The sequence below is a fragment of the Lutra lutra genome, chromosome 15 (assembly GCF_902655055.1).
Source record: "Lutra lutra chromosome 15, mLutLut1.2, whole genome shotgun sequence".
Lineage (NCBI taxonomy): Eukaryota > Metazoa > Chordata > Mammalia > Carnivora > Mustelidae > Lutra > Lutra lutra.
This window is the reverse complement of record NC_062292.1, coordinates 38565613-38709791: the sequence shown is the minus strand read 5'-3', so window position 1 is coordinate 38709791 and position 144179 is coordinate 38565613. Positions and strand designations below refer to the sequence as shown.

The 144179-nt window shown below is 35.7% G+C and overlaps 1 long non-coding RNA gene across 2 annotated transcripts; it reads left to right on the top strand.

Moving 5' to 3' along the window:
- The first annotated feature begins 46011 nt into the window (after window positions 1-46011).
- Window positions 46012-111995, top strand: LOC125086193 (uncharacterized). Of its 2 annotated transcripts, XR_007123117.1 has the most exons (6): window positions 46012-46184; window positions 81802-81947; window positions 92047-92134; window positions 100240-100328; window positions 108466-108589; window positions 109496-111995. It is a non-coding gene; the product is annotated as an uncharacterized LOC125086193 (long non-coding RNA). The 2 variants fall into 2 exon arrangements; XR_007123116.1 differs by lacking the exon at window positions 100240-100328 and having other exon boundaries at window positions 108542-108589.
- The last annotated feature ends 32184 nt before the right edge of the window (window positions 111996-144179 follow it).

Genomic DNA, 144179 nt, shown 5'->3' with positions numbered 1-144179 from the left:
CACCAAAGAAGATAACCATACTAATGGGTCTTTCCCTTCAGGGAAATGAAGTAGGAAAGATGATTGGCATGGCTATTTCCTTATCTTCCAAATGCAAGGACAACAATAATCACTCAACTCCTCCATTCTTTCCCTAGTTTGAAAAATAGTATGTGGGTAAAGATCTGGCACATCATGTGGAATATGAATTATATTTACTCATCTTTCTTCCCACCCACCTGCCCTTCAAAATGAGACATTTCTTTATTGGTTATTTGAGTATAGAGACAATTCAAATGCAAATAGAGACTATCTTTTGCACTTGAACTCACAGTGACTCACCTCAGAGCTCTTAATAAATAGATCATAATGTAAATTCTTTAGAACCAAACAAAGAAAAGCATAGACAATCGAGATTTTTGTACACAGCTCAAGTCTTTACAAGTATATAACAGTTCAGCCTCCTGCTAGTTAGGTGGGAAACATGACTAGAGAAAGACTATTTCATTTTTCAATCTTTTTGCCTTTGGTTCAGTAGAGGCTACATTGAAAGAAACACTAAGAAAGTAGTTCTTACATTTGTTTTCCTATTGGTGTGTTTTCCTTAACTGACACCCTACCTCTACTGTGGATTATAACATGACATATACTAAGAGTTTCAAAGACTGACTGGTTTCTCTTGAGAGGAAGGAAATGATTTCTCATAAGAGATATATATAATAATAATGTATATGTTAATATTAATTATATATGCATCATATCAATTTATAAGAAAATATTCTCTGTAGTTTGATCATTTTACTGTTTGGGGTTATAAAATGAGAAAAATAAATAAATAAATCATAAAATAAAATCATAAAGGATAGGGGCTTCTGGATGGCTCAGTCAGTTAAACAGCCTTCAGCTCAGGTCATAATCTCAGGGCCCTGGGCTCCAGCCAGGATTTGGGCTTCCTGCTCAGTGGGGAGTCTGCCTCTCTCTCTCCCTCTGCCCTCCTCCCACCACCCCAACTCCTACTTTCTCTGTCTCAAATAAAAAAAAAAAAAAAAAACCTTTAAAAAATAAAGGATATGGAAGTACTTGAGAAAGTTTTAAATCTGATCAAAGAAACATTTTTTTTTTTTTTAAGAGAGAGAACATGAAAGAGCAAGCATGGGGGTAGGAAAAGGAAGAGGAAGAGGGATTGAGAATCTTCAGCAGGCTCCATGCCCAGCACAGAGCCAGATGTGGGGCTCAATCTCATGACCCTGAGATCATGATTTAAGCTGAAATCAAGAAACTGGCACTTAGGGGTGCTTGGGTGGCTCAGTGGGTTAAACCTCTGCCTTTGGCTCGGGTCATGGTTTCAGGGTCCTGGGATCGAGCCCTGCGTTGGGCTCTCTGCTCAGCAGGGAACCTGCTCCCCCCCCACCTCTCTTCTCTGCCTGCCTCTCTACCTACTTGTGATCTCTCTCTCTCTGTCAAATAAATAAATTAAAATCTTAAAAAAAAAAAGAGTCTGGCACTTAATGGATTAAGCCACCCAGGCACCCCTGATCAAGGAAACTTAAAAAAGGATTTTTCATGATAAATTTTGGAATAGAATTGAGGATAGATATATCCTTGTGAGGAAGTTTATACATATAAAAAATAAGATGAATATAAAAATAATTATCATGCTAGACCTCAATAAGACAGTTTTCAAGTGAGGATCTTCATCTAGTTGCTTTCCAGACAAATGAGAAATTGAAGACCTATTAGATAGTGGATAAAACAGAAAATAAAATGGTTAATGTGAACTTCTTCTATTGATTTTTCAGATGATCTCTTGTGTACTAAACTTGACTCTTTTCTTTATAATGAAAAAGAATAAAGGTAGGGATTTTCAAGGGCCATGATTTATATCAGTACAACAAATAACATAGCTTTAATAACTACATACAAAGTTTGTGTCTGTGAGATGTTACCTCTGAGTAAAAAGAGAAAATGGAGTATTAATGATGGCCTTTTAAAAATCATCCTATTATAGCATACATTCACTATTACAAAAATACCAGTCTTGATAATTTTACCAAGAAAAAAAAATGTTAAGCTTAGGATAAAAATATTTTTCTTAGCTGGTAAACTTTTTTTTTTTCCTCTCTATTTCCCTATGCTAGGGAAAGCCTTGGATTACTAACATTAATGTATAACATAAGGTAATATTATTACAAACTTCCAAATAGCTGATCTTTGAAACAAAAGGCTTATGGTATTTCCAATATATATTCCCAAGAATGAATATAACACACACACACATTTTAAGGAGACATGCTAGCAGGCTCTAAGTTTTTTGTTTTGTTTTGTTTTGTTTTTAGATTATTTATTTATTTGAGAGAGTGAGAGTGAGTGAGCGAGAGAGAGAGAGAGAGAGAGAGAGAGAGGAGCACAAGTTGGGGGGGGGTGGAGAGGGAGAGGGAGAAGCAAACTCCCTGCTGAGCAGGGAGCCTGATTTGGGGCTCGATCCCTGGGACTCCAGGATCACCGACTGAGCCACCAGGTGCCCCAGCTCTCTAAGTTTTATCCCTACTTCTAGTTGACTACCAATAGAAAAACAAGTGTAGGAGAGGAGGACTACAAAAAATCTTGAAAGCAAAACCCCACTGTTTTCTGATGTCACCTCATGTATTTTATTCCTTGGATACTCATGTTTCATAACTTGACCAGCTGTCTCAATAAAAGAACGGGAAAGGAAACCAAATTTCAAAAAAACTGAATGAATAAATTGAAGATTCTTAACCAACTTAAGTAAAACAAAAGAAATTAACAACTTAAGTTTATCAATATTCTATTCTATTCTCCTGAAGTCAAGCGATGTGCCATTTTTCGTGTCATTGGGTCCTATCTAATAGAAGAACACAATGTCAGGACATCTTATGGTATATTCAACCTGTCCTTGTCTCTAACCCTCTGTATCTGTCTAATCTTGTGTTAGGTCATGCAGTTCCTTGGTCATGGGACCGTATCTTCTATTGATGTCACATGTGACTGGTTGTTGACCCTCTAATAACTAACATCTCGTTGGAGTCCACTGAGGTCACTGATGGACCTTAAGCTGTAGATTTTGTGAATTTGCTCCTTAGAAAGTATTTATTTTCATTTATTTGTGATCCCATCATCTTTCTCTTGCTTAGCTTATGTGTCCCCTGAGTACCAATATCACCACCCCCTGCATTTGTTTTCTTAATATGTCACTTTGAGTAAAATATATTTGTGTTAGATTTTGAACACCCTCAGAATGTGAATTGTTTGCAGATTATTGTTTCTTGAATTCTCTGTGAAAGTATAACTCCATTCGTACTTTATTAATTATTCACTACACTCCCTAATGAGTCTATCATTCCAAATTTTATCATATTTTTATGTTGTGATAAAACTCTTCATAGACAACTAAGGTGCAGTAGTACAAAGTAATTATCAACTTAGCTGTTGATCTCCCTTTTTCCCAATTTCATATATATCAAGAATATGGGTAGTAATAATTCCTCCTTGCTTTTAAGTAGTTAATTTAAAAAAAAATTTGCATCATGGTTCCTGGATAAATTTTATTTCTTCTTTCATTTGTTACTGTGTCCTGTGCCTCATACGATTATTCCATAGGCGAAATTTCTTAAGTTTACATTTAAATAGGTACTGATATTTTAAACATTTAGATGCAGGAAAAATCCCAATGTCCTTGAAAGTGTGTTGTGAGAATTGGCAGACATAATGTACACATCTAATTGATTTTTAACAAGTGCATTTTGAAAATAAGTACAAGTAAATCAACTTCTCTCTAGTACGTGCTTCCCATGTACTAGACATTTCTACTATGATGAGAGCTTTTGATTTGAACTCCCAGCATTAAGCTACATTTTCTTCTTCTTTTTTTCTTTTTTTTTTTTTTAAGATTTTATTTATTTATTTGACAGAGAGAGATCACAAGTAGGCAGAAAGGCAGGCAGAGAGAGAGGAAGGGAAGCAGGCTCCCTGCTGAGCAGAGAGCCTGATGCGGGACTCGATCCCAGGACCCTGAGATCATGACCTGAGCCGAAGGCAGCGGCTTAACCCACTGAGCCACCCAGGCGCCCTACATTTTCTTCTTTTATCATTGTCATGCTGTTCATTGGATGTTATGCTGGCAGAAAGAAACTTCCCTTCAGATTCTGGTATAATGTTTGTGTCAACCTGTAGATTTAATAAATTAAGAAATGTCTTTAATTTTACATAACATTTCAGGGATGTATCTGCAGTTCTAAACTGGAAAGTTGGTTTTAAAATCATGTTGAACATTAGCCAAACCGCTCTGTCTCTTCCTCATTGCCAGCTTTGCCACATGTGGTGGCAAAGTTGCTTCATGTGGTCCTTTCTAATTGTACTTGAGGAACATGCACAAACAACGTCCTGTCTGGTCATATATCAGCTTCCATGGAAAACATGCATAATGCTATATGTGTATGGACAAATTTGACATGAATATTTGCATGTCCACATAAAGACACACATTTATAGTTTAACCTTCATGACCACAACTGTAAAACATGAACAATCATAGTCCTGTAAGATTGAATTTGAAGCAGAAACAGCTTCATATTTTAATATTTGTTTTTCTCTCAGAAGCACCCATGTGCAGAGAGTTAAACTGCAGAAAGGATTCACATTAATACTGAATTTAGTCTTTTAAAAGTAACGATGGGAGTGAAGGATGGTCATGGGGAAGAGGGAATAATATAACAGAGCAGGAAGCATGTAAGAACTTTACGACCCTTCCAGAAAACCCTTGGCTTTATTTCTTTTATTTTTATTTTTTTAAAAGAAAGTTTTTATTTATTTATCTGAGAGAGAGAGAGAGAGCATGAGAGAAGAGAGGCAGAGGGAGAGGGAAAAGCAAACTCCCCACTGAGCAGGGAACCCAGAAGGGGCTTGATCCCAGGACCCCGAGATCATGACCTGAGTTGAAGGCAGATGTTTTAACCAACTGAGCCACCCAGGCACCCCAGCTTTATTTATTTTAAAGAAGTAAAGGCAATAGTTAAGTTTTTTAATGCCCATGCAATACTTATAAGTACAGTTTTTTGAGCACCTGTCATATAATCTTTATCACCACTGTACAGGGGAAATGTTGTTACCCCTATTTCACAGACAAAAAATGCAAGCTTAAAGACTTGTCATGATTTGCAAATGTAGTACATTAAATAAGGGACATCTCCAGGAACCAAAGGCAGTTTAACTGGTTTCAAAGCACATGCTTGGCCCTCTTCATCATGATGATGCTTAATATTTATCATGTTTAAGTCTTTCCCGCTAGCCTCGTTCATGATGATTTCTTTTTTTTTTTTTTTAAGATTTTATTTATTTATTCGATGGAGAGAGCACAAGCAGGGGGAACAGCAGACGGAGAAGCAGGCCCTCAGCTGAACAGAGAGCCCGACTTGGGACTCCATCCCAGGACCCTGGGATCATGACCTGAGCAGGAGGCACACACTTAACTGACTGAGCCACCCAGACATCCACCATGATGATTTTCTAAACCACATAGTTTTTCTCCTTTAGACTCTCTTCAGGCATTCCTCATTCAACAAACAATGATGTGTCATCTGATGTATGATGTGCTACACCTGTTCTTCTGGCCTGGAAAATACATTCCCTATTTAATTCTCACAGAGGAAAATACTCAACATTTTAGGCCACAAATTCCTGTTCTTTCAATATTTTCTGAAATACAGCAGTACGAGATAATGAACATAATGTGAGAACACTCTAAGTATTTATGACAAAGTCTAAAGAGTACATTTTACATCCCTAGCTTGCCCAATTGAGAGGCCATAAATCACAATTACATCAAATATTTTAGCCATAAAAAGGGATATATTTTTGTCTATAAGAAGGTAGCTTGTTTCTTCTAATAGGATGATCCTGACAATTTTATTATAAGCTTAGTTACATAAATGACTTTTCCCTCCCTTTTTCTGCTAATAAAGTGCTTTTAGAAATAAATTACTTCAATTTCTGTGTAATGGATGAAGACATTAAGCACAATCTTGTGAACTGTTAATCATACCCACAAGTCACTTATTTTTACCTAGAAATTATCTCATAAGTTTTGAAATTGGGCACTGGCTACTAAGTTTAGCTGTATTTCTCACTGTAAACCATAATAAATGGATGTGTTATACTAAATTAGATGATGAACAATTGATGCTTCTCAGGATCTCCTCTATCAACAGTTTTATAATGTTTAATTCCAGTGGATACCCTGCTTACCCCAGAATTGAATTAGATCCTGCATCTTGTTTCAGTGGAGACAGGAGTGGACATAGGTATTTTTGTGGAGACAGAGGTTTAGAAAGAAGTCTCTTTCAAGTTTACAGCAAGTACTAGAGTAATGGGTTTTATGGTGGCCTTCTCAGAATGATTGGGAGAACACTGTAGCACTGATTTATCAGATGAACGACCTCCAGCACAGTCAGGAAGGTGGGGAATCAGGAGGCTGTGGACTGAAGCTATTGAATGTGAGAACATGTGGACTTGGCTGTGATGTGGGAATTAGATACCCAGAATCAGGCCCAACCCCCCACAACTGTATAGATATTGGAAACAGAGTCTGGCCATCACTGCTAAGCTACCATTAATATCCAAGATACTAGGCACTAGATTGCTATGCCAGAAATCCTGATTACAACCATAGTTTCTCAACTTCTACAAAACTGACATCGGCAACTCCATGATTTGGCAACAGGAAAGAACCAAAACCTCAGTAAGTTGATTTCACCTTCTTTGTGCATCTGATTGGAGAGTCTTATTTTCACTGCTACTCCTGTATTCAAGGGAAATGGTGACTGTAATTTTTTTTTAATTTATTTATTTGTCAGAGAGAGAGGGAGAGAGAGCAAGAACAGGCAGACAGAATGGCAGGCAGAGGCAGAGGGAGAAGCAGGCTCCCTGCCGAGCAAGGAACCCGATGTGGGACTCGATCCCAGGACGCTGGGATCATGACCTGAGCCGAAGGCAGCTGCTTAACCAACTGAGCCACCCAGGTGTCCCTGGTGACTGTAATTTTTAAAGTTAACATATTTTATAGAAGAGGCGGATACACAGAGGGAATGTTGAATGCTAATTTAACCCCATCTAGTAGAGATCCTGGGAACTAGTGCATCCTTGTAAGTAGTAAATGGAGTAATTTTTAAAGTAGTAATTATAATAGTGTCCTTATTGAGAAAGAGTGTTATAAAATAATAGGCTATATCAGTGACCCAGACTCTGAAAAGTAGCCAAAAGTTTCCAAAATGTTATATATGATTTGAAGAATGCATGCTTAAATAAGCTGGAGCATATTTAAAGACCTTAGAGTTCATTTGAAGATTTCTCTATGATACATTAATGCTAGAATAGAAATAAGATATTTTGTTTTGTTTTACCTACAAAATATGCTACTATATTGCCACCAGGTTTTCTTCTGTCTCTCCGTTCATTCCCCTTGCTTTAAATAATATTTATATATTTTGATTCCAAAATTAATATCTCCAGCCCAGATCTCTCCTTTGCACATCAAACTGACAGGCCCAAATTCATATTCAGCATCGCCCCTTAAATGTCTCCTAGGCATGCTTTGAAAATGGAGATCTGGTGATGTCACCAGTTTAGGGTAAGAACCAAGCCTATTTCTTTCTTGTTCTCTATCTCAGTACATGGTACCACCTTCCATCCAATTACAAAAGAAGAAACCTGAATTTCTCTCTTGTACACTACATTAAGCTCATCACCAATGCAAAGGATAATCTTGATTTATTATCCTAAATATGCTTTTTCCCAAGTATACCTCATCCCAATGAATGTAGATGCCATCTACGTCTATCTGATTGCTCAGGTCAAAAGCTTAGGAGTCATCCTTGACCTCTCTCTTTCTCTTATATCACACATCTAATCCATCAACAAAACCAAAGTGTTCTGTCCACAGAATGTACTTCAGATCCATCCCCTTCTTCATCACCAATTTTATGTCTTAATCCAAGCATTCATCATCTCTCCTGTGATCTAAAGAAATGACTTCCAAACTTGTTTTTGATCTTCTAATTTTGACCCCTCCAAACCATTCTTCAGGCAGCTGGTGTACCTGAACATTAAATTTAAAATCCATTAAATGGCCTTCAAAGCCTGGTATAATTCATCCTTGCCTATCTCTCTCACCCTTCTCAGTCCACTCTTCTCTTTCTCTACACCACAGTTACACTGGATTTGGGAAATTCTTAAAATGCATCCTTTTCTTTTCCAACACCCTCTGTTCCCTTGATTCATGGCATCTAATCTCGCAGGGCTCAGCCTTAACACTAGCTCCTCTTTGAGCACTTTCTTGATCATTTTGTCTAAATTAATTTCCATCCCATTATTATATCGTTTTGTTTCTTTCTGCTTAACTGTTCACCATTTACTTTCCTCATCTGATTTTATAAGTTCATATGGACAACTGCATAATATTACTCTTCTATCACTTATCCCTGGTGTTCAGCACTGTGTCTGGCACATAGTCACAGCTCAATAATTATTTATCACAGTATTTTCTAATGTGAAATGTAATAAGATTCATTTTTTTCCATTTTAAGTAGCCAATATTTACTAAAATAGATAACTTTATTAAATGCTTATTGTAAGCCAACATTGCGCTAAATGCTCCACAAACATGTTTCCATTTACTACTTATAATTAACCCATGAAGTAGCTGTACTTCAGTATTCTTATTTCACAAGTGAAGAAATTGAGGCTTGGGGTATTGACAGAACTTGCTGAGACACAGGGCAGGGAAAACAATATCAGTCTTTTTCCATAAATGCAACTTTTCAGTATTTTGACTAGACTTATCTAGAGCAAATGTGAGTCACAATTGCAGTTTCTTAAGTGACAGGCATTTTAATTATCTAGAGTCTCAGACTCTAGGTCTAACTTATTTAGAAACAAAAGCAAGTTTTGTGTTTTTTTTTTTAGGTTTTATTTTAATTCCTGTTAGTTAACATACAGTGTTACATACAGTTTCAGGTGTATGATGTAGTAGGTGTAGTAATTCAACACTTGCATACAGACCCTGTGCTCATCAGGACAAATGCACTCCTTAATCCCATCACCTGTTTCGCCCATCCTCCACCATTCTCCCTCCAGCAACCATCAGATTGTTCTCTATAGTTAAGAGTTGGAGAAACTAAAGCAAATTTCAGCCTTTCTGTGTCTCAATTACTTCATCTGTAAACCAGCATAGTATTTTTTTACACATTATCATAAGATGAAATGAGATAATGTATAGGAAAGCATCCAGAAATTGATTCAAGAGCCACAAAATATAGGGGTTTTGTGTCAAGGGAGGGCAAAGAAAAAAATAACATTCATTGTGAGCCTGTGATACAAAAAATTGTCTGGAGAAGCATATGCTAATTTTTTAATCCTCAAAACAAATCAATTGGGTACCTTTGATTTGCTGCATTTTTATAGATGTGTACTCCAAGTTCATGGAATGCTTGATCTCTTTTGTTTAAACCTGAAAACTGCTTATGCCTATTAAAAAGAAAACTGTTGAAGCCCTGTCTCTTTATGAAAATGGTATGATGACAAATCTAAAATTAATAATAATAATACATTTTTAAAATCGCCACCAAATAACTTACATTAACATACATGCCTACCAGCTCTGCTTAGCCCCGTTCATGTATGTAAGTTATATTTTTGTTTACTTATTTTTAAAGTCAAGCTAGCATATAAATCCTACATTATAAAATGTTTAAATTTTTATTGTAAAAAAGTTACTTAAACATTTGTAAGTTTAGACTTACTCCACTTCAAGGGAAAATAAAAGCAAAAATACCCAACTTTGTACAGCAGTTTCCCAGAGTTGTGAATGTCACACAAGTGCCGTGATGTGCCACATATACATGTATTTTGAAACCTTCCAGGAAGGGAACATGACTTCATTGCGAATATTTTAAAACCCTGTTTATACTTAAACAAACACAAGTATTGTGGGCTGGAATGTAAAATGACTATATATTTGAGAACATGAGACTTTAAAGACCTTCTGGGCTTCAAACTCTCTGGTTTAAGTTAGGACTTGGGGACGGAGGGGTACACACTCACTTGCGTTTGTGGTCAAGGAAGTACATTAGTCAGCTCTCACAAGCTCACGCTGCATTACAAACAACTCCAAGGCTCAGTGCTTTACTGCCTTAACTGCTTATCCTTCACATTAGACAGTGGTTGCTGTGGACAGGCTGCTTTGTGTTTGCTTCTGGCCAAGGATGAGGTTCAGGTTTGCTTCTCCTCACTTTTGATTTTGGTAATGAGACTGCAGGAATAGCCTTGCTTGGCATGTGGAAGAAGGCACAGGAGCAAGAGCACTGGCAGAAACCCGCTCTGCTTTGACAAATTCCTGCAGCCACATGCCTAGGTATGCGGAGACCATCCCACCGACGCCCACTCATCGGCCAACCCAAGTCACCACCGCTAGTGGGAAAGGGATGCCTAATTGCCTTGTAAGGAGATGGGGGCAGTGAAAGTTCGGGAAAAACAGTTCAAACTACTTCAGGTACTTAGGAGGAAAATTCTTGGAAGTCCTAACATACATTGTTTTATATTCATGGAAGCCAGTGAGACTGCACATATCGATCCCCACTCAAAAAATCAAGGAACTGAGTCTCAAGGATGTTAAGTGGCTTGCTAAATGCCAGCATCGCCAACTAACTATCCAGAATAGTTTTTCAAGGGCACCATAGAGTAAATGGATTGCTCACCTTTGTATACCTTTTAGTACTTTGCACAGTTGCTTGTGTATGGTGTTGACTAGATTTTAGGAAATAAAGCTCATTCTTTCATTTAGCCATCAAATATTTATTGACAGTTCATCCTGAGTAAGCTACTGTGCTAGGTACTGAGGATAAATCTGTGAATAAGACAAAAACACTCTTTGCCTTTGCTGAGCTTTATGTGAAGTGGGAAATAGTTCCTTTTTCAAATACAGGATATTGTCACCATTCTTTTACTCATACTTGGAAATTTCCTGATGAATTTATGTTAGCGTAAGTCTATTTATCAATGAAAAGGACTAGGAATGTTGTATACCGTTTTATCATAGGGAATGATGAACTAAAGTAAGAGCATATTCTAGGATCCTTGGGGGTTCAATCTACAGAGTCATTTCCCTAATTTACAGTATTCCACATATTATTCTAGCCCCTTCTATGTGAACCTTTGAAGTTTTTAGTCTTTCTAGGAAAGGTGATCAGTATTTACTTCCAGATCCATACACTTAAAACGGAAAATTAATGATCAATAAAATAGTGAGATGTTGGCTGTGGTTTGCCTAGAAATATCTTGTGTGTCCTCAGGGAGGCAGCTGGAATCAATGGCTACAATTACAAAGTGGAAACTCAGGTACTAATCATCACCTTGTTACTAAGATGCCTCAGGGTCACTTGTTCCATTGTGGAATCCTTAAATTGGGGGGTAAGAAGAGGATGGAGCACTTGTTAAACCTTCTCAGGTATTATTGCTAAGGATTATAGGTAATCCTTTTCTACCTCTGTTGTACTTTCTTTGTATCACATGTTAGCTCTTTTTACATATTTTTTTTACTACACACTTGACTCCATACTTCGTGTGTGTCTATATAGATATACACATTCCAGAAATAAATTATTCACAACTATACTTAGTTCTGATGGTCATTATTTAAACCAGTCGTGTTCGAAATTTTGACTAGAAATATTTCTAATCAATATACAACTGAAGATAAAAATGACTAAAAAACAGTCACCAGAGTGGCTCCATCACTTAAACATCTAACTCTTGATTTCTGCTCAGGTCAGATCAAGATCTCAAGGTCCTGAGATCGAGCACCATGTCTGGCTCTGTGTTCAAAGGTATAGGAGGGCTGCTTGAGCTTCTCCCCCTCTCTGTCCCTCTGCATCTACTCCCATCTTTCCCTGTCATATTAGAGGAAACATTTCCTCTCCCGAAGGACCTCTCAAAGTCAGGTCCTGTAGTGTTCATGACATGACACCACCCCACAGAGACACTGTACTATTTCCTCCTCCTTGCACAGGCCATTCTCCTCCTTGATAAGAAAACAAATGTGACCAAATCACTAGCATCTTTTTAAAAGATGTCACATAAGGAGAGGGAAATTTTAATCCTGCCTATGCCTCTATTCTCATCACATTCCTCTCACAGACAGTCTTCTTCAATCACCTGCCGTCTGGTCTCTTGCCTTGCCAGTCCTTCATAACAGATCTCACTAATGTCAACTATGATTTCTTGGTCCTGGGGCCTTCACTTCTTCCCACAGAAGTGGACTGTGGCAGGAATAAGTGTCCAAATACCCCTAGTACGAGACAGGGACCTGAAGCTGTCTTCCTGTAAGGCAGAAAGGTTTTGCTTTATACTTTACCTGAGAAATAAAAGGAACTCAATCATTATACTTACACAGCTATCTATATTTACTTAAATAACAAGATGATTCATACTCATTATAGAATGGAAAAATGTTATTAACATTTATTCATCGTATCTAAAAATATATTTTGAGAACCTACTTTGAACAATCCACTGGAGATTAGATAAAGAGCAAAATCCAGCATAGGTCTTTGCCTTCATGAAGCTTATAGTCACTAGTGGGGGCAGAAATTAACTAGTTACACAAATATAAAGTTACAGTTTTTGTAGGTCCATAAAGTGCTGTGCACAGTGCTATAGAACATTGTGGATCAAATTTTAAGTGTCCTTGATGGAAGGTTCTGTGCACTGAAGAGTATTAATGCGATGCTTTTTTAAGACTATAATTTGTTATTAGTTACTACTTAAGCTTTTTAAGTTGATCATATTTTATTCTATTTCTAAATCTAGCTAATTTGAAGGGTTTTAAATAGGGTGTAAATTAATGTTTGGTTTAATTTGGAAACTTAATTAAACTCATCTAAACATTTTAAGCTCCATTTATGTTTATTATATTCTACTTCCTTTTAAAGTATTTCAATTGTATAACCAGCAAAACCACAAACAAAATCCGCAAGCACTGAATAATGTCTTTAAATATAATAAAAAGAACCTATAAATGAAAAAGAACCTTACTTTTTCTTAAACGTTTCGATATTAAGTATGCACTTGATACAATTTAACTTTAAAATCCTGTCTAAACCAATAATCACCGATACCCTTTAAATGGATACCACAAGTCTGACTTGTTATAAGAACAGGCTGAAAATTCTAAAATATTATAAGTATATAAAAACATGTTTAGATTTTTTCTTTTATTACCTTATTGCCCCAAATTAATGCACTCAGTTATGACTATATTTAGCTCTTTGTAAGGCAGTTGTAGAGGGAAAAAAAATCATCTCTGCAGATAACTGAATGCTTTCACGTAGCAGAACTTATAGCTTTGGTGGGTCACCAATCTTTCAGTCCTTTGTCTTTTCACCTACCATGTAGCAAACAGACCAGAAACCTAATAACCTATCTATACTTCCTTCTTTGTCTACATTTGTATATTTTAATTAATTTATTGTTTCCTATCTTTTATAATGTTTCCTTACAAATTCATTGTTTTCCTTATATTCTTTGTAATTTTTCTTAGCAAAATTATATTATTGTCCTGATGGTGATTGCCTTTATAATTCTGTATTTATTTTGTGGAATACTGAAACAACGTCTCAATAGAATAAGAAAAGGCAAGCTATCAAGATGGATTGAGAATGCAGGGCAGGATACAAAATAGAAGAAAACTGTTCAAAGAAAGTGATCTAGAAATCTGTTTAGGAGTTTCTGATGTTTCGGTCCAGATGTTAACTGTGCATGAGCAGGTGGAAATAATGTGAGGTCTGAAAAAGGGTGACGGGGCTGTGAACTGAACAGAGACCTTAGAGACTTCGCCATGTTGGGAGATGTAAGATTTCCAATGATCCTGAGTAGAGAGAACACACGGAACCACCCAAGCATTTAACTGAGTTCCCAGAATTGCTATATACTACAAACAAGACTACTCTAGTCCTAGAAGGAAGTCTACTGTAAAAAAAACAACTGACATCCCTCAAGAAGATCAAGCTCATCTGCCAGTGTAGCAACTGCCTTCCAGAACTAAATTCAACACTCTGGTTGTCTTGAAAGGAAGACAGTTCTTAGTCGGACTCGCAACAATGTATCCATCCGTAATACCAGCACACAGTTTTAAATTACTGGACATGAGAAGACTTAATAAAATGTTAGTCTCTAGCAGACAATGGCATTAAAATGTCTATTAAAATGAGTTTAAAATATAAAAAAGAAGATACACATAACAAGTGAAAAGATGAGGAATCGAAGCAGAGCCACGGAGACTATAAAAATGAACCAAATGCAAATCCTAGAACTGAAAAACACAATAACTGAAATGAAAAATTCACTAGGTGTGCTTAACAGCAGATTGATGCTACAGAAGAAAAGATCACAATAGTAATTATGCAGCGCAGTAGTAATTATTCAAATTGAAACTCAGTGAGAAAAAAAAAAGCTAAAAAAAGAAAATGAGCAGAGTCTTAATAACCTGTGGGACAATAACAAGCAGTTTAACATATATGGAATTGAATTCACAAAAGGAAAGAAAGGAGAGATTGGGACAGAAAATGTTCAATATATATAAAATATTCCACTCTTGGAATAGAAGTTGCAATAAAAGTCACTTACCACCTCCTCTCTTGTTCTGTCCATTTTCTTGGAATATTACCACCCCTTCCTTCCAATAGAAAGCTCCCCCCTCTAGTCATTGTGGGTAAAGAATTGCCACACAATGCACTAGATTTTTTTCCCCCCTCTCTCCCTTTCTCTGTTGTTTCTTATTATGTAGGTCCTCTCTGGCTCACTTGATAATCCTTACTGAACTCCTGTTTTAATACATGTAAGGCCAACATCTGATATAGTAACTGCAATTGTAGTTGCCATCTGATTAAATTATAAATAGTCCATAACCCATTGCCATTTTTCCAAAACTCATTTGTCTTTTGTGCTGCTTAAATTGGAGAATTCAAAGTCGATGTGACAGGAATCCCCAACCGTGCATTTTTCAAGTCTCTGATAGTGTCACTAATCTCTGTTATTTCCCTAGCTACACAGAATTGCTTGGGGTTTAATAGTTTGGTGAAGAGTGGAAGTTCCAGAAGCTTCCCTCAGCCTTGCATAACACCGTATCTCTCAATCTATTGGTTAGAGAGACAACGTGAGGATTCTGCAGTTTTGCTGAAAGTACTTACTTCAACGAAACACTGGAAGCACTGAGGATGGGGTTATGAAGTGAGTTTGAGGATCCAATGAGCTTACTATAACGTGAGTTCAGATCAAAAGTCCATCATCAAAGGATCCTCAGAAGCACCGACTCCTGACTGAGAGCCCATGGAGGCATTCTGGATCCTCAGGAATCAAAACTCCCTCAAATTCAGGGTCCAGTAATACCTGAAAAATGTAATATTCTTGTTTTCCCAGTGCAGAATTGTCTGGTATCTAAAGCCAGTTTGGGGGATAGTTAGTGGCAAATTTAGAATATGCACTCTATTATTGGTGGGTCTTCCTTCAGGGTATTTGATTCAAGGAGCTATGGCCTGTGAATTGGTCTGGAAATGGAGGGAGGGGTCCAAAATTCTCTCTTTTGGTATCTCATCTCAGGCTTTTACCATGAATTTTCCCCTAGTAACTAAAACAAAGAATATTTTTGTGAATGGCTTCATTCGGCCCTAGAGACTATCTAATCCGTTATTCCATCCCAATGAGACCCATCTGGTGAGGAGGCACAGCCTGAAGCCTATCCTGGTGACCACTTTCACCTGGAATTACTGTCTCATTGCCACTACCTGGCATGACTAACTTCTTGTCTTCTTGTTGAAATCAACTCTGGAATATGGAGTCTACCATCAACATCTTTGGTATATAAAAAATTTCCACTAAATTATTTTTCAAACATAACAATTCACCCCCCCCCCACACACACACACAGTTTGTTTGTTTCTTTCTTTCTTTCTTTCTTTCTCTCTTTCTTTTAAGGGTCTGGATGAAGGGAAGGGCATCTAGGTCTTTTAAGAGGGAATATCTTCTAAAATCTTTACTCAATAAATCTCTGGCATCTCATCTGTCTTGTGTGTGGTACACTTTGGGATCAAACCAAACTAGGAAACAATTCAAACTACTCAAAATGGCTTGTGCTGTCATGACTAGATTCCCTGATAAGTACACCAAAGCTTATAAATTCAGCCTTGTTTAAGATCATTTCTCCCTTCCTCGCTCTATCAACTCAGAATTCATTCTCACATGTATTTCTTTGAGATTTGCCTACATAAATCAGCAAATTCTAGCATTTTTTTTTCCAAGAAGAGCTAAAGATATGGCACTGCCTATCAGCTTCAATATCAGCCCAGTTTCTTTTCTCTATCTTCACGTCATGGTGTGTCAGAACCCCCAGATGCACACAAATATGTAGCTACACATGGCAACCCTGTTTATTCACACTGTTTTATGTGCTTTGTCTTGATAGCTAAAGACTGATGCTATAGCCACTGCAAAATACATGGTCTGATGCAACGTGTATAGCTCCCTCTTTATAGTTATCAATTAAATATTCGAACTGGCCTTTGTAAAGCATTTCAAGAGCCATTATTTATCACTATATAAATAATATAGTCATGGTTTTTAGTTTTTTGCATGTTTTTATTACCTCTACAGTAAAAAAAAAAAAAGACAAAAACAAAAACAGTTTAATGTAGAATTATTTGTTCCAACATTTTTCTGCTCAGAAGGTAGAATCTATCTGACCCGCAGAGCAAGCTTTCAAAGTAGCTAGTTCTCCTTTAGCTTTCACTCTTTTCTCCATCTTATTTGAAGATATAAACTCCAACATCACATATTTAAGATACATACGTTTGCAACATTTGGAGAAGCTGCCCTTCTCCAGATCTGTATTACATCACCTTCTTACCCTATATTCCAGTATATAGAACTGCTTGCTGATTCAGGAAAGTACCAGGCAGCTTCCTACTTCCTTACCTTTGAACATGCTGCCTCAGCCCTCTGGGGATGGTGGTTGCCTGTTCACCTTTAATAATCTTACATAACGACATCCCCTGACCATCTCATAATGGGCAGGCAGCATTGAACACACTCCTTTTATGTAAGGCCATACTGTATTTCAATTATTTTGTTTGCATCTTTGATCTGTCCCGGGTAAGCGCCTCTAAGGTGCTTGTAAATGTATATGTATGTATACATATATATTTGTATGTATATATGTATATGTATACATGTATATGTATGTATACATATATATATATGTATACATGTATATTTCTATGTAAATACATAAAGAAGTGGCTTAAATGAAGTGAGAAAATTAGGATTAAGCAAAATTAAATAGGAAACTGAGGATTATACCTTCTTGAGATTATAACATTATTACAATAAAACACATTAAAAAATTCAAGTAGAGTTTCCTAAACTTCTACGTGCTTTGAAATCCTTAGATGTGCTTTAGTCTTGCTTCTGAAGCCTAAGTCAGTGGGACGCAAATATGTTGGGGAGGTCTTAGGATTTTGATGGTTATTCTGTTTGCCAAAGCTGCAAAACCAGACTCCTTTCTCCATGCAGGGCCTCAGGAAGGTGACCTCTGTGTAATGCACAGAGGCTGCTGTTGCTCTATGTTGGATACAACATACATCTTTTCCCTTTTTGGCTGCTCCTTGTGGTATTTAACTAATGCGATCCACTGGACAGAGATTGGAATCTGGAGGAGAGATCAGGGTGTTTCTTGCCCTCTCTCACTGATTCAGGCCACATTTCCAGCACGGCTGGAGCCTCTAGGACTGCAGCTCTCCTCCTGTAACTTGTATCCGTCCTCATCAGAATTCACTGCAGTGTTAACAAAATGTCTTCTCCTGCATCCTTTAGGCCAAGGGTGATTGGAGGCTTCTCACTTTTTCTAATCTCTGGCTGCTTCAACAAACCTTGTTGGTTGTTCTAATTCTGTTCACACACTTTATTAGAGTCTCTAACAATTTTAGTTATGTTCTATCTCTAGCCTATACCCTGATTGGTACAGAGTGTTTCCAGTCTGCTTACTGCTTTATGGTTCAGCTTAGGCTAATGTAAAGGCTAATATAAGCCTTTACTTGTACTTCTTTAACACTAAAATGCATTATTAATTTATCTCTTGGCTCCTAAAATGGAAGCAATTAATTTATTTATGACCTGGGGAGATATGACTATAATTTATAACTTTTCCCCAAAAAAAAACCATGACATCTTTCTTGGTATAGATGAAAATGTAGATGAAGCTTTTTCAAAAATAATAAATCATAACTTTAGAATATATCTTTCAGGGATTAAATTATGCTTCCTAAATTACTTTTTGTTCAGTGTTCAATTATGACATATTTTCCAATTAAACATGATCGGTGAAGATACCATATGCTCTATTACCCCTGTTGACGTTGACCAGTAGCAGCTCAGTTAATATTCATGTTTAAAAGGCTATATCAGTAATTATCTTTAATTTTAGGCTGTTAAATAAGTTCCAACGATTATCAGAACTGTGCTTTTTTTTTTTAATTATGTAACTACGATTAGTGATCATTCGGAAACCATTCAGTACCTGTTACCTGATAAAATGTACTGAACTTGATTCTTAATCACTCAGATCAGGAAAGGAATTAGCACAGGCAGTCCTTGCTAATTCCTTTCCTGATCTGTAGTGTGGGACTATAAACACACACAAACTGAAATTGTACAAAGCAATCTTAATAACCAATGGGAAAATTATGAGTTTTCCATGGAGTTTTAAGTTTTCTGTCTAAAATATTAGAAACTCTTCCTATCAGCTATAAATGTATGGAGGAATGAAAATAAATAGTAAACTTAATGTTTATTTAGGACACTGTAATGTAAAACATGAGAAACATTAAGAATTAAATATTTTATTTCCATCATAAACATCTTATTAATAGTAGTTTGGAAAGTGCTTGCCTTCTCATAATGTAATGTCTTTTCTGTGCCTTAGTGAACGGTCATACTCCTTTCTAAGTTTGGATCAACTTCCAATGTTTTATCTTTTGCATTTTCAGAGTCATGAAATACCTTCAAGAATCCCTTTAATGTGAAGTTTTCCGCTTCCTCTGGGACATGTTTCCCATCCCTGACCCCCTTCTGGAACATCTTTTTTTTTTTTTTTTTTTCTCGTCCTTTCTCGTCCTTTACGTTTATGTTGATACATTCATCCTATTAAGCTCCTCTGACTACATGTGTAGAATCTCTTCCCATAATCAGGTATTTCTCATATACTTCCGTCTACTCAGATTTCACAGCAAGCATTAATATTTCTCATTGTTTTAACTGAAATTTTGTCTTTATTGTCTAATTCCCTCTTTTGATTATTTGCCTTGCAGAATGCCATGTAGGTTTATCATGACGGGGCAAGGAGGCGACACTACTGCACACTTTCCTGTCTGTGTGTGAACAGAATAACAAATGAGTGACAGACCCTGGAAGAGGGAACATGTTTGGCCACTGACCGTGATTTGCATCCATGATTTATGTAGTGATTTATGAACTAAAGAGCCAGCAGCAAAGGGTGTACTTTATGCAAGCGTTCACAGTTAATATGCTGTGGTAACTGAAATTTGAACCATGTCATTTGGAGGTGCGTGTTACATAACTAAACCATGGTAACTGAGACCAGTGCATATTGGAACCTTGATGAATGACTGCCTACCTCAGTTTGGATTTTAGTAGAAGACTCTTTGTCATTATTTAAGATTGTTTAAGTCCCTAATACCTACTGGACACAGCTTAGTACAAAAGTCACAATGATTTGTGATTTCAAAGAGAATTTGTTTTGGAATGAAAACTAATTAATATATTTTTCCTTCTTCAAACCACATATCTTGGCAGGCTACACAATAGCTATTCCAACAGATATTATCAATACCAGAGCAAAACCCTGGCCTCATTTCCTCCATCACTTGTTTTGGACATTAATATAAATTTAATGTGAAAACTAGATTTAAAAATTGCAAGTAGTTTGGGATCTACTCTCCAAGCCTACTTTATGCTGCTGCATAACAATAAACTCAGACTAAAGTTGGAATTCTCAAGTCACTTGTGAGTATACAGAGAACAATGGCTTTCTGAATTCTGAATGGAGTAGAGAAATTTAGTAAGTTGTGAAATGAGAACCACATTCAGTCTAGAGTAAACAAATTAGTTATTCTTTATTGGCTGGACATAAATTGTGAAAAATAAAAGCAGATTACTAAAGCAATTAAAGTATAAATGTATTAATTATACTCCCAAACATAATTTAAAACCTAGAACAACACAAAAAAATAACTAAATCAAGTATCAAAAGCATTAAAATCCAAGAACAGATGTTGTAATGACATTATACTTATTGGAGTAGGACATTCACATTTTGTAGTTTCACACACTGCAGAGAGAAGCTGATTGCCTGAACCCTACTTTGTTGCTGGTGGCTTGTGTTCATGACCTAAAAAGCCAGATGTTAATGAGAACATTTCTTCCTTCATTTATTAATTCACTCACTTGCTCACTCATTCATTCATTTTATCCATGTATTTATTCATTCCTTTATTAAATATTGCTAATGTTAATGTTCCATATGCTTAAATACTGGGGATACAGTAATTTATTAAAAATCCATAATTCTTGCCCTTAATGCAGTGACTAGTCTACAGAACAGGCAGACATCTAGCAAGCAAATACACAGTAGTAAATATATAATTTCTAGTTCATGTGGGGAAAGAAAAGAATGAAATGAGCTGAGAAAATAAAAGAGGGGAATTATTTTAAATAGGATATTCAGTAAGACCCCTCTGAGAGACATGCTGAAACCTGAGGGGGGGAATGGGACCTGCCTTAACAGTAGGGTGAGGTGCATTCTGTGCAAGGAGAACTAAGTAAAATTACTGAGGTGGGACTTTTGCGCATCAAAGAGTAGGAAAGGCCAGTTGGCCAGAAGGTAATCAGTGAGGGTAGACTACTGTAATAGGAGGAGGGAAATTGGGACAGGAATCTGAACATTAAGAACTCTTGAAGTCACGGATTTAATTATATGATCAGAAGGAAGCCCTTGGAAGGGTCTCACGAGGAAAATTATATGAACTGATTTACATTTCAGTTACTAACTCGAGTGCTTTGTAGGGGTGATCGAGAAGTATAACGAGCATGTCCACGGTGAGGAAAGAGGGGACAATGGGGCACAGGGGGACATGATGTTCACTTTGGCAAACGTTGAGCTTCCTGCCAGTGTGATTTTAGTAGGGAGAGCAGTAGTATTTACGATCATTGAATTCAAAACTGGTGACAGTGACCCTGTGCTGAGTTTCTGGGTATAGCTTACATTCTCGCTAGTAGGGAGGCTCCCTCAAGGTTTGGTTCCTCCTCTTCATCTCTAGATGTGCATGAACCATCAAATGTAACATTTTCTCACTGTGCTGTACTACTGACAAGCTATTACTGACTTCTGTCTGTGACATCCCTGACCCTGATTTGTTGGCCTGTTCTTGTTTGTGTGCATGGATGTATGTGGCTCTTGGACTACAGTTCCTGCTTCCTGCAGCTGAGCCATAACTCCCAGTGCACTGGGAGTCCACTCTCTGGACTATATTGCATTCCAGCCTCGTCTTTTTAAGTCTTCAAGCTGTCAGTCTTGCCAAGCTATGTCCTTAATATTAGAATTCACTTATTTTCCCGGATCCATTCAGAAGTGTTTGGGTAGGGAGTTCAGCTCTTGCCATTGAAAGCCTGGGCACATTTGATTAAATGCCTTTAGGAAAAACGTATATTAATCTTGTCTATCTGCTTCTTTATAGGTCAGCCTCCATTTCTCTCTCTTTCTCTCTAAATCTCCTTGATAATCCTATACTTCTCTGTAGCTTTAAATAACATAAAAATACAGACTTTTCAATTTGTTACCTCCAGCTGAGATAATTCTTCTAAGTGCCAGACTCATGTATCTCACTTGACATACCATCATAAATGCCTCATAAGCATCTAAAACTTCACATGTTTATATTTGATCTTGCTCTCCCTCCAGTCTCCCACTCAAAAACCCAACTTGTTCCCTCCTGAATTTTCTGTTTCAGAAAATGACATCAACATAAGCTTAGATGTTCAGAAGTCAATTCTGATTCTTCCTTGCCTTCAGATCCATCAAAAAAAAAAAAAAAAAAAAGATCTGAAAAGTCTTTTGATAGTATCATCAGAAATTATCTAGAATTGATCTATTTTTTTTCCTTCTCACACTAGTGTCCTCATAATCTTCCATGGCATCTTACTTTGTCACTACAATAATTTACTGATTGACTTACCCAGTTGCTTCCCTCCACTATATGCCAAAGAAGAGAGGGTACCTATGGTGCCTGTTCTCCAGAGGTTCCAGCTATCAAACACAGCAGGATTTCTATTTACATGTAATGCTTTCTGGTAGTCGATTTAAAATGTATTCGATGCTACAATTAATTCAGAGAGGAAGGAGCCACAAGGAGCCAAATCTGAAATTTCAACCATGTGGCCAGACATCCTGTGAGCCTATGAACATATAAACATTTTTACTTTTTTTTTTTTTTTTTTTTACTCTTGAGTCTATCCAATACTGGCTGAAAGAGTTTCAAGCCCAAGCATAAAAATATTCTTATAATTATTGCATTTCAATTCTCACATCTCTTACATTTTTGTGCGCTTTCAGAGAAGAAAGTGATAAAGTTGAGTATTTTTATTTCTTCTGTTCATAGCTTGAGTGAAGCAACATGAATCTCTACATAAATAGCCAATGACCAAAAAAAAAAAGAAAAAAGAAAAAAGAAAGAAAAAAGAGATATCTCTTTTTTGGAGGCATTATTTGTGAAGATATAAAAATCCAATTATTTATTCTTTACCTACTAAGTCACAATCGAAACGGAATAAACTTAAAACCTTGCCATCAAAGCCACATTACTATAAATAAGATTTTAAGGAACAAATTATAATTGGTTAAAAAGCAGGATAGAAGTATTTTAAGAAGGTAGAAGAAACTGACTGAGTTCAAATAAGAATGACTAGACGTTATCTCCCTCATCTGACACAATACAGGAAGTTGTTTTTTGTTTGTTGTTTTTTCTGGGGGAGGAGGTTGTTTTATTATTTTAAAAGATAAGCAGTAATTCTCCAACTTCTGCTTAACTGCAAGTGACTAGGTAATCATTACTCTCATAGCCCATTACATTTACATATAGCTCCAATTACTGGAAAATCTCTCATTCTTTTTCCCTCGCCAAAAGTTTGGCCAGTGATCCGCCCTCTGGAGCCAGGTTGCATTCTGAGTCCTCTTCCACAAGATCTCTTTCGGGGAAAGCTCTTACTCTGTCTTATTGGACAGCTTATCTATTTCAACTTAAATTTTTGAACTTCTTTTCGATCATTCCTTGTATGACTCTTCATCGCTCTGTTCAACTTTTGTTAGGTATTTACTCTTGGCTACTATCAGGAGTTCACATCAAATTTGCAAGTCTATAGTTTCCAGAATCATTTCATTATTAACCCTTCAAAAAATCTGTACAATAACATTTCTTCATTTGTATGGAAACATTTCCACTTTCTCTAAATTCTTCTAAAGTCCATGTTTGAAAGTTATTTCAAAGCTTTTGTGTATAATTCTTTTTTTATTTATAATTCTTTTGATCATAACAATTTGAACTCATTTAAAGCAAGAAATTCCTCATTTTGTCTTGATGCAACGTGAGTTCCAATTCTCTTTTAATGATACTCATCAGCCCTTTCCAAATTAAAAATGAATTTAGATGGATGAAAATCTGCAAGCACACTAAAACAAAACACATACACACATACCCCAAACCTTTCAACAAGATCACTGTCCTTGTTCCTCTTGCCCAGCTGAAATTTAAAATATCTGGGCAATCATTTTTTTTTCCTATTTGTTTATAAGACGTTTTGCTCATTGGTCCCACGTAAAAATTATACAAGAATGCTGGAGTATTCCAGATAAAGCTGATCCCATTATAATACATTGTTTTCTCTCCAGAAACAAGTGTATGATTTCATAAAATGCATAACCAGATTTTCAAGTAGTTTAAATTAATCCATATTTGCATGGCCTCAACTGTATCCCATTAACAGAGGAAAAGGGGAAAGGCTATGAAATACATATTAATCTGTAATTTATGACCCTTTCCCATCCTCCATATAATGAAAACCTGAGATTTATTTTCTTACATAGTTGCACGAGGTAAGGAAAGTGGCACCCCCCCAAGTGCAGGCTCCTAGTGAATGTTTCATATCACTGGTTAGTAATGCTACATATTAAATTTAACCACCTCATCTTCTTGGTACAGTTACTACGTGATAGTTTCAACAGTTTCTTTTTTCTTCCCTGGGCTCATTATGGAACAGATATTACAAGGGCTAAAAGGGGTCATACATTAACTGGATGAGATCCAATTATGGGAAAAACCAGAGCAGTACTCTTGGGCAAACTGAAAGCTGTACTAAAGTGATCACATGACCACACATTAAAAAGCATGAAAATGTTCACTTTTTTTCAAGATAATTTAATATATGTATGTCAGTAAAATTATGATTAAAGAATCCACTCATTCAGCCATAGATACCAGGTGACTAGAATTCCTAGAAAAAGGAATTCTTGCAATTAAAAATAAACTCTCTTCATATTCAGTATTTGCTATAGAAATATACATTTGGGAAATATGTAATTATTTGAAAATAATTGAAGGATAGTTTTTGGTTTTCCACCTATATTTAAAATATTTTAAAATTGAAGTTATTATTGCTTGCTTTATAGGAGAACCACATTCTCATACAAACTGTTAGACAGTCTGAATTCATAGAATTTGAGTTTAAAAAAATCATATATTATTCTGGACAATTACCAATAGCTGAAGAGTGTAGGAGACACCCAAAAGTGTATTGATGTAAAGATCTATCCACTTTGGATAGCAGAAGGCAAACATTGATTATATTTTAGCTTGGAAGATAATATATTATTTCAAGTATATCATTTCTGAAGTAAAATATTATTTGAAAAAAAATCCCAACAAAAGATGAGTCACGCTTTATAAACACTGTTGGAATCCTTTATCTTTGGCATTTCAGAATTTTTTTCCAGAGTTTTATATTGAAATAGATAAAACAAGTAGATGTTTTCTGGCAGTTAAAATATAACACCTTTATTTTCAGTGCTGATTTTGTTATGTATCAGAGTACTATAAATAATACCAAAAAGTGTCATAAAATTTACCTCCAAATTATTTCATTATGCAAGGAAATGAGAAAGTATTAAGTTGCAACTCCCAAACTGTTGGAAATCCTGCCTGATGTGACAAGTGAACACCCATAGCGAGATGCACCAAAGCACTTGAAGAAAACGTCTTCTCGGAAGATGGACCTGGAAAATAGCCAAATAACAAGTCGAATTCTCAGGCAACAAAAAGGAAATGGACACTGAACTAAACATGGGAAACTAAACAAGTCTGGATAGACTTGGTAACCACAAGTTCATCCAACGCCAGCCCGAGAAATACAGATATTTGATTGCAAATGAAAATCAAGGTGGATAGATCAGTGTACTCAGCTCAGCTAGGGGTTCCGGCAGAGCCACACAAACTCGACGGTAGCATCTCTATTCTTGGAGAATGCAAAACCTGGTTCTGAGTCTGCTGGTTAACCTGAATCACTTTGCATGAAGAAGAGTTATTCTGGGTCTGAAGGGTTTGTCATATTCTTCAGTGGGATGGGCATGGGGTGGGGGAGGACACCTGCTTAGCCATTCAGTTTTAGTGAAATCACCTGTGACAACATATAGTGCCATTTCCCCCACATCTGTCGTTTTAGCTAAAATGAAACACGAGTACCTGGAGAACATTGTAATATGCTTCAAATTAGAGCAATATCATGATTTCTAGATAAGAGCGGTCCCAGTTGGGCAGTATCCTCACCTGGGTCATTGCCTTCCTCCCCAGGGGCCATTGTCATCACCTTTTAAAGTTTGGATTTAAGATCCGAAGATGGGGATGGGGTGATGAGGGCAATAGATCCTGATTTTTCCCCTCTTCATTTTCTCTTGGTTTTTCCTAATGGGGATGTTTGTGGGTTTAAGGTTAATTTCAGCTTTTTGAATTCACGTTTTAAAGGCCAGATAATTCTAAACCCTTCCTCTTGTGCTTTGTTATATTCTCACTATTCTTTTCTGGTGATGAATGAGCTTGAGTCCCTGGGGTCTCCCCTGTGTTCCTCCTTCAGGTATCTTTGTTTTGTTACAGTGATAAATTAAATCTACCAAATCTTTTTAGATGATATTCAGAGTTTTCAAGAACACCTTTACATGGGGGTTCTGTAATACAGGAACCCCAGCAGTTTCTCATTTACACTAGTGCCTGTCACAACAAAGTGGAGCAAAGGGACTGTCGGGCCATCATATTTACCTCCTCTATAAATTCTGTGCCAGTGAGCCCCTCGCCACTGCTGTGTAGGGCCTTCTGGTTTCTGGTCCAGCATGTGAGGAGCTTGGGAGCCCCCACTCTGTCCAAGCAAAGAGTAAAAAGCTCAAGAGACCAAAAAATCAACAATTCTTCTTAGCCCCATAAGAGCAGGGTGACCCACTGCCTCAGAGTTTGAAAAACAGGTGAACACAGGGAGTTGTGCTCCTGGAAGCAGCTGCTCACCTCCCCAGAAACCACCCAGGAACTAGAGCTGGGGTAGGAAACCCTGAACTGTAATTGATGAATTGCTGGAGGCTTAGTGCATACAACTCTAAGAATCAAAAACTCCAGGGGGATCTAGTCATGGGCAGGGTCCTCATAATATTATGTGATTTAACTCCTGGAGTTCCGCCAGGTTCCCACAGTGAATCTGGGACTGAGATCCCCTTGGACTTCTGGCAGAGGAATGGAAGAGGGAACCATTTGAAATACACATCAGCATGCCCTGTTCTTAACAAGGGCTGCCTTAGGGGAGACTGCTTAACTAGAGTTTAACCTGCTGGGGATTATAAGTGCCTAACGTACCTGAGAAGTGAAATAAACAACTCCAGTCCACTTGAGCCATCCTGTTTTGCCTAAGGTGTGGGCAGCGGGGAGCAGGAGGAACATGAGAAACTCTTGTGAAGCTCCATCCAGAAGTACAGGTTCACTAAAAGGCAGAGACCTAATCATAGAGCTATAGAACGCTTTCTATCCTCTCATACCTCACCACCACATTACTGTGGGCCTATTTACAGCGGTTCTTTTTGCCCTGTATATTATGGCTGGCTATTAAGGAAAAAGAAATTACAAGGCATACCAAAGGCAAAAAGCACAATTTGAAGAGACAGAGCAAGCATCAGAAAAAGGCATGGTGGGGATGTTAAAATCAGAGAAAACAACTATGATTAATATGCCAAGGGTTCTAATGGATAAGGTAGACTGCGTGCAAAAACCTATGGCTGATGTAGGCAGAGAGGTGGGAATCCTAAGAAAGCCAAAAAGAAATGCAAGAGACACAAACGCTGTCACACAAATGAAGAATGCTTCTGAGGGGCTTAGTAGTAGATTGGATGCAGGTGAGGAAAGAATCGCTGAGCTTGAAGATGTATCAATAAAAAACACCAAAATTAAGAAACAAAGAGAACAATTGAGGAAAACAGAACAGAATACTCAAGGACTGTGAGACAACCACAAAAGGTCTAACATATGCATAAGGGGGACACCAGGAGGTGGAGAAAGACAGAAAAGAACAGAAAAAATACTTGAAACAATAACAACAGAGAATTTTCCCAAATTAATGTCAGACACCAAACCACAGATGTAGAAAGCTCACGGAACATGAAACCCGATTATTGCAAAAACCAAACCAAACCAAAACCAAGCTCTACCTCACCATATTATTTAAGAGTTACAGAATATCAAAGATGCAGAAAAAATAAAACCTGAAAGAAAGCAGAGGGGGAAAAAACCCACCTCACTTCTGGAGGAATAAAGCTGAGAATTACATCTAATGTCTACTCAGAAATCTTGCAGTCAAGAAAAGAGTACAGTGAAATAGTTAAAGCTTTGAGGGAAAAACTCATCCAATTAGAATTCTGTATGCTGCAAAATTATCTTTCAAAAGTGAAGGAAAAATAAAGACTCACTCAGACTAACAAAAATTGGAGAGAATTTGTTGCCAGTGGATCTGCTGTATGAGAAATGGTAAAAGAAGTTCTTTGGACAAAGGAAAATAAAATGAGCCCAGAGACTTAGATCTACAAAAAGAAAAGAAGAAGGGACAAGTGAAAGTAAAATAAACCTTCATTTTTCTTATTTTTAAGTAATCTAACATATAACAGTGTTTTCAGAATATTGCAACAATGTATTCGATTATGTATGCTTATGTATATATCTTCTATATCTATATATGTCCATGCTTATGTATACTTAACATATGAGTGAAATGGATGAAGGCAATGGTACAAGGGGAAAGGAATAAGGCACTAGGATTGCTTTGTTTTTACAAGGTACTCACACTATCCGGTAAAGTAATACAGTGTTATTTGGAAGTGGATTTGGATTAGTTGTAAATGCATATCGAAAGCACTAAGGTAACTACTAAAAAAAAAAAAAAAAAAAAAAAAAAGGTTTAAAAAAAGTATTACAGATATGCTAAGAAAGGAGAAAAAAAAAAAAAAAGAAACATCCAAAATGCCCAATTAAAGCCACAAAAGAGAAAGAGTTGAGAGAAGCGATAATGTTGGCAGTGTTTGGTTATTCCTCAGACATCAGAAATACACAGATTTTGTGGGCTCAGGTGACTATCAAATGTATCTGGAAGTAATGAGTGTAAGGGGGAACCCAACTCATGAAACTCTCGTGAGTGTACCTCTTCTGCCTTTCCTGTCTATATCCTCCGTAGCCCAATGGTGAGGGGTACTTCTGCTTGTTGGAAGTATTGTACCTAAAACTGGGCCAACCCCTTTCCTTAGTGAATCTGCAACTTCTGTCTCTACTGCAGGATGACCGGACTGTCTATGTGGGTGGACGTCTGCTTCACTGTGGGATGGACCCCCCCGACCTCCTCCCTTACATGAGGAGGGTTGGGCCCCCTACCTGGATGGAAGAGGAACATGTGACTCCTTCCCCTTAGGTACATGTGACAAGGACTTTACCTTAGAAAGAGGGAGCAACTTCACAAGTAGCCTCATCCCTTTCTTGTTTGTATAGTTTTCTTTCCCAATTTTTCCCTAGAATGACTCACATTATCTCTACTCAGGGACTTGGGCCTTCCTCCCATCATCTTTAGGACACTTGAGAGCGTCTCCAGTGCCTTTCTCACTCTGGTTCTATACCATCACCCTCTTCCTCAGGCAAAGAATTTCCTCTGCTACCTTCTCGATTGGAGTAAACAAAAGTCAGACTTCTATCATTCCCTCCCGTTCTCTACCCTCTTAATTCGCCTTTGATTCTCTTGATAATCCTGCTTTATTTTGTGTATTCCCAAGTCTCCTACATCCCTATAAACCCCAGAGCAGAAAATAACAGTTCCTATCTTTGCTTTTTCCTTACCCAGCCACTTTAACCTGGACTTTTTGCCCTACCAGTTCAAAGGACAGTCTGTAATATCACACCCTCACACTCACACTCTGTATTGACTTATCACAGAAAAGGACGAATTCAACCAGTTGTGGCAATGTTTTCATCACACAAAAGCAAAGTTCCATGTGGGTTTATGCAAGCATTGGCGGGGGGCGGTGTCTACCAGCTCGGAAGATCTCCAGATTTCTTTAAAATTTTTATTTAAAACCAATTCCAGGGGCCATTTAGTCAACATTTAATATATGAAATGTATACCATGTCACAATACATAAAAACTCTCCAATTTAAGGCTTCTCATCAGAAATAGAGTTTTCCAAGGAGAAGAGACTAGTGCTTTTCAAACTAAGCCTAACAATGTCTATAATGCTTTCGCAAGAACTCAGCCTAATACAAAGCTTCTCCCTACCCCAGTTTAATCCCCACAATGCCACCAGGGCTAGCTCCCTAAAAATAATTCAGCAAATTTTGTTTGACTGCCTCAAAGCTCCATACCCTTCATGCTCTTTATAAACCTTTTATGACTTGTTATCACCTTTTCTCTCTTCTTCTCTTGCAGTTTTTTTATTCTATAGACCTAACTCAAAGATGCCACTTACATGAAGCCTTTTTCATGTAAGCCTGCCTGGAAACTAGTCATTTCTCCCTCTGTGGTGCTTTTTTCAGAAAAAAAAAAAAAATTAAAAAGAATACAAAGTTTAGTTATTGAGTTGTTTTGACATTTAACTCTCTCTGCAAAGCTATATTTGGTCATATGCATTGCTGGAAATTTTTATAGCACATAGATAATTACTCATAAAAACAGATAACTTGTATGAAAATAAACCCTGAATGTAAGCAACCACAGTAAGCACATTTGCAGAAATCTGTTTTGAAAGTCTAGTGTAAAAGTGAAAAATATCTCGTGGTTGGAAATGAAATCCAGCTGCATAGGCTTGCAAGACCCAATTGTGCACATCTTTTCCCCACGTGTTCAGTGATGTCACATCAGCCACGTTAGGTGTATTTACATCATGGAAATCAGCGAATGTTCCAAATCAGGATGCTCTCCTACTTCCTCTTCACCGTCTCCTAAAGTCAAACATTCACCAGTACTCTACTGAAAACTTTTTTTTTTTTTAAACCAACCTGCATCTGTGGTTTGTAATTAAACCTTCTTTACTACCCTTATTTTAAAATTCTTAGTCTTATCATCAGATTTTATTTTCAAAGCATGTTTTTGCTTAGGAATACCTTTCAAGCAGTATTAATTTATCTTTTGGGGTTACTTCCACAAACACTTGACGAGTTAAGCCCTATACTTGATTCAGTCTGATTGGCAAAATAATTCTGAACTTGAAAATCAATATTTTATATGTTTATGATGTGGGAATATTATGTAAAAAATTACAAATGGTGTTGTCACCAAACCTAAAAATTATTTCTAAGAATGAATGAATGATTTAAGTAAACTAGGAAATATAATGTAATTCTTCTATTATTTTTGACTTGTTTTAATTTTTCCTTGATACTTACATTCTGTTTCCTTGCCTTTTCCTGACTCTGGTGTCTGCTGGCATTCCTTGGTTTGTGACCACATCAATCCTACTCTACCTCCATCTTTATCTTGCCTTCTTTTCTTTCTCTCTCTCAGTCTCTCTGAGTGTTTGTCTTCTCCTCTTCTGTCTGTGTTGAATCTCCCTGCACCTCTGTCTTACCAGGTGACTCATTTATGTGTTAACATTTTACCCACCTGGATAATCTCAAGAGACTCACCATCTCCAAATATTTAATTACATTTTTACCAGTTAAGGTAATATTTACAGGTTCCAGAGATTAGAACTCAGTATCAGCCCACTATTTCACTAATCATATTTTTAAAAGAGCTACTAAATATTGGCTTAAACATATCCCAAGGGAGTCTAGGTGTTTTAACCATTTTTCAAATGCTTGAACAAAGTTGTCTAGTATTGCTAAACATTCACTGAATACTCAGGAGTGGCTAAAATAAAGATACAAATTATCTACCTTATTTATATATGGATTGTTTTGATTGTTTTTGAACTTCATCTTATGCATCTGTCATCGTAAAGTTTGTTATATGTGAAATACCTTGTCCTTTTCCTTTCAGTGGTATAGTATAACCCCATATTCATTTTTAAAGTTTGGTTATTTAGTCATAAAGAAATATTTTTCAGTACTCATCTTGTATTAAGTAATTCTTATTTCTTACCTGAAGATTCTATAACAGGTGTTACCAATTATGTATTTTTTCATAAGTTCCAGTATACATAAATCAAATTGATTTGCCAAAATTCCTTATAATCATGATTTGAATTATAACATTCTCACTGAAAATGTTTTCACTGAATGCCAAGTATGTCTTCACTGTTTTATCATCTTCTCAGAAAAATAAAGAACCACAAACTACTGTTAAGGAATTACAGAGTTTTAAGGAAACAGAGAGAAGTGATCACCTTCAGAGAGATTCAGAACCTTAACCAGCACAACGGGTTTAAAACCAGATATGAGCTTATTGGTTCATACTATTTTACTAAATACACTTTTACTAAATACACTAAAGTGTATTTCACGTTTACTACCTCATTTAACACATGGAATTTAACAATGGAGAAACTATTCGTGTCATATAGACAGCTTCATAGGGTGAGGGGGAGTGCTTTTGGATCCAGACATAGGTTGATTTCTTGATTCTGGCTCATACCTAAGAATGGAAAAATCATTACCTTGCTGTACTCATTTATTCTAAATGATTAGACCTAGTGAACCTCACAGTATATGATAATAGCTATTAGAATACATAAGATAAAAAATGACCTATATTAGGTGGTTAGTGTGCTTGTATGTTCAGGATTTTTTTTTAAGTGACAATTATTTTTAAGGGAGTCAGAGAAGGCTTTAAAGAGGAGGATTTTCAACCTTTTAAGGCTGAAGAAAGGGATGGGAGAAAAGACGTTACACACACACACACACACACACACACAGAGGCACTCACCCATACACAAAGGAGGAAGAAGAGGATCAGGAGGAGGAAGATAAAGTTATGGGGGATGAAACTAGCATGATATGTTTATATGACACTAAGAAGCAGCCTGGGTGCATTAGAAAGAATGTGGGTAATACTAGAAAATAATATTGCACAGTTAGAAGGCACAGATACTGTAGATCTTGAAAATCAGGAAAAAATGATTACATGTGATGAGACAAGAGATAGAGAACTATTGAAGTTTTTTGAGCAGAAGAGTGACATAATGGAAATAGTTGATAATTTGCATATATAGTGAAAGAGTTTAAAGAATACTAATCAAATGAAATTGGGAACTGAGAAAAATATTTCTTCTGAAATAGACAATTTAATGGAAAATAGTGACAGTATCCAAGTAAATAACATAACAAGAAAAAGACTTTGCAGAATATTGATTTAATGCATCAGTTAAGCAAGAGAATATCTCAAACGTGCATTATCTATGCTCTATTTCCTTGTACCTTGGACAGCTTATCTATTTACCTCCCTCCAAAAAACAGGCACATTTTTCTACATGAATTGTTTGCTTATGATGTATAGTATTTAACAGTATGATAAACTGCATCTCAAAGAGAATTCAGCACTTTTAGAAGTTATGTATTTGTTAATATGCCATGGGTTAGACTATCATAATAAAAATGACTAAAATTAAATTCAGACCAGCAGAGGATAACTGCCATCATCATCATCTGTTGAAAACATATCACTGCCAAAGAAATCACTTTCAACATGCACAAAAGTTTGTAAATTGCAATTTGACCCCATTGTATAAATTTCAATAGTCATCTGAAACATCAAAAGAACCCATTTAAAATAATTATGTTGATTCTAAATTGTACATTCAAATGATATGTTCAGTTCACAGATTGGGAATATGACAAGAACATATGCCATAAAACCAAGATGAAAAGTTGAAGTTAGTTATCAAGCCTATTGTTAATTTTTAGATGCAGGTATGGAAAAATCTACCTCTTTAAATTAAGAGGACTGATCTGGAGAAAAAAACCAACAAACAGAAATTGTGTGCTTATTTCTATGTAGTTACCATATTAGAGATAAAAATAACCTTTATTACAAGGAAAGCTCTGTGGAATTCTTTTAGGATAGGAAAATCAATGTCATTCCCCATTAAAATGAAGTGAATGCCATATTTGGTCAAGGCAGCATGCACAATTTAATTAGATGCCTTAATATTCTGGAAAATGGCATGAAAGGGCAGCTCAAATATATTTAGCAGTTATGAACTTTAGAGATACTATAGCTAAAAGATGCCTATCCTTACAAATACTTTATGATAGCAAGACTTCTGCTCATGACTACAAAGGGGTCTTAGCAAATTTCTATTTCCCTGAAACAGCAGAGCACAGGAAGAACAGGAATGAATGGATTTGAAAGTTGAGAGGCAGAGAGCTTCATGAATTTCATAACAAGAATCTGAAGAGATCAAGGTTTGCAGCAATCTGGAACTGGTAAGAATTACAAAGGATGTGGCTTTAGGGAGGAGAGGGTGGAGAGCAAAAGGCCCTTGTAATTGAAATTCTTTGGGGGGGGGCTGAGAAGTTTGATCTCACTTTTGTTTTCACGAATATAAGCAAATAAGAAAAGTGATATCTTATTATTTATAAAACCCTGAATATTTTGACAAACCCCTCATTTGGGGTTGGAAGTCAAAATCAAATGAAACACACCAGTGTCATTTGAGTTTCCCTTCCCAGGGAGTTGATTTGACTCTAGTTCAAGGAGAGAATTAGTAAATGTGAAGTGATGAAGATGAACTCAAAACCTTGATAAAAAGCCCCTGCAAAGAACTTAATGAAAATCATACCCTTTACAGGCATCAGAGGACATCAAAAACCAAAAGGAAACAGTTGTAAGAGAGATTTGCAGAGCAATGTTCTCGACAACTCGAGAACATCAGTGACTTACATTCTCAATGTTGAGATTATTCTCTTTTCAATGGTTCTCATTTTTAGATTATATATAGCATACATTATATGTAATTCAATACATCAAAAGAAGCCTAAAAGTCAAGGTCATCTTTATTATTTTCAATGCATTTCAATGATTCTATATCTTATTAGCTCTCCCTGTGAGGTAATGTTCCTCATTTTCATTTTCTCAACTGATGACAATGCTGGAAAATAGTACATTCTCAGTAACTTTTTATTGGCCAACAGAGTCAATCTTACTATACATATTATAAATGCAGAAAACATTTAGGCCTCACAGGGTTCTTGAGGCAAACTTAAGGACCACTTTGCTGTTGCTCCATGAGGCTAGAAGTGACTCTAATATTGACACATTATCTGATGGTTATGCTCAGAAGTTGCACAAAACCCGTCTAGAATGGATATCTGTTTCTGTGACCTACCCGTGTCTGATCTGAGTCAAAGGAACATAGGTCCGAGGGAATTGAAGGAAAGATGTCAGGAAACCCAAGGCCCAGAACTTAACCAACGGTTAAGACTGAGACCAGACTCTGGCATTGTAGAAAATTCAAGAAGTGTACCATCCATATCTGTAGGCTCTTCTGCATCACTCTTCATTCTTGCTGAGAACTTTCCTTACTTTCTAGTCTACAGTCTTGCTGAACATGGACTGTCAGTCCTCCTCATTCTATTGACTGGAACTAAAAGCTTTCAGTCACAAGTTCAAATTCCTAAGAAAAAGGACTGAAATTAACTAGGCTTAGATGAAATCCCATATCTGGGCCAACACACTGTGGGCTAGGTAATAGGACATGACTGCTCCAGTTGCACTGTGTAGATAGAAAGCCGTAATGGGACTTCTTAGAATTCTGGGGAAACTATGCACTAGGCATCCATGCTACTCCTGTCTACCTGTAGCTGCTGGCAGGAGTTCCGAGCTCAACAAGAAATATTTTAAATGCTTTTCCTTCCAGCCACACCTCCATATCCTCTCAGGTGCACTTGGCTAGATTTAGCCAGCGGATTTTTATTTGATCTAGTAATTGTCAACCTAAGAACCAGTCTACCATCATCTTTGTATGCTCCATCCATTCGTGTTTTTTTTGCCCTACCCAGACCTGCCACTCAGATTCTACCATACTTCACAGGTTATCACACCCACTAGTTGGTCCTTTTAGTCCCCACTGACTAAGAAGCATATTTTGGTCATTTGCTTTTCATTCCCGTGAACCCATCTCTAGTGCTAAAGCTTAACCTGAAAATTTCCAATATGGCAATTATCTCTTAAGACAGCCCACTGATGTTACTATTGCCCTCACTCCCCAAACCCATATGAGTGGAAAAAATAATCTGTTTTGGGGGAGGAAGCAGAATGATTTCATTTTCTTTGCATTATTTTATTGCTCCCATCATAGACAAGTCCATTAGAAGGATTTTTTCCCTATTTTTTAATGTCCTTTAAAACAATATTTAAAAGAGTATATCTAGGGGCACCTGGATGGCTCAGCGGGTTAAAGCCTCTGCCTTTGGCTCAGGTTGTGATCCCAGGGTCCTGGGATCGAGCCCCACATCGGGCTCTCTGCTCAGCAGGGAGCCTGCTTCCCCCTCTCTCTCTGCCTGCCTCTCTGCCTACTTGTGATCTCTGTCTGTCAAATAAATAAATAAAATCTTAAAAAAAAAAAGAGTATGTCCAACAGCCCATTTTTCTAGCTGATATTTTCACTGCTTATTCTGAAACTTTAAAATTTTAAGCTTCACTGGTAAAACTTTCAGCATAAATTATTAATCCAATTTAATTTAAATTTTCATAAGTTATTAAAGAAGATTGCATGTGAGTAACCAGTTTTCAGATTTGGTAAGTTCTAATTCAAGACAGCACTAATGTGCAGCCTTTGGGTATAAACTTTCCTTAAGTAAAGCATGAAATAATTTCTTTCATCCAAGACAAAATGTGGATGGCAGATGCTTTTCAAAGGGTTTAATTAATTATCTCAATTTTAGACCACCCAAGAGTTGGAAGTAGACTTGGAATTGAATATATAGATACAGCGCAAAAGTAATGTGATGTCTGGTAGGCCTAACAATTTTCATAATTGGAGATCTTAATAGATAATTTGGTGTGTCTGTGAAAGCTGTGTACTTTCCTCTGTTAAGAAACTAGAGTTGTGGAGTGAATTATTCTTCTTTCTGCCTTCTTTTTTTTTTTTTTTAATTTTTTAAGGTCAATAAGGTAATTTCTTGAGGTTATTTGACTATAAGATACTTGCTTTCATTAAAGTACCAACTCAGTCATTACCATGGTGTGAGAATTATTTTTGAAGACAAGTAAGAAATAACAGAAAAGAAACATTCATAAAAGAGTCCTGAAAGAACATTCCACAAAAGTTTCCATAAATATTTACAACTCCCTAAATAGGAGTAAAAGTACTTCAACCTTGACTTTCACTGTGTTACAACCATATGGACACTCAATTTATACCAAGGAAGTTAGAACAGCTTAATTTAAGATAATCATATGTGTGATATTAGAAAAAAAATGCCAAACCAAGAATATAGTAGATAACACATCATTTAATGGGGTTATTTGAGGATCATGAAATAATCTCACTTTTTACCAAAATGTTTCCTCTCCAAGTAGTCATTGCCTAAAATTTTCACCACTGGACACCCAAATGGATAAATGTCTTACCTAATTCTACTTATTCACACTCGTGCTGTCTAGCGGAACAATGCTGTTGTGGAATGCTCTTTAACAAAATCAGTCTCGCAAAATGCTGAGCAAAGATTTCAGAAAAACAGTAGATTATTTTCACATTTACTTTGTCATAAAAACAGCAAACACTAGGCAAAAATTAGTTATCATATTTTTAAGCCAAAAAAAATCCAGTTGCTAAGTGAAATCATACCAAAGTTCAAGTTGTGGATGAAAGATGAATGTAATAGCTTGAGTGGATAAATGAGGTAGCGGGACTTTGAGTAGGAGCTGTGGCATGGATCAACAGACTTTTTATAAATTCTGTTTTGCTGGCATGTGGCTGAGGATCAGAGAAGGATTGCCGTGCCCCTTTGTAAAGGTATCATGTGCAGTTCCGTAACTGCCAAAGACATCATATGCCAACAAGTGATAGCAAGGTATGATGAAATGTGGAGAGTAGGGAGAGAATGGACAATAGAGGGGGAAAAGGGGGAAAAGGAAATGAGAGAAACTCTCATTGGAGATAATCAGTAAGTCCTACTGAGTAGCTGGTCTCTAATGCTATGTTCTAATATAATTCTTCTAAGTGGTTTCCAGAGCCTTGCTACTAAAAATGTCCTCAGCCAACCAGCACCAACAGCATCACAAGGGAGATTGTTAGAGGGACAAACTGAATCTAGAACCATGCCTCCCACCCAGAACTAGCTCTGTATTTGAACCAAGTCTCAGATAATTCATATTCCTACTGATGTTAGAAAAACATCGTTGTTTGGTAGGTCGATATAGAGACTCAAAAGATGTACTGATAAGTGAAATCAAAACTTGAATGAAATCATTGTTCTTCTACATAAATGTAATTGTGTTATTTTAATCTGAGGCAAGTAATAATGATACCCTGTTTTGGTGAATTTCATTTTAAAAATTAGTCTCCATGCACAGGTTGTATGACGTCCATGTAGCTTGTTTCCCTGTGATTGGAAGAAACAGAAAATACACTGCCTTTTATCATTGAAAGCATTAGACATTGGGAGACTTAAGAAAACAGTAGGTCAGCCTACTTCTCCCACTTGTTCACATGATGCCAAAACAGCCACATGACAAATGACAAACCGAAATAGTGGGGTTTCTACTTTGTTGCACATTAATCACGTGCATATTTGGGAAATCCTCGATGTCTGAGTGTTAGTTTTTACTTACTTGTAGGAAATGCAAACATCACACTCGAGAGAGGATAATACACTGAGACAAATCAAAAGCCTTTCAGTCACTTAAAGGTAAACATCTAAAGTTCATAAAAGGTTTGTCTTTTACAGAGTTCAAAAAAGGAAAAGAATAAAGGTAAGAAGCAACCTCTTCAGCATGTTTGTTTGGCCCAACTCCCTAAGATCTGACCACACATCCCAATGTGTGCTCGTTATAAATTCAGAACAGTTGAGAAACTTCCTACTCAGATATCATTTTCATCTGATCTCAATTTTCCCACCCAAGTCTCAGACCACCCATGACAAACAAAATTATGACCAAGAGATAATTTTATAACAAAAACAGTTTGTATGTAAATGTGTGAAGAGCAGAAATTTCTATGTATCCATTCTTTTAGAATACAAGTTTGAGGCCAAGTTAAAAGTCTTAACATAATCCAATAATTCAGTACTTGCATGTTTGAGCTATAGAACTCTTAACATTTTCCCTGTCATGATAGCTGTAAGTGTTGGGAGTGGAAAGACGTGGTGCTTTTTCTATGTTATGATGTTTCTACAAATCAAGTAATTTCCCATATCTCAGTTTCTTTCTCTGTAGTAAAGGAGATAACAATACTTAAGTACCTGCCTCATTGAGTTATGGTAAATATCAAATATAACAGTGGACCTTTGAGATATAAGATAGGAGATGTATCAAGTATTGTATAAATATGAAAGAGTTACTGGTAAGTGTGTTTTTTAAAGACATTATAGGATTTATAATATGGTATGTATTCAGAGCTTATTTAATAATATGCAATTTAGAAGGTCCAATTCTGCCATCAGTGACATTCATTGATGATGATGATATTCATTCTTCAATAGATTTTCCTTCAGAAAGCTGAAAGTAGAAATTGACCTTTCTGATATAGAAAGAATATGTCTATGTGATAAAAACTTTATTGACTGGACTTGAACAATTTTAAGAGCATATATATACAAATTTGAAAGAAGGAGTAAAATACATAACAAAACTAATTTATTGGTGTTATTTTTGTTTTATTTTCATCACCACTGCATTTGAGCATTTTATTCAATTTCATTTTCTCAATCAATGCTTTAGAACTGAATATACTGAATTTATACTATGTTTATACTATATTTAGAATTTTTATACTGTATACTATTTATGCTATACTTAGAATTTTTTTAGTTCAAATTTTGAACAATAAGCACAGCAATTTCAGAAAACGAAGCTCGTTTTCAGGCAGGGAGAGACATATAACAGACAAGTACATTTGAAAAATGAGATATTTTCTGATAGTAATAAGTTCAATGGGCAAAACCCAAAACCAGACCCAGACAACAAATTAGATAGGATAATAGGTGGGTGTCTTCCTAGAAGAAAAGATGATGGAAAGGAGCCAGAAGGTGAAGATCTAGGACAAGGGTATTCTCAGCAATGGGCACAATTAATCAAAGAGTTTGAGGAAAGTCTGAGCCAAGGCAAGTGTGATTGCAGTGCAGTGAAAAAGGGTGGATACAAGATGAGATCTGGGTGTTAAGTAGGGACCACAATAAGATGACGTTGGGTCTTATAGTCATAGTAATGGAGGAGGAGGCTATTTTGAGTGTAGTGGGAAGCAATTACAGAAGTCTAAGCAAGAAAGTGGCAGGGTGTATTTTATATTTTAAAAGCTAGCTGCTCTGTGGAGAACATACTGTGGTGTGAGTCCATGTGTAGAGGCAGATGGACCAGATACAGGATGATTAGAATAATGCACGTGAGAGATAATAGTGGTTTGGATGCACATAGCAGCAGAAGGCATCGTGAGAGGTAATTGCATTTACAGTCTATTTCCAAGATAAGGCCCACAATATTCCCTTATCTGTGGGCACATAAAAAAGAAAAAGGGGACTCCAGAATGGTAGCTAGGTTTCAGACTCAGCAGTTTTTTTGATAGATGTGTTGCTAGCTGATTTAGAGAAAGCTGGAGAAGGAGCAGCATGTGAAAAAAAAAGGAGGAGGCTTCAAGAAAATTACAAAGCATGTGACTTGTCCAACCTCATAATTGCTATTAGTTCTTTTATGTTTAGGAAGCCCTTGCTTTTACAGACCCCCAGAAGAGGAGAGAGATGTGTGATAGTACTTCAGATTTACTAAAACTCTGCTGGAGTTTCAAGACAGATTGTAGGCCAGGGGAAAGGAAAACAAGTCCGTCTGAGTGTGTGAGTGGGTTTTGAATCTCCTCTAAGAGGAAAGGTATTGAATCCACTCTGTCTTTATAATTTAGGACTGGAATGTTAGTTTCCCCTGGGAATGCTCCAAATCACTAAATAAATGTGGTACTTTGCTGATTGCATCAATTTTACCTGAAGATTTCAAGGGCTTGGGAGGCCAAGTTTAAGAGGCTTAATTCCATGTAACATATAATACCATTTATAAATTATTAAATAGAATAAACATTTCCATGCATTTTTCCAGATAAGACATGAGAGTATAAAAGCAGGAACCTAAGTGCCTTTTAGGTTTTGCCTTATGGACAATAGAGGTCACTCAAGGGTTTTAAGTGGAGGAATGAAAGAATCAGCTTCCCTTTAGAAGACCCGTTTGGCTGCAGGTTTGAGAGAGGATCATTGCAGCAGTGAAGGTGGTAGAGTAGGGGTCAGCAAGACTGGAGATAAAGAGACCCCTAACTTGAACTGTCGTGCACACTGAGGCATATACACCAGGAATGAGATGGAGTGAAATGGACAGATTCATGATCTCCATGGGCATGACAATTAATTGGGTATGAAAGCCCAGTAAAGGGAAGGAAGATTTAAGTATCAGGTCCAAGTGTTCTGTCTTTGGTCTCTGGTGTACTCTTCAGTGAGACAGGCAACAATGAAAGATGCACAGATTAGAGGAAGAGATGATGACTTTAGTGTTGTATGTATTGGGCTGAGGTATCAGTGAGTCATCCAATGGGAAAGGTACAGTGGGATCTACAGTTCCGGTGCTCAGGAAAAAGGCCAGGGTTTCAGAGAGAAATCATCTGTGTTAAGTTGTCATTGAACTCAAAAAAGGTGACTTAAAATCTGTTGAGTGAGAAGAGAATAGGGTCTGAGAAGGAATCTGAAAAATACAAGTATATTAGAAACAAGAAGAGAAAAACCAGTTTTTAATAAAAGAGAATGAGAGGCATAAGAAAGAGAAAGAAACCCAGGAATAAATGAAGCCAAAAGGAAAGAACACTCCAAGAATCAGAAAGTGATAAAGTGCCTAAATATTTTAGAGAACACAAGTATTAAAAGGACTGAAAAATTGTTCATGAGATTAAGCAACACAAAGGCATTTGGTGGTCTTGCTAAAGATAAATTAATTAATTTAAAAAAAGGATGGCAAGGACACAAGCCAGATTATAACAGGTAGAGAAATGAGAGAAAAGAAAGTAGAAATAGTGAATGTCACAAAATTATCAGAGGCAGGAATTTTTAAATATTGAAGAAACTTGAGATTATTAAAATGCTAATAAAAAGACTCGTAGGCAAGGAGCTGCTGACAATTTGAGAAAGATAGAAACATCTAAGAAGAATTTTCTGAAAAGGCAAAAGTTATCATCTATGCACTCTGTAATTGATTTACCTTAGACAGGTTGAAAAACTTTTCAATTGTAATGGGAAGGAATTAGAAAAGGATGAATCTACATTTTGGCAAGTTTGTTGGTTTGTCGCTGAGAATGGGAAAGTGATGCAGTCTAGAGAGAACAATAGAGTAGAGAGAAAAAAAAATGGATAATGTGAAAAATGAGAAAAAACTAAGTGGGCAAACAGTTTTATACGCCATTGAGTAACTAGTCAAATTTGGAGACTATGAGCTTATAGTAACATCTTTTTTTTTTTTTTTTAAGATTTTATTTATTTATTTGACAGAGAGAGATCACAAGTAGGCAGAGAGGCAGGCAGAGAGGAGGAAGCAGGCTCCCTGCTGAGCAGAGAGCCCGATATGGGGCTCGATCCTAGGATCCTGAGATCATGACCTGAGCTGAAGGCAGAGGCTTAACCCACTGAGCCACCCAGGTGCCCCAACATCTTTTATAGACAAATTCAATGTTTATCTACCCACTCTTAGAAGCCCAGAATACCCTAGAGGAGATTATCAGTTGGATGAATCCCAAATTGGGTTTTGCCTGGTGGGACTGATGGGACATCAGAAAGAAAACGGATCAAAAAAGGTATATGTCTTGGGACGCCTGGGTGGCTCAGTTGGTTGGATGACTGCCTTCGGCTCAGGTCATGATCCCGGAGTCCCGGGATCCAGTCCCGCATCGGGCTCCCAGCTCCATGGGGAGTCTGCTTCTCCCTCTGACCTTCTCCTCACTCATGCTCTCTCTCACTGTCTCTCTCTCAAATAAATAAATAAAATCTTAAAAAAAAAAAGGTACATGTCTTGACTAGAGGCTGTATGACATCCTGAAATATGGGCTCTAATAGGGCAGGAAGTATGAAAGGAAAGAGAATGGAACATGAATGAGGAGACAATGGAGGAGCCAAAGATCTGAAGTATCAAAAAGGTTGAAAAAGAGGTATGATAATAGAGGTGGAAGGGTTGAAAATGGTAGATGGAGAGTAGGTGACCTGACTTTACAATATTCACAGTAAACTTTTCCAATGTATATTGTGGGTGCAAGTGATTGTGGTAGGACTGGAGGTGGCCACATCATCAGAACTGATACCAGTAAAGAGTGTTGAGTGGATTGCCCTTGTGAGCATTGAACTAAACCAGGGTGATGGCAGAACTAGAGATGAAGGGGAAATCTGAGACTCAGATGCCTGGTGTCTAGTGGATGAAAAGAACTGAAGAAAAAGTTGGTAGGTGACAACAGGGAGGAGTTATGTAAATGTGTGCCAATCCTGTGACCATTAGTTTGGTCAGTGTAAGTGTCCTATATGATTAACTTACACCAATATTGGGGGGAATCTGTGGTCTCACAGTAATTTCCCCACTTGTCCTCTAGTGTCTGATTCATTTGTTTGGATTCTATTTTAAAATATTCTTTCTAATATGCTGACATTATCTATCAGATTTTTTCTGATCTGTTGGCTACTAGTGAATAGGTCTTTGCAAGATGGGGAAAAAAATTCAGCAAAAATTTAATCTCATCTCTTCTTATGAAAGGCATTATGAGGGATTAAAAATAGTGAAATACAATTCAGCCCTTGAAATATTGACACTATAGTACAGAAATTTAGTGAATATAGGATAACATAATATCATCACACGGGTATTGTATGAGAAGGCAGAACTGGAAAAATTTTGGACAGCATGGGGTGATGACAATTTAGGGGAAACTAAGCACCACTCAATGAAGGAGAAATATTCAAAAAAGGAGAGGACTAAAAAGTATCTTCTGATTCTACTTTGGATCTGTTTAACCTATCTTAGCTACAATATACTCTAAGAGATAGCAGTGTGTACTTTAGATTGGATCGGTGATGAAGATGCATTCGTATTTCCTTCAGAAATTACCTCTAGTCTACAAAAAGACCACACAGAGGTAGGAGGAGTGAATGGGAGTTCCCTTTAATTTGTATGATTTAGGCTGCAGGAGGGACACATCCAAGAAACTCCATGAGGGCTCTTGATATTTCCCTAACAGAAATGGAATTTTTGATGCCATTTTGGAAAGGATCCATGACTTGTCTGATCCTATTACTCCATGGGCTTCAAGCTCTGAACCAGTCATAGGGCTCCTTAAGCCCCAGACTAATGTTCTGGGAAAAGCGCATTCCTTCAACAAATATGGAAGCTTCTATTGTTTCAAGATTCTGTGCAAGGGCTCTTGTGGGGCCCAGAGAAAAATATGGCTCCATGCCTGTTACTCTAATGCCTGTTTATAGTCACATGTGGGTCACTTTTAATGCTCTGGTCTGGGTCTGAACCAAACACACTGACATGACTGACGTGGATATCTCTATTTATGCTGAAATATTCAAATATATTGTACTGGGAAGAAAGAAAGAAAGAAAGAAAGAAAGAAAGAAAGAAAGAAAGAAAGAAAGAAAGAAAGAAAGAAAGAAAAAAACACCTTATTCGGCACCATGATGAGAATGTATATGGTGTGTAAAATGGGTGAGTGTTGGTTTGAATCAAGTACCATCAACTACCAACTCTATGGCACTGGGTAGTATCAGCCCCATTTTCTCATCTACAAAACAGGGATAACAGAATAACTAATTTATTAGTAGTTGTAAAGATTAAACAAGATGTGAAGTGCACATTACTTGGCATCCACCATAAGAAGGTACCTGTCTTAGTGATAACCATTATTTTAGAAGGCAACATATCTGGTTGAAAAAGATGGACATGCACTCAGTCATGGATGGGTTAAAACCACAGTAATAAATTATCCGTTTTGCCCACAAGAAACGAAAGTAGTACAGTGGACTCTATGGGTTGTTACAACGATTAAATTACACAAGACCGACGAGGGGTTAGCAGGTACACAACAAGAAAGAGCCAACTACAACTCACTTAGAAATCCCTTCATTTATTTTGCGTAACTCTGTGGATCAGTATAAATGAACAGAGTTCTTATTTACCAGAGTCTACCTTCCCCATCTTCAATGCTGGAAACATGGGATTTGATGATCTCTAAGATAACTTGTACATCTAAATCATACGTATTCACCAGAGATTTTTAGAAATCAGGCGAATGAAATCATCCTGAAATAGGTGAACGATAACTTCTGGCTGCCAGTTTTATGAAATTTTTGCATTTACCAGAAGAGGCAAATTAAAAAAGGACTTTGAAAAAATTATACTTCCTCTTCATCCCTGCTTCGCTGAAGCCCTTTCTTTGATTTCCTTGACATTGTTGCCTTTTCATGTTTTCCAGCGTTATTTCCCCCTCTGCTTTCTCCAAAACCGAATAGCTACTCAAAAAAAGTTAATTCTATTTCTGTGTCACGATTGACTAATTCAGCCTGCTAGTTGAGAACTGCAATAAAGCTTCTTTTTCAAAATAAAATCTGTGAATTCATCACTGGAAAAAAAACAAAACAAAACAAAACAACAAAAAACAAAAAAACAAAAACGATTTTGTGCTTCTCTACAGGATTGAGTTCCACAAAGGAATGAGATGATAATTTACTTTCTGTCACCTCCAAAGTTAACCGGGAAAACAAACAAATAAACAAACACGTTTTTTTTTCTGACAGGCAAACCAGGCAAATCACAGACAAAACTGCAGGGCAGGGGGATCAAAAGGAAAAAAAAAAAAAAAAAATCTTGAAAAAGCCGAGCTTCCAATCTCCTCCCCCTGGTCTCCGTGAAGGATGACTTCAGTCCCTTTCTTAACTAATTCTGTCACTGTAAAATCCTACAGTCATTCTTCCACACATAAAGGACAAATAAGCTCACGAGGAGGCTCTCGATGCTTTCAGTTTTAACTATTCACCAATGGTGGAAAAGGCAGAATGCCTGAGCTCTGTCCCGGCGGCCAATCGGATGGCCGTGAATCTCCCACATGACTCGCTGCCCCTGTCTTTCACATGGGCTGTAATTTAGTTCAATTCAGAACTGCAGATAGTACAGCTTTCACAGGAGCAAGGGATGCCTGAGCACAAGTGGCTGAGTTCCGCGTGACTTTATGAAGCCCTTTCCCACCTCCCTCCTTCAGGAAAACGGGGGATTCTGCACCTGCGTCAGGGACAGTCTGGCAAAAGCCTCTGCTCGGCCTCCGGGGACGAGGAACTAGCCCAAATAACCGTTTTGAAATTGTGAGTATACATTTCTTTCCGTCCAGGGTGCCGATGAAAATAGTTTTATGTCATAAGCATCAACGATTTGGAGATTTTTTTTTTTTAATTTTATTTTATTTTATTTATTTATTTATTTATTTTTTTTAGGGCACTTCTTTTAAATGTGTAGGAAAAGGTCTCCGGCAGGCAGGAAGATGGTTCGGGGACAATTGTTGCATGCTTTGTTATGTTAAAGAATTAAAAATAAAAGTCAGGCATTCCAAAGAGTAGCTGCAGGAGGGCTGCACCCCGGAACCTTGCTTCCGTAGGCTGCTTTGTTCATAAGAAAAAAATGAAGGCACACTCATAGGTACTTAGTTCACTTCTTCTCGTTCTTTATGTCTAATCAGATCTGATCTGTCCCCAAGAAAAATAAAAGACAAACTTTGCTGACTCCACTGACAAGGGTACCATCGACTTTCCAGACATCTGACAGTTATTATAATTAGCTATGAAAGACTGCTAAGACACTTGGGGGCAAATAGCTCTTAAATTCTGAACAATGGCTTCAAGCCAGAGCTTTCTTTTTATTTATTTTTTAAACCACCACTTTTCATTTCATCATAATGATAGAAACGGAGCTGGTTTCGGTGTTTTTGTCCACAAAATGTGAAATAAAGTCCCGGCAGAAGTGAAAGGTGACTGGGTATAAAGTGGTCAGTGTAAAGATAGAAGGAAAAGACAGCTTTCTGTATCAGGATCCAGCCTTCCATGTATAAAGATTTTTTTTTTTTTTTAATTCCTAATAGGGTGGAGTGAGGATGTGGGGGTGGGGAGGAAGCATGTGGAAGCTTCTTTATAGAATGCTTGAAGAATAAAAGAATTTGGGATTTCTTCTTACTAGAAGGCAAAAGATACACTGAGCATCTAACTTACATGCTTGGTAAGGTTTTTTGATGGAGTTTCAAACAGAAGCGACATACAAGCCAGTTTTTTTTTTTAATTTATAAAATAATTGGAAACAAATGGGGGAAGAATGATCCTGTATTATTGCTTTCTTTTTACAAAGAGCTAGGCTAACCTAGCAATGCATTATGCCTTTACTTCTAGAATCATCCAAATTCTTAAAAAGTTATAGGCTAAGTCTCATAAGAAATTAAAAGGCAAATCAAATCGATGTGATTGTGACTGATGAAGATTTTGAACGACAAAGCCTCCAACAAAAAGAGAGTTTGTAAGAAAACATTGCCCTCCTTATTTTTAAAAGAGAGTATCAACTCCATCAATTATTGAAAGGAATTATTCAAAGGCTCCAGACATAACTAATTATGGCTTAAAGAGATCTGCCAGAGCAGGGTTTGTGTTCTAATTATAAAAGTCCAAGACGGTAGGATTCATTTTTTAAAGAGGACTTGGACACAAATTTTCGCATAATCTTTTTAAAATACACCATTTTTTTTTCTTTGTCTGCTCTCATGTTATCTACACCTCCCCCACCGCCGCCCACTGTGTGCTGAGACACCTGAAGGCTAGACATAATGATCAACAGAGCTCCAGCCTGTCTGGACTCCAGCCAGGTTTTTTTCCCCCCTCTACAATCAAGGAGCTTGCACGCAATGCATACCCAGCCTATTCCACTGCTATGTGCAGATCCGGGATGGAAGTCTTACACATACTGCGGAAAGATTAAAGACAACAATATCCCCTTTCTTTTACCCCAGACAGCCTCAATTTTTAACCCTTTCATTACCTTTCAAACCAAGACGTCTTCTCCGTTCAAATGCAGGGCTCAAGGGACCCTGCAACTCCTGCATCATATCATACAGCTACACATGCCTCATTGGGTATAGAAATCTCATCCCAACAGACCCATCGGGGGCATATTTTAGGATGAACAGTGTGCTAAGAAAACAAAACACAATTTACTCGTGCGGGAAATGCATTTTTGAATGAACTTAAGCTGTGTGAAATCTGGAAAAAGTCAAAGGTCTGTGGAAAGATTCTTGCAAAGCTTGCAGAAGGTTATAGCATTTCTGATGATGCTGTTCTTTAACCGTCTCTCTCTCTCTCTCTCAAATACACACACACGCACGCACGCACACACACACACACACTCAAGAGACACATTCAGCCGGGCAATTATATCATTATATCACAGAGAAACCCTGGTTTGGTGGTGATGTCATCACATATAAAATTTTGCCTTTGTGGGCAACATTTGCAATCACCTAATCTCCAACGTCTGTTGGGTGTGTGCCCATAGGAAGTTCACATGTTTGTGGGATTAACCAACACCCACAGGAAAGGACTATTTTATTTGTAGCTATCTCTCTCTTGAAGATGTGTTTATGGGGCAGTATGGACATGTTTATCAAGGTATCTGTGCTCAGGTAGAGTTTCTGGTTCTAGGAAGCCTTACTAAGATGCTGGTTGAACATTTTAGAGGTGGCTGAATTTCTATGCTATGAATAGGATTTAGAAACGGTGAACATTTTGCAATCACGTGGATAAAAATGCAACAGTACTGAAAGGTGTTATGACTTGGTGATTCTTATTTGGCATTTACATTTTTGTAAACATTAAATCACTGGTTAAAGTGATTTACTGGTTAAAGAAAGAATATATATAAATGACTTAAAAGTAATGCTCATTTCATGTGCTCTGGGTTAGAGGATAATTGGGTTAAAATTTTATGGGCTGGTGCAGTGTTTGTATTTATTTTCAAGTTTATTTTGTGGGTATTACACTAAACAGTTGTCCACCAAACAAGTTGTCTAGATTTTTAATAATGTGTGTATTTAAGTGTACTGTTTTATTTTACTTAACTCAAATAGAACAAAGTTTAATAATTTTATGGGAACAGATTGCCATATCTGAGACATAAATATAGAGCAACCGTACATACATAATGTCTCTTAATTACTAAGTTTTGATTTGTAATTTACTCTTCATTAATATAGAATGGCCAGGTATACTTACCAGTTCTTATATACCAAGTATTTGATACATTATTTTTTTGAATTTTGCAATTTGCTCTGAATACTTCTTTCTTGCATACTTAGAAAAGGATTAATTCTGAAAGGATTTGCAACACATACGTATATGAACAGCACGATTTATACACCAACATACAAAATAATGAGATTGATTTTACTGAGGCATTTATTGTATGACTGTTTTAAAACGAGAAAAAATGTTTTGTTCTGTTTTTCTTTTGTGTTACTTTTGTTGAGAAAAGCATATAGCTCAAAGAACAGACACATTTTGTACTTAGAAAAAACAAGCTACACAAGTTAGGTGACATTCTGTGTGGTAAGACTCCAGTGCGAACTAATAAATAACTTTTTTGAGAAATTTTTGGGCTTGACTCCATAATTTTTACATAAATAGTTCTTCCAGCATATACTGGAGTTTTTGCCTGAGGATGAATTATATAATTGTTTTGTCAAACATAAAAAAAATGAACAAGTAGTTGTTGGATTTAAATTTCACCTACTTTCTAAAAACAAAACATGACATTGCCCACTGGGGATACAGGTTACTAAAAAGGCACCTTTCAAAGAATAGAAGATAATGGACTTGATTGAAATAGTTGAACTACGTAACGCCAATTCAAGAACAAATGGTTTTTCAGAGCATAAAGGAGAAAGAACAATTTACTATAGTACAGTTTATTCTTCTTACACAATAGTAATGATTTATTTGAAATGGCAGAACAAACAGTAAATATACAAAAACAACCAATGATATCTCATGTCAGAGATATGTCAAGATTCTTGTTTCACAGGTTAGAATATCCTTAATTCAATTATTTATCTGAAGACTTTAGTGAAAACCTATACTCTTGCTTGCTTAGTTGATATAATAATCATGTGTTTTTGCACATGTGTATAGATTGGGTATATATAAAATATATTTGAATGTAGTTTTATGATGAAAAATAAGTGTTGGTATTTTACTATAATCAAAGTTTTTTTTTAAATGATCTTGAGTTAGAATATTAACATATTTTAAAAGAATGTAAAATTTTGATGGGGAGGTCCACATAGCTATGTCTATGCTAGCAGGGGGACATACTCAGATAATGGCTAAATTGATGTATTGATGATGTAATTATTGCAAATGCCTCATATCAAAACATATTTCAATCATTTCAAAAGATATGACTCTAATGTGGCAAACAGTATAAAACGCTATTTTTAAGAAAAACTTTGTTTCTTGACATTAGGAAGATGACTTCTAAAAGTCGGCTGACACTCCTAATTTCTCTTCACGAAAGGACAGATTGGGTTTAAAAGAAACAAAAAAACTTGCCTTTACGCTTGAGACCTGAAATTATTTTTAGTAGATGCCCTAGCACTGCACAGAGAATGCACAGGAACCTCAAGTCACAATGAGAAAAGAAGGAAAATTGGTTTGGTTGCTTGATGTCTCTCAGCTTTTATTCTTTCAAGCCTACATGCAGTCAGAACTCAAAATTAATTTGAGTGAAAACTATCCGAGTTATTTTCACAATTTTCAAAAGACCCACGGTCCTGTTGCTATCCCATTAAGGAGTAGTGTTCTAAGAGTGATTGAATGTTCCCCTGCCTGAAACTCAGTCAAGCTCAGTGAGGCGCTGGGGTCAGACGGGCTCATGAATCACAGATAGGAAATGAACTGTGTATTGCATATTTGGAGGTTGAAAAAGAAACATTTGGGATATTTTACCGTAAACAGATTTTGGGTTGAGTTTTGGCACATCTTTTTAAACATCAAGCCTGCAGTTCAGCTGAAATAACTTTTTATATGTATAGCTAAGACCAGATGGCCACGTGCTCCTTTCTTATTTAGATGAGACTTTTCCTTTCAATAACATCTTTCTTCCTGACCTGCTTAAAAATTCCAGCGAATGAAATCAGCACAGGATTTTCAATTCTAATTGACCATGTGCAGAGGAAGGGCCAGTGGAGAAATCAGTGGAGGCATTGTAAGGCTTTACTGCCTCAGTTTTGTCTTTGTGTTTTTCCCTTACTAGCCAATCTAAACTAATTGAAAACATTTAATTTTTATTAAAATTAATATAGCTGCGAGATTAAACCTCTATACAAATTATGTGAGTTGGCTGTTTCTACCATTTCATCTTAAGTAATCCAAAGAAAGTTATCATGTACCTGCATAGTCTCTTGACTAACTGCTAAGCAAGTGATTGGTTTAAAAAAAAAAAAAAAAGCATTAAAATACTGGCATAATGATTGAGTTAAGATGAAAAAATGACGATATGAAATGTATTTGGAATAAATCATCATTATTGGAACATAACACGTATTTTAAAATTTACCTTGAAAATATCTGCTATATAAAGTTCTTGGTCCATTATGCGTGTAGTCATTATATAAAAAAGAAAAAAAAATCTGGAGATTTCATTTGGATTTAGGTTACTAAAAGATAACAAACATCAAAGATGATCTGTGTAGTCAGTGGCTCACTTAGCAAGTCATAAACGCGGTGAAAGTGGGCATGTGAGTTTTCAGGTTCTGTTTCTTCTGGACAAGTTCATGACTCAAATAATTTTCTTCATAGTTGATTTATTACTTCGAAGAGTCAAAGATGTTCACTTTTTAAAAATTTAATTCTCAAATGGTAAAAGTGTTAGGTGAAAACAAGTTATCCCTCTGATCCTGACATTATTTTGGCCAAGAAAGATAGAAACATGCACCAGAGGTGCATATTTTTAAAATATATAATTGAGTTTAGAAAAACCCTAAATTAAACATCAGTGTCATTGAAAAATATGAGCCTCACAGTAACACTGTCTCTGATTTGGAATTCTTTGCTCATTCTTCTGCAGGCAACTTTTTACCTCCAGCAAATCTACTAGTTGTCAAAAGTGGGATGCCTCATCAAAAGCCACACTAGTGAAATTGTTTGAAAAATGCATCTTATGACTGATCAGATCAATTAGGATTTCTTTACATCAAAATTTCACAAAAACTGAAATACGATTGCCCATGGGATTCACACCTATGATGGCATGTTCTAAGCCACCAACATATAAAGTCAATTCTTTATGAACCTTGCAAACAGTCAATTTGTATGACCAAAATATTTAAACTCTCATTATATCATTAACTATATGCATTAATTACAATATCTCATATTTGATCATTTTCCTCCTGATTCATGTATTTAAAAATGCATTATAAAAAAAATGTATGGCAATGATTTAACCCATTTTTGTTCTATTACCCTAAATGCATAAAATATAGTTAGAAAGTTGAGACATCAAAATATAAACAGAAAACCTAAGCTAAAACAAAGTCTAAAAAATTATACACATTTTAAGCTAAATTTTACTTTTAAAACAACAAATTCTAATTGACAGGGAATCTAGCCATTTGTGTAGGAGATAATGGACAACAGGATCTTGGGAAAAATAATTAAAATTATATTGGTGCTGTAATTTCAGATGATTGAAGCTAAGATGTTCAAAATAGAGTGGTGTAAACAAGGAATACAGCTCTGAGTCACTCCCACTTTCTTTTCTTCCATGTTATTCTGAAAAATAGATGGGTCTTGATTCTGTAGGATCACAGATAATCACAAATACTAAGGGAATTTTAGTCTTTATATTTATATGGGGTTGTGGTTGAGATTGGCTAGTCTGTTTTCCTGTATATCCTAATTCTTTAGATGAACAACACAGGAGAAATTGTGATCAGTTTGGCGAGCTTTGCAGCTGTGTAAAATGTCTGCCTCTCACTCTATCCCCTTTCCTGTTCTGTAAGACTGGGATCATCAGTCAGAGACAGGGCTAGCTCCTCGAGAAACCCGGGCCCCCTTTAACTCTCCGGAAACCATTTGTGTCTGTGTTCATGTTCCTACTAAAGAACCTTTCCCCAGACTAGGGCACACTTCTGAACATTGGAGGCTTCTCCCCCAGTTTGCTATGTTCTCAGCCATTCCTGCTTAAGTAAGACTTTGCCTCACCCAGCTGTGGTTCCCACTCAGAGCTGGTTTTTTTTCTGTTTTTGTTTTTGTTTTTTTTAGTTTTATATTTTTAAAGTGTGGAGGAAGTGGGGGCAAACAGGGTATACGTGACATCAAAAGAATAAATGTAGGGGCAGTTGCAGATGTCTTTGGCATTCTGAAAATCTGCAGGGTTGTAAACAGAATAACAGGGTGACACTGAGTGTGATTGGACAGCTCTCACTTCCCGCACGTGGACTATACCCATGATGGAGTGGAAGTTTTCTCTCAAGTAATGCCCTTGAGGTGGACTCTACATTCCTGTAGTTCATACTTGATTTGGTATATTCCTGCAGAGAAATTTGCTTTTTTTTTTTTTTTAAGATTTTTATTTATTTATTTGACAGAGAGAAATCACAAGTAGGCAGAGAGGCAGGCAGAGAGAGAGAGGAGGAAGCAGGCTCCCTGCTGAGCAGAAAGCCTGATGCGGGGCTCGAACCCAGGACCTGGGATCATGACCTGAGCCGAAGGCAGCGGCTTAACCCACTGAGCCACCCAGGCGCCCCGAGAAATTTGCTTTTTTAACTTAAAAGGCCAAACCTCTCCTTCAGCAAATGTGGATGAGAACAAAGGTATGAGAAGAGATTTATGTCCATAAGAATATGAGAGTGGGAACGGTACCAGAGAATCCAAAATGAGGCAACTATGTCAAAAAGTTGATTCTTAGTTGATTATATTTTTCTCATCCAGATGGATTGTCTAGAAATCTGTGTGGAGATGTCATCTCTGTGTGATGGGAAACCAGAACTAAACCAAAATTCCATGTACGGTTTTAAGTATCCTGTTGATTGCTTAGGAACATTCATGAAAGAGACGTATTTCACGGAATTGTGGAGTCGTCTGATACTTGTTGCCATTAGCCATCTCTGGGATATCCATCAACGTTTAAGGGGAGAAAATGAAACACTCACCACTGCCCCGGTTGTTGTAAGCACTTCACAGAGTGCCCCCCGCCCCAAGCCCTGAAAGGACGGAAAGATTTAAGCTGACAACAGTGACCAGGAAGAAATTCATTCTTTGGTTAGTCTGAGGACAGAAAAGGGTTAATTTTTCAAATCTCTGTGAAGGGAAGGGGGGGACCCCTGGAAGATAAAAACCAAACCAAAGCCTAAGCTGCTAGTGATTTGGTTGTATTTATGGATTATACTACATCTTGAAAAGAAGAAAATCAGCTGTAAGATGACGCTGCAGGGGTCGTCTGGACTTTTCGCTGAGTCTAAAGTCTGTTTAGTCAATGCTTATTAAGGCCTGGATTTGACCTTTGCTCTCCTCACTCCTCCCTGTTCCAGGTGCAACATTTTTGCAAGTGCTTTACCATTATTGGACACTATGTACAAGCTTCGAATTGTGAATGAATAAAGTGTCCTTAGCATAAAAAGCAATCTAGTAGTTATGATGCCTGTACTGAAAGAAAGAGAGAGAGAGAAAGGTTAAAAAGATCTGTAAACTTACATACACTTTCCTTTATAATTAATACATGGTGACTATAGGCGTTCTTCAAGATATAATTAAAGTGATTCCATTGCAGCTTACATTAAAACCAGATTGGTACGATATGGTGAGTTTTTGTAAGAATATTTAAGGTAGTGATTTTAGTCTAAACAAATTATCCTTGAAGTTAACAGAGAAAATCATCTATAATGATTTTGTTTAAATTTTTACATATACACTCTTGGTGATACCTGAAGCTCTTATGTTCTAGGTTTTGTTTTTGTTTTCTAGAGGATTAATCTTCTAAAAATTGTATCCAGTGAGAGAAGAAAACACAAAATTCCCTAGTATTTGCTCCTGGAATATAGTCACACTTGTTTATGTCAACAAATCTACAAAGTATATTTCTTATTTACAGAGTGTTTGGTAACTCTAAGAGAAAGTCCATTTATACATATGCATTAATTGATATTTTGAACAAAATAGCCATGTTTATGCCTCTGAAATGTTAGATAACATGCATAAAGCATATATTATGACTTGAAAGTAATTATATAAATGTAAAAGGGGATAATAAATCTATTATGTATAGAATACATTAAAAGCTTTAAAAATTTATCTTTCTGCTGAAAGTTTTTTTCAATTGACAGTTCTCTAAATTACATAAATTTACTCATTTTAAATATATAGTTTTGAACTTTGAAGAAAAGGAAATCTCTAACCGATAAAGAAAATGAAGGTTTTAGAATTTCACAAACTAAGTCATATATAAACATCTTTGTAAGCTAGAATACAAAAAGTAGGAAAAAAATCATTTTTAATTTAGAAATATTTCAAACTACACAAAAGGTATAAGCAATGTAAATATATTTTCATGCTTCTACACCAAGATTGACAATTTTTAATGCTTTTCTTCATTTACTCCAAGCCATTAAGAAACAAACTATATCTAGCTGAAGATCCCAACCCCCTTTCTATTTCCTGATGTCCCTTTGGCTTTAGGAGTAATCACTACCTTTTACTTGCTAGATCATCCTTCGTATCTTCATTTTTAATCACCTAGTTATGTATCACAAACAGTAAAAAATGAACAAAGTATCAAGTAGGAAGTCTTATATTCACTGCTTCTTAATTTACCTTAAAATTATTGAAAAATTTTCAAGTGAACATATTCATTAGAAACTGTATTTATTCATTTCAAGTTAAAATACCATAATGATGATTTAATATAAAGATTTAGGTTAAAAGATCTCTTTGCCCTACCTCCACTAACTCCTTTGGTTGCAGAAATTGAGAAAATGTCTCCTGTCTCCCTTTTATTCAAATTTTTAGAATTGAGCCTTTTACAGTTTACTGTTTTCATGTTACATAAGGGATTGGTAATATGATTAAAGCTTTATATTTTAACATGATCTCCATTGCCCTCATTTTATTGTTTTTATAAAGGAGCAAGTATTATAGGTAGCTTCATGGATATTGGTTTTCATATTTTTACACTCATAGTATCTCATATGAACCCTTATTTTAAAATATTCTAAGGAGCCATAGAGTTATGTTTGGTTTGTTTTGATGAGAAAATGCCAAAAATATCATAGTTAAAGAAACAAGCATTGACTTTAGGACTGTTTTTTGCCACTTCATGTGGAGTCAGATTTCCGTTTAAAGAGGACCAAATGCATTTCTGAAAAAATGTATTGAAACCAAGATCCTCATTTGAACACAGTATTGCCACAGATTTGCATAAGCTATGTGGTAATTCATTGCCATATAGACCTCTTAATGCTACATATCCTCTGAATGCATCAGAGTAGAAATCTGCATCAGAACATTTACTGTTATACGTTACCTTTAACATCTTCAGAGAGAAAATTTTAGAATTACCTGAAGGTGAGTTTGAATTTATTTTTCCCTATAAATCCCTTAAAAATTATTTGGGTAGCAATCTATCAAGAGATACCTAAAGTCAATTTAAAACTTAAGATCTTAATGCCTCAGAAAAGATGTTAACTAAAATACCTAGGTCAGATACTTGAGCTCACTCTCCAACAAAACTGTACTTTCAGCTTTCATTTATGAACTACATGTTATTTCCAGACTGGACAATAGTAACCACTAGTAAATATTTACTCCAGGCAATATGTATGCTGACATAGTTTAAAGATGATAATAGATAAGTATGCACGACTCCATCTTTTTTTCAGGTTCAAACCAGGGTATGTTGTAGCACTCAATAAATGTGACCCCTGATCTTTTAGGCTAGGTGAAAATAATAATAATAATAATAATAATAATAATACAATGATCTTGACTGTACCATTATTAAAAGAATAAATTGCTATATAACATATTTAAAATTGATATCATCTATAATTTTTGTATACCAAATCATTTATTCAAAGATATCACCTTTTTACTATAAAATGAATTCAAGAGTATGGAAAACTGGTCTTTAAAGGCTCTTCTCTTATAACATGGCCAAAAGAACTACAAACATATTTACTAAATATTTATGGAACTTTTTCTTTCTTTTCTTTTTCTCAGCCACCTATCATCTTCCTTACCCTTTAAGCTACCAATAGGCTTCCCCTTCAGATAATTTCATAGTCAGTGTCACTCATTAGGGGTTTTTAAATACTCGTTTCTCCAAAACTCTGGTCAATTGATTAACATCTCTCAGTATTTTTATGTCTGTTTCTCATTATAGTCACACAGCAAATAAGAAGAACACTGGGTAAAGAATAAGAAGATATGTTACTAAGTAACTGGGTGACTCCTTTGGGACCTCAATTTCCCTGTCAGAAGTTTAGGGAATTAGGGCTACTGGATCTTCAAGGTCCCAGGACATAGCTCTGCATGATTAGCTGAAATTGAGACTATTAACAGATTAATGAATTCTGTGCTTTCATAATAATCTCAATATGTTACACATGTGCCAAGTGGTCCAGCCTATTGGAAATCTAGTCATATTTATAATTTTTCGAAACAATTCCTTTTAAATGTCTAATTTTCACTGGTTAAATCCCTTTATCCATAAACTTTGATTCCTAGATGTGCCTTCTGAAGGATGTTCTTCATCTGAATCTGATTTCCTGCGAGAAATATCCTATGTAAAACCATTAGTTTTAAGGAGAAGTTAGATAATTCAGACAATTCATTTTGCTGATGAACTAAGTCAAATCGGGAAACAACATGGTCACTTATTTGTAAGGATTGTGTGTGGGTGCGTGTGTGTGTGCACACACGCCTTTGTGTGTGTGTGTGTGTGTGTTAAGGATATTCTTTGCAAACTCCATAATAATCTGGAACCACTGGGTTGTGCAATAGAATAAGGGGTTCACTAAATCTTGACTGTTATTATTACAATGATATGATATGACTGTGGGGGTTTCCCAGATGCTGATCTGGACATTAATACTAAAAGTACAAAATAGACATTTTCAAGGTATTACCAAAGTTGTATTTCAAGTTAGCATTACCCCTATTTTTATTATTGGGAAGTTGATCATTGAAACACTGTTGAGGAACTCTGAGAACGTTTTTACCCTGAATTTTAGCAATGCAAACTTACTCAGATTTCTTGTTTATGAGCAACTTAGGAAAGTTATAAATTCTCTTGCTAATTCAGGCTATGCTTTAGGTTTAAACTAGTTTATAACTGCGGTATATAGCTTCCATAGGGAAGAAATGCAAGGAGTTGAATTTTTCAGTTTCAGATGTCAGAAGCAGGGCTCATACTAAAAGTCCAAAACGGGAGTGCAGCAAGAGTGATGGGAATCCATGGAGGAAACGATCATGTCAAGTGAGTTAAATAATAAGTGTAAAATGAATTATAAAAATACACTTGAAATATGAAGAGTTAAAACTATACTGAGATTTTTTTCTACTAAAGTCAATTTAAGATATTTAATTTATCCTTTAAGAAAATTGTGATCCACAATTTTCACAACTATTCAGATTATGTCATAAATCAGACAGTTGAAATGATTTCTTATGGCTGTTTGTCCACCAAGATTATCTCTGCCACCAAAATATGACAGAAACACAGAATAGATCCAAATTAAATTGCCTTTGTAGATATTCACAGCATACCAAAATCAAGTGTTATAAAATTATCTATAATATGAAATTGTGGAAATGTCTATGATTTTCTTTATCCCTCTTTTTTAAAAAAGTCACTTTATTCAAATAATTATATAAACCTAATCTTTAGAAAGGGAGATTGAAGAAGAAAAATAAAATATCATATGTGGTCTAGAAAGTAGTTTCTTAACTGAAAATGTGAATTATTCAATGAAATCGTGTAGCCTTTTGGAAATATTTACCTATATCAGATTTTAATTTTGTCTGTCATTCTATAAAGCTGTGATACATTATACCATAAGCCACAATAGATTATTAATGGTAACATTTGAACTTGGTAGGGAAAACTTTAATTCCGTAATTGCTGTCAATGCTAAGTTGAATTTATGCATCTGAATTTCCATTATAACTTTTTTTTAAAATGGGATGCAAACCAGAGGAAGTCCTGAGTTAGAAAATATCAATGCCTAAATAATATGCATAAAATTAAATGCAACATTTTTCATGGTCACAATGTGGATTTCTTTTCTTTTAATTTAGGAAACTTATTTCTTTGAATCAAACTTCAGTGTTCAAGAGTTTGATGATCTACTTTGTGAAATAATATTATTTTCACACAGAAAAGGGCCTTAGAGGTTACTTGTAGACAAAGAAACTGAGCTGTGAAAAGAGAAGTGAGCCATCCAAATTCATGGAGTAAATTATCTAGCATGATAAGAGAGAATTCTTTCCATTTCTCAGGTGTCTCTCTAAAAATGACTGGATAAAAGAAAACATAGAGATGAAAGCACAACATTTCCATTTGCTTAATAACATTCGTTCTGATAAAAGCCCTGCTACAGATAAAGCTGAGTCAATTTGTTTTTAATAAGAAGCATCAAACCTCCTACAGAAGCACTTAACCCCTTTGTTATGCAGCTTCTCATTTGTGAACCGTCTCACACATAGCCTGTATATCCCATGACACTAGGGATGTTTATTAAGTGCTTATTGCCAGTAAATCATAGTGCTATGTACAATGCATCTAATTCTCATTAATACTTCTATGATGTAAGTCCCATTATTCCTTTTTTGGAAATGAAGAAATTTTTCTAAATTTCTTCATTTCCGAAAAAGGGTGGCTAAGTATTAAGTCCATGCTGCCACAATACCTGTAAGGTAGACTAGCATTTGGACCCAAAGACCAGACATTTCACCTGTGCATCTAACTTGTTTTCTTCATGGTTTTTCTTCTATTACTGTCCTAAAATATGGGATAATAGGTGGTGGTGGTGGGGGACATCAGTGTAATAAAGCCTTTTATAAATGCAAGATGAATAGTATTAATTCGAGAAAGGATGCCTGCCCAATCTCACATTATCATGGGTAATCAATTCTTAGATGTGCAGGTCAAATCTTTCTAATGAGTTCCATTACAAGGAAGATGGAGACAGAACATACATAAGCACCATGGAAAAGCCCATTTATTTTACTTGTTTATTTAAAATTCCTTTATACTGAGTTCTCTTGAAAATCACTATAATAGGGTTTGACCTGTATGGATAATACACCTTTTATTGTCACGCCAATTATATTTGTTTTATGAAATCGATTTGTTCTCAGTCATATTTCCCTATGGCTCATCAGTTTCCTATTTTTATCTCCTTTACCTCATCAACATATTATATTGTGCTATTCCATCTAAATAGCAGTAATGCTGCAAAAAAGTGTATATTAGTATTGGTTGCAAATTTAAAAAATTAATCCATAGCATTTTAGTAAATGCACTGAACTCAGCTTTAAGATAATTTACGGTAACACTGAAGTCCACCTGTACTGGCCTCTATCCAAATGAATGCAGCCACCAGTGATCCTTATGAAAGGACAAAATTATACCCACAGATGTGCTATCAAGTTGTTACAATGTGGCCATTTCATAATCAATCTATAATGTTTACTTAATGTTAGCTCTAGAGAAGATATTGGACATCAACATAGTTAATGTTCTCATGGTTTTTAAAAGAAAATCTGTAAACAATCTCAATCTTGGACCAGGGTTAATGGAGTCTGTCGAGAAATAAAAATATGCACTTAGAAATTCTAAAACCTCACACCTCAATTTTTTTCTGGCATTTTCTAAAATTTATATAAACAACTAAAATCTGATTTGGTTGGTGGCTTGGTTGGACTCACAAGACTTTCTCTCTCGTGATTTCTTCTTATTCAACTGGATGTTTCTAGATTTGAAACTCTGACTCAAATCAACTTCTCTTCTTGGAGAAGAAATGTCAGTCATTGCCCGAAATTTTTTTTTTTGCTTCTCAGCTTTCTTTAAAAAAAAAAAAAAAAAAGAACAAACAAAAAAAAACACAGTTCTTGATTTCATGGCAGGTAGTAAAACTCATTACAGAAACTCATTCATTCCACAAAAACAACAGTAAAATATTTTTTTAAATATACTATATCTAAAAGAATTCTTACACTATGTATTTTTCATCCACTGAAAATATCTTTGAAGGTATTCACTATTTTAAAACATGTATCTAGTGTGTCTATGTACAATCTCAGCTACTGGGGTAAAACTTGTTAGAGGTCAAGCGTAATAGCAGGGGACCGGAAGCTAGTTTGGCAGTTTCCTATCTGCAGTGTTGCTCTTAATTCTGAGAAATTCTATTATAAATTTGACATTGTCTTCTAAATCTATGTTGACCATTCTAAAGAAGTTCCATTATTTATCTCTGAAAAGCAACCACTCTAACCAGTCTTTCAAATGTTATTGCAAAAGTCATTTAAAAAACCCTTATTAGAAAGCTTTATATTTAAATACTTGTTCATAATTTGCATCTAGTTTTCTCTTAAACCTTTGTAAGTGATTTTGAAATCATTCAATAGGACATTCATGTATTATCATGAATTTGTTACCATATACATGAAGAGTAAAGTTAAACTCACATGGTGTCCCTAAAGAGACAAAAGAGATGTTCACCAAATTACATACATAGATTCTGGTCACAGGGAAAAAAAGGTAGAGACTGGATCTTGTGCTACTTTAATTCAGTGCCTATTTATGGAGCTCTTGTTTATTCTCAAAACTGGCCTATGCAGGTGGAAAGCTATAAAAAACATGAGAAAAACTTATTCTCCATCCTCAAAGTGTTTATAACCATGTTGATTCAAAATAAAATAAAAGCAATCAAAGTAATTAACTTTTACTCAAAATACAGGGTGAAGTTAAAAGACAACCCTCTTTCTACCTGGTTGTAGAAGAATTTATGACAACAATCTTAGATTTGAGGGTAGCAACTCCTAAGTATGCAGAATCCAAAGTAAGCAGAAATGTCAAGGACTTATATTTTCAAAATTATCTTAATTTCAATAATTTTCAAATAATTGATCCTCTTAATAAAGACCAGCAGAAATATAAGCTCAGAATTATAAAAGTAAACATTGGATTATATACCATATAATTTTTGGATAGTCTGTTCTTTGATTCCTATACTATCTTAAAATGGGAATTCATGGATTAATCAAATGTATCAGTTCATTTTAAGAAAAAAATAGATCTGTTTTAATGTTTCTTGTTTCATATAATTTAAAGGAGTATTTTTAATCAGATAATTACCACTTATTTTGATACTGCACAAAAAAGTGCTATCAAGTCATTATTGGTTGACTATAATCACATTCTCCCCAGTCTGAGAGCATGTACATGAAGGAAACACCAGCATGATACCTTCAGTGTGATCAAACAAGTAGCTACTGCTGTAGGACATTTGTTCCAATAAATCTACAGGCATTTGGAAGAACTCAGATACATTTCAGAAAACACTTGGGATCTTAACATTCATTCCTGTCATTCTCTTTGTTCCAGGGTTCATATCCATCAAACCAATGATATCATTGAGAGTGTAGATGGCACAGCATTAGCAGTTAGCAAGCATTGACCACGTTCTGGGTCAACTCAGTCCTACCAGTCACTGCCTCAAGAATCTTCAGAATTGAAGCTGCCCTATTCTTGGGTCTTCAATGTGTGATTCCAATATAATCTTTTCAGTAGACCTGGGAACCAAAAAAGTAAATCATTTCAAAGCAGTAGAATTGATGGAATACCATCATGCTTGTGGAGTTAGACAGAAACAAAATACTCCAATTAAACTGCAATTTCTGGAATAATTTGGAGTCTCATAGCAAGAGTAGCTCATGGGATCATTGATTTTACAGCCATAGGTCCAATTGACAGGTGAGTTCTTGCCACTTGTCACCTTGAAATTTGGGCCTATATTTCTTAGCTCCTTTATCTTACCAGTGAATTCTCATTTAATTCTGTCTCATTCATCAATGTCACCATGATGATCTTTCTACTCTTTTCTTTGTACAGGGCAAATGAAAAGAGGCTTATTTTGACTTTGACTCATTCACAATTAACCTTAAGGATATTTGAGCCAGATGACAGAAGCATACTTCCTAGAAATTGCCGTAACATCATCAGGGATTTCATTCATTCTGGATATGATCTGGAGGGACATGTTCCACATGGAACTGCTAAAAAGAGTTTCAAAGTTATGATAATTTGCAAGACAACCTAGAACACTTTTATGAAGAACACAAAATTTCAGGGAGATCATAAGGGAACATACCGTGATGACTAAATGGGAGCCAAGGGACACCATCATCAAGGAATCAATAGGCATTCAGAAACAATAACCATGTTTCTAGTTTGGTCATAGAGACTCAGGTGTGTAGTGCCACTTCCAAAGAGACTTCAGGTGTCCTGAATGGTAGCCCCTGGCATTCTGTTCCTCTCATTTTTATGGAAACCACACCTCGTAGGATTCCCAGCAGCAATGAAAACAGCTACCATGGTGCTCCCTCAGGAGTGCCCTTTCTTTCTGCTGACTCAGCTCATTGTCTGAGTGAGCCTGTCCAGATGAACATTGTTCATTATAAGCCACCCCTGAAGTGTTGACTGTGACACACATATAGTCTCAGATTATGTCCTTTAGAATACTACTGTATCTCTTTGTCCCCAATACAGCCAGTTTAAAGAGTTTTGACTAATTTGTCATAGTTTTTGGTTAAACATTATGATGTTAGAGTAGCATCCAACTGCTATTGAAACCCCTACGGTTCCAGTTGCTAAGAAAGTAACTGAAAAGAGAGATTTTTACTTAGCTCTTGGTTTTAATAGGTTTTCTCGTTGGAGAGAAATGCCACCTCTAAATTAATGGGAACACCCAAGGGAAGAATAAAGAAATCATAATACAGTAGCAGGGCAGTCATCAACCTCTATGTTGGCTCCTTGTAATGTCTAAAAGGAATAAAGAATTAAAAGGTTTGTAATGGCAGTGCATGTCAGTTCTACAAAATAGCACAATCTGTGGTAAAACATTAAAAAAAAAGAAAATTATTAAAGCTATTGCTTTGTTTTGGGTCAAATTTATATACTCTAATAGAGTGAAGGAATTTATAATACAGGTGTTTGCCATCAAAAGTCTTCATCTGTTTTCATTTCCTTTGACTTATTCTAATATAGGTACAAAATATCATTTCACCTCAGAGAAAATTAAGTGTCAGACAGACACTTTTTTCTCTTTTGAAGAGAAAAATAAGAATATCAAATTAGGTTCTATTACCCACACACAATTTTGAGTCACAATTAAAAACACAAAGGAGTTAAAGTAACAGTATGAAATATAGGTAAATGTATGTTGGTGCTGCTTCATTTTCATGCAGAAGACAAGGATTTGTTTGTTTCAAACAATGTTTTCATCATCTGGATTCTTGAGGCACTCAATAAATGGCACCCATCTTCCTTGCTCAAATTCTGAAATAAAAAATAAGACATATGGAGACAGGATATCACCTTTATTTCTGCTGCAGCTTATTTTGAAATATATGGCTTACACTTTTGAGTGTGCAGGCTGAAAATTATGGTTTGGAGGTCATCCAAGAGTATACCCATTCCGCAGGCGGGCCAGTTCTTCAGGGATAGAAATAGAGAGAATGAGAGAAACACACACACACACACACACACACACACACACACACGCGCAGATGGGTATATGCTAGCTCACGTGCAGTTTTTCCTTCCAAACTTTCCAATTAAATGCCTGTCTGGAGTAGAATGAATAAGAGTGAAGAGTATTTTGCTAGTTTGCCAGTGGAGTCACTTCACATGGAAAGTCAGGAGCAGGAGAAGGGAATTTTCCCCATAAAGATATGCATAAAAGAAATAAAAGGCAGTAGAATATACAGTAGAAAAAATAGTAAAATACAGCTTTAGAGTGAAAAAAAAATCCCATCTTTGATTCTTTATCTAAGTTAATATTCTTGAAGGCCACTAACAAATTTTATTTATATATATATATATATATATATATATATATATATATATATGGTAAAAAGGAGAGAGTTCTCCACAAGGAACAGTCATGACCAAAGTTTGTAGTGATTGCCAGAAGTTTCCATGTAGAGCCTTGGGTAGAGAGCCCTTGGAGATTTGCACCAGAGGCAAATTCCCTTTGTTCTCCCCAAGGCTGAGATACGGGTTCCAAATTGTAAAGAGTAAAGGAAAGTGATCCTTCACCCAAGCCATCCCCCTCAAAATTGCTTCTCAACTTCTGCCTACCCTTCTACCAACCATTCAACTCTGGTTTCACCATCAAATTAAACATGTCCTTTTAAATGAAGGATTCCAGTCAGTGTTTCTAAAATGGCTCCTTCTAAAACCACCTCACTACCTAATACTTAAAATAACAGGGCATGGCAAATAACTAGAAAAAAAAATATTTCATGATATGAAAAGTTTTGTTATCTGAGATTCATATTTGATGAAATTCTTCCACAAATACTTAAAATTGTAATGGGGAAGAAGACATCTCTAGACAAGTCATTTCACCATGTAGTATTAATTAATTTTTGGAGATATTGGAAACAATTTTGCCCAAAATGTTGATGGAGGTGTGGAATTCTCTCCTCTTTCTCCCCCACTGTCTTCTATTCTCAGCCCTTCCACTGATATCAACCCTTTGCCTCCTGGGGCAGCTAACAGCAGGATGTGGCATAGCAGAAATAACCTTCAAAGTTGCTTCTTTTCATCACAGACATTCTAGAGATGTAATAGTGACTACTGGGGTAGTCAGTCCTGCGTGTGGGAATAATTCGAGTACAAAGGTGAAGCCAGTGCATCCAACAGATCTCTACTGACCTAGTTCTAAAATAATTCTAAGAGGGAGTCTGTGACAGGATTTGACAAGGAATTACATGGCAAAACCTACCTGAAGAGGCTGGTTGGTATTCAGATAGCCATCTTTAAGACATCCAACCTCCCTGTAGCGGTCGATGTTCTCCATAAAAACAGAACCAATAGGATGTGTCTGTGCACTTGCCTCCGTGTGTATGCGTGTGAGTGTGTGTGTAGACACTAAAAGAGAGAGAGAGAGAGATTGATTATAACAAGTTGCTCGTGCAACTGAGGAGGCTGAGAAGTCCGAACTCTAATACAGGCCAGGAGGCTACGAGACCCAGGGAAGAGTTGCAGTTTGGGTCTGAAGGCAGTCCGCTCTAGCCTTCCCACAGAACACCTTGGGTTTACAGAAGCATTTACTCAATAAACCCGTTGGGAGTACTCTATTCTGGGAATCCCATGTAGCTCATTCGTAAACACATGGTTCCTTCCCACAGCCATGAAGTGCTTGCTATGTATCAGGTAATCGGGGGTCATTTGGTCATTGGAGGATTACAAACAGAAAGAATGGCAGGTTCAGATTTGCATTTTAGAAGGATAACTCAGGCATCCATTCAGATGAGGTAACATTGGATTTGCCAAAAAATTAAATCATGATCCAAGCATGAACTATAACTCGTGTTTTTTCCCAGACGGTTTACTCTCGAAACAAAATGCTAAAACGTGGAGCCATTTATTTCCCCCTTTATTTCGTCCTCATTTACACATTTGGAGCACATGCTTAAGTCAGTGTAGGTAGTTTCAGGCTAAATATAATTTTATTCTTGAAAGTGTAAAAAGCGAATGCAGCCCCATAAGGAAGAACTCTAGGTGGTTAGTCCTAAGAACATGTGCCTGGACACTAAGGGGCTGATGATGGCTTGGCTCTGCCTTGCTCAGTATCCACTTTGTACGGGAACAGTAATATTTTTCATTTGAAAATGATGCTATATAAAGTGTAAGATGCTTTCAGATGTGGAAAATGCACAATGCTGACATTCTAACTGAAAGTAATATTCCCTTCCTTTGCCACATATTTGCTGGTAATGCAACAGATCGTGAAAGCTATAGTGGAATTATAAATTGCACATAGAAGATAAAATGTTCATTCTCACTAGAAGTACAAAAATGGAAAAATAGTATTACCCTAAGGTTTCTCAGGAGGTTTGCCATGTTTATATTCACTGCTTGCACAAAACATGAAAACCGTCTCAATGTGCATATGTAGGCATGCATCGTGCCACATAAGCAAGGATCTGATTGTGTTAACACACTTACAATGTGACCTAACGTATATGGCACATTTCCCAATTACACTGTGTATAAAGAATGGTTTAAAAATTTATGCAATTTTTTTCTTCAAGTGCTCAAAGCTAGGTATGAGTATGTTACCTGTGATAATATGGGATTATAACTTATGAATTTTCTAATCCATTGAGGTCATTGAAAATTTCTTTTTGTTTCAAAATACAAAGCTAGGGAAAACAATGGAAATGTTTAGTTTTTTTTAAATGCATATTTTCAAGTGTATACGCAAGTGCATTTAAATGTAGGCCTTACTATGTTTTAGAGTTAGTATATTCTTATACAGAGAACTTAAGTGTATAAACAGTCATAGCCCAAGGTTTCCCATTATTATGTGAACCTATTGTTTTATTTTCCATATACCTCCCTAGTTTGCCTATGCTATTTCCTCCTATTGAAATGATTTTTCTCTACTCTTCTCCAAATGTCCAAATGTAGCCCAACTCACCACCTTCTCCAATACACCTCCCTAGCTATCTATCACTGCTGGGCTTAATCTCTTCTTTAAACCCTGATAGCCTTTCAGCTCTATCCCTTTCAGGGTATGTAACACTTTGTTCCTTGTGTTACTGTCTTTGCATCCTTAGAAGACCAGTCCTTGAGGGCAGGATCCCCATCACTCAGCAGAGTGCCCTCAATGTAGTACGTGCAAAGTGAGTATTTGTTGAAATACTGAATGGATGGGTAAGGACTTAGAAAAACCCCTGCGGGAATCCAAGAATTGGCTGTAAGAATGCAATAGCTCTAGCAATTTTAAGAGTCCTAAATTTTCTCTGTCCAAATTGTAATAAGCATATGGTCCCAATTTTCTTTATAAGTTGAATACAAAAACCTTGGGAATTGAGGGAATCAGATAGGAGTTGTAGGAGTTTATCATATAAATCACATTTCCTTTAATTCCCATGACTTTACGAATCTGTGACCAATAAACGGCCAGAACTGAAGACAATGGTTACTTTTACAGATTTTAATGAGACTGTAAGTATTAATCATTATAAATACAGATAAAGAGCTCATCAAAGAATAAACCTGGAGAAATAAATGAACCACATAGAGAGATACCATTGTTAAGATTAGAAGAGGTGACTGGAATACAAGAAAAAGATGGAATCTTAAGAGATTTAATGGCTTAGATACCTCTAAGACTGATTGCTATCCATTCATTCTGTTACTCAACGCATATTTATTGAGTACCTATATTTTAAGGCTGACACTCCTCTAATTACTGAAAAGACCAGAGTAAACACATTCTCTGCTTACAGTAAATACATCTATAAAATCAGTAAGGTGGCGGGCAGTAAGTGGGATATGAAATTTTATATAAGGCTGTCAAGGAAGACCGCTATGATAAGGTAGTACTTGAGCTAACCATTGAATGAAAGGGTGGTGGGAGCAAAATGAATATTCAAAGAAAGCTTTGCAGACCCGGGCACTGCAGGAGTGAATGCCCTGGAGAAAGAATGTGATTAAGGTGCTTCAGGAAGGATAAGGAAACCATTAGAGTTAAAACAGAGTGAACAAGGAAACAGTTGCAGGAGATACTGCGTGGGTGTGGGATGGGGAGACCTCATAGGGCTCTTGGAGGACATGGTTAACATTTGGGACTTTACTCTGAGCGAAAAGGGAATTTATTGGAGAGTATGAGCTTAATCACTTAATGTGATTTGACTCTACCCCTAAAAGGATCACTCTGTCTTCTAAGTGTGATGAGCGTGTTAGGCTAGGTTGGTGGTAATGTATAAGGGTGAAGCATGGAGACCAGTTAGGACATGATGGCCATAATCCAGGCAAGAGAGGCAGGTGCCTTGTATTAGGATGGTAGCAGTGGAGGTAATGAGGATTTTGGATGTATTTTAAGATAGAACCTGTATCAAATTATTCATTCAGATTTATATTGAGTAGGGTTCTACCACATGTCAATGAAAGAAAAGAGACCCCATGGTATCATGTTTATTGTGGCCATTATTTTCCTGCTTACTCTTTGGGGAGAGCTCATCTGTTAGACTTAATCCCACTCCTCAAAGAAGCCTGGATGACATGCTTTGTGTCAGAAATGAAGCCGGGCACCTGGGTGGCTCGGTGGATTAAGCCTCTGCCTTCGGCTCAGGCCATGATCTCAGCATCCTGGGATAGAGTCCCGCATCGGGGTCTCTGCTTGGCAGGGAGCCTACTTCCTCCTCCTCTCTCTCTCCGCCTGCCTCTCTGCCTCCTTGTGATCTCTCTCTGTCAAACAAATAAATAAATTCTTAAAAAAAAAGAAAATAAAAGAAAAGAAGTGAAGCCAGATCCCAGCGCTCCAAAGCTACTGTTCCCTCCGATTGTATTTCCGATTTTCCCAGTTTTCTTCTGCATACCCAAGAAGAGTTTTGATCTAAAGGGCCATGTGTAAAGTATTTTTAGCAGTAGGACATATTCTGAATATTGACTGCATTGTTCGCTTCATAAAAAATACTAGCGTTTTCTTTTCAAAAAATTATTGTATTGGATTTTTTATCAGTGCTTTGCATTTTGTAGGCTCAAAACCATGATGCAATAATTCATATTTGAGTGATTTTTAACAGGCACTCAATGTGGAGGGATGCTTACATTTGATTAGTGATATTTTCTTTGTTGTCTTGTTTTCAAATATGTGTGTTTAAAATTTAAATGTTATTGAAAGCAGACCTGAAGATATCACATAGCAAACTATTTTTTAAATAAAGGAAAAGTGTAAGTTTCTTTCTGGTCTTGACTATTGATGTAGCTTTTATTGTGTAATGTTAGCCAATGACCTATTTATTTTAATTCTGAGAAATTTCTCAATCATTTCTGCATTTACTTTAAAATATTAACTAATCAGATAACAGGTTTTATTGTAATGATAGTATTGTGCTAGACAATACTTTTTACTGGACCATTAGGGTTCTACCTCATTCTTTTTTTCCTGTTCTTGAATAGGAGTTGAAGTATTCTTAGAGAGTCTTAGCTGCTATTATATTTAGACTGCTAGAGCATGATGCAAATGTCCATATTTTAATCAGGAAATATGGACATTGACATTTTTTAAAAGTCTTCCCCCTCACATTCTTGTGAGTCATTTTTCCTCCACAAGATTCTTTTCTGCATATTTCTGCTAGACCCACACCTGACTCAAATAAACTCTCAGCCTCTTGAGTCAAGCATTCATTTCTCTCTTTTCTTCATCCTCCTCCTCTGAAAACTCAAATAGAATTTAATGCATTGTGTATCTATTGATGGTCCCTAAAACACTTGATATTCAGGCCAAAAGATGGGAAGAATAACAGAGAATTGGACACAGCCCTTGCTTTCTGAAGACTTGACTCCTAAATAATCATTTTAAATGATCTAAGGAAAATCTTGCTATTTGCCTTCAGAAGCTACGTAATTGATATCTGGTGACTCCTACCAGTTGCTTATTCTTAAAGAAAAAAAAAAAAAGGAGGATTTTGTCCAGTGTCCAAAGAGAATTTTTAACGTTTTTCTGTCCCATTAAAGATAAGTTTCATCATCTCTTTTAAGATATTTTCCCTTTGGATCCCTCTTTTTATTTTATTCCTCAATGTTGTGCTAACCCTTGATCATAGGAGAATTTGCAGATATAAGTAAGATAGCTGATGAGCTTAAGAAACAGGAAACATCAACCATCTTCTACCAGGGTTACTCATCCCATGCAGAGTTACTGGACTAAGGATATATTAAAATACAGAAAGAAACAGAGTTTGTTTAAGCATGGAGAGTCACCAAGGGCATTCAAGATGGCACTCTATATTGGTTACATAGAGTATCTTGGTCAGATGGTGTCTAAAGCCCCTTCCAATGAAAATCTTTCACGTTACCATACAGATCTTAAGGGGAACAAGTGATTTTTCCTGGCTTAGAAGATGTTATAATGGTTGCATGTGGATACACTATAAGTAGGATAGAATAATTTATCTTCTCAGAGTCACTGATGCTCAGTCCTATCTTTCTAAAAATTGGATTGATTGAAAGCAAGGCATGCTTAAACCCTGATTGCGTATTTTAGATATTTTCAAAAGATTATGTAAGTGTAGAAATTGGAGTGTATTATCCTCTGTGCCTTCTATTTAATGTTCTGTTCTGTTTTCAATGAGTATACTAAATATGATGAAAGAGTATAATGAAATAGCTATTTGGTAGTTTTGTTAGGTTCCAGGGCCCCAAATTTTCTAATCCCATTAGCAAAAAAATACATTGCCCCTCAAAGCCACAAATATCTCAAATATTTAAGTTTATGAAACTAATAATTAACATTAGAAATATTTTCTCATAGAGACTTACAACATAACCAAGTCATTTTTCTTGAAATTATGCATGGAAATTTAATAACATAATATAAAAAATAAAGAAGTTCTCTTTTTATACTATGTTGACAATAAGTTTCATAATCTACAGTGTTAACTTTGCAAGAGCTAATTATAAAAAATATTGTTGTGTTCTATATAACTAACAGTGTGTTTTGCTGAAAGAAAAATAAAAGTTTTGAATGGTTTTGCTTAAAAAACATTGTTCAAGGAAGAATTTTTATTATCTGAAATATAATTTAAAGTCATGTAGCAAGTTTGGCTTGATCGGTATATGCTGTCATAGAATTTACAAGAGAAAAAGTGCAAGACTTACCAAAAAGAAAAGAAAATCTATGGTTTTCCTGTTCAATGCATTTTTTCCCGAGACGTGTAAATGGCTTTCTTTTCCCACCTTGTGAAATGGGGAAACCAATGAAAAAAATAGGGGCTTCCAAATAAAAGGGCACACACCCTGTTTATATGAGCAATAAATACTTATTTAGGGAATGAAAAAAAAAAAAAAAACCAGAAACAAGCAGAGCTGATTTGTGTCTCATTCTCTGTGTACAATTTGACATGCCTATTTATCACACTTCAATAAAAGTGACCTGAAAACTTAAGGGATATTGTATCCTATGCAGAATGGAAATGTAGACTTGAACAACATAGGTCCCTAAAAGTTGCACACACATTGTTCTAGTTCCCTTTCATGGAGTATTTATATACCATGTTTTAAAAGTTTCAATAAACCCTTTATCTGGAAGCAAATAAAATTCAACAAAATTCATGATGCATACTTAGGCTTCCTAAGTAATCTATAAGAAAATTCACAGGTTCTTAAAACATCAGGAATTCTCTTTAAGCAGTATCAGTCGAATTTTTTATTTAAATTTTTAAAATGCAAATTACACTTTAAAGTTATTTTTGTTCGTAAATATCCACAGATGTTGTAAAGCAAAACTAAATCAGTTTCTGAATGTATTATGGATGAAATATATTCTACCTGTTAAGCTACTAAGATAAATTTATGTTTTTTTGTTTTTTTTTTTTACTTTTTACCTTTTTTTTTACTCTAAATAAAATTTATACACATAATTTCCTCTCTAGCAAAACAAATTTGGTTTTCCTTGAAGGAGTACTATGTGTAACTGGTAGGAAAAGAAAAAGGAAGAAGAAGAATATCAATTAAATGGCATAGTAGTTTGCCATTTGCTTTTATAAAGCAAAAAATTAAAAAGCTTGATTTTATATTTTAAGCATGTTCTATTGTTTATTATAGAAGAATCAGCATTCTTGGTATTTATAGACCATGTACACATCCAGTCCTGACCTGTATTTATACTACAAATAAAATTTTAATTGTTGCTTCAGTGTAAGTGCCATCACAACCATCATTTTGTTCATGCTCCGACTTTTAAAAACAGCTCTTCAATCTTAATAGTTTCTGCTGCTAGCACATTATTAACAAAATAACATGTTTCCCTTTCATAGGTTTGGCGTATATCGCAGGGTGCATGTTTAGAAAGACAACAGCAATAGGAAATACGTTGAGGTGTGTTACCTCAAGCACACAAAAATGCAAGACAGAAAGAGATCCAGAAATCTGGCTGAAGCTTGGAAGCATTTTCTTGTTTGAGAAGTATGAAAGAGTTTGAGAGTTTTGTTTGATGATAACAATGAGGCTAAAGAGGGAACAGTGAGGGGGGTGTTGAAACTGCTAAATCCTCTGTTAGAGAACTGTACCAACACCCCAACTGTTCCCTATCTCTTCAGCCAACAGTGTGAATGGAAATTGCCCAGCTCACACCTGACAATCACAGCAGAAATTTCCTAGCTCCTATTGGAAACTTGCTGGGTACCGGGTGGACCACAGGAGATACTAAAGCTGTTAGAAGGCCAGAGTCATCAAGCAGTCAAGAAATATTTTTGACACCTTCCATCATATCCATGTTTTATCTCTTTGAAATACCTTTTAGAGAAAATTTACAGAGGACCACATATATAAATAAATACATACATAAGTAAAAAGAAAAGGAGGAAAGACTGAAGTCAGGAGGTAGATAATCGGTGTTTCCTGAGGCAGGTTCCTAAAAAGCAAATAAAAGCTAGAAAACAGCGTGACAGAGAAGCCATCAAACATGCATTTATATGATGAACAAACAGAAGAGGGAAATTCACATACCATGCACAAGTCACTAGAACCAAAAGATGTTACTATTAGAACATTTACACAAGTCTATCTTTGCTTTATCTACTTTAGCTCTTTGATCAAAATATTGCTCCAAGCCCAGTATAATATTGAGGTTCATATCCATAATATTATTTTTTCCCTCTAAATCGCCATTTCCAGGAAATGAAATTTTAGTTAGTCCTTTCCTATATAAGCAAGATGATTTACTGACTGTGGCAATTATGTGCTGAGCTCATTCTTGTTCTCTTATTAAATACAAATTTTCCCCATCAGCTTCATCTAAAAACTAGGACATAGTACTCTGATGGAGTCAAAGAAAGGAAGGGAAAGTTATTCTTGTCAGGCACTGGTAATTCTATTCAACCTAACCAACCTGAGAAATAGGTGTAACCAAATCTTGGGTGGCTCTGTGATCATTTCTTTGAACAATGTGACTCATATCATCTATATGATCTTTAGGAAGAACCATTTCTAAGAACAACTTCAAATGTTGTGACATGAATGTGTACAATAATGAATTTGCCTGTGAACATGATTATTTTTATCTTCATTGTTTCCATAAAAATTTATGGTTAATAATTAGAATTTTGTAGTTTATACTTAAAAGTCTTCCATGATGATCCTTACCTAAGAATTTTGGGAAAATATTTTTTATTTTTCAAAGCATCAATATGCAAATGGCATAACCCAGTACTAAACCTGCTTGGCTTTACTTTTCTTTCTCTAAGGATCTAACAAAAGAGAACTGCAATGGCATGTCTTGTAATTCAGGATTTTTAAAATTTATGGTTTGTTTTTGTTTTTGTTTTTGTTTTTTTTTACAAAAAATGCCCTGAATGACTGGCATACTTCTAATAATTAACGTGTGTAGTCCACCTTATACGTAACAAAAATCCAAATAAATATGCTTTAAATTTAATCATTTTAAATTTGTACCCACTTTTCTTGCTCCTCTACAAACTTATTATATTTTAAAGCTTAGAAATATCTTACTTGCCCTTGCAATTAACAGTGCTTTACACTGATAACTTTTTCAATACATTTTTTCTTTAAATTCAAGATATTCATTTTGTGGGTTTCAAATTCCACAATGAATATAAGATTGTGGAGACAGAATGTGGCATACTTACTTTTCGTCATCCTTGTATTTACAAAATATGAAAATTCGCATTTATTTTTAATTGACCCAATCAACTCTGACTATACACCTCTGCTTTAAACTTATGTTTACTGCAGATTTTGCTAAGAAAAAATTAATTTTAGTTCCTAGTTCAGTTACATGGGTGTGTAAATTACACATGGGGAAACACCTCTGACCCTGGTACTCACGGCACTTTCCATTCTCATTTTTCTAGTGTTAAAATGTCACTCACTGGGTGCTTACCAGGAAAGCACATAACTCTGGCTATGTAACCCAGTTTAGGTTTCTTTTTATTACACTAGGATAGTCAAAATACATCCTTTAATTTGCATTATAGTAATCATAAAAACACTTTTGCCATCATTCTTTATTTTCCTATTTATCTTGCAAAATCAGATAATAACATTTAATAAAGCTAAATTTTGCATTCAACAGCACTTGGATGGATAATTCCCTTTAAAATGTGATAAAACATTGCCGCTTAAAGGAGCACCATCTATACCTAAAAATTAACTGCAAATTAAGTGGCTAATGCTGTTAAAAAAAGAAAAAAAGAAACTCAAAGTGATTTCAATGTTTCTAAGAAGCAGGGAAACCACATATCACATCAGTTTACTGCTCTCAAGGTCAGTACTAAGATCAGAGAGTCCCTACTGTATGATACAATTGGAAGATAAAGACACATTACTTCCCTGGGAAGCTTTGTCTGAAGCTTCAAGCACAAGTGGGTCAAGTTCCCAGTGATCCTTTGCGCCTGTCTAATTAATGACTGTTGCATTTAGTTTGCCTGGGACTTTATGATGATATCCTCCCTCCCACCCATAAAACAACCTTGCACACACCAAAATTATCCTGTTAGATGTTCTCATTTCCAGAAGTTTGCAGGAAGAAGAGCCTTTAAAAATCTCATAACAGGTTTTTTTTTTTAAATTATCTTTCTTCACATGTACTTGATCGTCTAGAAAATCTGTATTCAAGAAATGATGTTTTTTCTGCCTAAATGTTAAACATACAAATAACGTGAGATCACTTCAAATGCTAATGAGTGGGAGAAATGATTACACTCTACAAGCATGTGTTTAAATGGTCAGAATTCGCCTTGAAATGTAAAATTAATGATCATTTACTCTGGAGTTTTATGTGAGTATTGCATAAGTATGTGGAAATGGAGCCACTCAACTGTACAATGCTGCATTGTTTCATTTCCCATGTTTCTGTGTATATGTTACTCTTTCAGTTTCATTTGTCAGCAAGTGTCTGTTTACCCTGCTTCCTGTTATTAATTATGGGAAACAGGTTTTCTTGAAATATATTAGAGATGCTTTTAACTCTTGTCCAGACACTTCAAGGCAAGATATTGATGATTCTTTTAATGTCTGTACAAAGCCGGAAACTGAGTTAAAATACATTGTTGTCTCACACAGCTTACAAGTTCTTATCTCTCACAGGAAAAAAAAAAAAAAAAAAGAGGCAGAAATAATTAAAAAAAAAAATCACAGCAGCTTCTATTTCTATTACTAGACACTGAAATAATAGAGTTGGATACGTTCTTCATCGGCCACAGCAATTGACTAACATATCACAATGTGAATTCTGAACTCAAAAATGTTTCAAAGATCAATTCAAATAGTAAAGTGCTAGAAGACAATGAGATATATTCTAATGTAAGTGTATCCGCAAAGAGACAAAAATACCAACCTTATTATTGGTGCATTACAAAGCTTTTTATATAGAAACATATGGTCAGTGCATCCAGCTCTCTGTCTTTGAAATAAGAGGAAATATACTTGCATGCATTAAAATCATAAAGGAGCCAAAACATCTGGGAGTTTTAGAAGAAAAGCAAAATAGTTATGGGAGGAAAGTCCAGATTAAAAAATGCAGATGTTTAATTGGGCTGTCAGTTATGTTATGAGGAAATAAGGGCAGAAATAACCAGAAGCCACTGGTGGAAAATTAAAATAGTTTCGTGAACCCTTGCCAAGCTAAAAGCAATGAAATCGGTAACATAATATGGACAGGGGCATTCTCAACTGAGATCTGAAAATGTTACCATGTGCAATTTTATAAATTAGCCATTTCCAAAAAATCTTTTTCATTAAAGCACAATAAAAAGTTTTTCAGCCTCTCTTCTCTCTCTTCGGTCATTAACATCGGGCAGTTATTCGGAGTTTGGCTTTCATCAATGACAAGCTCTCCCCCCACCCTCCTCACCCGGTTTCTAAGACCCTCTAATACTGCTGAGTGGCCAGAAATTACAGATGCAAGGAAAGCTGACAAATGCCTGCCAGGCCCCTCCCCCATTGCCTCGATAGTCAAAGCCCCCGCCAAAACATGCCTGAGAGCAGTGCACCGAGAGACAAAGGCACAAAGATTCCATTTTCTCAGGGAAAATAGATTTCATGTGTAAAACACTAGTGAGAAAAAATTGAAAGCTGACACATATGTGCAATTTTAGAGAGGCAGGGCTGAATATTTCAAGAAGATTGAAATTGCATTTGATTGCATCAAAGCTTAACAAATGTTGTTTAACCTAAAAGTCTTTTCAGTCTGTAAAAAGACATTCAGTGGCAAGATATTTTATTTTTTTTTTAAGCACATGGTTAAAAAGAAAAAAGAATCTTGAGCTCAGTGGAGAGATGTTGATTACATACTACTGTTGCATAAAGAATTAACACTGGCTCACATCACAGGGTCTACAAAATAAAGGGGGAAAGTTAAAAAAAAAAAAACCAACCCTATTGAATCAAAGGGTTCAGAAAGATAATATTAAATCCTTATGAGTATGTTTCCTATAAAAAGAATCCCCTCCCAGCAGCCCCAGGGTATCATTACTGGAGAGGCAGTGAGTGGTTTATTAGAGATTCAAACCTTGGCATCTGAGCCTTGCCAAGCATGCAAGTTTTAGCTTGTGAGCTCAGGGTCCTTGGCTTGCACAGTCCCTTCTGGCATCTAACAGTGAGGGCCGTCTGGTTGGTCTCCACACGCCAGGCAGTGTGTGGGTGCAAAGGCTCAGACGAGGAGACAAAGGAAGATCATCATTTGCTATGGAAGGTCATGCTTCATGCTTTTCTTCCTACCTAAATTCATATATGCCAGCAAAACATTTAGGGACGATAGGAGAAATATGTGAAAAAAGAAGACATAACAAAATGAATCAGGGAATTAATCTATAACATATCTTCAAGTGATATAAATAAATATACAGAGAGAAAGAGGGCGAAAGAAAGGAGAGAGAGAGAAAGAGGGAGAGAGAAGGGAGAGAGAAAGTTAGAAATGTTGACTTAAAATGATCTTTTCATTGAAGGGGAGGAAGAAGCTTTTCCCCCCTGCCTTCTTAGATTTTTAACTTTGGTGGGTGGTTTTTTGGTTTGTTTTTTGTTTTTTAATTTTTAATTTTAATTATTTATTTGACAGAGACAGACACAGCGAGAGAAGGAACACAAGCAGGGGGAGTTGGGAGAGGGAGAAGCAGGCTTCCTGCTGAGCAAGAAGCATGATTCAGGGCTCTATCCCAGGGCCCTGGGATCATGACCTGAGCCGAGGGCAGATGTTGCACAACGGAGTCACCCAGGAACCCCATTTGGTGGGTGTTTGTGTTTCTTTAACTTCATGTACCATGCAAAGCTAATTCAGTTGTACATGAAAAGAAACTGTGAGGTCACTTTTATTTATTTAAAAAAAATATTTAAGTATAATTAACATACAATACCCTATTAGTTTCACGTGTTTATCATAGTGGTTTGATATTTTTATGCATTATGAAATGATCCCCACAATAAGTTTAGTTACCATCTGTCACCACAGAAGATCATTACAATATTATTGACTATGTTCCTTATGCTGTACATCACATCCCCATGACTTATTTATTTTTTAACTGTAAATTTGTATCTCTTAATCCCAGTCACCTATTTTGCGAACCTCCTAAACCCTCCTTACTCTGCTAACCAACGGCTTATTTCCTGTATTAATGGGTCTGTTTCTGTTTTACTTTGGTTTTTTTAGATTCCACATGTAAGTGAAATCATACAATATTTGTCTTTCTCTGTCTGACTTATTTCACTAAGCATAATATCCTGAAGGTCCATCCATGTTGTCTCAAACGCAAGATTTCATTCGTTTTCATGGCCAAGTAATATTTCTTTGTAGATATATAGCCCGTCTTTATCTGTTCATCTGTGGATGGGCACAGACTGCTTCCATATCTTGACTATTGTAAATAATGCTGCGATTAACAAAGGGGTACATCTCTTCGAATTGGTGCTTTTATTTCCTTCAATACTTACCCAGGAAGGAATTGCTGGATCACCTATAATTCTGTTTTCCATTTTTTGAGGAATCTCCATTGGCTCCACCAATTGACATTCTCACCGGTAGGGATTTCTTTTACTCCACTCCTCGTCAATACTTGCTATCTTTTTCTTCTTCATGATAGCCATTCTGACAGGTGTGAGATGATATCTCATTGTGGTTTTGATTTGCATTTCCCTGATAATTAGTGATGGTGAGCATTTTGAGCATTTTTTTTTTTCATGTGTCTGTTGTGCGCATCTGTATGTCTTCTTTGGAAAAATGTCTATTCAGGTCCTCTGGCCCTTTTAAAATCAGGTTGTAGAGTTGTTGGGTTTTTTTTAATATTAAGTTGTACACATTCTTTATAATTTTGATATTAACCTTTTATCAGATGTATGTTTTTCTCCCATTCGGTAGGTTGCCTTTTTTTTTTTTTTTAATGTTTTCCTTAGATTTGCACAAAAACATTTTAGTTTGATGTAATCTCATCTGTTTATTTTAGCTTTTGTTACCCTTTCCTGAGGAGACTGCCCCCTCTCAAATATTTCTGTGACCAAAGAGCTCACTAACTATGTTTTCTTCTTTCTCAAATGGAGCCTGCCTACATTCCCTCCGAATCTTTCAAGAGGATGCTGTTCTTGATAGATGGGTTCAATATTTGCAGAATATTTGGAACGGGCTTAATATATGTTGAAATGTGTTGGACCATTAACAGGTTAAACTGTAATTAATAGTAGCTGTCAGGGGTTAGAGTCCAAGAAAATGCACTGGGAATATTTTAATTAAAAAAAATTACAATAAAATTTTTAAAAATTGAGAACACATTCTGTACTGTGCCACTCCCTTTCAAGTTCCTGCAGTTCTTAAATTCCTTTAGTCAATAGGAATATCAGAGAGAGAGAGAGAGAAAAGAAACTAACAAAGTACTTCATAACCTTATAAGAGATGACTGAGAGGAAAAACGAGAATCTTAGGTAAATCCTATGACCGCTCAAATGTTTTACACAAACTCTATTTCCACAACAATATTCATGTCAGGAAACATTCTAGCTGTCCCTCCCAATCTGATCAAAATACTATACAGCATTTTGAACAAGATAGTCATACCATTAATTAATAAAACTACTATTTCAATTAGGTTATTAAAAATAACCTAAATGTTCAAAGCCTTCATCTATTTGCTATCAAAAGGGAGTGTTCCACATATCTGAGAGCTGGGAGCATAATTACACGTATTTAGCCACTGTAAGTTTAGTGAATCTCAGAGCCTGTTTCCCTTAATATAATATGAGGAATTTTGTCAATCATAGGAAATTTGAGGGGAGGGGATTAATCCACAAAGTCAGTGTTGGCTCCCAAAATGCTAACATACATGTGTGCACAGTGGGAAGAGAGTGTAAAACTTCTGTTGTGTTTTAAAAGTTTAAAGTTTAGTATGAAGATCAACCCCATGTCATTAATGGAGAAAGGAAGTCTCCGGTGAATTCAGTAAAATAAATCAAGCAAAAGCTACGTAATCACCACACCACGGACCGGTTCACTGATGTATTTGTACACATTTTAGAATGTTTCTGTAACTTTGAATCTGATGCTCTGCGATCTCAAATTTCTTCAAGTATATGTGACGTATTGACATTAACTTTCTCCCCGTTAGTCATGTGTCTGCTAAGCCAGTGTGCACAGAGTAGCGGAGTGAGCCCAAGTGAATCGGGGTCATGTCCCAAAGTCCACCCAGAAAATAAATTCCCTTAGGCCCCGCCCCTCACTGCCAAGTCCACTGCCTTGGCCTCGGAGGACTTTCCGTACACTTCCTAGTGTGCCAGCCAACAGGGTCGTTCATGCCTCTTCAGTCATACTTCCTCGGCAACCCCTAGGGCATCACCTCAGGTGCCGAAGCACAGAGAAGAAAATTATGAAAAGAAAGCTTATTGTTATATGGATGATATTGAGGAAAATACTGACAATCTTTTAAAATATATGTATCCTCGAAGAGAGAACATGTATGTCTGACCTAAGAAGATCAACAAACTTACACAGTATAAAAAGTGTTTCTTTCTTCCAGTAATTTTTTAACCAAATACCAAGATTCCCTAATTTAAGGGTAAAAAGGAAAATAATACTGTGCTTGTCTTCATTTAACCTAATTGAAAGGGAGAAAACCACATCGATTAGTCACATTCAGTATTTTCTTTTTTGAAAATTCAGCTGCTGTCGTAGACTAGGATAATGATACGGAGATAACGTTGTGTTATTTAGATAAATGAGTCTCTATAGAGAAATTAAGATGATGAAAAACAAAGCAAATATATTTAATATGTCTGGTAATAAAATCTATCTATCAACTGTAGTATGGTGGGTAGTATTTTAAAACCTTTTTAAACACGGGAAGTACGTCCAAAGGAAAATGAATCCTTATAACTAATTAACATTGCAAAGGTAGCCAAAGCTATCTGTTATATCTTTTCAGGGGTTTCTGGTTATTACTTGACAAGACATTTTATGGTGGGGAAACCCAGACAATGTTTTCTAGGGCCAAATTTGTAGCCTTAGAAAAGGAAAAAATTAGGACACGAGATGTGGCAGATCTCTACAGAGTGTTGAATTGGAAAACATCCCTATAAGAGGACAAAAATCAGTTGTAGCTAATTTGCTTAGCATGGCCTGAGTTTCATTTAATATCGTTTTGTTTCGTATAGGGATCTTGGCAAAATTTGCAACGAATCCATAAAGGAAACTGAAAGCAGTTTGATCTTCATCTTCAGTGACAGTCCCACAAAAGTTGAAGAAATATGTTATGTCTCCAAAGAGTACAGTTGTGCCCTAAAATTAAAACATGATTAAGGTATGACATTTCTTTTAATTCAGTTGCAATGCTTTGTTCTTTCCATTACAGATAATTTCTTCTTTTTTTCCCCTCAGTCTCTCTCTTCCTTTTCTTCTTCTCATTAGCAGATTGTCTTTTATAATTGATGTTGTTTACTGTCCTTTCATCAAATATATGCCACATCACTTAGGCGAGCCATCTGACAGGGCACCTAAATACACATTAGAAGGTACTGGGAGCCATGAGTCGCTCTGACCGCCTCATCAGGGAAGTTATAATAAGCATCTTGATGCCACTGAGTGCAATGCCGTATTCAAATAATAGCCTTCATCTTTACCCTCTTTAAATATAAAAGTAAACCTTGAAGTCTTTGAAGGACCTAACCAAACAAAACACACATGAAAATAGACCAGTAAGCCTTTGGGGGAAAAAATCCTTACGTAAAAATCTGTAAAGAATCTTAGCAGTTTTTCAAGAAAGACCTCTAGGTAAATGATGGCTGTGAAGGAGACACATGTCCATCTCAATATTATGAGGATTACTATTGTGGGCCCTCTATGCCAGTTTTGCTCCCAGCAGGATTTTTCTTTTCTCATCAAGTTTTCAGGGCTATCTACTGTTTCTGTGCGTAAAGCGTATTTAGTGGTCCCACAAAGCTGCACTAATTAAAAAAAACAAAACACACACACACATACACACACACTCACACACCACCACCAACAACAACAATAAAAAACAACCAAAAAACTTTGTCAAGTGGTCAGACAGACTGGAACTAGAGGATTATAGGTAAGAGGGATAAAATGAAGGGTTGGAAGCTATAATTTCTATTTCTGTGGTGGCAACCGCATCAGCTGTTGGAGTCAGGCAGTTAAAGAATATGGCTACTTAAGCATAGAGTCTGGGAAGAAGACACTTCAAAATATAACAGTAAGTCAGGCCTCTAGTCGTAAAGATACACTAAATGATGGGCATCCCTTGCTGGGTCCCTTTCCTGATTGTCCCAGCGTCCCTCTTTCTCACACGGATGTCTTCCACTTCCATTTGATTCCATCCTTGTCTTTGACAAAGCCATCTATTACTATATATATAATATATATATTATATATATATATGTATTTAAACCTTATATTTTAACTCTAGTTGCTTGGCCTCTGACTACCATCACACGCTCTGTGCTCCTAGAAAACAGAAAACATGTTTTAAAAGGAGACATTGTGGGGCGCCTGGGTGGCTCAGTGGGTTAAAGCCTCTGCCTTTGGCTCAGGTCATGATCTCAGGGTCCTGGGATCAAGCCCCGCATCGGGTCCTCTGCTCAGCAGGGAGCCTGCTTCCCTTCTCTGTCTCTCTGCCTGCCTCTCTGCCTACTTGTGATCTCTGTCTGTCAAATACATAAATAAAACCTTTAAAAAAAATAAATAAAAATAAAAGGAGACACCGCATCTCAAAGGGCTTCTCATTTGGCCGAGAATAGTTCGTTCTTGAACAAGATCTGTCGATTTTCAGAAATAGCCCCTCCCTGGAAATGGTTTTAAAGAATGTGTGTGTACATATGGGTGTCAGGCAGTCAAATTTGTAGATGGAGTAATTTGAAGAATGAATTATTATAGTGACAGGATTGCTTATAAAATGATGAGAAATATAGATGTCTGTCTAGCCTACATAATATTCACTACAATCTTGGGAATTTCATTCCATAATTTGGCCTTATATTTTTATTGGAATTAACAGAATCAGAGGGTTGGTAGAAAGCACAGAAATTTTATAATACAGCTCTCGTATTGAAATGAAGAAAATGAAGCCCAGAAAATAGTCTGTTCCAAGTCATTCTGCTTGTCTATAAATGCTGTTGGTTTAATTTTAGTTTTGCATATATTTAGGCAAAGAAAATATTTTCCCAGAAACTAGTTACAAATGTTTGAGAAGAGATATAATCATTAAAATATGTATGTAGTAAAATATAACTATTATTCAATAGTGGATAATATATATTGAAGTTGCCTGGAGATTTAATTCATCTAGGAAAACTTACTTTCATTGTTAATATATCCTCTGATCTCTATATATGTATATGTAAAACAGCTCAAATATCTATATAAATGCACTTTATTTTTGTATACAAGTACAACCCACTTTTGACTTTTTTGTGTTATGATTATATGTTACTCACAGTTCTGTAGTTTTAACCAGAACAAAAAGGATTGCCCAGAAGAAAAGAAGGTAAGTTATTTCAAAAGTTGGGTTGGAAATTCAGAAATTCTTTTTACATTACCAACATTGTGTTCTTTAAAAATATAAGACAAACTCTTATTTTTTCATTTATGAGTATTTCCATAAGAACTGACAGAAATGGGGGTGGGGAGGAAATCCACTAGATTTCCTATTATTAGAGGCAATTGGGTGGCATCCTATAGGAAATATAGTTTGCTCTTGAAGATGGAATAGGCTTAACGTTAAAAAAAAAAAACCCTAAGATATTATACATACCAAAAAAATATGTTTATAAAACAAAGCTTTTACATTTTTAATTATACCCCTAAGCTGGCTTTCTAGTTTTTCTAGGATATGAAGGCATTCAAAAAAAAAAAAAAAAGAAAGAAAGAAGAAGAAAAAGAAAGAAATATTTACTCAGATTAGTGTTGGGAACATCACATAGAAATATTTGTGGTGATGTTACTGGAAATGAGTATTTTTGTAAAGTAAACAAGTAGAATGGCTGAGCTTTAAAAAGCCTGCCACACTGCCTTAAGGTTAAAAATGCAAGTCTAGATATATCTAAGAAATTGTAATTTGTTTAACTTTTTAGTTCTAGCATTTTCTGATGCAAATATTTAAAAGATGGCTATGTCTTCAGTTAAAAATGAACATTTTGATGAGGTAGTAATACTTAGGTTGTTTTCACTTTCCATAATTAAATGCTACTTGCTACTTATTCAGGGCATACATTTCAGTCCCAAATCACTGAGGACACATCTAAGTAATATAATATATTTTTTTAAATTAAACAACAATTTTGTGGCAGTTTTCAGGTTTGATTTCAATTTGTGTTTTAGGGACTTCAAATTTAGTTAAATAGCATCAAGATGTTAATTGTCTCTATGATCATTATAATTTAAATAACAGTATGTAAAATACAGAACATGATAATACAATAAATGAAGACTTAAGGAAAAATTGCATTCCTTCATCCAAAAAGTGGGGAAAATCAGGGCAAATGAGGATGAACATTGATTATTTTTCCTGGTACTTTTATAGACTGATCTATGAAAGTTGGGTTTGATATACCTCGTCTTAATGGTATATGAAGCAACCCATGGCTGACATCAGAGTTTTTAGGTGTGTGGTATGTATATTCTTAATAAAGATATCTATGATCCAACATTGCAGAGATAATTAGGCTTCACATAGAACTACCTCTTCTAGAATCTCCTTCAGGGACAAGGTATCACCTGCCCCTTCTACAGATAGTGCCAAAGGATCTAACTCAATGAAAATTCAAATCAAAATGCACAAAAATACAGGATTCCCAACCTGCTGTTTTTATCGCCAGATAAATTATATATGCACAACAATATTTGCCCATTGTTAATTTTTATGTTGCACAATTATACTGAATTTTGAGTGGCATCTTTAACAAAAGAAGCCTAGAAACATCCTTTGGTAACAAAGGAAAAAGTCATCACGTATGCTTGAGAAAACATTTTCCGAGTTATTGTGGGGATTGCTGAAAGACACACTGAAAGATGTTTATGGCTCAAGAATATATCTCACTTAAAAACTGGGCTGTGCTTTTGTATTTTATCAACTTCATAATCATAAAGGAAACTTAGAAGGAGAAGAAATGTAAGTGAAAATCTTGTTAAGAACAGTAATTATACAGTTAGCAAAGTGACTGCTTATTTTTTCAAGATGAAGTTTCATTTTAAGGAAATAACATTTTTGGGAAAAGAAGTTGATTAACAAAACTGAGCATTCACGCAAGGCAGTGTGCCACATAACTCACAACGCCAGTGCAAAAATGTCAGCTGGTAGAAGGGGATTCAATGCTGGTCTATAATAAATAGGCATATTTTCTCCACTGAGAAGAAGAGCTCTCTTCAAATCTTGAGCGCTAGTGTGGATATGGACATTTTGAATATGAGAAAAGGGAATTTGATTCATATTCCATAGTTATACGGCCATGGAAGGCTTTGATTTCTCCAGTGGGTATCATGGAAATCACAGTAACTATGACCAACTTGTGTTGACTAAATAGGACTTAATTTTTCTCTGGGCCAGGGTTCCTCAACAGAGGCACTATTGATATTTTGGACCAGATAATTCTTTGGCATAAGAGATTGTATATTGTAGCATTGTGCTTTGTAACACTTTTAGTCAGTATCCTTGGCCTCTACTCACCACATGTTAGTAGCATTCCTCTCTCACCACATTGATATTATCAGACATTGCCTTTGGTTGAGAACCACATGTCTAGACATTTTTCATTTCTTCTCTTATCTCAATGGAAAATGAGTTATGTTGATTTTTTGCATTATCTTTAATAGACATTTTCTATAAAGTACTTTTATGTACTAAGTGAAGAAATGGTTTATAATGTTAATGTCTCTGCAGGTTACAAAAAATGGGAATCTCTGGTATATTCATTACTTGAAACATTAAATATTGGATTAAAAATACACAGATTATAAGGGATACTGAATGTGAACTCACACTTTGTGCCATACCTGAAAACTTGCAGTGCAAGTCAGGTAAATTAATGCATGTTTGCCTGTGATTGGACATGAAAAATTTCTTCTTGTGTATTATAGTTAAATATAGCAATACATTTTCAGAGGTAACTTTCTGCAGCAGAGAACAAATTAAGACCCTATCAGATACTTTTTCATGGAGTCCTGATTATAGCAGGAGAGTGGCCCTCATTGCGCTTTCCATAAATGTTGGCTTTCTCCATCTACTAAAGCACAATTTCCCTGGAACGGCTCACCAAATACTGAAAACAAAAGCAAAACATCTGCAGAGAACTTGGGAAATCATCATCAAAATGGGCTGATAGCCATGTGTTTAAAATGTGAATTATCAACTATTTTTTTAACTAACAACAATGAGATGGTAGAGGATTATTAACTTGATACATTTTGGGGACTTGAGGGGTTTTTCGGTGGAAATCAATTGATAGGAAAGGAAAAAAAAATAAGCTACGTGGAAGTCTAAGAAGCAAGCCATCAAAAGAGAAATATGTGGGAAATAAGGAATCCCAAGTTTTTAGAGCATAGGGGAAAAAATGTGTTGATAGTATTGATCCACTGGTCTTCTAAAAACCGTGAAAGTCATTAAGCCAATATGTCTTAGCTTGGTTTAGCTTTAACCAAAAAAAAAAAAAAAAAAAAAAAAGCTATATGAATGATTTCGATGTATTAAATGATGTTTTATTTAGCTTTTGTATACAATTATAAGTGTATGTGGCTTCCCCAGTGAGTACCTGGAAAACTGAGCCGATTTGCTTTTCCTTCTTGATGGCATTCATGTACTTTCTCCAAGCTTTATAAGATCGCCTACTTAAAGACCCTCTACTAATGATATGGAGGCGTTAAAATTTAAATACAACTAATATTTATTTTTTATTATATTTTTCAGACTTGAGATTTATAAAAAGGCTCTGGATCCATGAAAGATAAAATAACAGGTTTGCCTTTTACAGACCTTGAGTCCTACACTAAGAATAGATACAGGCTGAGTTCCTTTCTAGCATGAATTTGATTATCACTGAACATATAGCCATGAATCTATAATGCCAAGAGTTAGACATAACACTTGGAAGGCTTATAGCTCCAACTTCTAGTAATGAAATTGTAAGAGTTATGCTTATAGCTTTTTCTTTCTTTAAAAGAGCTCAGAGTAATGGTACTTTTTTTTTAATCTGCAGTGAAGTCTTTCCCTGGTAACACATAAACAGAAAAGTGGCTATGAGGACTTATCATTGTTACTGAATTTTAAAAGTAATAAAGCATTTTTATAGAAGATACGTAGGAAATTGAAAATATAATTTCCTTTGCCAATGCATTATGTCACTATTTCTTGCAACTTAATTACTAAAGGATGATTTTAATAATCACACATTTTCTAGGGCAAAATTTCCCAATTTTACCAGAATTACTGGGAAGACGTGTTAAAATATAGATGCTGGGTTTCAAGCCCAGCAATAGGCAGGGCCAGAGAACTGCATTTCTTGCAAGTGCTCAGGTAATCCAGGCCCCCAAAGGCCCATGGCTTTAGACACATACTTATTTCTGATCTAGCTTCTTACTGTGCTTAGTAACTTTCTCTTTATTGAAAATGGGAAGGCCCACTTAAATGTAAATTTGTTAAAGGAGTTGTATATATTTCAGTTTACTCATCATTAGTAGACCAAATCAGCTTCGTCACTGAGAGGAATGACTTATGACAGTGCATGTTTTTAATAAAAGATTCTCCACACAGCATTGAAAGACAGGAAACCCTAAAAGGAAAAAGAAAACTGATAAAACTACACTCAAACAGGGCTTTAAATTAGCTAAAAACTTTTTTTTAAAGTCCTGCCTGCTTACAAAGTAAAAGTACATTTTCTCACACTTAGCAAACACTTAGTTATCAATATTTTGTTCATATTTTTCCTTAGTCATCCTTTTTCCACTTGCCAGAAAAGAATTAATCATTCTCACCATTCAGTGTCCCCCCAACCACAGTATACAATTGTTCTTGCCTTATATATATATATATATATTTTTTTTTTTTTTAAAGATTTTATTTATTTATTTGTCAGAGAGAGAGAGGGAGAGAGAGCGAGCACAGGCAGACAGAATGGCAGGCAGAGGCAGAGGGAGAAGCAGGCTCCCTGATGAGCAAGGAGCCCGATGTGGGACTTGATCCCAGGACGCTGGGATCATGACCTGAGCCGAAGGCAGCTGCTTAACCAACTGAGCCACCCAGGCGTCCCTTGCCTTATATATATTATACAGCTTAAAAATGTACAGCGCGACCCTACTAATTCAGTACTTTTATTTAAACTTTGGCAAGGTCCCATTAAATTTAAGATGTCATTACACTATAGGACATTAACTATACTGAATAAATTATTCAGGATTCAAAAGAATCTTTTCAAAGGTATGCAGGCCTGTTACCTACAGTTGTACAGGCTGTGCACTTCACAACTTCTGGAGGCACCATTGATCTAGATGATGATGTGAATGGTATTCTCTGGAATTGTGTGATCAGGTGTTCTTAGTCAGAAACAATAGGCCATGTTTAATAAGACAGACATAAAGTTCTTGTTTTAACTCCAAAATTCTTGGAGAATTGCAGAAGAATTGCACATGTGATTGTGTCTGATTTAGTTGACTGCTGTTAGCTCAATATGGATCAGTAATAATCTACACCTTCCCACAAAAACCGTGAAAAGCTTAGTGTTTCAGTGAGTTGGGTTTCTGGTGTGAGGGAAATGAGAAGTCTCTTAGCTTCGTAGCTGGTAGAATGAATCCAGAGCTGACCACTTCTCAGATACTATTTTCAATCCTGCCTTGTTTGGAGGTAAACCAAGGTACCAACTGCGAATGTTCATTTACGAAGAGCACTAAACAGATGTTCCACACTCAGCATAATAACTGAGAACCTTAGAAAAGCAAGAAATTGTTGAATTTTTTTCAGTTAACCTCAATGACCTCTGAACAAATACATACCAGTTTTGCCAGTGAAGTGTGTCAAAATAGCACCTTGATTCTGGCTTTGGAATAAAAGTTTATGGAGTTTTTGATAACTTCTAGCCTTTGACAACACAGCAGGGGAAGCTGAGAAGGGAGTTATTTTTAGCTGAATACCGGAAAATCATCATCCAGTTTCCTCTGCTCAGTCACTAATAACCACAGACAGCCTTAAAAAGAGTTGTTGATTAATCTGTGTCCAAACATTTTATTTTTTTCTTAATGCCGCCATTCAGAAACACTTACAGTTAAACCTTGCCGTCTGGTTCTTCTTAGAAGACCAACTTCTGCTGATAATACCTATTAACACTTTATCGATGCTTTATAAAACCAGCAATAGAAGGCTTTGAGAGTGTCCACTTTTTGTTTCCCACCCATTTTAATAATCCTGGCCCATCCTCTTCCGCAGAAGCAAATGCACAAATGTGGAGACACTTCTGACCGAGTTCATAACGTGCACATCCAAAGCATTGACGTTGATGCCGTATCCATGGTTTTCAAAGGGGAGGGTAATCTGTGATAACAAAATTGTATCCCTTCCTTCCTGCAATTACCTCACTATCCTCACAGCCTTGACATCTGGAAACCCACAGCTACAGTAGCAGCTGTGATTCCTGTTGTACAACAGGAAGTTGACTACACATTCCAAAGCGCCCTCATTGTTTTGATATTTTTCTGGCTGCTTAAGAAGCTTGGATATTGGAGAACACACTATTGTGTCCCAATCGCAGTTTGGAACCATACACCAGAGTGTATCTTGTCACAATCTGAACCACTTATACATATGGAAGCTCGTCTTTTTCTTCATGACAGATGACTGTTCATTGTGGTCATGGTCCGAAGTTAACCATGTTAGACACTGCACACTTTATTAGAGAATTAACTGATTTTGCTCATAATTGCACTCCTTTCCAGAGTTTATTTGGTGGTATCACCTCCGCCATAATTTTCTCAAGTAATCAGCATGGAAGGAGGCTTCTCCAAAGACACGCTTCTGTCTAAACACTTGGAAGAGAATTGATTATTTGAAGTTAGAAATTGATTCTCATAGTATTGTGAGAAGCACTATGCCTTGCATTTGCTCACAGAGGGTCTCACTTAACAGAGATTTTCAGATCCTTATCAGTCTGCTAGAAATCAAGAGATCTCCAAAAGGAGTGCAGAATTATTAGTATTGGGCAAACACAATTGTATTTTATCTTCACTGAATGTCTGAAACTGTTTTGTGTTTTTGAGCCAGTAAAATTATAATGTTGTTTATTCAGAATTCTTTTATTCCTTAGAAAGAATCAAAAGAAATAAGTATTGTGTTGTTTTACTGTTAATTTATCTTTAAAGTGGCTACAAATAATAGCTATCTTCATTATAAGAGCATTGTGCTTTTTTTACTCATCAAATTAAGAATGAAATGGATTTTAGTAACACCCTACAATTGCCTTATTAATCAAAATTATTACCAGTGATCTCCTTGAAGTTGAACTGGTTTGCTGTGGAACAGGCTGAGGATTGCTGTTCAGATTCAGAGCATAACTCTGCAAAAACATACTGACATACGATTATTATTTAATTTACAAATTTTACTAAGGTTTTCCTCTTTCCTATGTTTCCCCCCAAATGTAACAATATCCCCCATTGTATATTTTTATTTGCCTTAATCTCCAATTTAATTTAATTTTTCTTTTTGCTCAATTACTTCTTCTGGAATTTTATACTCATAAGTGATGAAATCTCAATCTCTCTTTCATAATTAAATAGTTCATTTAAAATAATTCTTTATGTCCTCTATTCTAGTGACTATAATCTCTGGTATTGCCTTCTGGTTAGAAATATTTTTACACTGGCTTTATAATAAATTTCCTGTAATACTGATTCCATGTTTGCTTAAGCATTTTGTCAGTTTTATCCAAAATTCCCGTGATAACCAGAAGTTATTGTGTCTTCTCCTAGTATTTTAATACTCCAGTGTATACTCAGTGTTTAAATAACCATAAAAGCAATATTTGTTTGCATAGTTATTGGCTTGTTTACCATCAGTGCTCCAGAAAATCTTGCTAGGCAATCTGCCTGGGGCTGATACTTATAACCATTAGCAATTATGGATTCCAGAAAGTTGTTGACGTGATTTTTTTTTTTTTTTCTCAAAATCAGATACAAAATATACAGTGTATTCCTAGGGTAGTTTTTTGTTGCTATTCATGTTCTGGCCTTTACCGGTTATCTTAATTATAATTCACTTTTCCTCAAAGTGCACTGAGTAATAGGAAATTCTATATCAAACTTGGGTTCTTCCTAGACATTCATAGACAGATGCATTATTTTCAAAATTAGCAAAGCAGAATTATTTTTATATGATGGTGCTTTTACACATCATTTATGTTTTGCAGGGGTTTGGGTAATATGCCAGTGATGTGCTTTTCATTGTTGAGGAATCCATCTACTACACAAAAGAGGCACGGGTGCACCATCCAGCAGGTGGGGACTTCTGTCATCTGCCATATGTATTGAGCTCTGGGGGAGATAAAGAAGAATGCATAGGACACTGCTCTCAGGGAGGTTACACTCTAGAGTCTGTACTAATAATATGCCACCGGTGGGCAACAACAAAAGCTAGGCAAAGACTTTTTAACAGTAGCCCCTCCATTCGTCCCCACACTGGGACCGGAAACAAAAGAAGCCTCCGTTGCTCCTGAATACAAACCACTCTCTGAAATAGTTAGAAGAACAGCATTAATGAAGGGTTCAGTTACAAGCTTTGGTTGTGATTTTGTTTGCTTATTGATGGGTGTTTTGTAGAAAAGCCTGATGCATTTAAATTGTCCTTTGAGCATGACCTGCGACAGAAATAGTGCTGAATAAGCTTTTCTCTTTTTCTCTCATTTTTTAAATGACTTGATTTTCTAAAAAAAACTGTCAGAAAGTTGACTTTTAGAATTTTGTTATGTCATTATAGAACCAAATTATCAAGGAAGAAAAAATAAATACTATTTGTGCATATGACATTTCACTTTTAAACTATTTCCAACCTGACTTTAGTAGTTTATTATCAAAATTTTAGCAGATAGTAGGATTTGACAGAATAAAAATATGATTTTTGGCCTTTAAGTATACTACTTCAATCATCCCCAAAATTTCACCTTGAAAAGAAACTGGAAATAGTTCTTATGTGTGAGAACAGAGAAAAAAAACAAATGATATTTATATAATATTAGATTCAATCTTGGCAAAAATATTCTTAACTTGGGATCTGTTTTTTTAAAATTACCTCTCATTTTTTAAAATTAAAAGAATCAAAATGTGAATACTTAAGACCTAAGTTTTAATGGATTCTGGAAACTATCACTGGCATCCTGTAGTCTAAAAACAATATTTGTTTTTTACATGAATTTATAATGAGCTATCAAGACTATGTGCAAATCACAGTGAGTAATTCTTGCTGTTGGATTTTCCAAAGAACAAGACATAATGAATCTACTATGAACATCTCCCAGATTATGGTCCCCTTAAAATGTAACATATATACATAGAATTTAAAGCTAAAAAATTGTTAACTATCACGGGTTTTCAATAATTAAGAGACTTACCGGAGAGAATTCACTGTGAATTCACTGATTTTGCAAATGATTTTATTACATAAATTTTATTACAAATTACTAGCTCGTGAGGTTTCTCACAGAGGTCAAACATACGTTTATGGTTTGCTAAGTCTTAAAAGAAAAATATGTCCTTATTCTTTAAGAAACGTGTATAAAAGAAGAGAAGAAAACAACAGTGTTCTTAATTCCTAAGATACAAATGCCGGTAAACACATCAAGACATTTGGAATTAGAATCTAGTCACTTTAAACCCAGATGTGTGTATTTTGAGCACATTTTTTTGAGCACTACATAGTCATAAAGTAACCTAAAATAACAATGAAAAAAAACTAAGCTCTGCTGATAAAATACACTTTACTTTTTATGTGGCGTTAACAAAATGACTTAGATGGAAAATGAAATCTGTCTTAGCTTAAGACAGAAGCACAAAGACATTTCCCTTCTGGACAACAGACTTTGGCATTGAAAGATCAAAGGAACAATTTAACTGCATTGTGACTACAGACCAAAAAATTTTACAGTATTTCTGTCTCCATGCTAGAGCTTATGTGTCTTTAATGGCATTTAAATTATAGCCCTTCTGCAGTCAAGTAGTCAAAACACCACGTCATCTGATGAGACACCATATTATAATCTGTCAGTATGTCTCATTTAAAAATTCTCCTATACTGTACTTGCCCTCATTTTTCTCTTTTGCTGGAAAAATGGAGCAAATTGTTTTTTAAACTGGGTTTATGAGTTGACCTAATCAAGCTAGACAAAAGACATACTTTGGTTTATACTATTTTAACTTAATTAATTTAAACCAATTTGTAGATTTTTTGCCCCTTTTTATTGTGATAACCCCTCTCCACATTTTTTTGCTTGTTTGTTTTTAGGGTTTTAATCTTTCTTAGATATGAAATGATACATGGTTTATTATAGACAAATATTAAGTGAAAATCAAGAATGTGTGTCCATTAAAGAATAATAGCTAAAATATTTTGTTCTTAAAGCAAAGTATTTTATGTTAAGCTAATATATAATAGAGGGATTATTATATATAAATGGAAGGAGCTGTTCTCTGCATTTTTGTGTATCACACAAATATAGATGGTGTTTCAAATGTCAATGGAGAAACAAGTTTTGAATGTTTTCCTTTAAAGTAATGTTTACTGTAGTGATTTACCAATCAAAACTTTCTGAAAATGAGTATTTCACTTAGAATGGCCTTGCAGATGGGAACATAAGATGTTACATTTTTTACAGAAACAGTTTTTTTCTCAAAAATATAAAAATTTTGGGGACGCCTGGGTGGCTCAGTTGGTTGGACAACTGCCTTCGGCTCAGGTCATGATCCTGGAGTCCCGGAATCGAGTCCCACCTCGGGCTCCCGGCTCCGCGGGGAGTCCGCTTCTCTCTCTGACCTTCTCCTCACTCATGCTCTTTCTCACTGTCTCTCTCTCAAATAAATAAAATGAAATCTTTAAAAAAAAATAAAAGTAAAAATTTTGGGATGCCTAGGTGGCTCAGTCAATTAAGCAGCTGCCTTCAGCTCAGGTCATGATCCCAGGGTTCTGGGATCGAGCCCCACACTGAGCCCCTGCTCAGCAGAGAGCCTGCTTCTCCCTCTCCCTCTGCCTGCCTCTCTGCCAGCTTATGTGTGCGCTCTCTCTTTCCCTCTGTCAACTAAATAAATAAAATCTTTAAAATATATCTATGCATATATATTTTTTAAGAACTTTATTAAAAAGATATCAGCAAGAATATGTAATCAATTATCTTATACCTTAATACTATCCAGTATTGCCTATATTTATAAATGGTTATAACAGATATTTTAAAAAGCAAAATTTATTTTGTCTAAAAGCGTATTAGATTAGTAACTGATGGATAACTTTGTTTCCATGTTTCAAAAATATATCATGAGAATTTCATGAACTTTCAACTAGACTTACCTAAGTTTTTAAAATAATATTTTTAGGGGCACCTGGGTGACTCAGTGGGTTAAAGCCTCTGCCTTAGGCTCAGGTCATGATCCCAGGGTCCTGGGATGGAGCCCCGCATCAGGCTCTCTGCTCAGCAGGAAGCCTGCTTCCTCCTCTCTCTCTCTGCCTGCCTCTCTGCCTACTTATAATCTCTGTCTGACAAATAAATAAATAAAAATCTTAAAAAAATAAAAATAAAATAAAATAATATTTTTAAATCAAATTAAGTTTGATATACAAGATGCTTGTTGCAATAAGTGACTTTAATGTCACCATGGGAGAATTTTTTTTTTTTTTTAAGGTTTTATTTGCCAGAGAGAGAGAGTACACACAAGCAGGCAGAGAGGCAGGCAGCTAGAGAAGCAGGCTCCCTGCCGAGCAAGGAACCTGATGCAGGACTCGATCCCAGGACGCTGGGATCGTGACCTGAGCCGAAGGCAGTGTCTTAACCAACTGAGCCACCCAGCCGTCCCTTTTTTTAATGAAAGTGACACTACGTTAGGTCAGCTTCAACCAAAAACATTTATATTAGATTATGTCCATCTGTTTTGGAAAGAGCCAACCATTACAAGTAAATTGATTCTTAATTTTCAAACAATTTTAAACAAATTTTATTCCTAATAATTTTGTGTAGAAAATCACAGTAGAGTATGCTGTGCACTCCATATTGTGTAGGAATGATGGGAATCACCAGACATACAGTAGGTTTGAGAAGTCAGATCTTTTTCCCAATCTAGATGTGCCAGGGATTGTTCAACATATTTTACTTACCTGAGGAACTGCAGAAGATATTTACTGAGCTTGGGACAATTTAATATATCACTTTTTCATGGAATCAGGATTGGATGTCTCCATACTTAGTTAATATTTGACAAGAAATCATGACAAATATTTAATTTTCAGAATTTGATGTAGCTAAATGGGGTCCTATAGTGTAATATTTTGATTTAGGATATGTATTTTTTTCTTAGGTAACCACAAAAAAAAAAAAAAACAGTGATTTTTAAGGATGAAAGAATAGAGTAGAATAAAAAAATTCTCCATGTATGAAAAATAGTTGACTTTATATCTTCACTCTCTTCTATCCTAAAACCCAAGATATATCCTAGAATTATTTCTGGGAGTCTATTATTTGTTAAATACAAAAAATTATAAACAATGTAATGAATACTTATAAATCTACTATCCAGTTTAAGAATTAGAAGAGTAGAATTAGAATTAGAATTAAGAATTAGAACGTATGGAAAGTGTTGCTTCTCCCCTTTCTCCCTTCTTCCCCAGAAGTTATAGTTACCCAGTCCATTACATATGAAGTTGTGCAAAGTGTGCACTTTATAAATGCACAAGATGTGTACTTTCATATCCAGCTGGGCCTGATATGAATGATGTCCTTTGAAGTGTGCAGTGTAACTTACACAGATTTTCACAATGGCTTTGCCACTTTTGAGACTTATTTTGAGATTATCTTTTTATGTATGTATGATAGTTTTGCTTGTTTAGAGCTTTGAAAAAATGACAACGTTTTCTAATAGCCTTACTAGCACTAGTTTTTTTCACTAAATATGTTGCTAAGGGTCATGGACATTGTTGTGTATAATTATATGTTTGTTTACTTCACCGCTATATAGTATTCAGTTGTGCAAATACCCTCAATTTATTTTTCTATTCTCTTCTTTGACATTTGAGTTATTGTCTGCTTTACAGTTAAACATGCTGTTGCTATAAATATCCTTGCATATGTCCTTTGATGCACATGGGAGAGAAATATTCTAATGGACTAGAATAGGAATTTTGGAGTCTAAAAGCTTATGGATGGAATAAGGGTGTATGTGAAAAGTGAAATTTTAAAGATCTGATGAGGGTATATAAAGAATATTATGATACTCAGTTATATAAGACTTTCCTTAAAGGACCCAATTGTAAATACTTGCAGCATTTGTATGAGTACTATTTGTGTACAGACCTCAGTTCCATTTATAGGGAGCTATTTGGGTGGTTCTATAAAATGCCTGCCTTGCTAAATCAATCAATCATTCTAGTCCAAACCCATTAGCTAGAAGAAGAAGCAAACCCAGAAGCCATTTTGGTTATCGTAACATAGATTAAATGAATTTATTTTAAACTCAGAAAATGGGGATTAAAATGAGATGATTCAGCCAAAGCAAAAATGATCAATTTTACTCCCTTTTCCACATCCCATTCAGATTATTTTTGGACATACTGAATCCACACCAAAAACAAGATTGTGATTATGATTCTAAGGAGGCAGGAAAATGTACTGACAATTATTAGATAGGAAGTTTTTTTTATGATGTAATAGATATGTATAACCTAAAATTTAGACCATTTTTAGTGTACAGTTCAGTGGCATCAAATACATTAAAATCATTGTGCAGTCATCACCACCATTCATCTCTGGAACATTTTTTCTCTTCCTAAACTGAAACTCCATGTCCATTAAGCAATAACTCTGCATTCCATCCTCCCCTGCTCCAGTCCTGGCAATCACCATTCTACCTTCTGTCTCTATGAACTTGACTACTCTAGGTACTCCAAGTGGAATCATATGGTGTTTGTCCTCTTGGGATTGGCTTATTTTACTTAGCATCTTCAAGGTTCATCAATGCTGTAACAAAATTTCCTCATCTTTTATGGGTGAATAATATTCCCTTGTATGTATATACCTCCTTTCGTTAATTCTTTTGTCTATTGATGGACAGTGGGTTGCTTCCACCCTTTAGTTATTATCAACAGTGTTGCAATGAACAAGAGTGTACAAGTGTTTGTTTGAGTCGCTGCTTTCTCTTTTCTTTAGGTATGAAGATTTTTAAGAACTCCTATAAGTCAGTCTCCCAAGCAGGTACTACTCCCCTAGGTGTCAAAAGAAAACCTAAAAATACTTTCTAAAGATTGATAGAAGGAGGAAGAATAGAGACAATATACTTTTCATACTTTTTCTTTTACGACGTTCCCCTCTTACTTGAATGCATTCTTTTCTTTCAGTGACTATAATTAGATTGATATAATATCCTATTTATTATTCTCTAACTTAAATAATATGTAATTGCTTCAGAATTTTAACTTTAGACATAAAGTTTCAATTTAAAGAACACATTTGAGAAGTACAATTTTTTCTCACACTACTTCCATTAATAATAGGTTACGTTTACATGGAATATTAATCAGAAAAATACTTTCTTCTGCTTTATTAATATTTGCCAGCACTCACAATGGGATGATTACCAGACAGATGATAGAGAGATGGATAACTAGTCAGTCTGGCTCAACTTTCTTATACCCCTTTACAGAAGGGGAAAATGAAATTTTTAAAGGTTAAGTATATAAGGCCCTTCAGTTAGAAAGTGGCAGAAGCCCAAATTCAAACTTGGTCTTCCTGGTACCAAAATCCATTTTAACCATTAAAGATTCTTTCCTCCCTTAGCTATGGTAATCCGCACCACAGCAGCATGAAGTTGACTGGGAAGTTGAGAGCTATTCATTTTGTCTTGAGGAATGGAGTTCTGAGAGATTAAATCATTTGTTTAAGATTTCATAGCTGATAAGTGGTACATCAAAAACTTGGGTCTTCTGTTCCATTCTTTTTTTTTTTTTTAAAGATGTTATTTATTTATTTGACAGACAAAGATCACAAGTAGGCAGAGAGGCAGGCAGAGAGAGGAGGAAGCAGGCTCCCTGCTGAGCAGAGAGCCTGATGCGGGGCTCGATCCCAGGGTTGGGATCATGACCTGAGCAGAAGGCAGAGGCTTTAACCCACTGAGCCACCCAGACGCCCCCTTCTGTTCCATTCTTTATACTCCTCCTCCACCCCATAACCTATGCAGTCATGACTGTCATTGGTTTTTGTTGAAGTTAACACATTGTATCCCCAAAGTTAAAGTCTGAACTCTTAAGCATTCCATGCTCATGGACTAGAAGTACCGTAAATATATGTATTTTTTAAAAAAATAGGCAAAGTATACAACTTGCCCTATGCCATACTTCTCTTATCAACAGAATAAGCATCACATTTTAGATTGATTGAGTTTAAAAATAGTTCTCCATCATCTGAACCTTAATCTCATTACTCTTAGGAAGAATTACTGTAAGAAATTTTCCTGAATATCAACTTAGAATGCATTTGTGCTTCTGTAGTATTAAAAATACTTTGAAGCTTTGATGCAGATCATACTAATCCCGAGCCGATGTGACAAGAATTGTGCAGGTACTCCAAAACTGGATCCTTCAAAGGGTTCCCACCTAAGCTTGTCTTGACAGCTAACGGTGGATCACTAGCACCATGCAGTATCTTCCAGTGTGCTAGTTTTTTAACCCATGGAAAAATTCAGTAATCACTGCTAGAACTATTTGTAACCTAGCTGTCTTTGAATTTTAGTAAATACAGATCATATTTGTGCATTAATATATGGGGAAGAGAGTATCTTCTAAAGGTACTCATTATTTTTTGGATTAATCCAGTTCCATGTCAAAGAACTGAACTATAGTTTCCACACAACTCAAATGCATATGAATAAGTATAAATATCATGAATTTACCTTTTTTTTAATATAGCCTAAAAAAATGCACCCTCAAGTCACTTCATCGAAATATCTTTGCCCCCCCTTTTAAAAGATTTTATTTATTTATTTGACAGACAGAGATCACAAGTAGGCAGAGAGGCAGGCAGAGAGAGTAGGAAGCAGGCTCCCCGCTGAGCAGAGAGCCCAATGTGGGGCTCGATCCCAGGAATCTGAGATCAACCTGTGCAGAAGGCAGAAGCTCTAACCCACTGAGCCACCCAGGCGCCCCTATCTTTGCCCCTTTTATTGTAATGTCTTTTCAAAAAGAAGAGGGAGAAATGCATTATAAATGTTAAAATACGGAACTATATGAATGAAGTGCTTTTTCAAAATACAGACGGAACCCCTCTTAGGTTTCTATTAAGAAAACATATTACATCCTCTTATTACGAGTGTTTGTTCTCCCCTCTCCCACTACTGGGCTTCATTTCCACCTAGAGATATCTGTATGCCAATCCCAGTAGGAATGCCTGTGCTCTGATAAGTCACAGCTCACATGGCCCCTCTCTCCTAGAGAATGAATTATCAGGTAATCTCTACTTTTATCCAATTGATTTTACTCCCTCCACATTTCAATTTCATTAGCTTAAAACAGAACAGTGCTTGATGATTACTTAAAACTAAACTCAAGGAAAGGAAAACAAAATTTGTTGGTAAAATATGGTTGGTAATAATATTAGAATAGCTTCAGATGTAAGCAAATATTCTTCAAATATTTTTCACTAGAGAAAGCTAGAAACATACCTATGTTTATACTTTTATTATAGACACTACTTTAAAAATGCAAACATTCTGAAATATTTGTATAACACAATTTCATTTCCAAAGGAGAATGGTTATGTGTCTTCATTTTCCCCCATTGAAGTGAATAAACTTTGTTTTTCTTATGATAGATTAGCTAACTGAAGAGACTTTTTTCCCCCACACGAAGTATAAACAATTGTTTCCCAGACATCAACTTTGGAAAAAGCCTGCCATTGACAGCTGATGTAGTCATGGATGTTTGGAAGAGCTGTGTTCTGATTCTCAGAAGATACCTTACCAGAGTCCATTTGTTTTCAAGTTTGTGGAGTGGCCCTTCTGCAATGATACTTTTCCTGTCACTTCCAAATATTCCTGTACTAAGGTACACAAAGTGAGACCCAGAATGTTTTTTAAGACTCTGAATTGTTTGAAGGCAAGACATACTCTAAAATAATACATGGGGATAGATGAGTAAAAGAAGGTATTAACTAAAATAAAATAAAACATGGATGTATTCAATAAGGCAAAGAAAGAGAAATAATATGGAGAAATATGGCAGGGGGCGGTCTGTGGTTGTCTCTGCTTCAGAAATATGAGGGCTCTATTGGGAAGGGGAAAATAAAGTTTGAGGTTTTCTATTAATTCACTTCTAAAAAACTCACTACTTAAAGCAAGGATATTATTTTTAAAAATATATATACATGTATGTTACTAAAATATAGATATATGTGATACACACACACACCAAAACCATCAGCACAACAATTCTTTTGTTTCTTAGAAACAACCACTATGATACACATGAATTTTATTTTTTGAATGCAGTGTACTGGTAAGCACTGTAGCAATTTCTAGAATTTGGTCACTCTTCTTTATGGTGGTAATTTGATTTGAATGTGTTAACTTGAATATTTAGACTTTAAAGTGGCTGGAATTTTCTAATATGATTAACATCCAGAGTATCTACACTTCTTTTTTTTTTTTTTTTTGCATATGTGTTTTATATACATATACACACATATATATATATATATTTTTTTTTTTCCTTTTGACTTTTCTGTTCAAAAATGGATTTCTACTAAATTTTCTTAGGTGCATTTGACAAGCTATTGCTGAAAAATATTTATTACTTTTTTATTGGCCTATACTGTAGATGTACGAATGTGCTACTAGCCATGTGAATTATATACAACTCTAGGAGACAAACACAATCTCCAGTTACAAATGAAGGGCACACATGGGTGATCCAACATGTGAGTCATCAAGAAATTCAATACTGTGCAAAGACTGGTGAATCACACAGTCTGTAAAGGCAGCTTTTTGAGCTTTTTGAGCTTTTCACACAGATGACTACTGCAAAGCATAACAAGGAATAAGGAAGAGGAGGTGGTAGGGGAAAGGAAGGGAGGGAAAAATAAGTGGTGGTTGGGGGGCTCTCTATAATCTGTTTTTATTATTCCTTACTTTCTTGACCAGTGAACCAACAACAGAAAGGAAACTTGCAGCTCTTTTCTACAATGACCATTCTCACGTACCGAGTGCCAACTGAAAATTCTAAAATTGATTATAATCGATTTAGAATTGTCCTTTAAGTCTTAACACCCTATGCCCTGTAAAGTGACTTGAGGAGTAAGTTTCAATGTCGTTTATTTAATAATTTTGTCTTCCACTCTGTGGAAGCTACGTGGGAGCACAGAGCACAGGCCTCACAGTTGATGATGACCTAGTGCAAGAAAGAAAGAAGGGAGAAAGGAAGGTCTTCCAATGTTATTTTAACACCTGTGAAATGTATTCACTTTTTAAAGCTCTGTCTCTTCCCTGTCCTCTTCATCTTGAAACAATTCATGTCAAAGAAAGCATCTTAGCACACAAAAAAATTAATTCTTGCTCTAGCCCACAATGTAGATGTACTGCTACCTATATGAAAAGTCAACAACAACCCTGGTGATTCTGTGTGGGAGCTGTTCATACATTCAATGACCCATCGAATAGTATCCAGACTCCTCACCACTGTGCTGAAAACTCTTCACAGTCTCACCTCAGAAACTAAGCATCTTCCAACATCCTCTTTGCCTCTTTCCTCACCCCGTGTTCCAGCCATATTGGTCTGATAGTTGTATATTATTTCTCTGACACATAAATTGTTATGCCCCGTTGCCTTCTCTTTAAAGCTCTTTCCCCTTGGATTGCCTCTGTATGTCCATTTTTCCTCACAGAAGATTTCTACTCATCTCGTAGTAGACAAGAATTGCTCAAAACTTTCCAGAATATTTTCATGGACTTTGTATTTAGAGGAAAGAGAACATTAAAACAGAAAAGGATTTAGGGATTGTCTAGCCCAAACTTTCCATTTTGCATCTGAGGAAACGGAGACACACAGAGAGAATACTGCCCAAAGTCACACATGAATCAACGATAAGGCCAAGGCTAACGACCCATCCTTTGCTCTTCTCTTCAGTGGTGATCATGTCTGCCTGCAATTCAGACAATTCTGGAATTAACCTTGGGAAATGTGTTAACATTTCTGAGTCTAAACCTAAAACTGGACATAAAAATAGGTAATCTAGAATAGTCTCTTTCTTTCCTTCCTTCTTTTCATAGTCTTTTGTGATTCCCAGTTCAGCCATTTAATCTACATACCATGTAGACTCCCTTACTTTCAGAAAGAACTGGGATATAGTAGCAGAAGGTAAGAGTTAGCACATAGACTACGGGGTTAGAATTTTTTGGTTCAAATCTTAATCTACCTACGTGCTTTGGGCAGGGCACTAACTGCTTTGCCTCAGTTTTATCATTGGTAAACTGAGGATAATTAACTTATTAAATTCATTCACACATGCTTAGTCAGAACTTCCTGTTCTAGGCTTTGAGGATTTGGCAGTGAACCACACAGACAGAAGCTCTAATGGAAGTTCCATTCCAGGGGAGAGATAATCAACTGATAAACTATACCTCCCCTCCCCTTCCTCCAACCCCACAGGAATTTCTTTTGCCCAGAAGTTTCCTTCCTGCAGCTATCTAAAAGGCTAGCTTCCTCCCAGCACTCAGGTTCTTATAATCACCTTCACTGGGCACCTACTTTAAATTTCAGTCCCACCCTTGTCACAGTTCAATTCCCTTTTCTGCTCTGTTTCTAAAAATAGTGATTCCTTATTACTTTCTAACACACCATATGTTTTTATTAATTTGTCTAGTTTGTGTTGCATCTTCCTTACTCAAATGTAAACCCCATGAAGGAAGGAATGTTTGTCTGTTTTGTTTTCTGCTGTATCCAAAGAATCTAGGCCCACTTTATAGGCCTGGTATCTATCAGGTACTCATTTTCTATTTACTAAGTGACTGCATTAATATCTAGTGTAATGTCCTATGGTGATATTTGCAATTAAGCAAAATTAAATTAAATTAAATTAAATTAAACAAAATAAAACAGAATTAAGTGTGTAGAGAGAAAGATCTGACACTGTTAGATTGAAATGGTGAGGGAAGGCCTTACTAAGAAGATGACCTTTGACTAGAAACATGAATGCAGAGAGAAAAATAAGCTATGGGAATAACTGATGGTTGAATGTTCTAGATAGCAGGGACAGCCTGTGCAAAGGTCCTGAGGCTAATTCATATTTTACATGCTCTATTAATGGCAAGGAGACACAAGTACACTAGAGCAGAGTGTGTGTGAGAAGAGGGGTAAGGGAAAAAGTGAGAGAATCCATTCAGACCATTCGTGTAAACCATGGTGAGGACTGTGGATTTGGTAATAAGAGAGCCAACCAAACTGAGGTGTAGAGAGATGTTGAGAGAGTTGAAGCCGAATATCTGACATGCACACATATTCAAGGTTAGTTACTGTATACCAGGGATTGAATCACAGTTATAAGTTACAAATGAAGGCAATGAAAAGAACAAATCAATGAACACTGAATTTCCTTCCCAATCTCTACGCTTTATGACAATGACATCAAAATGCACAGAAGGCAACTTAGGATAGAAAGGGACATGTGGAAAGTTTTACTGAAAAAAAAAAATATATATATATATATACAAAGACTGGAGATGTATATATATATAGTTTTATTTTTTAAAAGGCATATCACATATAACAGTGATACTCAGAACCTGAAGCATTTTAGTCATAGTCTGTGTTATGGATTTTTCTGCACTTATTTTTACTCTTATAATATACAGCTGCATTTTATCAAATAATCAGTTAACAAAATGACAATAGTTTCCTGTCACGGATTTGTTTATTCCAAACTACTGTTTGATCTCACAGACACACCAAAACATTACCAGCTAGACCATTTAACCTCTTTAAAATATCCCCCCTTGGACGGAATGAGTTTTACTCTTGATAACGTCAGTCCAAATTCTGCACATGTTTATATTCATCCTAAAGCAAGAAAGTACATGGTAACATTAAAGCTTGTGCTTTACTCTATACTTTATTGATCAAGATTTTGTATTAGTTATTTTCTACCTTCAGCACAGTTTCTGGAATTTTCAATAAAATATGACGACGTTTCTGAAGAGAAAAATTTCAAGTCACCTAGTAATTAATTCATTGTCAAAGTGGCAATAGATTCAGTATAACACCGAGGCATGTTCTTTCAACCTTATCAGAGAAAAGAGGGAACTGCTTTTCTTAAAAGACACAAAATAGGAGTCTTTGAGGGTTTTTAAAATTAAGGGCCATGCTTATACTTTATTATTTAGTCCAATTCTTGTGTAATAGTGAGCATCTAATCCATTTAGCAGATTTTATTTGTCAAGCTAAAAAAGCATATGCTATATTTAGTTCCAGCAAGGGTTGTAGAAATCAGTTGAAAAAATTCACATTAGAGTTGGTAGAACACGTAGGCTTTTAATTATTTTACTTGTCCAAAGGGCACACCAATTGGGCAGACTGCCTACTATACATTATGAATTAATTCCATTTGTCCTGAAAACTTGTTCATTATTTCAGTACTTTGAATTTTGGCTGCCCTAATTAAGCTCTGTTTTATAATTCAGGTACTTGAACCTCTGCAAAGGCTGCATTTTTCCAGCCTGTAATCACACTCTCAACAGACAGCCAAGCACTGGGAACAATGGCTCCTTCACCCTCTCAGCTATACCTCGGCTTCCGTAAAGACAGACCTTCTGTCTCTGATTTACGTGCTGAGTCCTCCTTGAGGAGAAATGCCTGAGTGGGGAAATGCACAGCCGTGAGGCAGATTACTTGCCTCAGTCTTTGGTCCTGTCACCTGAAGGCTGTCCCTTGAGCACTGATAGCCAAGAGCCACCTTGGTATGTTCCCTAGGAGATACGAACCCACCCCACCATCAGCCTTTGCAGGTTACATCTGCTTTCTTTTCAATCCATGCACTGTGAAGGCTGTTGTACTCAGGGGTCTTGATGCTGCCCTTTCTTGCCATGGCACAGGGGCCTGGGGCTAAGGGACACTGGTAGGCGCACCCTGCCCATTCAGGCCTTGGCAGTGTAAAGGATCACCACCATCTTGCCCTGCACTCTCAGAGTTTTCTTGCTACATGACTGCTCTTTTTGAATGAATGGAAAACTATTTTTAACTTCAGTTATTGTTCATTGAGAATGAAAAAAAAAATGTTTCATCTGACCTTTTCTGAGTATTTTCCTTTTACTTCACATAATGATGCAGAGAAAGTCCTTACAATGAATTCTGTGTTCAGACAAACAAACAAACAAACAAACCCCAATTTACTTGTCACCTAGTTCTTCATTTATTTCTGGAAAATCTACTCCCTAAATCTTATCAAGGAATCATAGAGGAAAGCTAGCACATTGTTTTGCTTATTGATTCTTCTGGTAATTGTAGAGGTAAGAATGGGACCGTGACTCTGTCACAGATAAGGACAGGGGTCCAGGATAGCTTCTGATGCCTGACGTTACAGAAGATTGCAGACCTCTGAAACGAGCTTTGTTCCTGCTCAGACAAGGCTTCAGATTTGTTTTTTCTTATTTGTGTGGACTTCTCACTTCCTACTTTCTATTTTTCTAGATCTTTAGAATTAGTTTTATACTTTAAGAATTCAATTATCTATATTTTGGTGTGTTTAGATTGGGTTGGGGGTAAAAGGCAAGAGAAAGTCATAAATAGCAAAATTCAAACTAGTGTAATAATTAATCCATAACCTAAATATCTATATTAATAATACAGGTTGGTAAATATCTCTTACAATATATTTTTAAATTTAAACTATTTCTCACATAGATTAGGTAAAAGTTGAGCTTTCTAATATTATTTTTGGAAAATCAATTCAGTCAATTCAACAATGAGAAAATATATTGAGAAAATTCTACTTTAAGGTCCGATGTATAGTTCTGTAGGCAGTGCATTCTTTTGCTTACAAGTTATGCTTTACCTTTCTTCATTTCAAATATTGAAAAATAAGGTGGCTACTTTTGAAGAAGGGAGAGGAGGAGGAGGAGGGAGGATGGGGGAGGGGGAAGGGGGGAGAGAGGGGGAGGAGGGGAAGAAGAAAAGAAAAAGGAAGAAGAGGAGGGAGGGCAGGAGGAGAAAGGAGGAAGAAGACGACAAAATATCCAGGGCTTTAAGAATTAGATAAAAAGTTTTTATTTATTGCAAAACAGAAAGCATTCAACTTCTTGTCTTAAAGAAAAATAACAAAGGAAAAAATCTATTAAACTTTGCTCTTCAAAAACAAAATGAGCGGAAGTTTGTTTTATGACATTTTGAGATCGAACGTATTTCCTAGTGGCTTTTTGGGAGATGGGAGGGAAAGGTTGAGTGGAGAGATTGGCTGTCCATGTGGCACCAGTGTGAGGATGCTAATGTGAAGGAACTGTGAAATTCTAGATTCTTTAAAAAAAAAAAAAAAAAGGCAGAGGGGCACCCGGGTGGCTCATTGGGTTAAAGCCTTTGCCTTTGGCTCAGGTCATGATCCCAGGGTCCAGGGATCCAGCCCTGCATCGGGCTCTCTGTTCAGCGGGGAGCCTGCTCCCCCCCACCTCCTGCCTACTTGTGATCTCTGTTCATCAAATAAGTAAATAAAAAATCTTTTTAAAAAAAGGCAGAAAAAATTAAAAGAGCTTAAAAAACAATTTGAATAGGAGATAAATGATATTAGATTTAACAATTATAAAGCTCTAGGTGTTATCTTTTGATAAAAAGATATTTTATGAGAGTATATGTTTGTGTTTTCAAGTGAGTGGGAGGTAATCTAAATTTATACTCACTTTCAGCTAATAATCTATAATCAAAGAAGTAGTGCATATCTGTTTACTTAGGATATAATACATGCTTATTTGGTGTCAAGTCCTCATATTAATATTCTCTGAAATTATAACATAAACTCTTATAATTTTAAATTTTACAAAGGAAAACCAAGATAAAGCACTTTTCAAAGGGTTGTTTTCCTTTTTCTTAAGATAAAGTTGTTGTTCAAGCATGCCATTTAACAATCTTCCCTTTTCTTCCCTCCCGCCTTCCTTCCTCTCCTTCTCTTTTTGCTTTTTTGTGGTGCACTTTACTAAGAAAAAATGATGGTAGCTTTAGATGGAGAAATATTTTATTTATTTGCATTTGAGGCTTTGATGCACGATTATTAAGTTAGCAATAGAAGTGGAGTGTTTGATTTTCATCTTTGTTTCTAGACATAAGAAAAAAATGGATTATTCCTATTTGAAAGTTTGAAATTTAGGTTCCTGCAGACTTTCCTTATGTTTGCAAGGTTATGTAACAACTACCTGAACACAATCTACTGAGAATTCCAAAACAAACTTTATAAAGTCATAAAGTAAGAAAACTGATGCAGCCTCCAAATTCAGCCTTATTCCTGTGGAAGGATATTTGAAAACAGCTCTGGCGTACATTTTTGTGCACCAATCTCTGAAATTGTTAAAAATATAAAAAGAAAAGAAATGAGTACTGAGCAAATGTTTCATAGGGCGATGTACAAAAGCATGAAGATAAGTCAGCTTAGAGCAGTTCACCAATCTTAATTCTTTCAAATATTCCTCCAGATGGAAATGTCCTGTTTCGTGTGGAATAATTGTAAAGACTCAACCTCAGTAAGTATAGAATTTTGAATAAAATATATTTTTCCTTTCTCACCACCACCATCCAATAGACACACAAATTGTCCTAAAGAAGAAATGTCATGTTTTGGAAAAATATACTGCTTGTAAGTATGTAAATAAGTATGTAAATATGTAAATATACTGAATTTCAGGGGACATCTGTTATGAATTTCTCGGTGTGCTACATATATATATTTATTCCATTATTTCTTCTAAAGTATTCCAAATTTGTGATAATGGATGTACATCTAATTTTAAAAATTTTACTATCCACTCCAGTAAGATATCTTTAGAGACTATAGAAGCTTATGAAAATTGTACTTTCAATGTAATATTGGTTTTAACTGAAGTAAAAAGTTATATTTAAAGGCAGTAGGAAAATTGAAGCCCTTGCCATTATTTCTGCCTTGTGCCTCAAGCTATTTCCCATAATAGAAGGGAAAGCTTACTTGTTGATATCTTTTGTCTCCAATAGATATTTTTATCTTTTTGATACTAATTTTGTATCCCCCCAAAAAAGATATTTCTCTGGAGTGCCTTGAAATATTTCCCATATAGGATGGGAAAACTGTGGTAACTTAAAAGTGCTCTTTGAAAGATATTTCATGAAGCTAATGTTGCTTATTAGAGTCTTGTAGTTTGTGTCCATATAACTGTGAGTTTTTACGGTGATTCTTAAATCAGTATAAATTAACAAAATTTTATCTCATTCAGGTGACTGTAACAAAACTGAGCAGAGTGTAGAATTGAGAATGTGAAAGAAACTATTTTGAAATGAGCATTTAGGTCAAAAACTCTGTTTCATAAAAATATTTTTGTTACCCTAAAACAACAAAAAGAATCGAGGGGACTCTTTGACAAGTCGTTGCCAAAATTATTTTTTCCCTTTTTTGCCAGAAAATAAAAGCCGAAAATAGACTGAAGCATAATATATTTTTATAGCTCTCTCTCCAGAATGACAGAATTTTCTGTAAATCTCATTATGTAAAATATGCCTTCCCTGTGGTAAGTATGAGGTATGGGGAGAAACTAATTGGATTGCTCAAATTAGTCAATATGTCTGAAACTATTTTGGGGATGCTTAGCCTTTTGGGTAACTATATGATATAATTTGTTGGTTTCTTGTGAGAGTTCTTCTTTTGAACAACAAGCAGAAATCCAGCATAAATTAAGAAATGCTATTTTAGGCACAATACAAGGGCCACAGATGACCACAATGTGTATAGTCATCTCAAAGAGAATGATGTACTGAAAAATTAAGAGTGATAGCATGACAGTGGAATGACTGCCAACTTTTTGGACATTGATATAAGCTGAATTTAATAAAAGCAAAAGAGATGTTAGAGAAGGAAGACTCTAGAATAACTTATTTTGTGATTTTGTTAGGGTTTTTCTAATGGTATCTTCTGGGGCAAATATCTTCTAGCTGAAATGATTGTAATTAAAAAAAATAAAATTGCAAAAGGCCAGAACATTTTCCCTTAAGAATATTATACTTGACAGTATCTTAACTACTAGTAAATATGTCCTTGTGTTTCTTTAAATCCGCTGTGGACTAAATATTCCACTTGCTGAGATTGTTTTATAAATATCAATATTTATGTTGATTTGACTGGTTTTTTTGGATAAACATAGCCCAGTATACACACCTGAACTCCATTGGCTTCTTGGCGTTAATTGCCTCGGGAGGTGGCACCACAGGCCAGGGTATCTGCCATTGATCACATTTTGGGAATTGTCTTTAAATCAAACTCCATTTATTTTTAAACCCCATTTTAAATTCAATTAGCCAACCTATAGTACATCATTATACTGAAAGAAGACAAATCTCTAGATCCTTTGAGGGTGATTCAGTTTTCAAGAGTCGCTGGAAAACCCATAATGTTACAAAATTTGGTGCATAAAATCCTTGACTATTGATTCACAAGGACTGGAATAAAACAACAAATCTAATTTTCATCTGTGCTGAATAAAATACCTGAGAAGTTCATTTTGGATATTTGTTCTGAACACCCACTTAGAGTCAATACTAAAAAAGGAATGAGATGGGAAAATAATTTCTATTGGACCTCAAGGAGGGAACAGTCTGTGGTTCATAAATTTGGATAGGGGGCATGAAACTCACTCCTAAAGATATGTTTTGGTAAGAACAGAAGTAGGTAAGGAAGAACTTTAATCTAACCAGAGCACATCACTGTCTCTCTGTTCTCTTTCATATAGCTTTTTACTAAACAAAACTTGGGGACAGTTAAAGAATATAGTTTTGAATGGGTCCCAAAATTATTAGTACCCACATGTCTTGTTCAATTGAGATAATATAGAAATGTTTTCAAAAATGAAAATATCATAAATATAAAATCTCTCAAGAGGTTTATTGGGGGGCAGACACGTATTTATGATCGCAAGGGTTAAAAACATGATTATCTTTGTTCATGTCATCCGAAAGAAAATACATGGTCCATTGCACAACAGAGTAAAATTCATAATCTAATAAGATGCTTTATTAAAGAAAAAAAGAATTATTTGTCTGTAATTTAACCCCGTGCATTGCTTTATGTCAGTCATTTGGATTGTGGCCAAGATCTCTGATGAGCATTGACCTGTTTGCACTTTTCCACGCCAGGACCTCTGAAGATGATTAGCTTCTGTGATTTAGACTTGAGATTCCAGGCCATTCAGATGTGTGGGACCCCAAAATGGAAGTTAGCTCTTTCTACACTGTTTTATATAAAGCCAGGAAAGTGGGGGATAGATGGGACGTTGACTGTGTCTGTTGAGCAGTTAGATATAGACGTGTGCCAGAGAATTAAGGAGGAGACAACAAGACTGAACACCTACCATGGTCAAGGAAATACATCAGGTCCTCAGATGACGAAGAAACAATCCCTGACCTCAAGGATCTCACTGTCTAGTGGGGAAAATGGACAAAGAAAGAGAAGTATACAAAAAAGTACTTTCATGAAATTATTTGTGCATCTATTTTTCATTTTTAGAGTCCACAGGGAAAATATATATAATATTGACACTAGAATTCTATGTCTTCTTGGAGTACATGTTATTAATCTATTATATTTCCCTCTTCTCCCCTCATTTTAAGGTTCAACAGGCCACATTAAATGCCCTTTAAAAGTCTCAGAGTATATACGGAACATTATGTTGTCCTCTTACACAATTAAAGATAATTCTTAGCTAATAATTATGCAACAAAAAAGTGTTAAAAATAGATGCTGAGTAATTATATCGAAAGAATTTGATAATGAGGTGAGGTGGGCAGTAACCATAGAATTCTGTCACTCTCTGATAGCTTGTCTCAAATTATCCAGTACTTTTGAGTCTCTGTGTCAATCGAGTATATAATTTAGTATTTTTTAGGAAATAAATATTTGTCTTTATTCTATGGCTATACGATATGTCTATTTGCACAATAATCACCATCACTTCCATAAGGTATTTAAGGCACTTGTGGGCATGTCTATCGTCTAATGTCTCAAATTCTTTGACATCTAAATATTTCCCCCAGCAAATCTATGCTATTGAGACCCTCTTGCCGAAGAAATATAACAGTATTTGCATTTGTGTAATTTACTCATCGCTAGCATCATGGTTGGAATGTTGCAGCTTCTTAATAGCTTTGAGGAAACACTAAAAACTAGTTTTAAGACAGGAAACTGGGAAGAGTAGTGTATTTAATTGGCATTTCAGAGGGGATATTTTAAAAAGCACTGAAATTGACTTTGATCCAAATTATCTGATTCATACCTTCACTGATTAAAAATTATAATCTATAAAGCCACTTCATTTTTGTTGTTGTTGTTAAAGATTTTATTTATTTATTTGACAGACAGAGATCACAAGTAGGCAGAGAGGCAGGCAGAGAAGAGAGGAGGAAGCAGGCTCCCTGCTGAGCAGAGAGCCTGATGTGGGGCTCGATCCCAGGACCCTGGGATCATGACCTGAGCCGAAGGCAGAGGTTTTAACCCAATGAGCCACCCAGGCGCCCCTCCATTATTAATAGTAAATAACTAATTGTTATAAAAACAGTTCCACAGATATGTCATTGTGTTAGTTTCCCTCAGTATTAGTCTCCAATAACCATTTATGGTTAATACAGGAGAGAGGTTGCTCGTAAATTAAGTCCAAAAGGAATAATTTCAAAAAATCTAGTACAAATAGTATCTATTTGCCGGGACTAAGAGTTTGCTAGCTGGATTAGTGGTGGGGGGGTGTCTTTGCTGGGTTGCAAATATTAAATTCATAAAGATAGCTTAAATCAAATCACAGTTTCCCACTTTAACCTAAGAACATCAAAGATGGCGTACCTCCATGTCTGATAGACTTTCATATATTTTGTGGTACTTATTGCAAATTTAAGCCATCCAATTTTCTGCAAATCTGTAAATATGAAAGGAAAGCAGCCAAAAATGAAGATTTGAAGATTTGGATGAGAAGGAAACTTTCTTACTATGAAGTCATTTTCTTATTTCTGTCTCTCTCCCAATCTCAAAACATATTTTAACATACAATAATTTCCATGTAACTTTTTTTTTTGGAGAAGAAACCGTTGTAAAGAATATAATTAGTCATATAAAATTGTTAACGTATCTGGATTGTTGCTACACATTTAATAAGGAACATTCTTAAACTGGTACAAACATAAAGTAACCTCTGAATGAGGTCTTTTGTCCTTCCTCTTTCCAATTATGATTTCAGTGATTGAGTTGCCCCATGGTCTTATTGTTCAAGAAACAAACTGATTTATTAATATTTCTTAGAAGAGAAAAACACTGTGACATTTGTCACTAAATATTGGGTTTTGTCTATTTATTTTTTAAAAATGCAGAATGGAGGAAATATGAATAAAGCTCTATAGGAATTATTCTCTTTGTCTAAGAAAGATAAAAGATAGAATGAAAACTACACAAATCACAGAATCTTAGGTCTAGACAAGGTCATTTTTCAAATCAATGCATAAGTCCTTTAGACAATTAATCCAAATATGTCATATGGCATGTATTTGATGGATAACTTGTGCTACAGCCTTTCATTTTCATAAGGTTTATTGAGCAATATGATATTTAACTGTAAGGGATTCTTGACTTGTGGCTGGAATCCTTTCTCAGCTTTGAAGTCACCTGTGGAGAGAACATAGCAGCCTGCTGGTTATCTTAGTAAAGTCCTTGCATGTCCAAGTTTGCTTTAGATTTTTCATTCTTAAAGCGTGAATTCTTATAAAGATGATTTTGATGGAGTAAAACAAAATCCATGTAATGCATATCTGAACTTAATATCAAAAAATTTTATAAACTTCCGTATTTTCCAAATATAGTATTTTATGTAATATTAGAACCATTAAAAAAAAAAAACACCCTTTAATAGAGGAGCAGCTTTGTAGTTAAAATTGTCAAGTTCTGCTAATCTCATTAATTTTAAATTTCTATGTAGAATAGAAACCTAGAAAGGTATCACAGCTACTTTTATACCATAAATTCTCCATTTTATTTTCTATTTTTAGTCTATTTATCTTAGTCTATTTATTCTATTTTCTTTTTTAAATTTTTGTAGAGTGTACTTTGTAATACATTTTTTGTTTATTCTTTTTCTTCCCCTTTCCACCACCCTAATCATTCAGACATTTTTTTACTACCAAGTCAGTACTTACTAAAAGCTCATGGGAAATAAAATAGTATTATATACATTGTTTCACACAGATTGATGTAAAAAACATTTGGTATCCTGTTGATTGAAAGAACAGATGCCCGTATAATTTATGAAGCCAGAAATACCTTCACAATATCTTTCAAAAATAGTAAGGTATTTTAATAACGTAGTTGTGGGGAATGAAGTCAAAAGCTTAGAAGAATTTAAGTTGTAGACTGACTTTTGAATGGAACATAGACAATTTGAAAGATGTTATCAATATTCAACAAATATTATTGTAATCATTCATGTGTAATGTAACATAATAAATCACAACTTAATATTTGATTGTTTCACATGAAAATTTTTTTTAAAATCATAGCTTCTTAAAAAAATTATGCATCTCTTATCTCCTCCACAGACAAATTTTAAGCAATCTATATAAGCAAGGTCTGGCTTTATTCAAAAACTGGTATGTTTTTTCGAGAAAAAAAAATTTATTTTCTTTAATAAATGTGTTACTCTTAAGTTTTCACAATTAATTTGCTTGTTTAAGAATATCAGCATAGGGGCACCTGGGTGGCTCAGTGGGTTAAGCCCCTGCCTTCGGCTCAGGTCATGATCCCAGGTCCTGGGTTCGAGCCCCTCATCGGGCTCTCTGCTCAGCGGGGAGCCTGCTTCCTCCTCGCTCTCTGCCTGCCTCTCTGCCTACTTGTGATTTCTCTCTATCAAATAAATAAATAAAATCTTAAAAAAAAAAGAATATCAGCATAATAAGACAAGTTGTGTAACTGACATGGTATGTTTACTGGGGCTTAATTCTCAAATTATTCTAAATATCAGTCAGCATGACTATTCTTTCCAAAGTGAGGGATTAATCAACCATTCCTGCAAAGTCTCAGATCAAGGGCACTGTATTTCCTTGCTAAAAATAAGCACGGCCAACTATAGTTTGTGGAAGTCGCAATGGTTATACTACTGGCATGATGAATCTTCATTATGAAAAAAAAATAGTTTTTAGCTTCAGTTGTGACTTGAATTTTTCATTTTATTCAGCTCATTCCAAACTTCACACTAGCCTTATGCCTTATGTATAAAAGGAAGTTTTATTCTAGTAAAAAAAAAAAAGAATTTTTTTGTAAATTGGTTATTTACATGATTAATTATTCATAAAGGGTTAGTTATAAAAGCCCGATATAAATCAACTACAAAATATGCTCGTGGGTTTTGGAAAAATGTAATAAAACATATATTTTCTTTTCTTCCTTTCTTTTTTTTTCTTTGCTTCAGGAAGAAGGTTAAATTTCAGAGCAAAGAAACACTGAAATATTTTCCAGTAGACAAACCTTTAAACATTAAAAACTATGAAGATTTGATGAATGTTTAAAAATACAATAATACTTAAACACTAATCTAATTCTATGCATAGTCAATTACTTATTTGATTTAAAATAATTTACGAATAACTTCAAAAACAAGAAATTATTTTAAAAGATGGAAAATCGTCCTAAATCCACTCTAGTCCCCACACTGTATTAATGGGGATTAAGACAGGGATGCATTAGGTTAATCAAGGGCTCCTAACTTCAAAAGAGTTTAAAATTAATTGTAACTTTTAAAGTAGACATCAATCCTCTTTAAAACTGTCTTGGAAGAGCTCTCCCTGCCTGTCAGTCAGTACCACCTACCAGGTAAGGAAGAAACACAGCAGAGTGCTGATCTTACTGGGAACCTCATTGTCCTGTTTCTTTTTTTTTTTTTCTTCTTGTTTTTAAGTGATCTATCTCGAGGTTATTTAGAAAAGAAATCTAACAGTTCTCTCTCTCTTCTTTTCTCATCATAGAATTGGGAAAGCAGCACTTTTTAAAGGGAAGAAACATTGTAATCCTGGAAGATCTAGATAAAAACCTCTATCCTTTAAAAAATAAGGAATATTATTTTAGCCTTTGCAGAATATCTATTCTAAAGAATTATTTGGAAATAAATTGAACTAGTGTAGTGAGGAGGATTTTATTATCCAGATTTTATCTAGGAAATTAAAGCTCAGAGAAGTTATGTAACCAGGCAGTGCGTGGCAGATCCCAGTCCACTGACCCAGTTTTCCTGCTTGTTAGTTATCTTCCTGTGCCATCCAATAAAGAATACATTTCAAATTGCCACAATACACATACTTGGAAAGCCTTTCTGCGTATAAACATAGTTTGTATACATTCTCTACCAAAAAAGAGTTTTAATCCAGTTAGTGATAATAAATGATTAATGGAAGGAAAGTAAAAAAAGCAAAAAATATGACTAATTCTAGGCTTTTATTAAAAGTGTCATTCATGTTGGAGTTATGGAGGTTCTTTTCTTTAACCTCCTCTATTAGATTAAACTTTGATTTGAGATAGTATATAGTTTTTAAACAAACACACCAATATTTATGTCTTTGAACATTTTCAAACAGCACAAAGATGGCTAGTCTGTAGATTTCACAGTCTTTCCAGAAAATGAAATTTTCCTTTTAAAATTATAAGGGCTCAATAAGTGTCCGTTGGACTAATTTGTCTGTGAAAAGTATTTTAAAATCATTCACAGTTTGTTTTGGAACATACACGCTATATGGTTTACTTATATATAAATCCAGTTAATATGTATATTAAAAGGTAGACATTTTTTTATTCAATTGTTGGTAACATTACCAAATAGTACCAAGGTTGTGCTGGAAATGTGTCTCTTCTTCAAAGCAAATTCATAAGACATTTTACAAAGTGAATAGTGTGGAATTGTTTCTACAGTTTTGGGAGGGAAGGAAAACTAGAAATGTGCAGGCCCTCTGCTGTCACCAGGGGTTAAGGGCTATCAGGAATTACAAAGCTGTCGGAAAACAAAATTATAGGCCCCTCTGGGGTGTCAGTATTTCAGTAGTAAAAGATGTCTAGTCTGTGCCAAAGCTCTGGCATGACTCGCTTTGATTTTTCTGCTTTCTCGGTGAAGAACCAGGTCCAACTATTCAACTTGGCTCTCTTTGAATTGAGTCAGTTTCTGACCTCTTTGATGCTTCACTCTTTCTACTGAAGTAGCCAGAAGTCCCAATAATTGCAATGATAATTACCAAGAATGAGCATTTCTGTAATAGGCACTTTAACTGTATAATTGGTAAGGTGAAAATGTTACTGCTGAAACATTTTAAGAGATTTCATGTCCTGAATAGAGGAAGAAATCTTCCAAGAAAATGGGTGTGAACCTGAGAAAGGAATCTAGGGACCCTCCAAATGCCACTTAAACTGGCATCTCATTTGTCCTGGGTTTCAGAGATGGTGTCACTTTCTTCCAGGGGAACGGGGAGGGAAGTGCAATGGCTATTTTTCTAACACAGCATTTAAACTTTTAATGTTTTGGAACGAAGATTCATTTTCATAAACAGAAAATGAAACTGATTAAAATACAAATCTGTTCATGGATATGTGCTGTCCCTAAAATATTCAAACCAACTAAAATTAATAAAACTCACGTGGTTGCAAAATCTCATTCTCTTTCGTTTGTCCAGATCAATGCCCACATGCTCGATTTAGGTCAAGGCATCAGGCAGAGGAAAGGACTGGAGACTGACATTGAGATGCTCTATTTCACACACTTGCCCTCTGGAAGGACTGGCAGAGGCAGTCACTTAAATTAAATACAGGTCATCAGACAAGATACATAATCTATTCTTAAAACAGACAACTTCAGCATCCCAAATCCCTATGGCCTTTTACTGAGGCACATCACACTACTTCTTCATGTTCCTCTGTCAATTCATGTTAGAGTGTGCTGTGTTGAGAAAAGCGGTATTTCATGTGTTTTGTGACCCTCTTGCTCAAAGCAAAGAAATTGCTTTGGTTTATTTATGACCTACTAACCTTAAGCAAAACGAAATATTTAATGTTCTCGCAAGCCTAGAAATGAGAAATAAAGGCTAAAATAAATTTGGCCTTTTGCAAGTTGGTCTTACTCTGTCCACACAACCCTCCAAAGTTATGAAGAGGTGGAGAGAAAGATATTGATCAATAAATGACCCACTGCTGTGGGTCCTGTATGAGCCACTGCTAAGGCTCCTTTCATTCACAGAAAAACACGCAAGTGTGCAGATTGCTGCCATCAACTTAGAATTCTGGAATTAGGAACAATGTGTTTTAAAAAAAAATGATACTGCAAATTTTGGTACTGGTGAATCTCAGTGTTTCAAAGATCAATGTTTTATAGCCAAGGATTAAGTCATGAAAATAAAGAGGTGGAAGAGAGAGATTTACAAGATAGGAGAAAATAAAAATTGAAAGCACACATGAATTAGCAAAAAATTAAGCTGACCAGCAAGTGGAACACTTTTTCCATATGGAATAAAAATAATCTAAAGTTTATTCTCTTGTCTGACACAAGGGAACCTGCAAATAAGAACACAGACATCTTATTTCCAGTTTTGGGACATTTACACTGCTCAGAGGTGAGATTTTTACTTCAACAAACTATGACTGTACAAAGCATGCATCTAGTTTATTCCAAGGAAAGAAGAAATTAAACACTATATTTACTGTATTTATCATTTGCTATTTTTATGTGTGTATGGCAAGATATCTAATGTAATTTCTTATTGTTGTAAGTGAATCATTTTTATAGTTAGGAATTTTAAGTTCATTATATTCTATAAAGGACTAGTAGGAAAACATTTGGGAACACAAATAAGAACATGGTTATGCATTGCAATTAATTGTAACTGCCCTAGAGTTTTGCTTATTAATAAGCCCAAAGCATATTTTGTGTTAATGCAAGTTAGAGTCTTTTATCACAGCATCCCTATTATACAAGTATTAACACATGTAGCAAGAGAAGAAGAACCATGACTGAAAATGGTTGTGTATTGACCTGCCACTAATATCATGACATTCAGGCAACAGAGCACGAGTGATGTGCCTTCAGTTGTAATTGATAACACAAACAAAGGAATCCACAGTCCCTTGATAATATGCTTTCCAGCAGCGACCCAGAAATACCTACAGATTAAGCATTCTCCTAAAAAGTTTCATTTTGTAGGAAAAATTTGGTTATTTCTAAAGAATTAAACACTGCAAAATTCAGATTAATCATTATCTTATAGTCTAAGATCGTCACCTCAGTATATAATCCCCATAGATTTCTAAAAAAAAATAGTTTCCGCCTAAACGTTTTATCTAGAAGGCATTAAACAAGCAGTGCCTTTAAAATATTCTGTGTGAGTGAAATATTAGAATATATAACCATTTAGAGTATATATTTCACTTATATTTCAAGGACAGTTGCCTTGGTTGAACAGACCATGGTCACCTTCAAAACACTATTCTAAATTGTTGTGGGTCGTCTGCCCCACAGATAATTGTAACCACACTGGGATCCACTTTAGTGTATGAAACAGTGACTTTCTATCCGGGTTTTGAAACATACAAAGTGACTTTTTTTTAAAACTGGTGATTAAAAATTATTGAAAGTGGTTTTAAAAATATATTCAACAGAGTTTACAATAATTTAAAAAATAAGCATAAGTCACAAAGCACTCTTGGATAAAAGGAATATGAAAAGAACTCCCTAAAAGTGTTAGGGTTTTCATATTCAAAATAGAAATGAATGGTGTTGTAGCATACCTGGATTGTTTTTGCTTTTTTCCATTTTAATGAAATCTTGGTTTCATAAGCTAAGAAAAAATGTATTGAGCTGGTTTCTTCACTTATTTGTTCAGTAGTTTCTAAATAAGAATTTTTTTAAATGTACTAATCTTTATAGCCTTTTTAAACTTTATTTTTCTATAACCTTATTTTAGAAAAAAATACTAAATACAAAAGGGTATAACATTAATATGATTTTAGGAAGTTTACAAAAATTCTGTTTAATTTGTATAATCTAAATACTTCATGTTTACCTACTATAAGCATAGCAATATTTAAATTATAAGATATTGTTTTGATTTGATACTTCAGGCTCATTTGAATCACAAATTCTCCCTGTCATTAAGAGTGAGATCATTTCATTTCTGAAACTAAGCCAAAATAGGCTTTTTTTTTTTTTTTTTTTTTTTTTTTTAGATCCATGAAACAGATCCTTTCCTTTCACACAATGTGATGTGGAGGTTCGCCAAACTCTTGGTTGGAAGAATCACATTCTTCTTTCATATTCTTTTGAAATGGCTTAAAATGCATAAATGTATGACTAATGTTGCTCTGTTGTTTCTGTCTCCTGCCCCCTTCCAATATTTACAGATCCTATAAAGTCAGCAGAATTCTGAGTGTACAGGTTGCTTCAGTGAACATTCAACGCTGTCGGTGAGTTTGGAATTAAAATCAAAACCATCGACCGTTGATTGTACCCTATGGCTAACCATCATCTACCATCATCTACTACTCCACGGCTTTCAGAATTTGCAGAAGATGGAAAACCAAACCAGGACACCCCAGGATGTTCTCTTCCCCATGCAGAGATTATTTTATAAAAGGTCACAATCAACATTCATTGCTGTCGGTGGGTTGAACTGTGCGGACAAGCTCACTGAACAATGAATGCAACTGTGGCCCCACTTTTTGCAGATACCATCAAGAGATACCCCACCTTTGAAAGATGTATTGAATGTAGTAATATTGATCTTTAACGTTTTTCCAATCGGCAGCATCTTCTGGTTTACTTACTCAATTTTTATCATAAGGACCAGATTTAGATGAAAAAGGCTTTAGCTTAAGCAAGAATAATACTTCTCTCCATTTCTGAATGGTACAGAGCACTTAGAAAAAAAGGAACCTGTTATATTCATAGCATCTATAAGATAATCATTTAAGTTAGCTCACCTTCCTACTGTCTCGGTGTGGGTGGACAAGGAGACGGAAGAAAACACATCAGCACCCATGCCATCTGGCACCCATGCCCTTAATAACAACAGGACTTAAAAATCTCATTCTATCTTTTACTAGATTTCTTGGTCAAATGAAGACAGAAACACGTGGTAATTTTATATTTCTGTTGCTCTGGGTGGGGACGGACCCAAGTAATCCTTCCTCTTGCTATGGTATTTGCTCAGGAGAAAAAAATGTATAAATAACTACATAACTATCAGGACAGTTGTGAGACTCATATGGTAGATTGATTTCTCTAATTAAATCCAACTTTAAGATAAAACTTTTCCCACTTTCTTTGTGCTTTGCCTTCCAAGATCCCACTCTGTGTTATCAGACTTACAACCGTGGTCTATTAATTGCCTCATATAACTCATCTGACTTCTTCACAGAAAGGCTATGTATGTCATGGTTTTTCAGAACTAGTTTGGCTCTCTGTTTTTGTATTGAACTATCGTCACTGCATTCTACTGCAGCAGTTTTAAGCTTTTCATTTGAAATAATAATTTTTGTATTGTTTTGTATAATAATAGTAATTATAATCACATAAATCCTTCAAGAATGTTTATGTTTGGATTATTTGGAAGACTTGGATATTCATATTTTAAAATCTGTCAAATACATTATTCTTTCCATTCCTTGACCTTTTCAACTTTATTTTCTTCAAGTCCCATTGCAGAAACCCATTCCTGGGACCCGGCCCCAGATCTCTTCATGACCATTAGATATTTCACCACATCCAAGATCTAAACTGTGGTATCTCACCTTCTGCCCATCATTTCCTACCATTCTGGTTTCTCACTCTTTTATTCACAAGGTGACTGTCCTTTCAGTTTTGGTGTTGCTGGGGAAAAAAAAAAAGTCATACAATCATAAGGATGCATGTTGGTACATATCCGATATGGGCTTCCAAGTTCCTCAGTTCCTCAACTCTGACCTAGCATTCTCCTACCCACTCCCCCATAGTAAGCCCAAATGTTTTCCTCCTGTCTCAACTGCTTCATCATTCCATTTCCAATGGCTGAACTAAACTATGGTTTTCACTGAGTAACTTTAGTCCATCAAATTGCTCCCTCAATTTCCTCAGCTATATTGTACTTATAGGCTCCTGCCCCATAGTTATCTTCCTCTTGCTTTGTTCAGGACATATATCCCTCTACTCATTCACTGTACTGGTTCTTTCCATATAACATAGGACAAGGTTGGAATATCTAAGTGGCTCATTTGGTTAAGCATTTGCCTCTTGATTTTGGCTCAGGTCATGATCTCAGAGTCATGAGATCGAGCCCCACATTGGGCTCCATGTTCAGTGGGGAGTCTGCTTCTTTCTCTTTTTTCCTCTTCCTCTGCCCCTTCCACTGCTCATTCATTCTCTCTCTAGCTCTCAAATAAATAAATAAATCTTTAAAAAGAAACTTACAGCATTTAGTTTTCTTTATTCTCAAGGAAATTTAAGAAAAATCTCCTCTGTACTTGCTTCATCCCATTTGTTTCTCCTCTTTAAAGCTGAGACTTTGAAAATAGTATATAGCATTGTCTAAATTTAGTGGTTTCCTATTTTCACAACTACCTGTAATTTGTCTTCTTCTTCCATTCCTCTCTCCACCCCTGTATGCTATTGTTCTACTGAAACTGCTCTTGACCAAATCACTAGCAAGCTCTCTATTGACAAATACAAATCATGCTTTCCTGCTTGGACTCCCCTTGATGTCTGTCACTACTGACACTTCTTCCTTCTTTAAATTCTAGTCTCCATTGACTTTTGTTACCTTAATCTCATTTGAATTTTTCTGTCTTTATAACAATGATGTCCTTTTTCTTTTTTAGAAGCCTATCTGAATCTGTTTAATCTACCATTATGTTTTCTTGTGAGACACATTATCGACTGAAATTTCAGAGTATCTTCTCATGCTTCACAATCTTCACAATCTCCTCACATGTATGATACTTATATCTACTTAGATTCTGCTGATACTGAAATCTTTGTCTCCAGTCTAGATATCCCGAATCTGCATATCTCATTGTCTTCTGCTCTTCCCATAGACCCAAGTTCATCCGTGACCACAGCAAACTCATCATCTTTTCCCCAAAGAATAACACCTTTCATCTACTTGACAGTCAAAGCCAGAAACCTTCATATCATTGCATCTCCTGTCTCTTGCTTTCTGTTCTCTTCTGCACATATAATCATAATATCCTAAAGATGTGTCCTTCTTGGAACACCTGGCTGACTCAGTTGAAAGAGCCTGTGACTCTTGATCTCAGGACCGTGAGTTCAAGCCCCATTTGTTCAGAGATTACCTGAACAAATAAAACTTAAAAAAAAAAAAATGCTCACTTCTTGTGAACTAAAATTCTAATTGTTCTGTGTACTTGTATTACCTAGTTTAGAAACTCATACTTCTTACTTGGACCATTCCAACAATCTCCTAATTTATTCCTATCTACAATCAACCACCTGTTCAATATTTTCTCAACAATATATATATTTTTTAATTAGAAACTTGATTATGTTGTAGAACTCTTTAATGCCCTGTGAATAAAGCTTTCTAATATGTTTAACAGATGGATTGTTCTGATGGGAAAAAATGGGAATATTAGCTAAGTAGGAAAAAAATGAAATTTTAACCTGGAATTTCACATAATCCCTCCAGATTTACTTATAATGAATTAATTGAAATTATAAAAAATCTTCTGAGGTTAATGTAGTTGAAGATTTATTAATCTTGAAATAGTGAAGAACTTTTTCAATATTAACACAAAGCAAAAAGAAAAAAATTATGGGAAGATCTTAATCTTCAATCTGTAGCATGTCAAAAAAATGCAATAAAAAGACAAATGTCAAAATGGAAATGAATATGATCAATAAGAAAGACAAATGAAAAATTTAAAAATGTTCTTAATATAGAAAAAGCAATGAGGGGAAAATTAACACCTCAAAAGATAAATGAACAACAGAATCAAACAGCAAAGTCACAGAAAAAATGCAAATGAGTGATACTGAAATGAATGTTCTTATATACTAGATATGATTATCTTTGGTTTCTCCTGATACTTACTTCCAAAATTGATCTTACTGCCTTTTTTTAAACATGTGATCTCCCCAGCAGTGCCTGATTGGACCAGTGGTATACACTTGTCCCAAAGGGAACCAATTTATAGGTTTTGTAGAACTTTTATATTTTTTTCTTAGGAATATGAACTAAAATATACTAAATCAGTCAGGAGGTAGTAGGTGTGTACAAGATCTATAATGTCATGAAGATAAGGGGTGGATTGACATTTTACCCTGCTTACATATCAATAAGTCAGAAGTAGAAGGTGGTCAATGAAGAGCAATAATAAGAAGCAGGTGTGAGATATTGTACAGTTCCCTGAGAGATGGCTGGAGCAACTTCAGTCCACAAAGTTCCAGGTCTAGAACTCATTTTCCCAGCTGTCTTTGCTGTTTTTTGGTGGCTTTTAGATGTCTAGAAAATGACTGAAGTCTTTAAATAATCCCTAGTTTACTTGTTAAGGCTGGTGTCTATCCTTTGCCTTCAGAACCATATAATCATAAGTTTTGAACTGATGCCAAATTTATGGTAACAATTTGGCATTATATCAAGAATTGTAAAATGTTCATAAATTTGAATCAATAACTATATTTCCAGGATTCTCTTTAATGTATGTACATATGAATATATTCAAAACAATATTACTTTTAGTAATTTAATAATGGAAGCAAGCTACATATTCAACAGTGGAAAAGAGGGCAATGAATTATGACAGGAATATGATAGAAAATAATTATAACCCCAAAATGTTTTAATGAACAGAGAGCCTGCTTATAATTAAGAAAACTCAGGCTGAGGATTAAATCTCAAAGCCATGAAGAAATTAGTTAGCCTTCCAAAGCCTCAATTTTCTCAGCTGTATAGTTGGTATGTTTCTTACCTGATAGTGTTGTTTTGAGGATAAATAAAATAATTCATGTAATGACTTGAGAATAATTTCTGACAATTAATAAATATTGAGTAGTTGCAATGAACTCTATCTTACGCATGACACTTATTATTTTTAATGTAATTCTTAGTGCTGAAATTTTGGTGATTTTTCTTTTCAAATGCGTTATATCTTTTCTTCTCTTTTTTCTGCTTTGTTATATTTTTGTTTTGTTTTGTTTCAAGCTAATAACAGATATTTCTTTACTGTCCTAAAAGACAGCAGGTCTTGGGGCACCTGGGTGGCTCAGTTGGCTAAACACCCTGCTCTTGATTTTGGCTCAGGTCATGATCTCAGGGTAGTGAAATAAAGCTCCATTTTGGGCTTGTGCTGAGCATGGACCCTGCTTAAGATTCTCTCTCTCCCTCTGCCGCAACCCCCACCCCCACCTCTGCCACTCAAATGGACACACTCTCTCTCTCTAAAACAAAAACAAAAACATTAAAAAAAAAAAAAAAGTAGGTCTTGGTCAATTGCAAAAAGAAATAAAGTTAAATAGAATTATCATTTACTTTATTGAAATTACACAATGATCTATGTGTCCTACTATCTTCACAAGAACCATTTGAGAAAGAAAATACTATTTTGAATACAGGGACGAGACAGTAAGTAGTATGCTGCTGTCACAGCACCAGCAGAGGGATGGCTCTAAACCACCCAATTTAAATAGAAATTTTGAGAATCTAGCCTTCAGTGAATAAGTGTTTCTGAGAAAAGATAGTGTATTCCTTTCAAAACAATAGCTAGGCCAAACTTAACTTTTGTTGGGATTTATGTAAAGCATAAAGGTATGATCGGAGAATGAGTTTTATACTCTCAGACTCCATATTTGGAAGAATGGTACTATAATTTAAATGATTTAAGACCTGTTTTTTGTTTTTTTTTTTTGTTTTTTTTTTTTGTTTTTTTGTTTTGTTGTTGTTGTTGTTGTTCATCAGAGAAAATAATCTCCAAACATCAGAGCCTTTACCCACTTTTTTTGTTGCTCCAACCTGGCATTAAGAGCAATGTCAAACACATGATAAAAGCTCATTAGTTATTAGTTGAATTAATGAGTCATGAACACAGACACTCAGCACGCAGTACCTCCAATGACTGACTCATATAATACTTTAGGCTAGATGCTGTGAGTCAAAGTTGAGTCTCTTTGAAAAGTAGTTTTTTCTTTTTTTTTTTTAATTTTTTTTATTTTATTTTTTTTTTAAAGATTTTATTTATTTATTTGACAGAGAGAAATCACAAGTAGGCAGAGAGGCAGGCAGAGAGAGAGGAGGAAGCAGGCTCCCTGCTGAGCAGAAAGCCCGATGCGGGGCTCGAACCCAGGACCTGGGATCATGACCTGAGCCGAAGGCAGCGGCTTAACCCACTGAGCCACCCAGGCGCCCCATCTTTGAAAAGTAGTTTTTTCTGAAAGTTATATACAGAAGTGGAGTCCTAACATTTACTTATGTATTTACCACATATGAATTTAACTACTATATTTCTTCCAATCTAATAGATAATTAATGACAAGACAAACCATGATTGTCTAAAGTAATGAGAAAAGGAAGAAAGAAAGAAAAAGAAAAGAGAAGAAACATCAAAGAAAAAAATACATAAAGAAAAGAAAAGAGAAAAGATCTTCTAGAATGTCCTGAGCTGTATTATCATATGAGGAAACAGTAAGAAGGTGCTGGGTTGAACCAGGAAGAGGGCCATCATCAGAACGCAACCCTGCTGATGCCTTGATCTTGGACTTCCCAGCCTCCAGAACTATGAGAAAAAAATTTCTATTGTTTATAAGCAACCCAGTGTTTGCATTTTCTTACAGCAATGTAAATGAAGACAGATGATTCAAACTAGAATAATGAAGTAATGGGAGAGAGCCCAGTTATCAGGACATAAAATAGTAGAACCTAAAATTAAACTGGTTTATCAAAACTATTCCCTGATTCACATGAAAATCAGAACACTGAGGATAAAGAGAACATTCAAAAGTCTGCAAGGGAGAAAAATCAGCTGACCTCTAGGGATCTGGAATTTAAATGACACCACACTTCTTAACAACAATACTGAAAGTCAGAAAACAATGGAAAATTGTTTTCAAAATCTTGAAGGAAATGATCCATGGCCTAGGGCTGATGGTCCAGAGTGGAGCAAGAGGACAGAAGATTCTGAGAAAGAAGTCTGAGAAGGAAACAAAACTTATAGAATATCTGCTATATTCACTCAGCCGATAAGATTTAAGTGGCTTCTCTATACTAGAAACCATTCTAGACATTGGAGATACAACAGAAAACAAGTGTTTGTTCTCAGAAACCTTCATTTTGATGCAGGGTAAGACATAACAAAGGAATAAATTAATAAGTGTACAAATATATTTTAAAAAAAAAGAAAGAAGGAAGGAACAAGCCTTGATCAGTATAATCTTTAAAATGCCTTCAATTTTAAGACACATCTCAATTTCAGATATGTTAAAATGTAAAAAAAAAAAGAAAAAAAAGATTCATCTTAGAGTCAATGAAATACAGTAATTATCCTCAGACACCCACAACTGATGGGTTGCATTCCTTATATTAAACAACAAATACAATAAATCTGAAAAGATAATTCAAGTAAGAAAAAAAATGGTGAAGTTTTGGGAATGACGTCAATTTTTTCCCATCATCGACCACAAAGGAAACACGTTTTGAACTTCACGTGTGTTTAAGGATTTTCAAGGCTTGCTTTAGTTATACATGATTTTTATTATAGATGCTATGCTAATTTTAAAATCTAACATTCCCCTTGACCTTAAGGTAAAAATAAATCTTGGGTATATGAACAGTTTTTTCTTAATTTTTAATGCTATAAATTATAGCCTAGTAAGAAGAGACTGCATTTACTTAGCAGCCAAATTTATATTGCACAAATCCTTTCTTTTACTTTAGACAATGCCATCACAATTCAGTATAATTTTAACAGGTCTTAATCAATGTTTTCTAAGTCACTCCCCATCCTCTTTAGACAAATTCACTTATTGTTCTTGCTCCCTCTAAGAAAGCAATTGTGAGTTCCTTCAGACTCCTTTAAACCACCTGTCCCTATGCCAATTTTCCTGAAAAATCAACACCAAGTAATAAGAATAAAAGATTCCACTATATTCACTGCCTGAATCTCTCTCAACCCTGGACAGACAGATTGGACCCATGCACGCAATGCCTTAGCTAATGGTGCCAAATCACACAAAGCCATTTTTAAGATGCTTGGTCTATGCTATCAATCCTCTTACCTTAGGCAACCCCCTCCTGCTGGTTAAGTGCTAACACATGCTTTACAACTGCAGGAAGGGATATGGTTTACAGATTAAAATTAGATGCAGAATTAAATTGCTTGAACACAGCAAAAACGAAAGAGGTAGTGTAAGGGTAGAGAAGACAATTTGGGCATGCCAATACTCACACACACTTAATTCCAAGACTTGTATTTCCATGAATTTCCATTAGAATTCTTGGGTTCAGGTTCTACTTTCATTACTGAGAGTAACTTTCAGAGCAATAATACATAGGATCTGTCAAAGAATATGCAGCCTTATGAAAGTGAATGTTCAAAATGTGGAATTTATAGTCATAAGAGATCTCTGAGTCAAATACCAGAGCTCCTTTTAGAAAGCCAAGAAGAGTAATTTAATGACTACTAATGGCATTTGTAACTTCTCAGGCTACTATAATAAGAGTAATCAGATCTCAGGCTTCAGGGTGTAACATGATCACCTGCGCTTTTCAGAAAGGAATTTCTGTACACCCAGATAGTGCTGCACAGCTGGCCAAGCACATTATTGGTAATGTCAGAAGGAAGGAGAAGAGAGATCACCTCCTCCAAATCATTACATGCCTTTTACAACTGGTAAACACAAACTAACTAGAAGTTAAAATAGTGTCTTTTAAATTTTTTTTTTAAATGCCACTCATTGCCTGAAAACCTCAGACCTAACCAACAAAGAAAAAAAAAAAAAAGAAGAAAAAGAAAAGAAAAGAAACAAAGTTCACACTATGTACTTTCTTGGTTTAGAATATAAGACCATAAAATGAAAGCTATTTCCTCATCCACTAAATAAATATGTGTTGGGAGCCTATTTATTTACTGGCATTTTGCTAAGTGCTGGTGGATATCATGGTAAGCACAGTTACTACTTCCTGGGAACCTACAGTCTAGTGGCAGAGAAAGAATCATCACATAGTTGCGTGACTAGAGAGCTCTGAAGTAAAGGACTAGAGAATAAAAGGAAGACCACCAGAACTTGGAAGAAAGAAAGAAAGAAAGAAAAAAAGAAAGAAAGAAAGAAAGAAAGAAAGAAAAAAAGAGAAAAGAAAGAAAGACCAAAGTTGCATCTTACTTGACTTATGATGCAAGAGAAGATATACCAGTGAAGAAACTCACTGGGTCATTCACCAACATGGAAAAGTTACAGATTTTTAAGTGCTAGATAGGAGTATTCTTAATGATGTGCTAAGTAATTCTTGAAAACTAGCTCTCTGGATAAGAAGATGTCTTGTCTATACATGGTTGGGGGAAAAAAAATCTTATAGTTTGTTGGTCAGTAATGGGTTTTCAGTTAGGTCAAGTAAGAGTTTGGTGTACCAAGGTCATTCAAATTTTCATCATTTTTATAAGTTTCAGCTGGTTTGAGCTAGTTATGATGAAATTTAATTTTTGTGTCATTCAGGCAAGCGCTGCTCTGGTGGAAAAATTTCCATTTACAGATGTAAAAGATAATCAGTAAAGGAGTTGGAGTAGGAGAGGTCAGCGAAGGAAGACAGAGCATCCCAGCAGACATGCGAGAATGACATGTGCAGACATCGATCATGAGATAAGAAAGACAGTTCAAAGAAAGGTTAGAGGCCCGTACTGTGTGGATGGAACAGAGCCTATAGGGAGAATACTGTCATTTGAGGTTGAGGAAGTGGGCTAGGGAAAGGCCATATAAAATATATAAGCCATGTTAGAAATTTTGGTGTACTCTCCTAAAAACAATAAGAGTCTACCGAAGAGTCTTTAAAACAAAGGAGGCTGGAGGGTAGTGGATGATCTGATTTGTGTTTCAAAAAATTCCCTAGTTACAGTGTGAAAGATGAACTGAAGGTTTCACTAGTTGAGCTGCTTCTATAGCACTTAGGAAGCAATCAACATTGTCTACAACAGAAATGTCAGAATTTAAAACAGAGAGGGTTCTGGTAAATATGGATGATTTCAACATTGAAAAAGAGGGATAGTGTGAGGTGAAATGATAATCAGGACACCCAAGTTTCAAACTGTCCTATCATTCATCAACATAATACCTAATTCCTGATCCAACCATTTCCCTTTCTTAGAGACTGTGCTTGGCAGCTTCTCAAAAATGGGCCCCAAAGATCCTCATCGACTGATTTATCCATTCTGATGTACAAACATACGCCTCTTCTTGAGTCGGGGTTGGACCTAGTGACTTAATTCTAACAAATTGAATGTGGGGAGGTGACAGTGTCACTTTCAAGATCAGGTTACCAAAAATAAATGTAGTTTCTGTCTTGGTTTCTCTCTTTTGCTTTCTCCTGGATCACACTGTGGGAAAAACCACTTGCCATATCATAAAACAGTCTCATGGAAAGGCTCCTGTGACAGGGGACTGAGGCCTGCCAGTAGCCACTTGAGAGAGCTTGTCAGGGGGTCCTCCTGTAGTCAGATCTCTGGATGACTGAAGCAGTATGGACATCTTGATCACAGCCTTACAAAAGACCTCAAGCCAAGAGGAGCCAGACAAACCATGCCAGATTCCTGATTCCAGAAACTGTGAGATAATTCTTTATTCTTTTAAGTTGGGAAGATTAGGGTGCTTTGTTACACAGCAATAGGTGACTAGCATTAAGCAAGGAATTTACCCTTTTTAAGTCACTTTCATTAAAAAAATATAAAGCTCCAGGTGCACTACTTTACATTCCTTCACTATATTATTTCTTATTTCTTTTCTTACTGAATCTTCTTAAAATGTTACTTTTATTGAAATCGGTGTGCAGACATGATAGAAAATTTAAATAATTTAAGTTTGAATGATTTCGAATACAATAAAAGAGAAAAGAATGAAAATGTGATATATTTATAAACTCACCTCTATTATAAGGCTAGGAGGTATTCTGCCTCAGTAAATTTGGCACTCTCAAAGAATAGATAAATGGAAAGAACTCAAGCTACATTTATCTTTTCTGCTTTAGAGAATTTTAGTTATGTTTAGTAAAACTCCAGTTGTACTAATTAAGCAAAAGTAACTGCCTTCCATTTTCTGCTATAATTATATAATGATAGGAGAAAGACCTTTTCTGTATCTTGTTTAATATTGGCTACTACAAAATAAGAATGAACTGGGCATTTAGGAAATATAAAATTAAGTTATTTCCATGAAAATTTTGCTCTCTGGATACTGCAGGACTTTAGCCTTCAGCAATTCCTTCCCCATCTCTAGCCCTACCTCAAAAGATTTCATGGAGGTTCTGGGAGATTTCACAAACCCAATCAATTCTTATGTTGTACTACCCACCTTCTTCCACTTCTCCTTTCTGTTGAATTATAACCATTCGTATTTAGCACCACTGTTCTTTTGGCTGCATGTAGTCACACCCAGCAGACACTGCTTTCTCCTGCTGACAGAGCAATCTCATTGGGTAACAACAACATGGCTGCCAAATTCTGCCATTTCTGGGTACCACCTCTCCCCTGCAGTGCTGACTCAAGCTGCCAAAGCTTCACAATATGGAGAGCTAGAGAATTTCTTTCATTTTTCAGTGTCACACTCCAGTAAAATGCTACCAAAGAACTGCATTTTTTCCAGTTCCACACGAAGTTGTAATGGAGTAGTTCCTTCTGTTTATTCAGAGACTCAAGCATAAATCCATAAGGTGAAGCCAACAGACTCATTGACATACAGAACAAGCACTTTGCTAAATTCAGAACTGTCTTTTGTGTTAAGGCTAAGACAGAGGCTAAGGATTTATGACTGGCCAACCCTAAAAATCCTTTCTTTTTTTCCCTTTCTTAGAATGAAGCTGTCTGTGAGGAAGTTCCTCAGCTCTTCATAAAATAGATTCCTGGGAAGGCATAGGGAGAATCACCTAAATCACAGCAAAGGCAACTACTTAGCCTCAAACTGGTCTGCAAAGGTGACTACCTGAGTTCAGAGTGGTTCCATAAAACACCAGTTAAGTAATCCTTTACTCTTTAATTGTTCCTGTTAACAACAAGAGCTACAATGACAATAGAAATAGTAAATACCTTAAGTTTTCCCAGTATGAACACTGAATTAAGAAATTGGGAGAATTGCTTTAGCCAATTCATGAACTACTTCTTTGATACAAATAAAACTGACTATTCTTCCAGAATCTTCCATGCCAAATGATTTCCTCATCTTTAAATAATATTTCTGGAATAGTAGATATAGAAAGTCCCTTGCAACTCTAAATCTGTAAGATTGAATTGAAAGAAAAAGAAAACTTTTAAAAAGTTATTTAGCCAAACAATTATATGTATCTTAGAAACTTTGTTTTACATTTACCTTTACTGATATTAGAATTTTTTTTATTTTCATCAATTTTAAACCATTTATTTATTTATTTACTTACTTACTTACTTACCTATTTCCTTTGAGAGAGAGAGAGAGAGAATCACAAACAGTTCTTGGGGCTCTATCCCATGACCCTGAGATCACGACCTGAGCCAAAATCAAGAGTTGGGTGCTTAACTTACTGAACAACCCAGGCACCCCTTATGCCATTTATTCAACAGAGACATAAAGAGAGGAGAAAGTATTTGTTGGTTTGCGTCAATAATTAGACTGATCACTTTAAAATAAATAGATTTTTTTAAAGAGCAAAACTTCAAAGAAAATCAAATGAAAAATTTTTATTAAAGCAGGACAAGTATAAGGAGGTATTAAAAACAATGACAGTAAGAGCAAAGGGAACAAAGATAATCCCCAAATTTCCATTTTGGGTTTCATTTCATTTCCACACTTTGAGGAAGTCAACAGCAGGTTACAGTTTTTGCTGTTTTCTTCACACTTGTAATTCCCAATGTGGTTGAAATCTCATTCCAAGCTAATTGAAATAGGAGGAATGATTCAGACTCCTGATTTCAAGCCTGGGCATCAAATGATTCACAATGCTTTTATTGCTAACTAACCTGTATTCTACCAAGGGAACCCCCGATGTAAGTAAAACATGCCAAATAATTTAACATGTGAGTTATCATGAAGCACAATTTCATTGTTAAATATTTACTTGTTCTTTTATAGTATTTGCATGGGTATACAAACTCTGTTCTACTTGACTCAGTGCCATCAGAAAGAAATGTCAAGCACCGGGGGATAATTTGGCACTTTGATTCCACAAGAGTAACTTTCTCCTCTTGCAAATCTTTGCTGAAATGCCCAAAAGGAACTAAGAGTAAAGCACAATTGAAAAAATAGGAAAAGGTGTTATTCAGACTCCAAAATTTTTTGAAGAATTCCTTCATTAAATTAGGAATATGGGCCAATGAGCTTAGACTGAGGGAAAGACTGGCACCATCAAATATTGCAGATGGGAATGCAAAATAGTACAGCCCCAATGAAAAAGAATTGGGCAATATCTAATAGAATGATATATGCATTAAATATAATTAAAATACTAAAGAAACAGTTCACAAAATTAAAATGAACTGAAATGGATCAACCTAATTGCATATCCAGTTGGTAGAAAAAATAATTATTTCCTAGTGACTTGACATAGTACAGGATATTGTGACAGTACCACCGTTATGGAATATATTTCACAGAGATTCAGAGCTGTAAATTTCACTCAGTAGTTTAATTCGTTAGTAATTCGGTATTAGAAAACTATTTTATATAAATTTTAGAATAATATAAATAATTACAAAAATACATAATACATTAATATTATTAGAACAAAGATTTTCAGTATAGAAGTAAAGAAATGCAAATATAAAATCAAAGAATTTAATTAAAAATTATGTAATGCTGGTGGCCTGGGTGGCTCAGTGGGTTAAGCCGCTGCCTTCGGCTCAGGTCATGATCTCAGGGTCCTGGGATCGAGTCCCGCATCGGGCTCTCTGCTCAGCAGGGAGCCTGCTTCCCTTCCTCTCTCTCTGCCTGCCTCTCTGCCTACTTGTGATCTCTGTCAAATAAATAAATAAAAAAAAAATCTAAAAAAAAAAATTATGTAATGCTGTGTTTTAATTGGAGCTATTAGCATAAACACGTCTTAAAAGCCAAAAAACGTTCCCCCAAATTTTGTCCACAGCAAAGCCAAAAAATACAACAATCTTGGTAAATTGCATTATTTGTTCAAACCATTATCTGTCTCTTTCTACTAGATCCATTCCTGCAGAACCTCTCTCAGACACCCCTTCCTGTGGAAGAAGCAAACTTTCCAGGAAGAGCACAACCACAGCTTGAAGAAATGCCTACATAATGTGCAAGGTATTCAGCTCAAAAAGAGGAGGCAATGTCAGCAGACTGCCTCAACAATTCAGGGACCTAATTTAAATGTGAAGGGACAGTTTGAGGTTCAAATATATAAAGGGAGAAAGACAAACTGGGAAAGATATTTTAAAACTTTTCCAGGAAAACACTGTTTTTTGTTTTGTATTATTTTTTTCCAATTACCGTTTCTGAGCAGAGAGTGTATACATAGGATGGATTTACTCTCAAGGTGTGGGAATGATGGGAGTCATCATTCATCCCTTGACGGGAGAGTTTTCTTAGCTGAGGTTTACTATCATAACCGGTAAACTCTGATCAAAAGACATTGATTTTCTCTTTTCTGATTCTTCTCTTCTTTCCCATTTCTTTATATATAACACTAATTCTGTGCTGGGACTATGACTAAATTCAAGTTGTACTAAATGATGTATTGGTATTATGTATAGCATAACAAAGCATGTTCACTTGAGCTCTGGGCATAGCATGTTTACTGGATAAATATTACTTAGGGAATTGGTAGTTAAATTTTCAATAGATGCCATGGGGGATCTTTGTTATGAGGATCTGACTGTGGTTTCAAAATGTTGGGCAAATAGGAAAGGTTCTGTGGATCTTCTGTGGCTCTGGAATACAAAGGGTATCTGAGAGCTGAAAAGATGCTGAAGGAACAATGCCTGCTCCAGTGGAAAGTAATTGTGGACATCTCTGCTGAATAAGAAACCAGAAATCACTTGGGTACCTCAGAGAAGATCCTTTTAATGAGGATAGAGCAGAGGAAGAATAAATTAATGAGAGAAGACGATTTTTCACACATTGTTGAATTTTTACATCTTGGCTATAAAAATCGGGATAAATTGATTTTCTCAGATATTTAGACTTTGTTAAAATAAAAGATATATCTCAAATAGAAGTTATTCTGAACCCCTGTTTGTCAGCAAAACAACCCTCAAGATGTATTTGAGCTACCTTAAATAGAAAAAAAATTAAGTGACTAAAAAGAATCTATTAAAACATGTAATTTATTTTTGAAAATCACATATTCTATGTTCTCAAGAAACACTTATTAACATTCTAAGATACAGATTTTCTGTAGACAAATTTGGGAAATGTCTCTCTAGAGGAATGTCTTCTGTCTGGGGTAGATATGTTCAGTGAACTGTTAAGTGCCCATGAGATACACTGGCCTGGCACCTTCACATGTCTTTTTTTTTTTTTTTTAAGATTTTATTTATTTTTATTTGGCAGACAGAGATCACAAGTAGGCAGAGAGGCAGGCAGAGAGCGAGGAGGAAGAAGGTTCCCAGCTGAGCAGGGAGCCCGATGTGGGGCTCGATCCCAGGACCTGGGATCATGACCTGAGCCGAAGGCAGAGGCTTTAACACACTGAGGCACCCAGGAGCCCCCACATGTCTTTATTATTAAATTCCACAATTTACAAAATAAAAAAGGATTATGGGGAAGCCTTGAAAGGGGACACAGCCTGCTTGGTAATTATTTTTCACCATCTTAAAACATTTAATATTTTAAAGTAAGGTAGGATTTCAATATGGTAGAGTGAGCACAGATCCTAAATGGTATTAGGACAACTAGATTCACATGCAAAACAATGAATCCAGACACAGAAATTGCATCATTCACAAAAATTAACTTAAAATGCATCACAGGCCTAAATGTAAAATAAAAAAACTATTAAACTCCAAGAAGATAACATAGGAGATAATCTAGATGAACTTGGGCCTGGTAATGACATTCTAGATACAACACCAGAGGCTTGATCCATGAAAGAAAGAATCGATAAGCTGGGCTTCATGAAAATTGAAAATTTCATTAAAATTAAAAATTTCTGCCCTGACAATTTTGCTGTTGAGTGAATGAAAAGATAAGCCATAGACTGGGATAAAATATTTGCCAAAAACATATCTAGTAAGAACTGTTATCCAAAATAAAAAAGAATTTAAAAATCAACTATAAGAAAAAAGACAAACATTAAGCAATAGACCTCAGAGGAGATTGATGGATGACAAATAGACAGATGAAAAGATGCTCCACAACATGTCATCAAGGAAATGCAAATAAAACAGCAACGACGTATCACATCATACGTATCAGAGTAGCCAAACTCCAGAACACCAACAGCACCAAATACTGGCTAGGATATGGAGCAAGAGGAACTCCAATTCATTGTTAGTATGAAACATGGTACAGCTACTTTGGAAGACAGTTTGGCAGTTTTTCTTACAAAACTAAGCATAATTTCCCCCCTACAATCCAGAAATGAGTTTCCGTGGTCACTCAAAGAAATTAAAACTTTATACCAGACAAAAACCTGCACATGGATTATAGCAGCTTTATTCATAATGGCCAAGCGACCTCAAGTAGGCAAGTGAATATGAATAAACTGTGGCACATCCAAACAATGGAATATTATTCAGCACTAAAAATGAATGAGCTATCAAGCCATGAAAAGACACAGAGGAGCCTAAAATCCGTGTAAGAGAAAGAAGCCGATCTGGATGAATAGGGTAGAGCATAGAAGATTTTTAGGGCAGAATGCAGAAAATACTCTGCATTATAATTATGGACACATACTATTACACATTTGTCCAAAGCCATAGAATGTGTAACACCAAGAGTGAAATGTAATGTAAACTAGGGACTTTAATTGATAATGACGTTATCAATGTAACTTCATCAATTTAACAAATGTACTACTCCTGTGGGGGTTGTGGGTCATGAAGCAGGCTATGCATCTGTAGGGGCAGGGAGTATATGGGATAGCTCTATATCTTCCTCTTGTTTTTGCTTCGAACCTCAAAAAAAAAAAGTCTTAAAAAGCATGAGAATTAATCTAGCACTCAATTCTTATCATCAGAAGGTACCAGAAAAGAATGGAAACAATACCTTCATGACATGAGAGGAAAAATACATTTTTCAGTCTTAATTTCCAAATGCAGACAAATTTATCGACAATAAATTAAGTATGAAACTACATAAAAGACATTTTCAGGAGCTGAGGACCAGACATTTACCTCCCACATACTTTCTAAAATGATCTACAGGAATCATTGAACCCAAAACGGAACAACTATTCTAGACGGAGAAAGCAGATAGAGACTATAAGGAGAAGGAGGACCTGAATAACAACAACAAAAAAAGATGCAGGAGAGAGTTCTGAGTATTCTAATTTTTTAAATTGAATTCTGGGTGGTGGGGGTGGGGATCTGAGTTTATAAAGACACAGAATAAAGTAAAGAAAGTTATTATAAAGAGACACTCAAGTTTTTTTGTAATGCTCTAAATGTAATATAACCATCTCAGAATGGAACAAGCATTCAAAAGTCTTCAGAACAAGATTTTATAAGAACATTCCATCAAGTACGTAGAATTGAAAAGATACTGGAAAATAATATGGATGTGGTAAAATATGCATGTTCACACACACACACACACACACACACACACACACACACACACACAGTCTTCCAGCCTAAGAACAAAGAAGAATAAAGACAAAAAAGGATAGTGATCAGATTTTGTAGGAATAACAGAATCTGTAAAATAAAGACCTGTTGAAAAATTAAACATCTGTCGTGATTTGGAGCAATTAGTAGACCACAGAATGGAGAATCCATATGGTTGTTTTCCTTAGAGAACACATTAGAGCAATAGAAGAGGATCACTATAGACGATTATACTGCTGGATTCCAACACAAATAATACTAATAGATTCATAGTAATGTAACTGTTATTTTCAGCTTTGCGGCAATGCATGTAAGAGTCAGCTGGGTTTCCAGAACTTTTAAAATATGCGTTTACCATCCTTGATAATTTGAAAGTAACAGTAAACCTGCTAGAATATGGGAGGTATAAGAAAAGTTAGAGAATAGCAGTTGGGAGGCATTTAGATCTTCATTTGAAGAAGTAGGGGGTTACGATACACTGTCAATAATGAAAAACGAAACAGCAATTTCAGTATATTTCTTAAAGCCACAAGATTACCAACAGAGGAGCCATATGCTAAAAGGTGGGGAGGAAGGAGTTAGGGAGAATGATAGCGAGCCATCAATAAATTATGCTAATGGTGGATACAGCAATAAGTAATTGCATAAAGATACCACTTACAAATACAGGGAAGACAACAAAAATTTTTAAAAATGATTATTTCTGAGAAGTGAAACTTGGGGACGTTAATACTATTTTATTTACAATAAAATATATAGAATTTAACTTTTTTAAAACCATAATTTATGTCATTTTATGAAAAAAAAATTTTAAAAATATAAAATGAAATTGCACTAGCTTAATCTCTTTTTTACTCGTTCTAGATGGAGCTAACGTCACGTTTGTTTTAATAACTCCTGCCCGCATGACTGTTCCCGTTCACTAAAGGAGCTCTTCCACCACTGATGCCTTATTACTCCCCAGCCCGAAACTTCACAAAATTATTTCTGGGAATCTCTGAGATATTTCACAGGATTCCAGTAACAGTTACATTCTCATTCTCTCTGAGCCCTGCTGTCAGTCTCAACTATGAAGGTTCTGGTGTCCTTTCCAAGGGCGCTCTTGCTAAAGACACTAATGACTTGACTGTGACTTAACAAATTGGTGCTAAACAGATGCTATATGGTTCTCAGGAGTAACTGGGGTGGCTGCCCCTCATTCCGGCCACTCATAACTGAAGGTTTCAGAATTTTTCCCATAAGAAGAAAATTCTTTCGGCTTCTGGCTACAGTTTCCCTCCACAGAAAACTCAGGGAGAGATGGATGTAGGGGTTCTAGCAGGGGAATCTCCTGGGCATGTACTGTTCTGGCTGCCTTCTATCCTGCCTCTAACTTATAAGATGACAAGGGTGTGGCTGGCTTCAGTCATTTGAAAGATGCCAGAATCAACCAGTTTCCTCATTGCAGATTCTCTTTTCAGACTGACTTTATTTTTTCAGACACAAGTTCTCTACACAGTGGGTGTGATGACCTCCTAGCTACCAAAACATATCTCTCCCAGCTCTGCAAACAGAATGAGACTAAGAGTGACTCATAATGTACTCAAATTCGAAAAACTTAGGGTAGGACACTTGCTGAATCAGGCAATCTAGGCCACTCAACGATCACCATCTGAGGGGCTAAGGTCTCAGTCATGTAAGTACACAACCATTCCAACAGCAAGCCTCTAATCAACAGTGTGGGGAAGATCATTTTCCAGAAGGATGGGAGGGAGAGGGCAGTGTGAGTCCTCTGCAGACAAGAAGATACACTGAGGTACAGGAAACATCCCATCCTACAATGACCTATTAGGGAATACAAGCTGAGTGGTTTATAAAGTGAGTGCTTTTAGGATATGCCCTTCCTCATAGCAGAAATATGTGTTCAGATGGTGTGATTTGAGATCAGCAAAATCAGAACTATATTCATTCTCGATCCCATCCTGGAGTCTAAATTTTCCACAGCTATTTCATGTTTGGTTTAGGTAAGGCTCTTTCCAACTGTAATAAAGGGTAGGTGCAAAGTAGGGGGATTGTACATTATCCCATTATAAATATTAATAACGTCCCTCATTGGTTTCTTAGATTAGCCATCTAGTCAAGGAAAGGCTTGGATGGAATGAGTTATATAGTGAGAGTTTTAATGCCTATTTTTGTGATGTGATGCTTAGGGAAAATATCAAAGCATGAAGTCCTATAAAAAACAAAACTATTATCCTTAGAAAGAAGTAACTCATAAAACATGAAGCATGTGGTAGGGCTCAGGAGGAACAGGACTGTTCCCACATGCACATACTGGTTAAATGTCAGTCTTTCGAATTAGAATATCAGATTTGAATCCCAGTGATGAGATCTTGAGCAAGTTCCTTCACACTCTGCTTTGGTTTCCACACTTCCAAGCTACAAGTGCTTTTAAAACTAACCTCATGAGGCTGTGGTGAATTTAAATAAAGAATATATAGAAAACACAGAGTGTGCCTCGCATATAATAAAACCTGAAAAGTATTAACTATTACTATTAGCAGGAGTCAGGTGCTCTGAAGCAGCAATGGAAAAACTAAAAGGGAGGCAAAGAATTCGAGAATTGGAGAGGCACCAATGGTGACATTTTCCTGTAGTATTTCATTACCATGAAAAGCCCTATAGTAACTATAGAATTGGCTTGGGTGCTACAGTGCCCAAAGCTTCCCACAGGTTTTGAGATGGACTTCTGAGATTTTTGCCATGCGGTATCTTATTAGACAGCATAATGTAGAAGTCATAGTTTCATGTAAATTGGATACTTTCCTGAGTTTACTCAATAGCTGCTTTTAACTAAAATCTGAACATGGATGTTACTTGGCCAGTCAGTGAGAATTTTGTGTGCCTCTTTTAAAGAAAAGAAAGGGTAGGATTTCCCTACGTCCCCATCAAGTTGATAAGAAAGTAGACACATGCACACACGCGCGCGTGTGCACACACACACACACACACACACACACACTCACACTTGGATTTGGGATCCTAAGATTCAGCTGGGCTTCAGCCCAACTATTAATAGCCATGATATTGCATGAGTCACAGACTTTTGGGGTCCTCAATTTTTTTTTTTAATTTATTGGTAAGTTGTTTTTGAGGATCTTTAGGAAAAAGAAATCTTACCAGGCAGCCTGGTGTATAAAATAGATATCAGTGATGCTTCTTTGGTTCAAATGGAAAAGAACTCATGAAGATTCAGATCTCCTCAAGCCTTTTCTGTTTCTAGTCAAGTATTTCAACTAGATTGTCCACTTCTCTGAACTTGAGTACACTTAGTGTACCATAGAAGTTCTTTACCACCTTTCACCTTTTCTGTTCTCTACTATATATTCTGTCTCTTCTCCACTTTACATCTTCTTAAAATATACTTTTAAATGTGTCTTAGTTAATTTTAAATAGACTAATCAATAAGCCACGTAAGAAACCACTTTAAAGGATGAAAAAATTACACAAAGTGTTCATATTAAGTAATCATCAATGGGTCAGTCTCAATAATCAGTGAATTGCTCTCAGTTTTCTGGCCTAAATTTGGTTTGAGTTTTTTGTTGCAGACAAGAAAACACTTCCGTCTTATTACTCATGTTTGTAGCTTTCTAAAATGGGTATAACAAATACAGTTTATACTCTAAGTTTCTAGTGTTTGGAGTAAACCACCTGGATTTGAAGTCAAGGAGCTGGTTTAAGCCTAATTTCTACTATCTACGAGTTCTATAGAATTTAATATAATTGTTAAACTTTTGTGCCACATGTATGATAAATAGGTTCTTCATTGCTTTCAGGTTACTTTGAGAATATCATATACTTCCCTAGTCATCTTCATGGCTTAACCTCCTACCTCCTTCCAGCCCTCTTTGATGATTCCTCTTTTTTCTCACCTCTTATCCATGTAGTCCCCCAGGGCCCAGATCTTGATCATAAGCTTTATTTGTGGGATTCACTTAATGATCTCAACCAGACGGAAGTCTTTGAATAATATCTATATGCCAGTGGTTTCCAGAATCCTTCTCTAGCCCAGCCCTCTTCCTCACTCCAGACTTGTATATCCAACTGCATCCATGGAATTTCCTATGTAATTTTCAGTACTTTTGACATGTCCAAAATCAAAGTCCTTGATTTTCACCTCTAAATCTGTTCCTTGTACAAGTTTTCCTATCTCAATTCAAACAACTATGTCATGATAGTGGTTTACATCAAAACTTTAAAGTCAGCCTTGATGCCACTTTCGTCCGTGAAATCAAGTCAGGCATGGAATCCCATTGGCTGTTATTCCCTACAAAGGCTCCATGCTGGTCAGGGCCACTCTCATTTCCACATGAATCACTGTGATAGCTTCTAACTTCATCTCTCTGGCTCCCTGTTTCCTTGGGCTATCGTCTATAGTCTTCTCTTCATAAGGTAATGAGAGGAATCTTTTTTTGAAATGTAAATCTGATTATGTCCACTCCTGTGCTTGAAAGCCAGCAACAGTGCCCCATTTTACCCAGAAAGAAAGTTCCTCTCATGACTGACGAGACCCTACGTGGCATTCTGACTTCATCTCCCACTGCTCTTCACCTTGTTTACTTCCCTCCAGCCATACTGGGCACTGTGCTATTATGTGTACAGGTCAGTTGTACTTTTGACTTAACATCTATTGTGAGCTATGGCCAGTGCCTATAGAACCTTCCCACAGGTAATCTTATAGCTGACTTCCTTATATTTTTCAAGATAATGTCTACTCTGATCATGCTATTCTATTAGGCAAACTATTTCCTACTCTACCTTCCAAATCCCCCTTATATTTTGCTTTGCTCCATACATTTGGCCTTTCTTAATATATTACATAATTTATGTGTATATTACATATGCTTATTGAATATTTTTCCTCTTCCATGACTAGAACATAAGCTCCTTGAGTGCAGAGATATGTGCTTTCTTCACATTCTGCACACTAACTTGAATACTGCTTGGTGCATAGCAGGAAATAAATAAAATTTTGGTTGATTGGACAAATGAATGGATAAATACATAAATGCATATCTTGCTGTGATTTTGTGAGGCTCACATAAAATAATGTATCTCACAGCAACTATCACAGTCCCTGGCACAGTGAAAACACTAATAAATATTTTTGTTCTTAAGCAATTTGCTCAGAATAAATTCTGGGGTCATTGCAGCATTGAAACTACTAATTTTGGGTGCCTGGGTGGCTCAGATGGTTAAGTGACTGTCTTCGGCTCAGATCATGATCCTGGAGTCCCAGAATTGAGTCCCGCATTGGGATTCTCAATTCTCCCTTTGACTTGCCCCATGCTCATGCTCTCTCTCTCAAAAATAAATAAATAAAATCTTTAAAAAAGAGAAGAAACTACTATTTTTGTCATGTAGAATAAATATTAACTATAATATATATAAACTGTATATATTTACATATATAAATATATATATAAACTAAATAATTATAAAACTATATGAATTTTTATATGAATCCTAAAAATAATTGGGCTTTAATGAAGAAATATAATTTGAGGATTTTTGTTTATCAAATCTCATGCTTATTTACATGATGATAAAAATTTTTGTTGTAGAAAGATTTTTTCATGAACATTTTCTCAAAGCAAGACTGGTTGTACTATAATTTTTCTGCCTGGGGGTGAGTAGCACATCCTTTCAGTTGTCTTATAGGCTGTCTTTATCTGACATCAAAAACTAATGATGTACTGTATGGTGACTAACATAACAAAATTAAAAAAAAGAAGAAAGGAAAAGAAAGGCAAAAATAGAGAGAGAGAAAGAGAGAGAAAATGTCTTTTAAAAAAATTACCATACTTTATTTTGAAGATTTTGAAGAATTAACTGTCACATTTCTTACATGTATTTCATTAGGAGACTAACAAAAGAGAGAATTTCACATGTTGCTGATTTGAAAAAGATTTTCTTCATGTCAAACCAACTACTCAATTCCTCAGTGTTTGTGACAGGTGAGGCTTGTCAGAGCATAAGAATCATAACCAGCCCTTCTAGAATTTGCAGGTCTTTGGTTTCCCACTTGGGATAAAGGGGATAAAGAACAATTTGAAAATTCCTCTGAGTAGGTGATCCGGGAACAGGGATGGTCTGTGTCATTTGCAGCATCTTGGGAACGTCTC